The following is a 141095-nucleotide window of genomic DNA, read 5'->3' as shown; positions in this document are numbered from 1 at the left end:
AGTTTGCAGTTATTTTTGTTCAGTATCTTAAAGATTCCCTTTAGTTACATTCTGGCTTCTAGCATTTCTGTTGCAAAGTCTTCTGTCTGTGTAATTGTTATTCTTTTGAAAGTAATGTGTCGTTTCTTTTCTCTGGAAGTTTTAAAGATGTACCTATGTGTGGTTTTCTTTGTCTTTATCCTGCTCAGGTTTTGTAGCATATCTTGAATCTGTGGCTTAATGTCTTTCATCAGTTTTGGAACATTCTCAGCCAATGTCTCTTCAAATCTTGCTCTGCCATATTTTTTCTTCTCCTTCTGTCTAAGAACCACAAGTCCCTATTCATATAACACTAGGACAAATGTTTTTTAAAATACATTCTGTGGCTCCTTATTTGTAATCTCCAGGATTATCTCACTACATTGTTTTTTAAAGTACGCTTTGGAAGATCTATTTAAAATAACATCTAACACGTCCAACACCAAAAAGTGTAATGACGTGGCACTAGGAATTTACTAATCTGTGTTAAATTTCTCCTTTCTCTCTTTCTCTCTCTCTAGTTCCATCAGTTGTCCTCTTGTTCAAAACCAGCAATAGCTGAGATAATTTGTTGTTCAAAATGAAGTAACAGAGACCAAGCTGCTACATGACAGTCTGTAAGGATTTCAGTTTTTAGTAACACTCTATTCTCAGGGAAAATTTTAGGTGAAAAACTCTAATAGTTGGCTGTGTGAGCAAACATGGTATTCTAGTAGGGACTTATTGTCTTTTGAACTGACCTGAACTCACTAGTGAAGCATAAGTGGTGCACGATTGGGTCAACATAGCGCAGAAACAGGAAACTCAAAATCCTCGCTTATTTCCTTGCACACAAGGATAATTTTTCCATGTGTTTAAACAGCTGATTAGATCAATCTGTCATGACACTCTGTCGCATAAGTCTTTTTTTTTTTTTTTTTTTTCTTAATGGCACTTTCACTCCAAAGTGTTTTCCCTGCTCCTGGAAATTTTTCACTTCCCTGTGAAGAGTTAACTTGGATTTTTTTCACAAGAATCTAAATTCACCTCACTTGTGTATTGTCCTCTGAGCCCGTAAAGTCCATTAGATTAGGTTTGATCTTTGTTCAAACAGACCAGAGTTCTGTACTGTGGTAGTGGCCCCAAGGAGGAGTTTGTAGGAGGAGATTGTTATCTTCCTTGACCAGCCCTTCCTAAGAGCATTCATGGTTTCCCTGGATGCCCCCTAGTGGGTCTACTCTTAACGGGGCTGAACCTATTACCTCATCTACGATACCATTCAGCATCACTGGAACCAGTAAGACTCAGTGCCCAAGAAATTGTTAGAGTCTCTACTACTTTTCCCATTGCAAGAATCTGCTGCTCAAAACCCTCGATGTTAATCTGGAGAAGCCAACCATGGGAAGTTGGGGCAAATATTTTTACACATACGATATCCAGCAGACAGCTCATTCCCTTGGTAATCAAGAAGAAACTCGCGGCTGATGGGGAGCTGTGCTTCGCCCTCCAGGCTTTGAGGATTCAGAGCTACATTTCCACCACAATTCTGTACCCCCAGGAGACCGGGCTCTAAGGTTGAGCCTGTAACATTTCATGGTAATTGATAATGATGTTATAAATGGAAGTTATGCCTTCATGTGGAGAAATAAACAGCAGGAACTGATTAACCCCTAAGAAGTTAAGTCCTTTTTTCCACCTTGTCTATTAATAAAGATGGAAGGAAGAGGAAGCACGTGACACAGACCCATAATTCATCTAACTGGCAGCTGAGAATGTCCAGGGGAAATCTGCGGAGAGAGAATTCTCTGACTGCCATCCTTTTGGTGGCCTCCTAAAATGCACACCAGGCTCTCCCGAGCTGTCCTTAGGAGAAAAAAAAAATTAAAGAAAAATAAATGAGGTATAAGTAGCTCTTTTGGAAAAGTTACTGCAGTTATTTTTTCCTCACTAAAATAGATGCTTTCTCTCTCCGATATTTACCTTGACAGATGACGCAGCTGCTCGTTTTAGTTCAATCAGCCAGAAACTAAATTGCACATTTTAAACATTGTCGCTACAAATAATTGATTATCATTTGTAAACAGGGGGCCATTTTCGTACCTATTTTAGGATCGTACGTGGAGAGAGATTATCTGCAGGCTCCCTGGAGCATCTCTGCATGTTTCCATTCCCCGCTAGTGCACTAATCCACTATTAAGGTCTTAATTTCCTTTAATAGTTACTGGTTGTCTCCTGTCATGGAAACAGGAATCAAGATCCACTTATCTTGCTCCTCAACAAGATTCTATAGTGTAGAATACCAGCATTTAGAATTTTAATGAATTTTGCCCTCCAAACATGGTATTGCAGCAATCTTAGAAGAATGGCCCACCCTCTGGAATAAAGAAGCAGTTAGAAAATAGCAATTTCTTGTTTCATACACCTGGGCCACTCGCAAACCCCCGACAATCACAAGTAATTCTCTTTGCTAAGAGCCAGGATCTTGGAACAGCTGGTAATTAGTGCTGTTTAGCATTTAATTCGCCTTTAGTTAGGTAACAAGCATTTATTGATTACCGGATAGGAGTGGAGCGCAGTGCTAAGCACTGTATGGAGAGAGTGGTGAATGAAGCACAGTCTTGACTTATAGTCTACTTGGGGCTGAAAATGCCTACTTTGGAGAGGAAACTTGAAAACAGGGACAAAATGTTTTCTTAACAAAGGTAAACCAATATACGATTATGGCGAATTATTACTTTCAGAATTCAAGATTCTAACTCGTGGCACACTCCATTTTAAGGAGAAAGGTACTTGTTGCCACGTCATGTTGCATGGCGGGAATGGGGACACACCAGGCACTCATTCTCTGGGCTAAGGAAGGTTCCGGCCTTCTCCTCCTCTGGAGAGCTCCAAGTGTGGTAGGGACCCAGGAGAAAGGTAGCCATCAGCCACTGAAAATGAGTCTGTCTGCTGTCATTGGCAGCCCTCGTAATGTCTTCAGTAAAAATGGAAGCCCAGATACCTATGGACCACAGCCTCCGTCAGCTAGGATTAATTCATGACGGCCTCATGGAGATGGAGTTTTAAGGCCAGCTTGAGGCGGGGGTGGGGCCCACGAGTGGCAGCACTTAGAAATAGCAGGGAAGGCTTTCCAAGAGGGCAAAATGGCCCACCAAAGTTGGGGGAGAGGATGTCAGGTGTGTAGGTCAGGGCCTCAGAGTGAGCAGTGTGGCCAGAACAGAGAGGACCTGTGTGGTGAGTCACAAACGGTGTGCTTGCAGAGTCTGGGACTGTTGAGATGATCAGGCAAGCCTGAATTCAGCAGACAGTGGGAATATTCCGATCATCAACACTTCGCTGACCCTTCTCTTATGACCTAACTTCTTGACACCAAGGAAAGTGCAAGAGATATGTCCCTAGCCTCGAGCAGCAGATGGTCGCTGGGTCCAGGGTATGTTCTGAGAGGAGCAGTAGCTGCCCCCACCCCCAGCAGTGGTGGGAGTTGGAGGGAAACGTCAGGAGGTTCTTGGAGCAGACCATAAAATCAAAGCCTAAATCAGTGTGACCCAGGTTAAGTAAGGGAATGGCAACCAGGCTGAGGGAACAGTCTGAGTGGAGCACAGAGGCCCAAACAGCCATTGGTTCTTGAGCAACTGTATTTGAGTTAAAAATATTTTATCTGGAAATTGCATGTATTGTGGATTGTAAAGGAGACAATTGAGAGGAACAATGGGAGAAAAAACACTTTAACCAATTCACTTAAGTTTTATGCAGACGGATAAGATCGGAGATGAGTCTTACTGGTGCTGTTGGGAGGCTCTCCTGCAGAGATGGCCTTGCTTGCCATATTTCAAGACTTCCGTTCCCAGCTGGTGCCCATATTCCCACCACGGGTATATGTAAAGATGACAACTTTAAAGAGGGTAAAATGTATTTTCTGGTTGATTTTTATATTTTAAACACATTTAGCATTCTCTAGTTTTTAAAGAACGCTTTTAATAGAGCACAGATTCCTTCCGTCAATGGTGAGGGGACAGATTTAGGGACGGCAGCTCAGACATCCGGTGCCAACTAGCTTACAGGGATCCAAGTGTGAGAATCAAATTGTCATTTGATGTGTAGACTTGGCAGAGGCTCAGCACGCCTTGGAGATGGAGGTTGTGGGCCCAAGCTGTGTGACAGGTGCTTCTGGAGCTAATTCTCTTTGCCCTTCCTGGCAAAGTCCATCACCGGCTAAACATTCACGGCCTCCCCCACTCATCAGCTCCTCTCCAGTTGAGTCTATAGACAGTCTGACCACTGAAGAGTCACAGAATGTTCGAGCTGGGTGGAATTTCAAGACACCTGGTCTGAGACTTCTTCATTATGAGATGAAAAGGGGTTCCTCTGTGGTCCCACCAAGAGTGGCAGAACTGGGGGCCTGATTCATTTTAGTGAATCCTATTCCTTCCCACCTGGCATGCCCCTCTCTGGCTCCTGCCCTATCTCCATCCCACCTGTTTCCAGACCCAGCTCATGCCCCATTTCTTACATTAAGCAGTCTCCCTGATCTCCTTGCTTTGAATCTCCGCGGTGCCAGCTCTCTGTACCACCCCTTTTGTTTCCGTTTGTCGCAGAGGTGTGCATTCAACTGGGCCCCAGCAGTGTTCCACTGGAGACACCAGGAAAGCTCACTGAGCCCTAAACTGAAGACTTTAGGAGGCAGAAGAAACCTTAGAGACCATCTACCACAAATCATCCATTTGACAGATACATAGACTAAGGCTCAGAGAGGGCAGGTGGTTTGCCTGGTGACACAGCCAATCAAAGACAAAGCCAGGACTTTAGAACCCAGGTCCTCAGATCCCCCACAGGCCTCTGTCCACGTGTACTTGGGTAATAAATGAGAGCAGAGTCCCAAGAGAACAGAATAGCAGGGAGCTCCACTTGAAGGGGAGAATTACCGAAATTGTGTGTGTCTCCTGGGCCCAGCACAGGGCGTTACCGAGCAGATGCTCAATAAACGCAGAGTAAAGAGAGGGAGGAGAGAGGGGTCAATGGGCATGCCCAGTGAAGGATGTGGGTGGTTCTCATGGGCACCGTGTTTCTGGGCTTCGGGACAGAGGGAGACAGCACTGGAAACAGTCTGTCCCACGGCTATGCCTCAATCTGGGAAGCCAATGACCCGTCAGGAAGGGTGTTCCAGAGGAGGGGAAGAGCACACATGACCAGGGCAAGGACTGTTGGCAGCAAGAAACAGAGGTGCAGAAGCAAGGGCAGGGGCACAGGGTGGTGGGTCAGGCTGAGAAGGAGACCCGCCTGGGTCTTGCTGGGAAGACACAGCCTCCAAGGGCAGAGCCGGGAGTGGTGTATGGAAGCTACTGGGTGGGTGGTTTTCAGAAAAGACGAAATCCACTCTAACAATGAAAGATGTCATCCATTCAGCAATTATTAGGCACTGATTACATGCCAAACTCCTACCTAAGAAAAGACAGACATAGCATGACCCTGCCTTCAGGGGGTCACTGTCCACAGGGAGACAACCGCAGAGCAGTGAGGTGGGTGGATGAGAGAGGAAAGCAGGGGACGCCCGAGAGGAGAGGGGGATTTCACTAGGTGAAGGCAGGGCTGGGCGTCCCAGGCAGAGGGCCAGAGATGAGGGCAGCCCCAGGCTGGGGCGGGGCCTGCAGAAGTGGCTGGAGAGCAAGGGGATGGCTGTCCCTGGAGGTGGTGAGCTTGCCAGCATGTCAGACGGCATTCTTCAGCTGGGTAAGGCTGGACCGTCTGGCCAACATGCCACCCCGGTCTGAAAATGCTTGTTCTACAATGAAGAGTGGAAGATGATGTCGCATGAGGCCAAACTCTGTGGGAGAAGGAGCGGAGGCCCGAGGACTCCCTCCACCCATTACCAACAGCAGTAACCCCACTCAGAAAAGTGGTCAAACTGTCCCTCCCTTGGGACCTCCCGGGACAGGGACTTCGAATCTCGCCTGTACCCCCAATGCTGAGGGTGACATCACGGATCAAGGGACCTCTCAACGGTGCCCTGAGGAAGCCGGCTGTCCGCTGTGACTCGCCAATAGGGGGCACCCGCCAGCAGTGCCCGGTACAGACGATATATTTTGTGGATTGTATTTATGCTTTCAAAGCCACTTCACTCTTGTTATGACCATCCTATGAAGTGAGCAGGACGAAGATGATCTCCATTGTGTAAATTATGACACTGGATCAGAGAAATGAAGTGACTTACCTGCTCAGGTGGGAGGGCCACCGAATCTGTGCTGGGAAGGCCTTCCTGGTCCTGGGTGCGTGCAGGGAAACAAATGTCACGCTCAACTGGCACCGACGTCAGAGCCAGGAAGACAGCACGGGGGTGGGCCCGGCCTGGTGAGGAGCTGTAGCTGAACGCTCCTGTTTGCAAGTAAAACCCAAAGCTGGTCCCCAAAATACTTTCTGGAATCTTACTGGTCTGTGAAGTGAAAAGGCCAGGCAGCCGCTGACTCACTGGAGGACCCTGACATTCAGGAATCCTCTGGCAGTTGTCTCACACAATTAGCAATCTGACGGGGCCTCTCTCAACTTCTCCGTCCATGCAGACGTTCCTCGCCCTCCTGGCCCCGCTCAAATCCCACTGCACCCTGATGCTATTCTGTCGGGCATTCCATTTTCCAAACCGGCTTTACCTGTAGGCAGCAGAGCACCTGTCGCCTTGAATTATTTCCCCCTTGTCTTAGCTCCGAGTGCACAGGCAGGAACCGTAGATCACTCAGTCCCCAGCACACATGGCCCATGAACACTTAGAAGCCGACTGTTAGGTCAGAAGGCACCTTGGAGACGTTCTAACACAGCCCCCAGCCCTCATCTTGCGGACTGAGTGCATCACACAGCCAGTAAAGGCTCCCTCACCCTGGCCCTGCATCCAGTCACAGCCAGGGCAGCTTTTAGAAACACAAACCAGGCAGCATTCCTTGATTAAAGCCTCCAGCGGCTTCCTATTTCTTAGTACAAAATCCAAACTCTCCTGACCCTTAAGGCCCTCGTGAGCTGGCTCCTGCTACCCCTCCACACCTGGGTTCCTGTCACACCGGCACACTCCCCAGCTCTCCCCCAGAGGGCTCCAAGCCGGGGTCCATCCCTTCCTCCTGGCCTCCTCTGGTCCTTCCCGAGCACGTTGACTGGAGCCCTTACAGTCCGCTGGAGCCTGAATCCACCTCAGGTTTTGCAATGATGATGTCGTCTCCCCACTCGAGTGTCAACGCCACGGAGGCCAGGCCTTCTCTGCTGCCGGCCATGCCCACGGCAGCACCCGCCGCGTCGCAGGTGCTCAAGTGCTCACCGCGTGAATGGCTCGAGTCCATAAAGAGGGGAGCCATCAGCTCAGCAGGGCCGGGGAGACACGAATCACCAGCACCCTGAAGACACGGCACTGCCCTGCCTCTGGACTCACTGACTTCACGTTTACTTTCTGCTTTAGTTTAGGTGATTTATGAATGATTCGGGAACAGTCCTCTGGGACACGGCAGACTGGATATTCCACTAACTAACCCGGGGTCTAGGGTAATTCCAGACACCAAAATAAATTCTGGGATCTCACCTGAGACCTAAGAGAAGTGGTCCATTTGAAAAGAAACAAGATTTTCAGAAAGCTCAAGTTTTATCAGGGAAAGCAACACCCTCGACTTGCCTCCCACGAGGACTCGGGAGGCGGACCGTGGAATTCTGTGGTGAAGTGCGATCAGCCAGGTCAGTCTCTCCACACCACCGGACACCACGCTGAAGACGAGAATTCCGAGGCACCCGGACCCCAGGGGCACCAAACTCTCCCCCGTGCTTTTCTCCTTTTTCCCCCTCCTTTCTTCCACATCAGCTTAGAAAAGTTATCAAAGGTGAATGGACAGATAGCGAGGGGAATTCAACCCTTGGAATGTCTGAGTCCAAGTGAAACAGCCAAACCCAACGTGGGCCCAGGACCCTGTGCAGTCAGCCCCGGGGACAGGGTGTCAGCGGGCTCACACTCACGCCGCCCTGAGATGCTGAGGGGACCACGTGGGGCCCCTTCACCCGTCAGTACACGCTCGACACAAGGCATGGGACGTGTCTTTATTAAAGATGCAAGCAAGCACAGAATTATCATGTGTCGTGCTCAGTAATATCCATACAGTACTAAAAATAGAAAAATAGAAAAGAAATTTCACAGAAAGCAGCCTCCCTCAGAGATACACAGAAAAGGTGCTGCCAAGCCCACCATGCAGTGCCACGGACCACCCGCCCTGTTCAAGCTGCTCTCCTTCACAAACAGAAACACGAGCGTATGTCTGCACCTCTCCAAAGACGGCAACACACAACAGAGACCCCTCACACAGCAGCGACCCCTCTGACCACCATCGGGCACTTCCCAGCCACGTACACAACCAAGACAACCCCACTCCTACCAGGGCGGCAATACGCACACAAACTGGCTTCCGGCCCTGCAGCTACCAGGCCGCCTCTCCGCCTCTTCTCCAGCCAGATAATGAGGCAGTTAGGGGGGCAATAAGGGTACCACCTCTATTCCCTCAGACACCCCGAGGCACGGGGCGCGTGGAGACAGGCGAGTGAGTGAAGCATGGCGTTAAACTTGCAAAATGGTTCTCCCACGGCTGAGAGCCTCAGGTACAGACGGAACGACTGAATGACAGATAAAGACCCAGGAATCTTAGAAATTTACTACTCAGCATCTGCTTGCCAGCACGAGCAGGTTTCTGCTTTGGGGAACAAAAGTAAGACTGCAGAATGAGACTCCAATTCCGAGCGCGTTTCATGTCTCTGTGGCGGGCTCTCCAGTCACTGTGGCGGACTCCCATCTGCTGGCCTCGCCGGGCAGGTTCCCTCATGGAATGTTCCACAGGCTCCTCTGTATTGGGCCTTTAGAGCCACCTGCTGGAAGTCTCTAGCAGAAGGGCATCCTTTCTGAAAATGCCCCAGTGGACGGTTTCTGCTTTATTTCAGGGAGGGTACAAAGAAATGAATTTCATCGGAAGGAGCAGGTTCCCCCCCACACCTCAACTCATCCTCTGCCCTCACCTTCGTCTCAGAACCAGGTGAGGACCTCATGGCTGTGCCGTACAAAACAAAAATACAAAAATAAAGAGTCAACCCTGAGATCTTTCTACCATCCGGGCGTGGCTCGCTCCTGAGTCCCCTCGGAAATGAACTTTTATTTGGTTTACTGACATTTATTTAGATTTCCAGTGAAAAGCTCTATAAAATACAGTGAATAATGTGGGGGTGTACAAGGCAGACACTCTAGTTGCATATGTTACAGACTCTCTACTATGGTACAGGCCCTCAGGACTGCTATCTTTACCACGTTGGTAACCAGACATGGAGAGACTTCAAATTGCAAAGGTGAGACAGCTGCTCTGGACTGGAAACCATCCCACTTCCTCCAGCTTCTCCGCTGTTTCCCTCCCTCCCTTGGTCTTACACTGACTGCTTCCGGAGTTTGTCCAGCGAGTAACAGGTGTGTGCCTACAGGACGTTAGCTAGGAGAGGGTCGGGTATTGTGAGCATGCAGGTTTGCTGTTGCCGTCATTATAAATAAAAGTCAAACGTGAGGTCGCACTTCCCCATCTTCTGTTTATACACCAAGTCAAACTTCTCGTTCATGGAGACGGTGAAGATGTCCTTCCACAGCCCAACTCTTCCTGAAACACAAACAAGAGCAGAACACGCTGACTTCACTTGCTGTCAGGCCAGTTAGCGAACCAAAGGAAGCCCTGGAAACGGATCTGGGAGGTTCCAGATCTATTCCGGGACCCCTCTGAACTTGGCCTATGGGGGCAGGACAGGCCATCGGAACTACAGATGCTCTGAACCCACTTCCCTGAGTCGGGCTGTCCTCACATCCTTTCCTGCTCGGTGGGCCCAGCACCCTGAAGGCGCAGAGCTGAGGCCGCGAGGAGGGCCTCCACCCCCGTCACTGCTGAACCCCAGCACTAGGCACACAGCGGGTGGGTCCTGTCCGGAGGACGGACAGCGTCTGGGGAATGGATCTACTGCTCTGGGCATCGTGGGGATCTGGGTCCTCCGTCACACCACAGCTCACTCACGGCTCAACAGCGCCACCAAGGCGGCATTTGCTTCTGGAGAATTTGAAAAGGAAAAAAAATCAGCCAAAAAGGCAGAACATTTTATGGCGAGTAGGAAGCCTCCTGACAGGGTCAAGGGGGAAGATTTTGAGAAGCCCGCCCGTGCAACATCGGGGAGAAATTTAAAGGGAACGAAACAGCCGCAGGGTAAAGGAGCTTTCAAGAACAGATGGCCACTGCAGGCCGCATCGAGAACCCCCCGACTCCACACCGGTGTAAGTCACGGCGGCCCCAGCTGCTCTGTCACAGCCACAGCGCAGCGAGGCTCGGCCAAAAGACGAGACCTTTTCCTGGCAGGTGTCAAGGAGCACTGAGCCTGCAGACTGATGTGCAGGCACGGGTCCACCAGTTAATTTATGAAGGCTTAGGCAAAAAGGAGAGAGAGCTCAAAATGACCCCAAAAGCCCTGAACCTACTTTTCTTGTTAACTACAAAATCTTCAGCCAGTCTGGTCAAATACGAATGGTGACCATGAAGATGCCAGGAGTGGGGACTCTGCTCTCCCACCCGGGGAGCCGTGAACACATCACCCAGAGAGCTGCCTATGCTTTTAAGTAACTACCTGGGGGACTGAAATACTCGTTTAGAATTCTTTTCACCATCAGCGTATCTGAGACCAGAGCTCTGACCATCTCCAGCAAATATCCTTCACAGCTCCATTATTAACAGTCGTCCTTGTCCTGGCAGGACCTCAGGTTTAAAATTGCAACCCTGAAAATGCTGAGCTCACATATCCAGCACAAGGATTTCCTCTTTGGTAATGAAAAACTCTATGTCAGTGTTGGAGAGGGAAAAAACAAGGAAAATTGCTCTTGCTACCCTCTAATGATACCTAAGGGACAAAATTAGAAGCTTCTAGACCAAGCACACTATAAATATATTTTTTCATGATTATTTTTCTCAGCTGAGGCAGCTGAGAGCTCATCAAAGGTGTCACCCACCTGGTTTAGGATTTGGAATCAAGACAGTGCAATTTATGCTGGGATATGAATCAAATTTAAGCAGTGCAGCTGGCTACTCGAGCCCCTGCGTGCTCACTCACGCAAGAAGGTCTTCTGAGCAAAGAGGCAATGTGCTAAAAGAAAACAAAATCAAAACTGAAATGAAGCAAAACCAACGTAAACAATGATAAAGCAAACACGTCAGAAGGAGCACACAGGCACACGAGACGTTCTCGACGCTTCTTCACCACACAAAGGAACAAAAGGGGTATTCTGGAGAAGGTCACATCCAAGGATAACAAAAGACAGCGAAAACAAAACTGAAAAGGAGCAAATAAATTTTAAATAACAAATACTGTGAAGACGCAGCCAGGAAATAAATCACGAGGTATTCTGGGTTCAGTTGCTGTCTTCCTGGAGGAGCTGACTGCTCGGCCCTCTCGGGAAGGGACCTTCCTTCCACTTGACCTCCAGCCCTGCTGGCCAGCAGCAGCCGTGACCAGCCCTTCTTAGAGGAAGAACAAAGGCTGCAGAAGCTCAGAGGCCTGACCTAAGGCTCTCCCAGCACGCAGCCAGCACCCCTCTCCCCACCAGGCACCTCTCCTGCATCTGAGAGGTGCTGCAGGATCCAGCAGCATCTCTGGGCCTCCCCTCGGACATTCTCATCACCCGAGGAAGCTCCAAATTCAGGTCTACAGTGCCAACTGTCACAGGCAGTGCATACTTACAAGAGGGTGGCTTATATGGCCACGGCCACCACCCTGGGGGTCAGGGGCTTTGAACGCCTGAGCTCCCCACAAGCAAGCAGCTTCAGATACCATGAGCCTTTGAGGACAGAGAGAGCAACCCAGGTGGATCTGGAGAGAATTCCTGCCTGGAGCATCTTCTCCATCGCAAACTGCTGCAGGCCCCAGGAACCTCTCTCGCTCCCTGGAGCGTACTTCCTCCCTCTGCGGAGCCCGCCTGGCCAACCCCGGGAGAAGCCTGCACTTTGCTCAGGCACTCGCCTTCCCTCAGGCGGGGCCCTTGCTCACCTGTGCCGCCAGCTCCCTTCAGGGGAAGAAAGGAGAACGGCACTTCCTCAGGTGGGAACCCTCCCCCCACCTCCTGTAAGTCTCCCACAGCCAGCTGAAGAGTGAGGAGTCCATCTGCACACCTGGGGCTTCGAAATTTCATAGTCCAACCCATCCCCAGGATCTGCTCTGTGGGCCATCTGGGAAGGCACCTGCTTGAAAACACCTTGCCCACAAAGCCTGAACCATCCCACAGTCACTCCTGGGGACTAAAACGCTGTCTGCACGGTTACAGTGCAAATCCCGGGGAGGGGACACCGCTGCTCCACACGGGCACCGGCTTCAGATGGCCTTCGTGCCCCTTGCAGAGCAGAGGGCTCCGGAGAAATGAGATGCAGGGCAGCGAACACCGAGTGGGGATAACGGACACTGCAGAGAGGGGAACGGGGCGCGGGGTCCCTGGGCAGAGGCGGAGGGAGGCGGCAGGGGCGCGTACCCCGGCCCACGGGCAGGGCCTCAGCGTTGCAGCACTGGTCCACCAGCTGGTGGCAGTGCTCGATCAGGGACTCCAGCTGGGTCTTGTCACAGGACACCCCCAGGAATCTGGCCAGCTGCTCCACCATCGTCACCAGGTCCTGGAAGACAAGAGCAGAGGGCAGGCGAGCCCGTCACAGGCGGGCTGAGTTCACTTCAGGACTGTGCCAGGAGCAAAACTCAGCTCGCTCTCTTCTTCCACACCATCAGCTGGAGTCTGGACTGGCACCTGGGAGAGCAAGGAGGCCTCTGGGGACCCCAACAGGCCCCACAGCTGTGCCCACCTCACCTGGCAGGACCCCAACAGGCCCCACGGCTGTGCCCACCTCACCCGGCAGAAGGAGCTGGCTTGGTCTGAAGCAAGATCCAGTTACAGGTGGCCTGGGGGACACAGAGCCATCTCTGGGCCCCATCACTCCATCCCTGATAGCGGGAGCATTAGTGATGCAGCCCAGCAGTCTCGGGAGAGGGCCACGCAGACCTGCTCACCACACAGCCACTCCCCGCTGCCACCACTCTCCCCCTTGGAAATACCAAGGCACCTCATATTCTCAATCCGTGTCGTGACCCTAAATGTTCTGCCTGGAACCCTGAGCTGTCACCAGGCAGTCCCCAAATGCTGGCAGTGTCTGGGTCAGATGTTAGGAAAATGCTGGAGGCTGTCTCCTCCTTGCAGGTTTACCAAGCAACTGAGCACATGAAAGCCTCTGAGAAGTCCTACAGTAAAGAAACATGTTTAACTTCTTTGGTACATTTCAACCTTAAAAAACAGCTTCCTGTGAAAGCCAGTTTACATGTCAGCCCCTCTCTGGACTCCCACGGCAATCACTCCTGGGCTCTGCATCCTGCCTTCCCAGCTGTGCCCCCATCAGGGGCTCCAGGGGGCAGGCACAGGCGCTCAGCTCCAAGTCCCCGGGCACAGGGCTTGGCTGGGTCGGGTGTGCGACAGACGTTAGAACCAAGAGAGGAATAAAGAGCTCCTCCCACTAGCCTGCCACTGGGCGTTTCTATTTAAAAGAAAAAAAAGAGCGAGAGAGAGTAAAGCCACCTGGCCCTCGGAGGGAACACCACAGGGCAGCCACAGTTAGACTACTGACACAGATAGACTACTGACGCAGACGGCGTCACGGCTGTGAAACCAAGCTCTGCAAGCATGCGGCAGATGGGCTGCAGACGGCTCCAGACCACATGCCGAACCTCGCCGAGTTTTGCTCGCCGTCTGTGAACCTGGGCGGCAGCACCCACCTCCGCGGGCTGTGGCGAGAGGCCTCGTGCCATGGACGAGGCCCAGCACGGCCATGCGCTCCTCCCCTGCAGCTGGGGAGAACAGCACGCAGGGCTGCTGCAGGATCCGCGGGCGACACGCTGGGGCAGCCACAGTGAGGGGTGAGAAGGCAGGCGGGGGAACCCCCGGTGGACACACGAGGCGGTGAGAGCTCGAGTGCTAAGTGCTAATGTCAAACACAGAGGTGAGAACCTGCCAGGCCCGCTCCACACTCCGGGAGACCAGTGACGTTCACTCAGAATGAGGTTTTCAGAGTAAAATGTAAACAATGTGAATTCCTAAAAATGAGACGTGTAGTCACTTAATCTCTACCAAAGACCTTCTCGGCCATTACTGAGGTTTCTGAAAAAAGCATAAACACTTGCCAATTAGAAGCTAAAAACCCCGACTGCAGAAGGAACGCCATTCAGTCACCCGGACGGGCTCTGGCAGAACAGCGAGTCGAGGCTGAGAGGGGCACAGGCAGGGCCGTGGTCTTGACTTTAATGGAAAGCTGCCCGTCTACCCTTTCACTGAGCCCACTCAGGCAGAGGAGAATGGACGCTCACCTTGAAGGACCTGAGACGGAGGCCAGAGCAGCCAGGTGCAAAGTTTGTGTTTTAGCTTTAAAGTTCATTCAAACTTTGCATTCTGCTCCTTCATGGTTTAATACTAAAGTAACGGTTTAAGTTACTCATCGCTGAGTCAACGAAGCTCCAGGAAGAACATGCCGTCCCAGCCCGGCCCCTACAGGTGTGTACGCGGCTGGATGGGTGATGGGCTTCTTCTTCCGCCCCAGGCCTGTGCCGTGGATGTGCACTGCTGTGTTACAGGCGGGCACAATCATAACAGTGGGGCCAGCGTACCAGTGACCCAGCACCCCGGGGATCTGCCCAACGAAAAAGAATGCTCATGCCCACTGAGACATAGGAATGTTCACAGCGTGACTGCACTCACAGGGGGTCACAAACAAGCAGAACTAATGTACAGTGACAGAGGTCAGAACAGTGGTTACCTCTGGAAGCAGGGCTGTTAACTGGAAGAAGCTAGAATGTTCTGGATCTTGAGCTGGGTGGTGGTTACACAGAGGTATACATGTAAAAATTAAGGTCTTTAATCCACCTAGAACAGTGAAGTGGAGGACTGGCATTCACCCAGAGAGACACGGGGCCGGGAGGGACACGATCTGACTGGGTTAGCACCGTCGGTTCCTCTGCTGCGCTGAGAAAACACAGCGGGCAGGCCTGGGAGGGAGCAGGGAGGCTGTGTAGGCATTGGCTGCAACAATCCAGGCCAGAAAGGACACTGACTGGGACAAGGAGATTGGGGCAGAAATGGGGGGAAACGGTCAGATAAGACAGAGATTTTGAAGATAGAGCTAACAGGACTTAAGAATGGACACAGGGTGTGAGAGAAAGAGAGAGGTCCAGGATGATTCAAGGGCTCCGCCTGAGTGACACAGAGGATGGAGCTGCTGCCACGAACTCAGACGGGAGAAAGTGCGGAGGATTTGGGGGAAACCTCCAGAGTTTGGTCTGGACACATTAAGTTTGCGACCTCTCCAGACGGCCCCGTAGAAAGGTGCGGCGGGCTGCTGGAGATGAAGTCGGCAGAGAGTCCACTTCTCGCCTGGGGGCTCTGTGTCTCGAGGACACTGAAAGACGGAAGAATGGATAAGGTCACCAGGGGAGGGGGCGTGGATGGAAAGAGAAGAGAGTGAGGGCTGAAGGCTCAAGCCCAGGCGTGCTGTCAAGAAGGGGGCAGCCAGGGACACAAGACAGCATGGCGTCCTGGAAGCCGGGGGAAGGAGGAGACCACCTGTCACGTGCTGCCAGGAGGGTGGGTGAGATGAGACCCGAGCACTGACCGCTGGACCAAGCAACGCAGAGGTCACAGGTGGCCTGACAGAGCAGCTCCAGGGGGCGCAGGGGGCGTGCCTGTCTCGGGTGGGCTCAGGAGTGGAGACAACTCTGAGGGGTTCTGCAGTAAAGCGCAGCAGAGAACAGGGGAGGAGGCAGAGAGGGCATAGGGCTAGGGAAGGCTTGCGGAATTCCGTTTGTTGTGAGAAAGGAGAAATACCAGCGTGTTCCTCTATAGACGGCAGATCCAGCAGAGAGGGGAACGCTGCTCTTGAGTTAGGTGCTAACACACACACAAAGAACTCGGACAGGACTCGGCACGCAGCAAGGCCTTTACAAGGGTTGACGACAATGGAGGTGATGATGTGACACCTGATATGCGGGCCCCCCTTCCAGACAGCGAGCTCTCGGGGGCACAGGCGAGGTCCTGCTTCCTCCACTCTCCCTCGTCACCGCCCAGCCTGGCACACTCATTCCACAGCCATCTAGTGCCCATTTCCTTCTCCACACGCTCTGCCAGGCACTCAAACATTCGTCACGTGAATCGATTCACAGGTAAAGCCGCAGGGTCTGTCAGCAGTTGGAGAATTGCCACGCTAAGGCAGACAGGCTGAGAGATGAGAAATTTGGACTCGGCCGTCTCTGCCCTTTGCCCCGAGCTGGTCACCTATGCAAGGGTGCTGGGCAGCAGTAGGTGAGTCTGCCTGTTGCTCTGCTTCTACTGTCAGGGCAGGAAAATAATGGATGGGCTTTCTAAAGCACCACATGCTACCCAACCCAGACGCTGCCCCTGGGGTGGGCAGAGGCCGGGGCAGGGCAGGGCCCGGGTGTGCCAGCACAGGCTGGGGGCACAGTAGCAGCCCAGGGCAGGTCTCTGGGCACACCTGGAACTAGAGTCCCACTCTCATCTCTGAGGCCCGGGGTCTTGGAGGGGCAGTGCTGGACACTCCCGTTACTCCTCCTGGGGCATTCCCCCTTGGGGTGAGCAGGCTCCGTGGCCCCCACACGCTCTCCACTGAGCCCCACGGCACCGCCCCCTAAAGCACTCACCCGGTGCATGTCTTCATACTTGAGGAAAAGCACGTTCGAGTCCAGGCGGTGCTCCCAGAATTCCTGCACGTGTTCGAACCAGGAGCCGTAGCCTACTGTGGAGACACGGGGACAGGTGAGTCACACTGCCTCGGGGGAGGAAGTGCGCCTACTGGGGTGGCCTCGCTCCCTGCCTTCCGGAAGGCTCCCCTCCTACTGCCCAGTGGCTGTGATTCGGGAAAGAAAGAACAAGCTCTTGCTCGGCGGGCAGCCCCAGATGAGCCTTCAGAGGTCCCACGTCACCTCGCTTTCTGTGCCAGTCTCTCCTGCCAACAGTCCTCAGCCCCTCCCCCTCCCCTACCTTCTGGACGCCTTAAAGACCTGACTGTTGGGGTGAAGGCCTCTGCTCCCCTGGGGTGTGGATGGTACCTGGCACCCATGAGTTTCTCTAACACGTGGTCACTGGGAAGAGAAGGATGCCCAGAGGAACAGGAATCTAGGGCCAGTCAGATTTGCTGGCAGGGCTGGGATGGGGTGCAGGAGGCTCTAAGATAGATCTGAGCATGGGGCCCTGCCAGGCAGAACCCCAGGTAGACCCAGGAAGTCACAGCGCTGAAGGAGGTGGTGTGCCCTGTCCTGACACAGGAGAGCTCATGCCCTCACCACAGCCCACATTTCCTACACCCCTTAGGGCTTGGGGTTGGGGCTGGGGTCACACGGACAGGTGGGTGACATGCTGATCAGTGTAGCCAGGCTGCTGTGCAATGTTCTTTATAAAAACTATTGATTCTCACGCCTGTTCACACTGAGATGCCGTCACCATGAGGCCTCCCGCATGAGTCTCCCAAGGGTGCATGCACATTAAACAGAGGAAGGCCTCAGCCACAGAACGTGTTAGGACCCCGGAATGAATGGGCAGCACGAAGCACGTCCTGCTAAGAGGGGCCGGCCAGGAGAGGGGGCCACGCTGCCTGCACCCTCCCTCACCAGCGAGCCGTCCATCTCGCAAACACCGGGCCTTGTGGATACAACTTCACGATCTAGGGCTCAAGGAGTTCCCGGCCCGGCAGGAAACCACCCCGGAGACTGGTGATGACGATCCGGTGTGACCAACGCTGGGAAGGGGCGCCGTGGGACAGGAGGGCCCTCCCACACTGTGACAAGCCCTGAAGGATCAGTGAGAGTCGGGCAGGCAACGAAAGGAAGAGGCCCGAGGAGAAGCGGGAGTGCAAAGGAGGGCAGTGCGCGGAGAGAGCAGTGCGGAGGAGAGGGCAGCGCGAAGGGGAGGCTGCAAGTGGACACTAAAGGCCTAGGAGATGGGAGGCCATCGAGGGGCTCAGGAGCACAGTGACCAGACCAGACGGGAGGGAGGGCAGGAGAGTGGACTGGCAAAGGACAGGGCTCTGGACTGAGGCAGCCCGGCCCGTCCAGTCCTCTACTGGCTGTGAGACCCGGGCAGGTCGCTGAGCCTTCCCGAGCCTCCTCCTGCACTGCCGGGCGCCGTGAGCGCGTCGTGCACAGATCTCAGCCGGGAGGGCCTGCCGGGGACGCGCCTGTGCTTGCTCCACTCTGGCGGCACCTGGCGAAGGCTCCATGGGAGTCAGACCAGGGCAGGGCGCCCGTGACGGGTCCTACTCGTACAGCTGAGGCACACTGAGGCCCAGGAACGGCAGGGGACTGCTCCTGCCCCTGCCAGAGTCACACCTCCAACAGAGGATGCAGCCTCACCCCCAAGTTGCCAACCTCTCAGACTTAAATGTGTGAGCGAGGTTGGGAAAACGGGGATCCATCGTCCTGGCACCCCTAGCCAGCCCGGCCAGCCAACGGCAGTCTGCCATCTCGCCAGCAGGTGGCAGCACAGCAGCAGCCTGAGCCCCAGAGCCCCACCAGAGGTGCTGAGGGATCTAGGTGCCAATCAGGGCTCAGGGGTCACTGACAGGTGGGCCATAAGGACCAGATGACAGCAGAAAGGCTGTCTTCAGGTCAACTAGGCCTGGGCAAGCACTTTATAAAGCATGAAGCGGGGGCTCTGGAAGGGAAGTGGGTAAATGGGCAGAAATGAAAGGAACAAAAAGAACTGGGATTCAGCCACGAGGCCTGGCTTGAGACCCACTGCTGGGTAAACCCTGGCCCGCTCGGTCTCCTGGGCCTCGGTCTCCTCACTGTAGAGGCTCTCGCTGCTGGGCCTCAGCACCCTGCCCATAGCCAGTCCAGCACATCCCGCTCTCTCCTGCCCCCCAGGAGGACACACGCAGGGCAGGCCTTACACAGCCACGCCACCTCCCGCTCTAGGGAGGACAAGTGGTCACTGCACTCGGGGGCACGGCTGATGGGGACAAATGCACCCCCGTCTCTCCGAGCTCTGACTGGCAGGTGCAGAGAGGGTTGTGGCCCTTGCTGGTGGGGACGGTGTTTTTCCCATTCCGGAAGCGTCGTCCTGAAAAGAGAGCTCCGCCAGGGCTCCTCCCCGCCCCATCCACCAGGTCCATCTGCTCCTGGGTGTCAACGTGCACATCCCAGCGGGTCATCTGGGAGAGTGACAGCTCACTCTGCCCCTCCCCGGGAGTGATCCTGCTCCTGTCCCTGGGCACGCAGCCAGGCGCCCTGCCCTGGAGGGCACAGGTCACCCCCAGGGGCTTCCATCAGCGGGTCCTCCGACCTCGCTCTATTGGTGAACAGTGGCATCTCACTGCTCCTCCTGCACCTTATTTTTCAAATTCTTCAGAACCTCGGACAGGAGAGAACAAGCCTCCTTCGAGAACCCGAGCTGTGGTGCACGGGCTGGGAACACTGAGAGTGACGGGAACATGGGGAAGCTAAGTATACACGTGCAGACCACGGCAAGTGTGTGTGGCTTTGAACTTCGGTGCTGTGACCTTCAAACGTGGAGAGGCCTGTCCTGGGATAACTTCACTGCTCTGGCCTGAGCAGGAAGCTTTAAGCCCTCCACCACATGGCAGTCTGAACTTGGTGGACACCTGCTGTTTATGGTGGCGTTGCCTGGGGACAACGCCACCATAAACAGCAGGTGTCCACCAAGTTCAGACTGCCTCTACAGAGGCAGGAGCGCATGCGGGGACTTAAAAACACGGCTTTGGGAACCTCGTGAACGGCTTGCTCCAAATGCCTGGCTGACCGTGAGGGGTATGAGCCAGATAGTGGGCAGGGTGGGGGGAAGGGAGGCTGGACAGAGGGCCTTTTGCAGGCTCCAAGGGCCTTAGGGTGCAGGTGCTGTGGTCTCTCACCCCTCACTCCTACCCTAAGGTCCTTACTCCTTAGTGCCCCTCCTCCCCAGGCCTCTCTCACCTAGGGCCTCTCCGACCTGGGCCCTCCTCCCCAGGCACAGCTGAAGCAGAGTCAATGGCAGGGAAGAGAGCAGTTCCAGGCCTCGAGGCCCTGTGGGCGGCCTGTGCTTCAGTGTACTGATGAGGGTCTGGTCTTCACCAGGCTCGGGAAGCAGCTCCCATTCGGCTGCCCTGAGTTCCATTTAAACTTGGGGCAGTGCATTCCCAGATTTCCATTATGCACTTTACCCTAATCTTGTCACATAATTTCACTGCAGAACCTCTGACAGGGTTCGACAAGGGGACAACGAGGCTGTTACTTGAGTTGGGAAATAAAATAAGAAGTGTATTTTCAGACTCGGGTATGGAAGAGTCTCGTGCAGATTTAACTAAAGTACAAATATGACCCATTTCAAAACTCTCCTGGGTGCAAACTCTAAACTGCCCTCTTGTGGTCCCAGAAGGGCACCTTCTCCACCATGGCTGGCAATGGGGGAGCCACCTGGGGCAGGGGAAACAGGACAGCAGCGAGGAGCTGCTGACCCCACTGCCAAGGGGACGGCTTCCCCCCTGGTCCCAGCACAGCGGCTGTGACCCGGCCCACTCCTCCCCGGGGAGGGGAGATGTGGAAGGGCCCTGGCACTCGCCGCCCCCCTCACCCTTCTCCCCTGGGAAGGAGCTTCCTGCACAGAGCACTGCCTTCCCCACCCCACGTGCACCCCGCCCCAGTCACACTGGCCTACCCGACCCTCAAGTCCAGCTAAAGGCCGTGGGGCTCTCACACGAAGCCGCAGCCTCCACCCTGTCACCAACAACAGAGCTGTCGGGGCCCCGTTTTCACTGCTCAGAATCCAGACAGGAAGACACTTTTAACTGGGGATCTCCTCAGAACCCCAACGCCATGGCGAGAGCGAAGGGCTTCTGAGCTGGACGCCCGCTCTGCCGCGCACTAGCTACGACCTGGGACAAGCTTCCTGACGTCCCTGAGCCCCCGCCACTCCACCTGCAAGTGGGAGAGCAGGCCGGACCTGCGCGGTCATCGTGAGCACTGGGCGCAGCGTGAACGAAGCACGAGCCCACGGGCGCCCAACGAGCGATCAGCGTCACCGCTGTAACCTGGAAACACTTACGCTTGTCGTTCATGAACCGCCGGCAGAACTCCTGGAAAGTGCCCCGGTAGCTCATGGTCCGCAGGGAGCGGTGGAACTGGTAATAGGACACCACCAGGTCCTTGGGGTTCCGGGCCATGTATATGACCTGTGGAGGGCGGGAGGGGCGGACAGGGCGGGGTTAGTCTCCATCCTTCTGCGCCGCGGGCCGCGCTGTGCAGGTTCATCTGACCTCCCCCGCTCTCCTGCACCACAAACCGGCCCCGCGTGCGCCGCGGCCAACGCCTCCTCGCGGCTCCTCTGTTCCGGCAGAGACGCGCGCTCGTCCACGCGCTAGCATCAGCTAGGACAATTACTTGAGAGCCTTATTATATTTCTGTCCTCAAGCACTTCTTTAAAATCAGCAGAAGACAGAAAAATAACAGTCCTGATGCTGCTGATGAAAATTATAGGGCTCATAAACCTAACGCTGCTGAGAACACGAGAACAATCCGAGACTGAAGCAGCCGTGAGCCCTCGGCACCAAACAGGTGGAAGCTGGGCTTAGGGGGGCAAACCCGAGTTCAACGTGAGAAACGCCAAAATTAGAAACATGGATAAAATGCTAGCGCCACAGGTTCAAAGTCGGCCTCAGACAGGGCCTCAGCACACTGGGGTTCTCCGGGAACTTACAGCTGTGGCAGACCACTGTTGGGACCCCTGCCGGGGAGGGGAGCAGGGTTACCTTGGAATCGCCGTTGTGGAGGTCGGAGGGCAGGAAGCGGTAGGGGAGGTGGCTTTTGATGAGGCGGGGAGAGGTCAGCTCCTGCAGCAGGGCCAGAGGGAGAGGCGATCAGAGGACGCACAGCTGCCCATTCCAGTCTCCTCTCAGGCCTCTCGAAGGGGACCCAGGTGGACAGGGTCTCAGAGAGCGTCAGGACCAGCACCCCACCTGACAGACTTCTCACCTGAGACCCGACACCCTCCAGGCTGGACCCTGGGGCAGACAGGAGCGGGACACGGTCCCTGTCCTCGGGTGCCCACAGGCTGAGTCAAACTATACGGTCCTGGGGGTCTGCTCCGAGGACTGGGAGCCACTGACCTGGCCTGGAGGGGCCAAGAACGGCCCCAGGGAGGGGCCTTGAGGGGCAGCAGGGGAAGCAGGAGGCACCCAGGCAGAGGGTGCAGCTGCATTCTCACAGTCATCTAGGCCTTCCTGCCGCTCCCGGAATGTGCCAGGCCCCTCCCTCGGCCCACAGCTCGGCCATGCGCTCTCTGATCTTTCCGGACCTTACTCAGACGTCCCCACCAAGAAGCCTGCCCCGCCCTGCCCCACTGTGCTCCCTGTCTGGCGCTGATCACCACTTAACCACTACGACTTATTTTCCCCTCCTCTCCCCCTCCCTAGAATGTAAGCTCTGCAAGGCCGTGACATCACGTGGTCAGTTTAGGTCCCGGCCATACCCCAACACCAACAGCAGCGCCGCCTGGCATGCGGTGGGCACCCAGTGCAACTCTACTGAAGGGCTCGGTGGGTGAGTCCACACAGCGTGAATCTACGTGCCACGCACAGGGGTGTGAGGGGGCCAGGCGCAGCTGAGCGAACACAAGAGCTTGGGGTGCAAAGACTGGCTCACCCAGGACTGTGAACTTTATTTGGGGAGCAATGACATGGGGGGCACTCTCAGAGCTGTATTTCAGATGCTCATCTAGTGGGAGAACTGACGGGGGGTCCACGCAGGAAATGAGGCCTGAACTAAAGAGGTGGCAAAGGAGAGGGGTGGAGAGAAAACCTTCCAGATACATCTGAGGGGTCAGAACGGAGAGGGCTCTGGGGTAACGTTTATTTCAGTCTTGATACCAAATATTGGATACAAACACATCCTACCCAGCTCCCTCACCAGACGGGGTGAGCCACAGTGGGGAGGCGAGAGGGGAGACGTGGCAGAGGCCCCTCACCCCTATACTCCCTCCCGTCCCCCGGCTCCCGGGCATCTGCCTCCTTTCTACCTTGAAGTCACCCACGCCACCCACTGATCCGATTCAGAGTCACCGTCACGGGCTCAGGCCTGTCAGTCTCTCTCTTTGCTGCCTGGGGGTACCGGGACCTCTGCTCTCCCTCCACCCACAGGGGCCCCCCGAACCCTGCAGGAGCAACTGTCACCCAGGGTGTAACTGCGGAAATGCCCCAAAGGTGTCCTGAGGCCAGGGCCCGCCTGCGCAGAGAGAACCTTGATGACGTCCAGGCCCGGCTGCGGGTACTCCAAGACCGGGAGCTGCTCGTCGATGTTCATCAGGCCGATCTCGTCGGGGTCGGCCCCCTGGCTCACCAAGTAGACCACCTCCTGCAGCAAGCTCGTGCCTGGAGGGAGAGAGGCCACAGTGAGGGGTGTTTGGAGGAAGCCCGAGGGCCTGGCCCACACTCGGGTCAGCGCCTGCCGCCCAAGAGGGGCCTGAAGGGCCACAGGTGGGGTCCCAGGAGCACCTCAGGTCTGGTGGGAGAACACCGGCGGAGCTGCAAGACCTGGGCCTGAATGCACCTCTCCGGGGTGACGGGGGCGAGCCGGCCTCTGAGCTCCTGTTTTCTCAGCGCTAAACGAGGGCAGGAGATGTTTCTCAAGGTCGTCATGAGAAGAGAACAGGACTCACCATGCCTGCCACCCCAGGAGCTCAGGACTGTAATACGTGGATGATTCTCTGTCCTGAGGCTTCCAGAAGCTGAGCTGTTCATTTACCCAGGAGTGATGAGGGTCAACTCACCAGCCAATTAATTATTTATGATGAAAGCTATGTCTACCAAGTACCTACTAAAGCTAAACACAGGTATGCCCTGTGACCAAGAAATCTACTCCTGCGTATACACCCAAGACAATACAGCAGTCGTGCCCCAGAACAATCCTGGCAGTTTATTCAGAACAGCCAAACCTTGGAAACAACAGAAATGTCGGTCAACAGCAGGACAAATAAACAAGTAGTGATACTTGGATGGTGGAAACTAGACAGCAACGGAAGCCATGAACCGCTGCTGCGCACGACACAGCCGTATCCCACAGACGCGATGTTGGGCAAAATGAGCCAGACACCAAAGGCTACCATCTGTATGATTTTTCACATTTCCATTTATATTAGGTTCAAGAATGGGCAAAACTAAGCTATGGTGACAAAGGTGAGAACAGATTCTTTTAGGGGAGGTTATGAACTCAGAGGACAAGAAGGAGATTCTGGGGTGCTAGGATTTTCTTCATCTTTGTCTGGTGGTAGTTACATGGAAATATAGATACACGTTATAATTCAATTAAAAGGAAAAACCACCTGTCTGCCCAGTGCTGTGGTCAGCATAACCTGCTCCCCTAAGGAGTCTCCAGCCAGCATGGAGACACTGCCGTGTCAAGCACAGGACATGGGACAGTTTAGCTGACGCCCCAAACCATCGGGCAGAGAGAGGCCCGCCAGAGGACAAGAGCACTCGTGTGTGTCCAGGCCACAGCCTCCCACAGGGCTGCAGACCTGCTGACCGACTCCCCTCCTCGCAGGTCACCCCACGGGCTATCCCAGCAACACAGCTCAGACAGGTCCCCCGCCTGGATTTGGGGACAGCCCCACGAGGCCTTATGAACAGCACATTTCAGATTCAGGATCAGTGGCCCCCAGCCCAGAGCCTTCTGCGGTTTCCCACTGTTCATACATTAGAGTCCAGGTGTCCCACCGTCTGCAAGGCCCTCCGAGTTCTCTGCACCAGCCCCCTGGGCTGCAGGCTCCCCAACTCCTCAGAGTCTCCAACTGGGGTCTTCCCTCTGCTGGGCACCCCTCCACTCCTCAGCCTGTGCACAGCAGCTTCACATCGTCTCCACCCAGAAGGCGGCCTTCCCTGACGCCCTCGGTGTCTCCCGACACTCATTCTCTCGCGGCACCATGCCCTCCTCCAGATGCTTGTCCACCGCACAATCACACCATGAGGGGACCGTCTCTCGCAGCCCGGCATCCCAGGCCCGGCTCTACCATCTCGGCATTCAGCACGGGAAGGAAGACAGGGACCCAAGTCCCACACACGGTGGGCCGACTGCACACCTGGCCACCAGTGCAGAGCCCTTGCAGGCACCCTAGGGCCAGGCAGGACACCCACCGAGAGTCAGCAGGGACAGGGTAACCCCCCGGGGAGAAAGGTGGCTCCGGGTGCTTCCTCCAGCCCACGTGTGCGGATCCTACCCCATTCGGGCTTTTAGCTCCAGGTCACCAGTGAGCCCAGGGCCATCCCCGGTCATCACCCCATCTCAGAAGAAACGGACACAGCTGTCCAGTTCCTCCTCCACGCGCTCTGGTCCCTTCACTTCGGGGTATGGGTCTCTGCTGCCGGTTCCTCATCTCCCCACCCTGAGAACGCTGACTGCCCGCAGCGTGGCCTCAGGCCCTCCTCTCGGCTGCACGCAGGCCGCCCCCCGCCCCCCCGGCCAGCTCCACACTTACCCCGCACGTCTGTCCACCTCCCCTGCCCGCCCCGCCCGCCCCCTCAGCAAACAGCCTCCCCACTCTGGGCAGCTGCTCACGCACACGGTGGATTCCTGCCTCACGCCTCAGCAAACCCCACTGGCTCTACCATGGAGGTGAGCACAGAGCCGACAACCCCACTGGCGACACCGCGAGAGCCCCCCAGCTCTCAGCTTCCACCCAGCTCGCCCCACCTTCCAGTCTGTTTCCAACAAAGCAGCCAGAACGACCGTTCTAACGTGGACATCAGATCGCATCCTCGTCCACTGAAGACCCTCCGATGGCCTCGCGTCTCCTCGGAGTAAAGCACGGTCTTCACCGTGGCCTGCAGGCTGTCAGCCGTGCTCCGCCCCCAACCGGCACCTCTCTGACCACCTCACCCCGTCCTGAGCTCTGTCCACCGGCGTCCTTGCTGGTCAGCATGCTGTTTGCATGGGCTGGTCCCCTGCCTGGAGCCCTTTCCTCCCTCAGGTCCTTCAGGAGTGTGGGCTCTCCTGATCAGCCACCACTCCGGCCCTGCCCGCAGGCCCCCACTGCACCAACAGCCCCGGAACAGCCTGACATTCCTTTACGGGCCCCCACCCCCCCCCCCATAAGGGCATGAGCTGTTCTGTCCCATTCTTTGCTGCACCAGGAGAGTCAGCAGACAGCCGTGCTCAATTCATATTTTCTGAACGCATGAACACACCCGGGGCGTTGAGTAATCACAAGGGCATACGTTGATCAGGGAAGACTTACTTCCTAGAGGAGGCGGCTTTGGAGCAAAGGCCCTGAAGGAAGAAAGTGGTGTGGCGGGCGGCTCTTCAATTCAAACAGAAAGAGCTCTGTCCATTCACCACAGGACCCTCCCACCAACCTGAAGTGGGGACCGTCACCCCATTCACAGATGAGGCTCCTGAGGCCTAACTGTGCCCAAGGTCAGGGAGCCGGTGTGCGCTCCTGCCCAGGTGGCCTACCCGCTCCTGCCGGTGAGGCCCGTGCACCCAGCAGCTAGCGCGGCTGCGCTGGGGGGTCCATGACCTTAGAAACTGGACTGTGGGCAGCGTTCCGAAAATGGGCCTCTCCCAGTGACGTCCTCAGGACCTGTTTTTTGTGCTCCCTACTCCCAGCCCGCAGCCCCACAGGCAACGACCCAGACGGACGTTCTCTGCACATTAACATCGTCTTCCATCAATACGGACACATCGATTCCCCAAGCCCCACCCTCACCGCCATTTAATGTCCATGTGGGAAGACCAGCCTCGTTAGAGCCGAATGGTAGCTCTCCACCCGCCAGGCCTGCTGGCCTGCCCCCAGCCGCCTCTCTCCAGCCCCTCCAAGGCCATTTCCTGGTGGAGCGACTCTCGGCCTTCCCGTCTCCAGCTTTCAGTGGAACCAACAGGAGAGCACATGTGCGCCTGCCCAGCACCAGGGAAGGCGGGAATGGGGGACGCAGGACAAGCGCTGGGAGCTCGGCCTTCCTAGGGCGTAAAGCCGGCCGGCAAGACCTGACAAAGGATCAGAGAAAAAGACCATAGATGATGATGACTACAATGCCCGGTCACTGCCCACTGCCAGACACCCTTCTAAACACCTTAACTGGACCAAACTCAGCTCTGCAGTCACACAGCCCTGCTCGGAGAGGCTCCGCCAGGTGCAACTACGTCCAGTCCTCTCCCTGCTGGTCTCTCCCCTCCACGCCCACTGCCCCCACCCTAAGGTGCCCCAGACGTCAGCACAGGGCCCACTCTGCCCTTCCATCCACTCCTCTGGCTGCCACGGCCCAACATCCCCACACCCGCCATGCCCGCGGCTCTCGTGCCGGCCTCCAGCCTCCTCTCTCCAACTCCTCCGGTGCACCGCGCTGCGGCCAGGTCGTCTACCCCCCGAGCTCAGCACCCCCGTGGCCCAAGGCCTCACCAGGCCCCACTGCCTGGCCCACTCGGACTTGCTCTTTGGCCCCGCAGTCTCGTCAGGCGCCCTCCCTGGCCCGGGTCCCTGCACGTCTTGTCCTACCGCACTCGGCATGCTGTGCACGACCGGGAGCTGCGCAGGGGCAGCTCGTGAGGGCAGGGAGCGTGTCTCAGTTATGTGGCAGTTTTTACAGCTGCTGTAACAAATTACCACCAATTCAGCGGCTTAAAACAACACAGTTATTATTATCCCACAGTGCTGGAGGTCAGAGGGCCAACACCAGCGTCATGGGGCTAAAACCACGGCGTGGCAAGACCATGCTCCCTCCCGGAGGCTCCAGGGGAGAAGCGTTCTCTTGCCTTTTCCAGCTTCTGGTCACACTGCATCACTAGCCGCCTCCTCTTCTGCCTCCCTCTCCCCTGTTAGGGACCCTGAGGTCACACCAGGCTCACCCAGACAGTCCAGGACCATCTCCCGCCTGAAGGACCCCTTAGTTCTCCCTCGCTGCATGAGGGGAAACACTCAGATTCTGGGGACGAGGACACCTCGGGGGCTGTTGTTCTGCCGACCACGCTCACACCACATTTCTAACAGTTTCATACACGCGGCCTGAACGACTCCCTCTTCTCCACGGACACGGGATTGGTCTGGCATGCCGGGGTCTGTGACCACCTGGTTTCTCACCTGCAGCCCTCCCCGCATCCTCTTGACCCAGGTCCACTCTCTCCCGCGTCTGAGACTTTCCCGCCCTAGGCACCCTGCTCAGAGCTCCCTCCCCAGCTGGGACCCCATGAAGGCCAAGCACCTGACTTCCTATCTCCTGCAGGGGCTAGAAAACCCTGAGGCACAGGGTCATGGCCCAGGCACCTGCGCCCACACCCAGCGGCGCCTGAAGCACGGTGGGAACTCAGCAAACACGTCTCCCCAGCGGGCCGCCTCCCTGAGCCAGGACACACCGCAGTCCCCTCTGTTCATCATCCAGTGGCCTCAGCAACGCTTTCTGCCAGAAAGACTGGTAACTAAGGAAGTGGACACGGCCTGCTCTGCGGCCTCGGCCCCAGCACCTAAGGTGGCAGCAGTGCCCACTTCCCACGGCATGGACCCCCTCCAGCATCCCCTGTGAGCTCACAGCCGCTGCATCTCGTCCTGAGGTGGTGTGGGTGGCCGCCTGAGAGGCCACTCCTGAGAGGCCATCGGGTCACTGCTCCCGTGGCAGTGGCCGTGCTTTCAGAATATGTTGCTCCTTCCAAGTCACTCCAGGACCCACCTCCCCAGCTCCCTGGTGGCTGTTCTGATGGGAGCCAGGCCAGGCAGGCACTGCAGCCAGAGCCAGAGGGTAAGGGCGAGGGAGAAGGGCATGCACAACCGCTCTGCGCATCAGGGACCGTGCAAGGGCTTCCCATCCACATCTGGACATCTGTCCCATCCGTCAGCTTCAGCACCAAGGCCACGGTACTCCTCAGAGCCCAGAGCCAAGCTACTAGAGACTTCCACCTCATCTCCTATAAGGTCGGACTATCATCCCATTTCACAGAAAAGGTAAGTGAAGGCCAGGATCTGGACGCAGCTCTGTGTTCCTTCTACAGAGGCCTCCATGTTCCCACCTGGTGAGGTCTGGGATTACTAGGTCACAGTCCTCGCTCAGGATCTGCTGCTCTGGCCACCACAAGGGGTATCCACCACCCACCCCTCTGTTCATTCCACAAGCTTGCACTGAGGGCTGCCCCCAGGAGGCCCTGCCTCCCCTTCTAGAAAACGGAGGTGATGCCCCTCCCTGCTTCACAGGGCTGCTGGGGTTAGGGCCACGAAGTGACCCACTCAGGCCACAGAGGCTCAACACAAGCGAGCATCACTCTGAGCTCCTAACGCCACCATGGCACCACTGACCAGACCGCTCACACACGAGACACCACAGCCTCCTGCCACACCGGGCAGCCATCATCCAAACACGGGACGTGAGCCCTCCCATGGAAGCCACACCCCGGGTAACAGGTGACACCTGGAGCGACGCCTGCAGAGGCAGAGGGAGGGTTTATAAGCTTCCCTGTACCTATAAGGAGAGGGAAGCCCCAAGTTTAGGTTACTAGTCCGAGGGGAGAGCTATGTCTGCAGCGGGAACCCACGTCTGTGAGTCTCCACTTCCCTACACGGCCTCCCCTACACGCCTAGGGGAGCAGGGGGAGTGAAGAGGGGAGAGGCCTTGCATGGAGCTCATCGTGCTACCTGCATGGTAGACTGGAGATGCCTCGAGGCTAGGATGGGAGCCCCTCCAGTCCTGCAGTCTCCCGGATAGGATGTACAAAAGCAGGTGGGGAAGTGGAGCCTCAGACCCCCATCACCCCTCCTGCAGTCTGAACCCTCCAGGGGAGGTGAGCATTGGGGGGAAGGCCGCAGCAGGAAGCCAGCCCGATTCCCAGCAAATCCAAGGAGAGGCAGAGGAGAGGCCAGCTCTCAACCCAGACACTCAGGGGGGCTGGCGGGGCGGGGCCGCCATGCAGGGAGCAACGCAAGCCACAGGCTTCCAAGGCTGCGTCCTCAGGTCAGCTGGGTGCATCACTTACAGACACGCTTCTGCCGGCACCAGCGAGTCACTCCTGAGAGGCCTTCCGGTCACTGCTCCCGCGACGGCGGCCATGCTTTCTGACATGGGACCTCTCGGAAACGCAGGAAACCCCTGGCGTTCTGGGCAGAACTCCCCAGGAATCCAGAGCCCTGCCCGGCCCAACACTGGGGTGGAGCCACCAAAATTCCCACCAAAACTGGGGACAGAAGGAACCAGCACTCGAGGGTCAGAACCGATAGCAACGGGGCCCGAACCACCAGGATCCTGGGGCTGGAACCCTTTGGAATTCTTTCATTTTCATTTTTATTATTTACCAAAGCCACACATGCACCTAGTTTAAAAAGTCAAGGACTCTAAGATGCATAAGAGAGAAAACCCAGTCCTCCTCCCCACCCCAATCCCACCCCAGAGCAAACCCTCGTTGATCCTTCTCCTACCCCCAAATTTCTGATGTGCTTAGACAGTTATCTCACGACCTGTACATTTCCGATGGTCTTGACTTTCCATAAGGAAGATGCGGGCCCTCCAAGTCCCCACCCAGCTTTCCCCTCCCAGAGCAGACAGGGCACGGCCTCCAGGCTAACTGAGGGCACGAGCGTTTCACTCAAGTACACCAGGTAGCGATTACATGCCCTTTCTGATACGGGATTTTGTTTCTCCTAGAGGAAAGCTTGGCTTGCTTAGCTTTCTAGGTTGCTATTAATAATTCTTCCCCTTACTCTGTAACAGACCCTCTCCGTGTGGGCGCTCTCTCAATTCCACTGATTCTCGGGGATGTGCCCCTGCCCCCCACGACTGTCTTCCCAGGATCTCCCTCAGCTGGATGCACCATGCTCCAGGCTCGTTGGTGTCCTCTCCTGCCTTGGTGGGGCCCACCCTCCTGCTGCCCACCCCCGCAGTGTGAGAACCCTCTGAGACCACGCACGACCACAGGCATCTATCTCCCCCTCGCACGTGCCTGGTAGTCGGGCTGGGCACAGAATTCCAGGCTGGAGACTCCCTCCTCAGAACTATGAAAGCGCCGCTCCCTTCTAGCGGCCAACGTTGTGCCGAGAACGCTGAGGTCCTGGTCCCCGTCCTTTGAACGAGGCCCATTTTCATCTCTGGAAGCTCTGAGATCTTCTCTTTATCTCAGTCTTGACATTTCACGGTAACGTGCCTCAGCGTGGTCTTGTACACATACGTTGTGCCAGACACTTGGGGGGGTTCTTCAATTTAACTCATGCTCTTGAGTTCTGGAAATCCTGGCTCCCCTAATTTTCTCTCTTCCATACTCTCCGGTCTCTCTTTCTGGAACTCTGAGAGCTTTCAATTTTCTTTTTTTTTTTTTTTAATAATTTTTATTTATTTATTTTTCCCCCAAAGCCCCAGCAGATAGTTGTATGTCATAGCTGCACATCCTTCTAGTTGCTGTATGTGGGAAGCAGCCTCAGCATGGCCGGAGAAGCAGTGCGTCAGTGCGCACCCGGGATCCAAACCCCAGGCCGCCAGTAGCTGAGCGCGCGCACTTAACCGCTAAGCCATGGGGCCAGCCCCATTAGATCTTTCAATTTTCTTATCTTTTTGCTCCTATTTGCCATAATTTTGCAAAAAAATTTTTATTCTACTTCCTGGGATATTGCCTCTGCTTGGCCATCCAAATCTCGTAAGCAAGTTTTAAAAATTTCAGCTGGCACATTTTTAATCCCCAGAGTTCCTCATGATCCCTCCTTGCTCCTTTCCGGTGCAGACACTTTCCAGAGTGAAGCGCATCTGTCTCAACTCTCCGAGGATGCTACAGGGTTGGGAGTGTGGGCGGTGCTTTGTTTCGTCACGTTTTCTTCTGCTGTACGTTGCCTTTGATTCCTCCAACCTCCTTCTGCTTTTTGTTTTGTTTTGTTTTTGCAGGTCTCTGTCCTTCAAGTTGGAGACTTTAAGATCTGCTAACCTTGAGTCCATCCACAGGTAAGAAGGAGCCACCAGATGCAGCCATCTGTGGGGGGGCAAGGCTTGCTGACTGCAGGGCTCTGGGTGTCTATGAAAGCAGCCCAGCCTGGGTGCCCTCTCAGTTGAGATGGAAGATGCACATATGCAAATATTTATAGGCCTTTTCTTTGGGGTCAATTCCTCCAGAGAAGATGCCTCCACTCTCTGCCCTGGGGGACCACAGGCATCCCGGGAGCCAAGCAGGGGAGGGGGCTGGGAACCTCCCTCTCAAGTGTGCAGTTTTCAAGGGATCCCTGTTTCTGACATGGCACTGCATCCCAGCCTACAGCTGTGCTCCACATCCCCAAATCCACAGCCTCTCTGGATCAACTTCCCCAAGAAACCTGTCTTTGCAACAGCCTCCTGTTTTCAATCTCCCCCATCACAGATGCCACCCTCTGAGGTGCCAGGTGCATCCGATTCCTGGAGCTCTGCAGCTGGAACTGGCTCATGCACCTGCTGCCCTCCCCGTCTGCGGCCATGCAGGTTCTCTACCTGCTAAGTTGGTCAATGCTTAGCCACCACGCCTGATCTTCCAAAACTCAGCTGGCATCTCCAACCCACAGTCACCGTCTCTCCTCCTCTAGGGGTTCAGCTTTCTCCTTGATCGTCATGTAGTGAGGTTGTAAGAGGGAGCAGAGGTGAGCACCTGTGTTCAATCTGCCCCACTCAATCAATGTGCTCACAGGCATTCTAGAGTCACAAGACATCACCGAGTCACAGCCAGGACCTGCCCAGCTCCCTCAGCAACAGCAACAGCTGAGCATTGGAAGCTGTAACCCAACAGAGGTGGCCGACAATCCAGGCCAGGGGTGGGACTCACTCTCCCAACAGACACTGAGAAGGCCTCCAGGACACTCGCCTCGGAAAGGAAAGAGCAAAGATGAGCGACTCTCGTGAAGCACCTGTCCCCCGTCCTAGGAAACGTCACATGTGCTGTCTCAGTTCTCAAGATAGTCCCCACGATATGCAGAGGACATGGAGCTCAGAGGAGAGGTGCAGTCATAGTCACACGGCTGCAGATGGACAGGGAGACAAGACAAGAAGCCCATACCAAGGCGCCCAGTAGCCACCCTGTGACAGCCAAGTACTGCACTTAGTGTCCTAGGCACTGTCACAGGAGCTCACGTGGCCACGTCCTCATTTGATTCTCACAAGCCCCTAGGCGGCTACCACCATCCCCCTCCACACGCAAAGAAGTGGGCTCAGAGAGTAACTGCCCACCCCCTGCCACCCATGCCAGAGGGCCCAGAATCCGGACTCAAAACGTTGTCTGATTCAGGACTGGAGTGCTTGCACACACACACCACACACATGTACAATACACACACACACATACACACAACACACATATACACACACCACACATAAACACACAACACACATGTACCGTACACACACCACACATGTACCATACATACACCACACACACATATATACACAACACACACATGAACCATACACACAACACACACAGGTACCATACACACCACACACATGTACCGTACATACTCCATACGCACACACACTGTACACATAGACACACACACACCACACACATGGGTCACAAAGCAAATGGACAGCAAAACCGAGGCCACAAGCCACGTGTCCTCACTCCCAGGCTAAAGCTCTACCCCTAACCCCCCACCTCCCAGCTGGGGTGGAGCACGGGCGGGAGAGAGACAGCAGCAGCTGGGACCCGCCCCCACCCACAGGCCTGGACCCTGGGAAATGAGCGTGGCCTGCACTGCAGCCACACGCCCCCAGCTCTGGGCCCCTGCTGGACACAGACTTGTCACTGAGGGTCATCACCTCCTACTGAGGGGACCATTTCAAGTGGCTGAGGCACAGCTGGCCCCACAACCAGGCTTGCCACAGGCCCTGCCTGGTGAGGCCCCGAGAACCTGGGGCCCAGATTCCCAGCCCAGCTCTGCCGCGACTCTGGGGGGCCTGAAACAGTCACCACGTCCCCAGCCCTCAGTTCTCTCGGGGTGAAATTCTCCTGGGCCTTGAGCTCCAGGGTTCCTGGGACCACAGACGTGGACACACACTCAGGGCCCTGCGGACAATGCCCTAGCAAGAGGCTGCTGGCCCATCAGGCAGAGTTTGTGGCTCCCCCAGGAGGGAGAGGTCCCACCTTCCATGAGGGCCCAGGAAAGCCAGGGACAGCTCTTCTGATAAACGAGCATTTGACCTAGGACTTCAAAGACAGGAAGATAAGCCAGCGAGCTGTAGGGTGTCTGGGGAGGGGGCTCGGTGTTCAGCATCAGGGACCCCAGCCCTCCACCTGGCCCCATCCACGCTCTTTGCCACATGATTTCAAAGCCCTTCCCGTAAGAAGACAGCGCCTGTCTCTGTGATTCTGGGCACAACGAAGTACCATGCTGTGGCCAGTGCAGGGAGGAAGAGCACAGAGTCTCGCATGTCTCTGCTTGCTCTTTTGTGCTTCTACCATCGCCGAGAGAGGGACACTCCCAGGCTAGCCTGCTGGTCCCAGGACAAGGAAAAGAGACAGCTGAAGCAGAGCTGCCGCAGCCAAGCCCAGCCTAGAGCAGAGCCCCCAGTCGACCCACAGACACACAAGTGGGTTTAGCCGAGATCAGTGACAGCAGACACAGGACTACAGTAACAATTATTGTTATAAGGCGCTGAGTCCGGGTGGTCTCCCACACAGCAAGAGGCACAGAATGCTCCCGATGGAGCTGAAATGAAACAGGGGACAATGAAAATAAGGGCTAACAATGTATGGGGCCCAAGCATGGTGTGACACGCACATGATCACGTTCAGTCCCCCCACAGCCCTGCAAGACAGCAGGTCAGCCCACCTGAAAGAGCAGGACACGGGGACTTAGAACGGGCGAGTGCCCTCCCCAACACCCAGATTCAGGCTTGGTCTCTATAAGTTGCCCCTCCTCAGCAGACGGTCACTACCACCCATATGCCTCTGCCACGCTGGGGTCACCTGCAGCTCAGTGGACAGCCCCTACACAAGGCTCCTCACCTCACACACCTGTGCCTGCTTCTCACCTCACACACCTGTGCCTGCTTCTCACCTGGCCCCAAGCACACTCGACCGCTAAGGGACAGTGGGTGGTGAGTGAGCACTGGCCTCCCGCCCCTCGAGGGAGCCCCCTGAGCTGTGTTCACGCCATCTGTCGAGGGCCCCATGGAGGTGCCCATTCCTGGCTTCCTCCTCCCCTGCCTCCTGAGACCCCTCCCACCTCACTTCTCCACGCTGACCCTCACTTCTGGGTCTCCAGGACCTGAGCACGCCCACTCACAAGCCAGGCCTCGCCCCTCTCCCAGAGGAGAGGCAGAACAACTGACAGCAAGACCACATGGACAGCAGCTATGAGAGGCCACGACTGAAATCCTGGCTCAGCCACCTCCTGACGCCTGGACGCCAAGTGAGACTCAGCCGCTCTCAGTCGGCCTCATCTGTAAGGCGAGGACCGCACACGGATCAAATGCCATGACCCAAAGGATGCTCTGCATGCTGTGTCTGGCCACTGAAGGCATCGGCGGTGGCATGGTGCTGACCGTGGTGCTGACCGTGGTGCTGACCATGGTGGTGGACGCGTGACCTCAGGGCTGGCCCACCCAGCACCGGCCCGGCCCATCGGAAGGAGGCACACCAGGGAGACGCCCCTGCAGTCAGGCCCACATGGGCTCTACTGCCAGCACCTGGGCCAGCTTCTCTGTGGGCCTCAGTTCCTTACCTGAAAAGGGCCTCTCTCGCAGAGGAGCCATAAGGAGGACAGGATACCCCCAGGCACCCGGCACAGAGTCGGGAAACCCTCTTACCTCCTGGTCCATCCTGAGAAGGACAAATGTGGACTCAAGCAGTCTGCGACCACTCAGTCCACTGTCCTCCCATCGTTGGTGGGGGGAGTGCCAGGAGACCCAGCTCATTCCAGGCTGAGCCGAGCCTCATGAGAGCCATCCGTGGGCCAGAGAGCACACACAAAGCCCAAGCCAGGGTCTCCCCGGCTCTCCGGCATCCCTGGAAATGACTTGTTTAGCTTCCAGGAAACTCCAGTAAGTCTGCAAAGCATGCTTTAGGGAGGCTTCCACCTCCCGATGGCCCCTTCACTCATCCTAATGCACTCCAGAAGCCCATGCCGGGTCCCTGCTCCCTGCTAACAGCAGAGCATCACACTGTCCATCACTCCATCACACTGTCCATCACTCCACAAGCTGAAGACATGACCACCGCCTCACCTGACTGTCAAGACACCAGGAGAAGTGCCACTTCCTCCAGTGGTGGAGAGAGCACGGCTCCCACACTAACAGGGAAAGGCTGGATAAACTACAACAGCCTCACTTGCCTCAAGCCCATCAGGGAGCTGAAGCTGCCAGGCAGCCAAGAGGCTGAAATCCAGGCAGATGGGCGCTTCCAGAGGGACAGGGCCCAGGAGGAAGAGAAGCCAGGCACCATGCAGGTGGGAAAGAAGAATTCAGGTAGAATTTTCACAAGTTGCAAAGGCTGACTATGGGCTTGCAGAGCCAGAGGCACAAGGAGAGAGTCAGCACCAAACAGACTCTTCACTGCAGACCTAGACTTGTCCTCACAAGAAAGACCAGTGGGTGGCAGGCTGGAGACACAGCCCAACTCCCACCAGACTGACTCACCATTCTACACTAATGGCCTGGCAGGAAAAGGCAGGCCCATTTCCAAGCAAAAATAATTTTGGAACACTGTGTTCAGCATTCAGTCAAAATGAATGCAACAGTACTCATAAGAAAGGCAATAAAAAAAATTATCCACTGTCAAGAGACAAAACAATCAACAGAATCAGACTCAGAGAATTTAAAATAAGTCTGATTAATATGTTAAAGGATTTCATGGAAAAGATGGACAACATGCCTGAACAGATGGATATTTCAGCAGAGAAATGGAAATGCTAGAGGAAAAATAAAAACACATAACAAATGCAGAATGCTTTCAATGGGCTCATCAGTAGAACTGACATAGTGGAAGACAGAATCAGTTAACCTGAAGATTGGTCAACAAAAATTATCCAAGTTAAAACTCAAAGAGAAAAAAGGGTGAAAAAATAGAACATCCAAGAGCTACAAGATAACATCAAACAATCTAACACATACGTAATCAGAATCCCAAAAGAAGAAGAGAGAGACAATGGGACAGAAGAAATATATGAAGCAATAATGGCTGAGAATTTTTCCAAAACAATGAAAGGCATCAAACCACAGATGTAAGAAGCTCAAAGAACCCCAAGCAGGAAAAGCATCCCCTCAATGAAAAAAAATATATACCTAGACACATCATATCCAAAGTGCTGAAAATTAAAAGAGAAAATCCTGAAGGCAGCCAGAGGACAAAAAGACCCATTCCACAGAGGACCAAAGAATCACAGCTGACGTCATCAGAAACTATGCAAGCCAGAAGACAGTGGAATGACATCTCTAAAGTGCTGAAAGATTTGAGGAGGGACGCCAGAAAGGAGAGTTAGTCCCACAGTGAACAGACGAGAGGAATTCTGAAGATCGGAAGTCCTCATCAGGTAATCGGAGGGGAGGGAAAACAGCAGAAGGGAGAGGAGGGGAAGAGACAGAGGCAGTGAAAGACTGGAGACAAGAAAGAACCAGGAGTGTCCAGACAGTCCCATGTGGCTGGTGAGTAAGGAGGTAGGACAGGTGAAATCCAGATCACAGGAGGACAGGCTGCAGAGTTTAACGTTGCCTGAAGGCAATGGGGAGTCAGCAAAGAGGTTAATGAGGGAGTGACCAGGGTCAGATGTGTGTCTCCAAGAGGTCACTTCAGCTGCAGAGTGAAAGGTGAGCCCAGGGGGGAGGCCATGGGACACTCCACATGAGAGAAGAAGAATCCCAAGACCGCAGCAGGGGCTGAAGGGGGCGACAGAGCTGAAAGCTTACTGGGCAATGAATCCACAGAAGCAAGTGACAAAGTGCACGTGGCAGGGGAGGCGGGAGAAGTCGTCACTGTCTGGGAGGAATGAGAAATGACGAACCCAGAATGAGACCCTGGAGCTCAGAGGGGACTCGGGGTCTCTTCCTATTCCACTGGGGTCAGAAAGACACTCCTCCCAGAGGCCCCTGCTCCCTTCTTTCTCCAGAACCCTGGGGGTTCTACTTGAGGCTTTCTCTCCAAGCCCCATGCAGTGACAAGGAGAAACGCTCCCCTAGCCAACCCAGGAACTTGAGTCTGCCACCCCCTGCCCCAATTCCAAGGCCTCCTGATTACGTGCAAACAGATGGAAGAAGAACAAAGGGAAGGAGGGAGGAGGGAGGAGGAGAGGAAGGAAAGGGGAGGAGGAAAGAGGACCCTGACAGATATACTGAACAAAACCTCCCGTTACAGTTCTCAGGCCTTTGTAAGCTTTCCTGGGAGGCATCACTAACCACTGTGCTAGAAAGCACTTGTCACCCTGGGTGGTGTAGCTGGGAGGGAGGGACAGTCACACTGATCTTGGAACAAATGTGAGCTCAGGGTGGGTGACAAGTCCCTCAAAATCTTGCCGCCTGCTTCCTAACCTGTGTATTGAAGCCATGAACAGTCTCCTCCCCGGGCTGTGGAAAAATGAAACGAGATAACTGTATGGAAAATGTGGGAAGCATCTGGCACAGCACAGACGCTGGGTAAATGCTGGCTCCCATCCCCACCGTCTCTCCTCCAACTCTTCCTAGGGTGTGTTCATCTCCACTGTCCACTGTAAAAACTGAACACTCAAATGCTGATACCACCCTTGCCCCTCACTGGGCCTTTTTCTATCTCCAAAAAACAATCACAAGAAAATGGGCTATTCTCAGGCTCAAGCAAGGCAGAGAGTGGGACAGTAGCTGCAATCAGTAATCCCCTCCAGCCCTCATGTCCAGGTCCTAGCCCCCTCCTCCATGCAGTCCTCCCGTGATCATCCTCCTCTGAATCCTCCCTCCTGGGCCCCAGACCTGACCCTGAGAATGACCACCCTGGCCTATCAGTTAGCTTTCTGCATTAGGAGCCTGGCTTCCTAGTGTCACTGTAAGCTCCTGAGGACAGCTTTTCACAACACGCCTGATGCCCACCTCTCCTCCGCATGGCGACATGCACAAACAAAGAAAACTAAGACATCCGTGGAACCTGGGACCTGTGGGTCTCCCCGCAGCCTCCCCACCCCCAAGCTGTCTTAAAATTTAAGACTTAAATGAATCATCAGGTCCAATCCTCTCATTTTTCATGAGCAAAGTGAAGTCACACGGTGACAGGGCTAGAACTGGGGCCCACATGCGCTCACTCCCCTGGCTGTGATTCCCTTCCTCCCTCCCAGTCACTGAGAAGAGAATGTGATGCACTTCAGGACTGGCCAGAAACAAAAGGAAAATAAAAACAGGAAGTGGGCGCTCTGGACAAGCCAAGCAGGATATCCCAAAGCCGATGCTCCGTGACTTCTGGGACCATCACCCCGTTAGCAAAACCGACGGCAGCAGTGACCATCACAGCAGTGGACAGCTATAGGACGCTTCCCCAGACAACCAGACTCAACACGACAACAATCCCGGGACCAAACAGGCTGTAAGAATGAATGATTGTGAACAAGCAACAAACAGAAGGGTCCTCCTCAGAAGGCACAATGGGCTCCCAGCATCTGGATCCCAGTTTGAACTGGCACCGTCCCACAGACCCTCCAACAATGATGGAAATATTCCACACCCATGCTGTCCAATACGGCAGCCACGAGACGCGGCTACTGAGCACTTGAAGCATGGCGAGTGCTCCTGGGGAACTCAATTCCTAACTTTACTTCATTCCAGTTCATTGCATTTCAATAGCCACATGTGGCCGGAGGCTACTGCACTGGACAGCACAGTCTTGTCCTCTGAGCTCAAATGTCAGAAACACAAAAAAAATCCTAGAGCAGCGGAGTGCTGCAGAAAAAAGCAGGATCTAATTATTACTGCCTTACCACCAGAAATCCCCAATCCTGTAAACCCCAGCTCCCCATCAGAGGGGGCAGGGGTGGACAAGGGACCTTGCAGACCCTTCTGGCTCCGACTACCTGCAAGTTCATTACCATCTCCTAGACTTGGGCCCTGGAAGCCGGGGCCCCGTGGTTTCCCTGCTTGGCAGGAAGGGGGCCTCTGCTAGTCCTGGCTACTCCCCCAAACCCAGAGCTGCCTGTCCCCCAGCAGACTGAGAGCACACTGAGGACAGGCACCAGATGGGGCTTCTCTCTGCACTCCTAGCACCTAGGAAAGCGTCTGGGCACAACAGGTGCTCGGGGAGTGAGAGCTGGCATAATAACACGACCTTTCTTGTGCTTACCATGCATCTGGAACAGGGAGGGGCCCTCGCCCATCACCTTACTCATCTGCGCAGCCGCCCGTCAAGGCAGTGAGGTGGTCTCTCCTACCCCTGCAGAAACCCCTGCTCAGCTCAGAGGGTTATGTCATTTGCCCAGGGCCACCCAGCCAGCAAAGCCACATTCAAACCCAAGACTTCCCGCTCCAAAGCCAGGCTCTTAACGTCTAAGCACTGATGCCTCCTCCAGACTCACTCCTGGTGGGGGAGGGGAAGGACGGGAAGAAAGGGGTCAGAGAATGTGAACTGGGCCACCTGGAGGCCATGTGCAGAGGGCTCACAGCAGTGACAAAAACCTTAAAATCCCAAAGTGGCTTGAGGCTCCGAGTGTGACAAAGCACACAGAAAGAAGGTGGGATTCCCCTCTCCTCCTTGGGGCCTGAGTCTGGCTGCCCTCATGACCTTCCAAAGGAGCAGAGCAACTGAGGGGCAGGGGAGAGGTTGGCCGTGGACGAGGGGACCTGACTAGACCTAGCCCCTATCCCTCAGCAGCTGTGTGACTCTGAGCAAGTTCCTGCCTTCTCTGAGCCTCCAAAAAGAGGCACGAGTCCCTCGAGGATTAACACAGCAGAGCACCTGGCACACACGACTCCATTAGCAGCCTCTTAACCACTCCAGGTCACACCCCAAACTGTGACAGGCCCGTGTTCAAAGTAACAGCCTCTCAAAGGATGCCGGCCGGAGCCGCCTCAGCGACTGTGCAGTTAAGCTGTGGATTTCACAGGAGGGGAAACGGAGGCTCGGATCACGAAGGGCAGCGACTCTGAGCACCCGGATCCTGACCCCAACCCCAGACCTGCTCTTCCTGCCCTGCCAGCTGCCACTGCAGACGATTCCCACGGCCGTTTTTCTCCGGTTGAGAGAACATCTTTAGGGCAGATTTTTGGAACCAATTCTTCAGTCCCCTGGTCATTTCGTGTACTGACCTTTACAGACAGCAGGGTGGGGAGGGTGAAACCCTCAGCAGCACTGGTTAGAGCTAGTGCAGGCCATCTTTCCTGGGAAAACTTCTCACGTGCTCTGTCACCATCCCATGGAATGGATGAGAAGGAGCGACTGAGACAGGTTGAACACCAGGAAGAAAGCAAAAAAGAAACAGAAAATACTGACCCACACAAAACCCACGCCTCTGCTTCTGCTTTACTCCCAGGCTCACCGTCAGCTCAAGTCAGCCTTGTTCCAGCCCCCTGAGCTTGGGCAGGTCACTTAACCTCCCAGAGCCTCCACGTCCCCACCTGTGAAATGGGAGCCCAACTCTGACCTGCCTCATGGAGCTCTGGGGAGACTGTGCTGTGATGACAGACACATGGGGCCCTGGGAGCCACAAAGCACAGAGCATGGTGGTGGCTGTCTGTGCTATCTGCTCCTCGCTCACACGCAGTTCTAACACGGCAGGCCTCAGGCTGCCCAGCCCTCAGGTGGAAAAGGTAAAAGGAGCAGGCAGGGGGCAGACGGAGAAACCGAGAGAGCCTGGACAGGCTGCCACGGCTGTGGGGAATTTTTAGTTTCAAAAAGGTGGCTGTCCAGGGTTCTGGGTGAAGGGACCTCACACATGGTCTCCAGGCCACCACCGGGTTTCCAGTCACCAAGGGAAAGAGCCACATGTCTGCCCTCTTTGTTAAAAAGTCCAGAGTATGATTTTATTTGTCTTGAAGCATGCGAGTTACAAACAAGATGTGAGTTCTGATTATCTAGAAATTTTCCTTCAGCTAACATCTCATTCCCCATCAAGGTGCCCAGAAAGGAGCCCACAGAACCCCACCAGGCCCCAGAGGCAGCCCCCCTAAAGCACTACACACAGCCCTAGCACCCAGCTTTCCAAGTGAGCCTTGGGGCCTGTGCCCCCCACCCCTCCAGCTACTTACCTTCTCACCCTCCATCCCCTCATGCAAACTGGAGGCGGTGACACAGAACCACAATCCCTCACCTGTGACTCCAAAATCCTAATGAGCTTCCCAAATCAAGTTTTTCACAATTTATTTGGAGGCAAACCCTGTCCTAAACCGACATGAGGCTATTTTTAGTTTTTATTGACCCCACTCAACGTGGGGGTCCAAAGTACAGCCCCACACGCCGCTGGGGGTCCTACAGCATGTATGGTATCTATGGCTCTAAAATCTGAAAAATTCTGAATCCCCACACCCACAGGGCCCCACGAGTTGGGAGAGGGGCTGTGGGGCCACAGCAAGTGATACATGCACATCTCCTTCCTCTCTCTCTTCCCAAGGACAGCCCTGCAGTACCTCCAGACTTCTCCCCAAGCTCCCCCCACCAACGTGGCTCCCCACCCCTCCACTAACAGCCCCTTCCCCAACCTGCCCCAGAGGATCAGGCCTACCCCGGGGATGTCTGGGACTCTGCACAGCTATGACAGTCAAGCCTGCAGCTCTTCCAGCAAGCTGCCCCCTGCTGGTCCAACATGACCTCAAGGCCGGCCACCTCCTACACCAGGCTGCAAACGCAGGGCACAGCCTGGATTCAGGCATCTCCCTCCCTCTCCAGTACCGTGGCAGCAAGGGAAACCCCCAGAAATGTTAAAAGAACAGGACAGCTGCCTCTTTTCCCTGCAAACCTCAGACAAGGTGCTACATGAAAATCTCTTACATCAAGTCCTGCATGCAGACTCGCCTGGCTTTAAATCCCAGCTCTGCCACTCATCAGCTGTGTGACCTTGGGCAAGCCACTTCCCCTCTCTGAGCCTCAGTGCCTAGACTGTAAAAGGGGGATGACCATCTCCACCTTACATGGTGGTGAGGAAAACGACGTCAGTTAAGGCTGGGAAATGTGAATGTCCCAGGGCCCTGCCTGACACCTGGGTGATGGAGGCGACCCTGAAACAAGGGAACACACCCAGCACGCACTCTGGGCACGGCTAGTCTCAAACACCTCCCCCCGCCCTCCCCGGGGCCCACGCAGGAAAGGGACGTACACAGCCCTGACGCCCGTTTTATCCCCCATCCCCAGATGATCACCACGACTCTGCACTCATCAAAGGCTGAACCGGGTCCAGAAACAGAGAGATTAAGTGACTGTCCAAGGTCACACAGCCAGCCGGGTAATGGGTGGGGAAGCAGGGAGAGGTGGCGGCCCTGGGCAGCTCCAGCCAAACAGGCTCCATCTCCCAGGGACGCCGTCCAGCGTGGACACCGGGGCCCACCTCCACAGGTCTCTGGCTTTGGTTTCCCCAATGCGGGCCGACGATCCCCGCCCCGCCCTGTCGGGTTCAGGGCACCGAATGGGCGGGGGCGCCGTGGTCGCCCTTGTCCTCGCCGCCGCGCCCCCGCCCTCCCCGCCCCCGACGGGAAACCCCCGCCGCGGGCGCAGCGTCTACGCGGGCGCGCCGTAGAGGCGGGCGGGGTCGGCGCGGGGCTCACCGGACTTGGGGTAGGTGACGATCCACACGTCGCTGGGCCGCACCGGGAAGTTGGCGATCTCCTCCATCTTCCCGCGGCAGAAGGGCGGCAGCCGCACGCCGTGGAACTCGAAGTACTTGCTCTCGAACTCGCCCGGGGTGCTGGGGGTCTCGGCCTCGCTCTCCGCCATGCCGCCGCCGCCGCCGCCGCCGCCGCCCGGCCCCGCGCCCGCGCCCGCACGCGCCCTGCCCGCCGCCCCAGCCGCCGCGCGGCGCTCCGCAGGCGTGACGTCACGGCGCCGCCCGGCGCGGCGGCTGCGCTCCGCGGGCGTGACGTCACGGCGCCGCCCGGGCCGCGCCCCGCCCCGGCCGACGCTGGCGAAGGCCCTCCGCGGACGTGAGGTCGCAGAGCCGCCGCGCCCCAGCCGGCGTGCGGGCTGCGCTCCGCAGGTGTGACGTCACGGCCCCGCCCGACGCGCGCCGCTGCCCTCCGCGGACACGAGGTCGTGGGGCCTCCGGGCCGCCCCGGCCCCACGAGGACCGCTGGAGACCCCTGCCCGCCCCGCTCGTCTCCGTCCTCGGTCCGCATCCCACATCCTCTCCATCACCCGTTCGTTCATCCACCAGGCCATTGATTCCGTTATTCAGCAAGCGCTCAACCCAGACTCGTGAAATGCCCCGGCTAGAAGTGACCTTAAAGGTGCTATTCCTTCATTCAACAAATATTTAGGGAGCATCTGATCGGTACCAGACACTGGTCCAGGTGCCCAAGATACATCAGGAAAAGCTTACATTTGTGAATAACCAAGATAATTTCAGGTAGCAATAGGTGCTATGAATATGCTTCGTAATATCCTGCGGGCAGAAGGGGGGTGTTAATTACAGATTCTAGAACCAATCCCAGACCTCAAGAGACAGACTCTCTCGGATAGTGCCCCCAAATCTGCATTTAATAAGGTATTTCTTGTCCAGACTACAATTTGAGTACAGCCAAATTCTAAAGAGGTTTTAGTACAAATCCTCATCCAATCATTCACTTAACAAACATATATTAAGCACCGACTACGTGCCTGGGACTGGGGAAACAGAGATAAGATAAAAGTAGTAGAGTCCTGGTCTGATTTTCTGAGGCTCCGTGTCCTCGACTGTGCAAAGGGAATCTCTAGCCTAGGTGCTATAGCCGGGAGGATGGGTGGAGAGAACTGCACCAGCAAGAGTCGGGAGCAGAGCAGGTGGACAGGACCTGCTTGCTCTCTCTCCTTCTTGCGCTAGACTGAGACACTCGCAGTCTGGCAAGGGAGACACACACATGGGCGGAGAGGCATGGGCCGTGTCTACACGGTGGACAGAGAGAGGACAGAGAGCAATTGACCCCAACTCCAGAGGCTTGTGGATATCTTTACAAAAAAGAAAGAGGATGTTCCAAGCACCCGAGACGTTATTAAGAACACTGAAGTCATGGCACAAAGACAGCCAAAGCCTGGAGGAATCGAGCAAATGAATGAATGTGCTGATATTCCAGATGAGGGTCCTCACTATGGGAGAATGCAAGGAAGAACCCTGTGGGATTGGACTGGAATCTGAGGTATTGACATGAATTTATTATTTTTAAAAATATCTGTTTCCTATCTTCACTTAAAAGGCCTTTAGGCACTGGTATTCCTGTAATACTAGCACACCCAGTGCCCAGACCTTGGTTTCTAAATACTTCCCCACTGGAAGGAACCAGCATTTCTTGGAGAAAAGGCCGATTCCAGGGCGGGGCAAAGAAAGTACAAGATGAGCCTAGAACATCGTGTTTGGCAAAAAAATAAGAAAATGCTAAAAAAAAAAAAAATGATGGGAATAGGTCAAAAGGACACAGGAGCTAGATTGAAAGGCCAAATCAGGAACAGTTTGCGCATATTAGTCAAAAGCTGGAAACAGCTCAAATGTCCATCAACGGTAGACTGGATAAATTGTGATATATTCATGCAATGGAATACTTACTACACAACCATAAAAAAGAATTACTGATATGTGCAACAACATAGGTGAATTTCACAGTCATATGATGAACAAAAGAAGCCAAACACAAAAGGCACTACATTGTATGCTTCCATTCATATACAGTTCAAAGACAAACAAAACTAATCTATGGTGACAGAGGTCAGAAAAGTGCTTAATTTGGGGCAGACAGAGGGGTTGAGTGGGACTAGACACAACTACCCTCCAGAGTGTTGAAAACATTATATCTTGCTCTCAGAGATTGTTACATGATGACATAGACATAGGATAGATAGATAGAGATGAGAGAGAGAGATAAAGATGGAGGGCCTATTTCATGGGCATGTATCTGGAGAGTCAAGGAGGGCCCTGTTCTCAGAAGGGCCCTGCACTTGGGGATTAATGCTCTGTGGTTACCATCTTGAAATTCTTAATAATTTTGTCTTTGAACTTGTGCTTTATAAGTGAAGTCTGATGGGGCAATGGAGCATGTGCTGAGGGCTTGGAGCTTCAGCTCACAAGTAGTCCCACCTCCTGCCATCTTGCCAGGAGAAGGTCTTGACTGCCCACTCCTCTGTCCTCTAGTGTTGCAGCCCTGCCCAACCTCTCTCCTTGCCCTCACCCAGCGACCATGGGACCTAGGTGCCAGCGAGAAGAGGATCAGGTCTGATGCTCACACCTCATGGCATCTCAGAGTGGGCCATGATCATAGCCATCGCTGTCATCTCTGTCCTGGACTGGCAGCACCTCAGCACATTTGGTGGATGAATCAGCCAAGACGACGCTCCCTCCCACCACCAACTCAGTTGGTGGCCAGCTGACACCTTGTGCCTCCTGAGGTGATGTACCGAGAAGGACACAGAATCACTTATGTGGTTTTCCTACCAAAAATTCATATCCTGAATCAAATAATGAGGAAAGAATACAAAACCCAAGCCAAGGGACAATTTATAAAACAGCAGACCTGTCTGACCTGTCTGTACTCTACAAAAATGTAAATGTCATGGAAAACAAAACAAAACAAAAAGCTGAAAGAACTGTTTTAGATTAAAGGAGACTAAAGATATTTAACAAATAAATGCAATGTACAACTCTGGATTCGATACTGGATCATGAAAAAAAAGCCAGAAAGGGCATTACTGGGACAATTTGCAACATATGAATATGGACTCTATATTACTTGGTAATACTGTGTTAATTTTAAGTTTCATGAATTTTAAAACTGTATTGTGGTTATGTAAAAGAATGTTCTTTTTTTTAGGAGGTACATGCTGGAGTATTTGGGGGTGTAGAACGTGATGGCTGCAACTTACTTTCAAATGGTTCTACAAAGAACCACAATTATAACACTAATGTGAGTGCATGTGTATAGATACATTGAAAGAGGAAGAAAATGTGGCAAAAGCCACAATTGGTGAAGGTAGGTGATGGTATATGTTCATTATTGTATTAGTTTTCTATTTCTGCTGTAACAAATTACCACAAACTCGGTGTCTTAAAACAACACGAATTTATTATCTTACAGTTCTATAGGTCAGAGGTCTAATGTGGGTGTCACTGAGCTAAAATCAAGATGCCGGCAAAGCTGCATTCCTTTCTAGAGGCTCTAGGGGTGAATCCATTTCCCCGCCTTTTCCAGCTTCTAGAGGCTGCCCACTTTCCTCGGCTTGTGGCCCTTCCTCCATCTTCAAAGTCAGCAATAGCCAATCTAGTTTTTCTCACATCATATTGCTCTGACAGTGACTCTTCTTCTGCCTCCTTCTTCCACTTTCAAGGACCCTTGTAATTATATTGGGCTCACCCAGTTATCCAGGATAATCTATTTTACGGTCAGCTGATTAGCAACCTTAATTCCATCTGCAATTTTAATTCCCTTTGACATGTGACATAAGATACCCACAAGTTCTAGGGATTAGGACATGGACGTCTTGGGGGGGGGCATGTTATTCTGCCTACCAAAGTTGTATTACTTCTTGTAACTTTTCCATAGGTTTAAATTTTTTCAGAATAACAACCTAAAGGGAAACCTCTGTTAACATAGAAAATCCTGAGAACTCTACAAAAAAAGCCATAGAATTAATAAGTGAGTTTAGCAAAATCACAGGATACAAGACCCACAAACAAAAATCAATTCTATTTCTACATACTAGCAACAAACAATTGGAAATTGAAATTTTTAAAATACCATTTGCAATAGCATCAAAAATCATTAAATGCCTAGGAATAAATCTAAGAAAATACGTGCAAGCTTTGTGTAACAAAAGCTATAAAACACTGATGAGAGAAATTAAAGAAAATCTAAAGAAGTGGAGACATATACCATGTTTATGGATTGGAAGATTCAACGTTGTTAAGATACCCATTCTCCTCAACATCTATAGAGTCTATGCAACCCCAAGCAAAACCCCAATGGGCTTTTTTGTAGAAATTAATAAGCTGGTTTTAAAATCTATATGGAAAAGCAAAGAACCTAGAACCTTGTCTTTTTCAAAAACAATTTTGAAAAAGAATAGCAAAGTTGGGAGGCTCACGCTACCTGGTTTCAAGACTTGCTGTATCAAGCTATTTAACTTAAAGCTATAAATCAAGATAGTGTGGGCTTGGCATAAGCATAGACATATGGATAAATGCAACAGGATAGAGAGCACAGAAATAGACACACACACATACATGAGCAATTGATTTTTGACAAAGGTGTCCTTAAGGAGCAGAAAACAGAAGCTTCTTATGAGCAAAAACTGTCCAGGCAGGACTGGTCTGCCCTGTGGGTAGTGAACGCCCATATGTGGAGGTGTATTTGTTAGAGGCTGGATGGCTTTCTGTCCTGAACAGACTTCCTGAGTAATCCGAGGGAAATCCTCTGCGTCGCCGGTCGCTGTCCGCGGTGCTGAACACTCACAGCGCACCAGATCCTACTGCCCGCCGGCAGGTCGCTGTCCGCGGTGCTGAATGCGCACATCTCACCAGGTCCTACAGCCCTCTGAATCTGGGACTCTGGCTGACTATAACTCGCGTTGGCCCTGGTTTTGCTTTGTTTTATGTTCTATCTTGATGCGTATTTTCCTATTTGATGCACTATTAAATTTTTAAGTTAAGTACTCGTTTATTATGGAAATGTCAAACATATACAAAATTAGAGAGAGTATAATAAACTTCTACGTGCTCATCACTCAGTGTCAACTGTTATCAACTCGTGTTTCATCAACTCTCACCCACCTCTCCCCACCCGGATTATTTTGAAGCAAATCTCATGTACTACATCATTTCATTCATAAATATTTCAGTATAAATCTCTAAAGAACTATTTGAAAACATATTCCCAATACATTAACACAACCAAAAAGTAATAATTTATTCCTTAACATCACCAAATATCTAGTTAGTGTACATGATCAGATTTATGGATGGTATGCAAAACTCAGAAGGGTGGAGGTATCTGCCTGGGGATGCCTCATGTAGCCAGGGTTTAGTACTGGGGCAGAGGTCGCCCCACTAGCATCACGTGACCCCAGCCCCAGATGGGCACATACCAGCCTGCTTGCCACAGGTGACATTAAGTAAGCCTGAGGCACAGGGTGCTGGCTCAGGCATGTGGTTACACCCACAGAGTGGCCCCTGAGGATACCAATGCCCAGGACCTACAGGCTCCAACCACACTCCTGCCCAGACAGGCCAGACCTAGACAGGTCTAGGTCAAGATCAATTACATCAGAAGCTCTGCAGAAGAGTGCTGAGCATCAGTATTTCTACCCAGCAGGGTTAGGGTTAGGAGCCTAGTGTGCAGACAGGATGGAACCACAGCTTGACTGGGGCTTGAATGCTGACTCCACCACAACTGACTATGGGACCTGGGACAAGGCACTTCACCTCTCTGGCCTCGGATTCCTTGTCAGTTTCACTAGCATGGACCATCCCCCAAAGTGCTTTTGCACCTGCAGTCTCCCCTCCTGGAATGACTTTATGCCAACACAAATTCTAGGCTTCCATAAAGACCCAGTTCATAAACCCATTCCTCTGTGGCTAATCCCCTCCTGGAATCATCTCTTCTCCCTCTGGCCATGGTGGTATTAATTATGGACTAAGAGCTGAGCTGGAGGCCCCTTAGAAACCGGCTAGTCCAACCCCTGACTTTAAAGACCTGGAAATGAGGAATTGATCGAGGAAAGTACTTGCCCAGCACCATACAGCAGGTGCAGAATGAAGCCGTGATGGTCTAGGGATCTTTCTGCTGCCTGGAGCACAATCTTGGGCATTTCCAGCTCTACCACTTGCCAATGAACATAACCTCTCTGTGCCTCAGTTTCCTCATCCATAAAATGGGGAGAATAATGCCTGTCTCCCAGGGCTGCTATGAGAATTAAGTGAGATGATGGGCTTTGTAAACCGTAAAGTGATGTGCGCTTGTGAAGGTTAGACTCCCTATTACCTCCACAGAAATAGCAATAGAGACATGTGAGCTCCTTGGGGCAGGGATCTGCCTCAGGCATCAGGACACACCCAGTTGATGACTGGCACTCAGAAAGCCAGGCTGGGGAGCTTGTGGCCAGCCCAGGAATGTGGCTCAAGAATAGGAGCCATGGTTGCACCAGGGCTCCAGGACCCAAGAGAGGTCCTAGGCTGGGACACTGGGAGAAAGAGGAAGGTGGTGGACCAACGACTTTAGCACACTTGATGGGAGGCCACAGCACAGGGTCCAGAGAGGGCTCTGACATCACACAGGTCCGGGCTCCAATCGTAGCTGGATTTTGTCTGGACTATCTACCACCCAGGGGCAGTGTGAGGCTCAAAGGAGGCCCAGCATTCCTCTAGTCTGGTGCCTAACATAGGGCAGCAGTGTAGTTAATGCCCTTTCACTCCCTGCTCCCCCTTTCTGAGCAGTAATCCCTTCCATTTGATATAGTCTGCAAGGAGCATTTACTTTTCTCAAGTAAATATTCCATGAGGTATGTGTTATCGTCTCCATCTTACACAAAGGGAAACTGAGGCTCTGAGAGGCGAAAGGATGTCCCTGGGCCACATCAACACTGAGTGGCAGAGATGGGACTCAAACCCGGGTCGACCTGAATTCAGAGCCCAGGATCCCTCCTCCACTCTGCAAGACCTCAGACCTCTGTGTCAGGAGGATCTATAGGCAACGATCAGGGAATCTCACCTGGATCAGCTCCTGGGCTCAGCTGAGCCATCTCCAGGCTCAAGGAAGAGCACAACGCTGTTGGTAGACATGGCTCAGTTAAATCCACAGGGATTACTCAGGTCAAGCTCGCTCAATCTGGGGTTACATTAATAGAGGCAGTAACCAGGAGGTGGGAGGTGAAAGGCAATTTAGGTCCAGTGCTGGATCCCATGTTCTAGAAGGATGTGGACAAACTAGGGATAAGGGGCTGGAGCTTACCAAGCAGCATGTCTGGCTTGGGGATGTCCCTAGGGGTGGTTACAAGGCACAGGCTGTTCACTGTGGAGAAAAGAAGCCTCAGAGGGACCAGATCATCACCTTTCTATCCCTGCCAGGCTGTCTCCAGGCAGAGGGAGCAGGCAGGGTTCACGGGTCCAGAGTGCAGAGCTGGGATCAGTGGGGAAAGCCACAGGCTGTTCGACTTGAAAGCCGCATGAGAAAACGCCTAAGAGTTACATAAGAGAGAAGCTGGGAAAGTGCTTATAAACTGTGAAGTGTGGTGAACGATACTTGTGAATAGTCTCTGCAACTATCAAGTTGTGAGCAGATGACCTTGAAGCACGAGCCGCAAATAATAAAGACTGAAGAGAATTTTTCAGAGCAGAGTATTACAAGCAATTGAGACATTCAACCAAGTAAACCAGAAACATTTAACAACACGATGCTTGGTGAAGGAGGAGGATGGAGAGGAAGGGGGAGTGGCCAGTTACCTTTCGCCATCTAAGACACAAAACAAAGCAATGGGGACCAAGATGGCCCCAGGGCAAGCCCCAAAAACTGACGAGAGAGAAGGCAATAAAAGGAGGCTTGAGTGCCCATGGGAATAGAGGCCTGTGTCGGTGATAAGGGACAAAGGAGAGGGGAGCTAGAATATTCTCAGAGGCCTCCTGAGCCTCTAGATCCTTAACCTGGAGACCCAGGTAGCCAGGCCTCCCCTCTCCGCTGCAGAAGGAAATCCCAAACCCAGTAGCCGGGAGTGGGGACAGAACATCCCAGCTCTGCACAGAGAGGCTCACCTGACTCAGGTAGAACAGCCCCCTTCCTGCTGCAGGGGACAGTATCTATGCCTCCCCCACCCAGTGACAGCAAGAGGGGCAGACGCCAGCTCAGCCCCAGTGGACCCTGGAGATGGGTGGGGAGGCGGGGAGCCTCCTGCATGTCCTCAATCTCTGTCCCTCTGCTCCCCCTTTTTCAACACACCACCACTACCACCCGCCGCCGCCATCCCCAGGCCCTCCTGCGCTCCACTCACGCGCTCTTCTCCACCTTTTGGCTTCCCGGCACTCAACCCTCCAACAACCACCCAAATCCAGACTCCTCCTCACACTGACTGCGCCTTGGAGACCCAGCCTCTGCCCACCTCCAACCGCCCCAGGCTCCCAGCGCCCCTCTGTCACGTGGCTGCAGCCACGCCAGCTGCTTCCTGTTTCCTGAATACATCAACTTCATTTTCTTCTCAGGGCCTTTGCACTTGCTGTCCCCTCTGCTTGCAAAACTCTTCCCCCAGCTCTTTGCCTCTCACCTCAGGTCTGACCTCAAATATCACCCCCAGAGGGGCCTCTGGGCCCACATGGTCCAATGCTGCTCCCACCCAGCCCCGCTGCCGTCCTCACCCGCTTTTGCTCTCTTCACAGCACTGCCACTCCTTGGGATGATGTGATTTTTACATTTTCCTGTGTGCTGTTCTGCTCCCGCACCCCCACCATTTTGTTCACAGCTGTGGCCCCAGAGCCTATAACTCATTAAGTATAAACCAAGTGAATGAATGAATGATTCATTATCTCTTTTATTCAAGTCTCTTTTATTCCTTTGCTCCCTTTTTCTCTCACTCACGTGTCCATCTCTCCACCCTCTCACCCCTGCCTGGGCTCGGCGTCTCCAGGGGTGCAGCGTGGGTTCTGCTCTGAGGACAGGAAGAGCAGTGGCTCCCAGGCAAGGTCAGAGGAGGTCTGGTGTCCGAGCATCCTCCGCCTGAGAGAGGGAGGGGACTAGGAAGGGGGGCAGCCACTGCTACACCGTCAACCTTCCCAAGGAAGGAGGGGGGCTGTGGTGGTGGCAGCCAGGGGCCTTTGAACACCCATCAGCAGCACATACAGCTGGGATTCTGAAAAGATCTTAATCCCTCTCTCTCCTCCCACCCTCCTATCTCCTGCCATGGGCTCCCACTGGACGGACCTAATAGGAAGTCAGAGATCAAGGTTTCTGGGGTGAGGCAGGCCATGAGGGTCACCCCCGAGGGCTAGTGCAGGACAGAGAAAGGATCTAGAGGAGGCACACCCCATCATTTCCATTTCTGTCAGCTCCCCTGATCTCTGATATGAGCATATGGCATTCTCTCCATCTTCTGTAAGGTGCTCTGCAAACAGCTCTATTGTAAAGTGCTCTGCAAACAGCTCTACAACAGCGTCCAAACCCCTCTTCTCAGCAGATGCTGTCCCCAAGTGCCCCCCTATAGAAATTCTGAATCAAGATGTGTGTCTCACCTCTTGCCTTCCTTTCTCATCTGATGAGACATGGGCAGGGTGCCCTGAGCACACAGTGACCCAGGGACATGCCGACAGGCTGGGTCTCTCCCAAAAAAGAAGTGTCCGGGCCCCAGGGGGGTGGCTCCAAGGAGCAGGGTCTCCAGAGGGGCTAGTGGGGCCTCCTCTAGCTGGCTCCTGAGGGCCACCCACCCACGTGGCTGGGACAAGCATCTGAGAGAAAGAAAGGGAGGCTGCCTCTCGGTCCTCCAGGGCTGGGATCTGAGCTTCGGAAGACGAGTCAGCACTCAAGGACTGGGGGCAGATGTGGGCACACAGGACGAGGGCCAAGATAGGGCCAGGGGAGGCCAGTCACTAGGCTGGCCCAGCTTGGTGCCTGTCAGGCCCCACAGGCGGGTCTGGGCTTCTTGGCCAGGTCCACAGGAGGAGCTGCCCCAGGGGAGGGGGAGGCGGCTGGTGTGTGGCAGGCTGTGGGGGAAGCAGAAGTCAGAGTGCAAGTTTTCAGAGGCTGGGGTTGGGTGAAGGGCAGGGTGAAGCCATGTGGGGGTAGCCCTGGCACACAGTGAGCCCTGGGTCACGCTTCTCCCTAATCCTGCCCTGAGGAAGGACCTGCAGCCCTTATTCTGGCAGAGCTGGGAGTGGCAGGAAGGCCTCGGGGATGGCCACTCCCTGGGAGCACTACTCTGACTTCCCTGCTAACCAAATGGACGTTGAGTAGGTGGAGGCGGCCTGCCTGGTCTCCAGCTAGTAGGGAAGGCAGGACGGGGGAGAGATGGGCAGCCCTAACCCAGACCCCCCCCAGGGCATATGGGGACGTCTGGAGAGATGGCAGAAGGCCTGGCAGGGACCTGGCAGAGCAGGGAGATCCGCTTGTCCTCTGCGAGCTCAGGATTCTCTGGGAGGGGAGAACAGTGACTGCCCCCAGTGGGGCCAGCATGACTGGTCAGCTCCTACGTCCAGGCCCCGCATGGGTCTGGTCCACAGTGGAGACCAAACACACGTGCTGGGGGCTGCACGGGTGGATGGGCAGAAGAGCATGGATGGTGTGGACTGCCCACCCAGGGTCCAGGAAAACAGCTGTTGCCTGCCCCCACCCAGCACAGCCACTCCTGCCCCACCCCAGGCCAGTCTGCCCACCTCACCTCAGCAGCCCGAGGAGCTGGTACTTCATTCTCGAATAGACTTCGAGAGCCAAGCTCCTGAGCACATCCTACATCCACTGCAAGTCGGCCAGCACATCGGGCAGCCACGCCGCCAGCCTGGAGGAAGGGGCAGCAACAGCTTCATCTGGCTAAGCCCAAGCGTGCGGCCCAGCCGGGCCCACCCTCCCCACGGGCCCAGAGCGGAGCCGGGGGTCCCTGCCCCCCAGGCACCAGGCCTAAAGGAAGTGGAATGAGGGGTAAGAAGCGCCCAGAGGTATTGGCTCCACCGCAGAGCAGGTCGGACCATGGGGCACCTGCAGAGGCACGAGGGGCCAGGGAACAATGGATGATGAACTCTGAAGGTGGTGGAGGCAGCCAAGCCCTTTGGGTTGACTCCCTAGGGCACGAGTAGGAAGCCCAGGGGTGGAATAGGCAGGGCCTTGGGTCAGGCTGGCTCGGGGTGCAGCCCAGCTCCCCTGCTCATCAGCTGTGTGACCCGGGCGAGTCAAGGAACATCTCTGGGCCTCACCTGCCAAATGAGGACAATCAGCTCGCCTGCAGTTCCTAACCTCCTCCCTGTCTTCACCCCTTCCTCTCTCGTCCCCAGACCAGCCCCTGCTCCTGACTCACACCCCTTCATCCACCCTCCTCTCAGCAGCCAGTGACCTTCCCAAAACAAACATCTGACTGTAGCCCGTTATTGCTCAAAACCCTCCTGTGCTCCCCATGTGGGCCCTGCAGGGTCAGCAGAGGGCCAGGTCATCCAACTATGGCAGAGAAAGCACCTGGCTGGGCACCATCTCGGACTCACTGGATGCTGCAGGGCCTCACCTACCACCACAGTGTCCTTAGAGGAGCCTCTAAACTAGGGCCTCAAACTGGGCAGACAATCCACAGAGTGTAGTGTGATGAGCAAAACACAGGCTGGACCGTCACCTCCCTTGTTCTGGACCTTCTGCCTCTATTATTGCAACCTAAATGTTGAGTCTGTGGATTACAGAAAGTACCAAGTATGAATTTCCCTGTGGTCTAGGCAGGCCTCCCCATCAGTGCTCAGACATGGAGTTTTTTTTTTTTTGTAACTGAAAAGGCTAGAATTTGCATTTATCCTTTTTGATTTCAACTTGTGGTTTCAGTCCAACAGCTTAGTGAGAGGAGAAGCTGTGCCAGTAGAAAGTTCTCTCCCTGCTTTGGGTCACCAGCAATTTAAACAGCACGGTGACCCAGATTAACTCAACGTGGAGTAAGACAGAGACCTGTGGCTCAGTGTCATAGACCTTCTTCTGGGTAATACAGAATTTTTTAAAATACAGATCTTCCCGTGACACTTCCCTGCTGAAACCTTTCGCTGCCTTCCCACCACTGTCAGGATAAGACCACACTCCTCTCGTGGCTACAGAGCTCTGCAGGTCTAGCCCTGCAGCCTCCCCAGCCCCACGTCGTACAGCTTTTCTCCACCTTTGGGCTCCAGCCACACTGGCCTCCCTTTCTCCTCCTCAAATGAGCCTTACTCCCTTCTGCCTTCTTCTCCAGGACATTTGCACATGCTGTTCCATCCATCGGGAATGCTTTTCCCCTCCCTCTTTGCCTAGTGGACTCTTATCCTTCCTTCAGATTATAGCTGAAAAGTTACCTCCTCTAGGCAGCCTTCCCTGACCAGATAGCCCCTAGCGTGAGCCGTCCCAGTTCACAGCCAGTGTAGACCTCTCTAGGTATCTCTAGGCAGAGCTGTGATTGCACAGGTGAATGTGTGATGATTTGTGGGCTGTGAGGCTCCACAGGCCAGGGACTGGGTCTGGGTCAGTGCTGCCTCCCTGGCCGCCAGCCAGGGCGTGCCTCCTCATAGGCCCTCAGTAACTACTGGTGGAATGAATGAGCAAACAAGGCAGTGATCCATTAATCAGCAGAGTCAGAACAGTTAGTGAGGGCTTAACCACAGCCAGTCTGCCCCGGCAGGACCTTGTTTTATAGAAAAGGAGTCTGAGGCCCAGAGAGGTCAAGAGACCTGGGCCAGGCCACACAGCAAATCTGAGCCAGACTAGCCCCTAGAGTTGTCCTCAGAAGCAGCACGTGTTCTCCGAGGCTCTGGCAGGTGGGGCAGTGGGCCAAAGGTCCTAGAGACACGGGAGGGGCCAGGGCGCTGCCCCAGAGGCCCCTGCCTGATCGCTGCTGCTACACCACCTCCCCATCAGTCCTGTTTTGCGGAGGAGACCAGCAGACCCCACCAGACCAGGGGCAGCAGCCCCAGGAAGAGTGGGACCTGCCCGGCTCTGCCCGTCCAGTGTGCCAGCCGCCCTCTCTGCCGCGGGCACCGGTCCCCCCACGCCCTGGCGGCAGCCACGCCCCGCCCAGGCGCCCGGCTGGGCCTCACCTTTGGCTGCGGAAGTGGGCTACTCGAAGGGCAGCGTACAGGGCAGCGGCAGGTACGTCAGCGCCCGCCCGGCCCGGAGCAGCAGAAGTGGGCCCAGGGGCTGGGGTCGCGCGGGCGCGCTTGCTTCAGCGTTGCAAGAGAAGCCGCAGCACGGCCCCGCCCACTGGGCAGCTGCCCGGGAGCCCCCGGACTGGCAAGCCCCCCCACCCCTCCAGCCCACCCTCTCAACGTCACCTTTAGGGCCGGCAGCCAAGCCCCTCTCTACCTCACAGTCCACAGACCACACACCCCTACCCCACCCCAACCCCACCACCCACCCCTTGCACTGCCCCCCACCCTCAGGCTGCAGAGGAAGAACCAGCATTGGTCAAGCCCCTACCAGGAGCCAGCAGGGGGCCAGGCCCTCAGCCCATGCTCCCTCACTGTCCCTGAAATGGGTAGAGTGGAGATGAGGAGCCTGAGGTTCAGAGTGGAGCAGTGACTTGCCCAAGGACCATCCCAGGAAGTGGCAGGATGGACCCGAGGCCTGTCAGGCTCCCCAAGCTCTTTCCATCTCTCTGGCCCCTCTGGAAGGTCCGCTGTGTCCCCCCCCACCATGGGACAGGTGCCTGCACCTCGTCTCCCTCGATAACAGTGACACGTGGGTATTATTAACAGCAGCAGCAGCTGTGCCCATAACCACCATTCCCGAGCCCTCTATCCCCTGAAATGACCAGACTGGAAGGGACCGGCGTCCTGGCCAGGGCAGAGCCAGAGCCCAAGTCCCGGCCTCCAGCCCAAGGCTCAGCCACACACACACCACCAACCCCCACTCCGGCCAGCGCCGTCCAGAGACAGCCCAGTCCGAAGACCCGGCTCCCCGTTTACCCGCTGTGTGTCCTGGGACGAGTCCCTTCCCCTCCCGAGCCTGAGTCACCTCGCCTGTCCTGTGGGGACACAGCAGGACCTACCTCCCTGGGCAGGAAGGCGAGGATGAAGCGATGCCCTCCAGGGCCGGCCAGATAACAATGCCCTTCCCGGCCGGGGTGCTGGCTGCGGGGCGGGGACCCCGGGCGTCAGTGCCCCATGGTAGAGGCGGCTCTCTGGTGCCCCCATGTGGCTGCAGGGAGGCTGCCACGGTTCCAGAGCCCCAAGCCTGGACCTCCGGGGCTCAGCGCAGATCCAGGCCCTGTCCTGCACGCCCTGTGTGGTCTCCAGTGCTGAAAGGGGCATCCTCCTCGTCTCCCCAACCCTTGCCCACCCCCATTGTCCCCACTCTGGCCTCGACCATCATCATCTCTCCTCCTAGCCTCCTGCCTCTTCAGCCAGTCCCCTCCCAGCTAGGTGCCATAAACACTGGACCAGAGTTCAGAGTAGCAGTGAATGCTGAAAAAGAGGGGTCGCCCCCCAGCGGCACCATCTCTCCCTCCCACAGTTTTCCAGGCCACCTGCCCAACCCTCCCAGCCTCCCCAAGCTCATCTCTGCTACCCTGCCCTCGACCACTATGTTACAGCCATGGGGGCCTCCAGCTCCACCCCTCAACTCCAGGACATTTGCACATGCTGTACCCTCTGCCTGTACACTCATCTTCCCCCTCTCTTTGCCTGGCCAACCCCTCCTTTCGAGTCTCACTTAGATGCTGCTCTAACTCGCCCCCTCCCCACCATTACATGTGTCTGTGGCACCCTGTGCTTTCCTGTTATTGCAACTGTGACATTTAGGTCACCAAGCAGGAGAGCAGACTAAATGGTTTAGAGCAGAACTCCTAGTTCTGCCATTTGCTAGCTGTGTGACCTTGGGCAAGTCACTTAACCTCTCTGTGCTATGGTTTCCTCATCTGTAGGATGGGGACAATTCAGTACCATCCTCAGATTGTGGTTGGGAGGATGAAATGAGTCCATCTCCCTCTGGAGAATATGGACCCTCTGTGTGTGCCTCTCCTGTGTCCCTCAGGACCTGCTGCCCTTTCCTGGACAGTGGGCAAAGACTTGGCTTTCTCAGGCACAGACGTGGGTTTGAATCCCCCAATCACAGGCTCTGAGACCTTGGTGGGTCCCTTCCCACTCCAAGCTTCAGTTTCCTCATTGGTGAAATGGGGTAAGAAAGACACTCAGGCCCACGGCTGTGGTAAGGAGGGAATGACACAAAGCATACTTAGTAGGTTCTCAAAAAGTGAGTCCTGCCCTCTTCTGGACTGTGAGCACCATCGGGGCAGGGTCCCCGGGCCCAGGCCCCTGCAGGCAGGGCCCCTGCCGGGTGAGCCAGCGCAGGAGGAAGGGGCAGTACCGGCCTCCAGCTCCGGCGAGAGCTGCTCAAAGTCGGGCACGTCCTTCACCAGGACGCTGGGCACCGCCCAGCTGAGAGACAAGCCCGCCATCCGGCCTCTGTCATGGCCAACGTCCCAGGTCCCGTTAGCTGGGGCTGGGGGCTTCTTAGACACCAACGTCCACAGCGCTGGCTCCTTGGTGAGTCCTGGCTCAGAGGAGAGGAGGGATATGACGGGTCAACCCACCTGGGGCCTCCCGGTGACAGTGACTCCCGGCTCCCCACACAGTCCATGGCGTCCACTGGAAGTCGGGGAAACTGAACTACATCAGCAGACCCCGACCTTCTCAGGAATGAGGGTCCCACTTAACACACACACACAAATGCCCCTGGGGTATCATAAGGCAGTTGTTCTCATTTTAGCGTCCATTGATTGAGAAGAAACTGAATGACCAAGAGCTGCTATGACCAGTAACCCTTTGGAAAAGGTGGGAAATTTATTGGTTACAACAAATACTGGAAAAACGTTTGTCCCTGTGTGTGCAAAGCATTCTGTTTGCCTACAACACAGGCTCGCATGTGTGGACTCAGATTCCAAGGTCTCGGCTGGTTGCCTTCTGAATGCCCAGCACCCAGCACGGAGCCTGGTACACAGACAGTGTTTGCGAAATGAACAAGTTGTCCTGATTAAGTCAGGAAACAGGCAGGCCGTGGACCCAGGCGGCAGGCCTGCCTGCAGGTCCAACTTCACGGAAGCTGGACACTGGGATCAGAGAGCAGACCCAGGTCCCACTTTAAGAAGCCAAGGGGAGAGCCAGGGAAAAAAAAATTCGTCCTTAAAATAAAGAAGCCAAGGAGAACGATTTCCCGTGGACTGTTTATAAAAAGACATCAGGCCACCAGCTCAGGGGCTTTGCCCACGAGACAAGTGGAGTCTGAGCTCTTCTGGACAATGGGACTTGAGGGGCTGGCCGGCTGTTCACAGACCCTGCCGCTCGGTGCATCCAGGGCAGAGAGCGAGATGGACAGAGACCCAGACAGAGAGGCCCGTTGAGGAGGTGGTGGGGAGGGGGCTGGCATGGCACCCCCAGGCCTCCTTCAGGATCCTGGGTCCAACCTCCTTATTGTCCCAAGGAGCAGACTGAGGGCAGAAGGTGCCTATCAGGTGCCTTTCCAGGGCCAGGTACTGAGCAAAGGGCTTTCCCACGGAGCCCTCCAATCTTACAGGCAGGGTTATTATCCCCACTTCACAGATGAGGGGACTAGAGCCCAGAGATGCCAAATGGCTTGTCCGAGTCACCCAGCTGGTTAGGGCCACGCTGAGACAGGGTGCTGGGCCTCCAGAGCCTGCTGCCCCCGAAATGCTGACTCAATCCTGCAAGAGAAGAGGGGACCAACTCTTCACAACGTCACCAAGACTCAGCCCCCGAAAAGGGAGAATCCAGCCCTGGGGGTGACCCTGTTAACAGCACGCTGACCACGTCAGCCTTGGTGTAGCAGGTCCCCGCGGCAGATCCGCGTGTGACGGCACGAGATCCGGGAGGACGTCTGAGTGCGGGGACCAGAGCTTCGGCCTGCACGCCCACCCCCGAACCTCGCCCACCGTGGGGCGCCAGGCGCAGCTTCTCTTCCCTTCACAAAGCTGGGGCGCTGACCTGACTTCTGGGCTCCAGCCCCAGGCTTGAGGAGGGGCCAGGAGCCGCCCCACCCAAGACGTAACGAAGGGGAGCCCTGCTCCCGAGAAGCCCTGGGCAGGAGAGCTGGGGGCTCGGGGAGGACAGTACTCCCCATTTTCTAGATCCAAACACCAAGGCCAATCTTCCTTCCTTCCTTTATCTATTACACCCACCTCAATCCAAAAAGGACTTAAGAGGACTTACAAAATACATCCTCGATGTGATTTCTTTTTTAGTAAGGAAAGAAATGAGGACATGGAGAAATACTGGAGGTGAGGCTGAGGCCGACAATGAGACACAGCCGAGGAGGTCTGAGCTTCGTCCTGAGGACAGTGGCAGCGCGGCTCAGGGAGAATCTCGAGGCCACAACCCGGAGACGTGAACACTGAGCTGCTGGTTTAGGGACCTGCCGGTCTCTCGGGGAAGCGCAGGCCGGCTGGGGCAGCACCATGCCCTGCACCACTCCCACCCTCGCTGTGTTCCCCCCTGAAAGGGGCACATGGGCTGCAGGAGTTCCGAGGAGAGGGGCAGGTCAGGGAAGGCTGCCTGGAGGAGGGGTTCGGGCAGGGCCTTGAAGGGAGGGAGGGTTGAGGGAGGCAGAGGTTCCAGGAGGGCGTTCTAGAGCGAAGAAGCAGAAGTGCAAAAGTGCAGGGTGCATCCAGGCCTCAGTGAGGGGACCCATGGGATAGAACAGAGGGTGTGGAGGGGAAGAATTCAAGATGAGGCTGGTGAGGATGTGGGGCTCTGTGGGGCGGACAAGGCCAGGCAGGGGTCCGAGTAGGGAGCATGGGGATCAGCAGCTGGGCCCAGGCCCTGTCAGAACAGGTGAGAGTGGGGCACAGGGCTCCTGACTCCACCCAGCTGGCCCCACCCACAGGTCTGCCCCTCTGGGACCCAGGGCCCAGGGATCCAGGAAGGAGAGCAGGAAGGAGTCCCTGGCAGCCCAGGGTGGGGCTCAGCTTCCTGGGCCCCTCATGCGGCTCCAGCATCCCTCACCCCCAGCTTAGGGTAAGCCAGCTCGGCTCAGCAGGCCTGGGCATTCACTGCCCCTCTGTAAGTTGTTTCTGCCTCTGGGAGAAGGGAATAGTAATGCTGCCTCCATCTGATAGGTACTTTGCAAAATGTGTGTGTTTGTGAGGGATGGTGACTGGGCTGGGGTTACCATCACCACACCCCTTCTCCCTGTGCTGGGGATGCACTGTGGGGAGCCTGGCTTAGGACGTCTTCAGGGTGCAAGAGGAAGAAGGGCCGGACAGAGCACTGGAAACTCACCAGCCATCAAGGCCAATGGCAACCTGTTTGTAAGGAGTAAGCATGGCTGAAGCAGGGCCACCTTTGTGGGCTTGGGCAGGAATGGCAGAGGGGGCGGGGGTGGGCAGCTCAGACCACTGGGAAAGCCCCAGGTGACTGAGATCCCCTGTCTTTGTGTCCTGCAGGTGACTGGTCCTCTGCAGCCAGGTGCCCACCAAGCTCCCACTGAGTAATCTGCGGGAACGCCTCCAGCGCAGGACCCAGGCAGAGTGAGGCCACTACAGAGGGGCGCGTCCTTATCCTGACCCCACGTTCTCAGCCCAGTCCTCTTCCCACCTCTCTCCCTGGAGGAGGCAGCCCTCTCCGACCTCCTGACACATCTGCCCCTGTCTCTCTTGGATGTGTGCCTCCAGCCTTGCCTCTCAGGCTCCCAACCTGGAGCTTTCCATCACCTATAGCAATACCCCCCACCTCCCCACCCCCTCAATCCGCTCCTAGTGCCAGACAACAAATCGAGCATCTCTGGGCCTCCACCTCCGCCTCATGCCCTCACTCACCAAGCCGTCTCCTAGGCCTCCTCGAACAGCTCACCTCTTCCCTCTTTCCCTGGTGCACGGCAGGTCCAACCCCATCACCTCTCACCTTCTCATCTGCAGGCACCTCCAAATGCCTCCCCAGGCCTGTCCCTCCCACACACACTGCCAGGTGGCTCTAGGCCCTGACTCACAAACCTCCCCCCAAACTCCTTGCCACCCTACTCACACAGGTGTAAACCCAACTCTTCCAAGATGCAACGCCCTGGGGCGCCTCCAGATCCCTCCTGGCTGCCTAACCCACCCCCTCTACCCCCACCTTCCGGGGGTGTGTATCCTGCTGCTCGGCTCCAGGCCTTGTAGAAGAGGAGCTGACCGGAGCCTGGGGCACATGGCTGAGCTGGGTCCCCACTCACCCCTCCCAGGCCCAGCCACCACAGGCAAGTCACTTCCCCTCTCTGAGCTGTTTCCTCACCCGATAGGGGATGATAACACCAACCCACTCACTGCCAGCAGACAATGGGCCTTCCAATTCATCAGAAGAAAGGCACACAGCAAAGCAAAGAACAACTCGGATCACAGAGGGGAAGAGTAAAAAAGAAGCCCTACAGACCAAAAGAAAGAACCCTACCCTTAGGACAGATGAACCAATCGCATTGGGGCCGAATCCGGCAGAGACACACCTTCTAAGATTCTCCCTGTTGGAGGAGGGGCAGATCCACGTGACCGACAAGAGCACTCCCAAGAGAGAAGTGCCAATCAAAGCACTGCACCGCGTGAGATCCGACCACTGGGTGATGTTTTTAAAAGGAGAATTATCCGGAATATAAACACATGAGAATATAAGGATAGAATGTCTCTGGAAGATCCACAGGGAGTGTAACACTGGTGCCCCTGGGGAGCAGAGCTGGAGGGACTCATCGAGAAAGAGACATTGGTCCCCTCTTTATTTTATCACGTGCACATATTAATCGTCTTTAATGAATTAGAACATAGGAGAACAGCACTTTTTCCCCAAAACTGTGGATTACACGAGAAACATACAGATTTGTCAAGAGGATGCAGAGGATCAGCGTACCCAAAAGTGCTTTATAAACTGTAAAGCCCTGTGCATTGAGATATGTGATGATTAAGGCTGCCTGGACTCAAATTCCGGCCCCAGAGCTTATTGGCCAGAGACCTTGGGTAACTTATCTGATCTGTGCCTCAGTGTCCTCACCCATCAAATGGGATAATAACACTACCTGCTCTGTAGGGCTGTGGTGAGGATTAAACGAGTTCATGCAGGTGAAGTGTGGGAACAGCTCCTGGCACATGGTAAGCACCCAATCCGTGGTTCCATTATGTCATTGTTTTAATTACGTGGCACCTGTTGCACGCCCTCTGACAGACTGTGAACCCCCTGAGGGTGGGTTCCACCCCTCCACCTGTGCCTGGAGGAAGTGGGGCTCAGTGAATGTTTGTGGACTGAATGCTTGACCTGCTACCTGGATGGGTCCTTTTCACAGGAAGAAGCGGAACAGCCTGCTTCCCTTGGGTACAGGGAGCCAGGAGTGAAGGTCAGCCTGCCCGTGTGGGTGCTGGGAGCAGAGCCAGCACAGCCTCCCTCCCACAGAGGTGGGTGATGCTTGACTTTGCCCATCCCACGCCCGGGACCTGTGGAGCGGAAACCCCCTTCCCTCGTGCTCAGCCTAGAACGACAGAGGAGCCCTGGTGTCTCCGAGTGAGCAGAGCCAGCAAAGACACGTCCTCGCTGGCGCTGCCTCTGTGCCCTGCCCTGGGCCGGGTGCAAGCCCGCGGACATGAGGCTGGCCCATCCCGGTCTCTGGAGGAGCTCTGGTGATAGTGGGGCAGGAGGGCGGCACGGACACCGCTGGGCGTGTTTCCTCCGGGTGGTGTCTGCGCAGAAGCCTGAGCCCAGGGGTGCTGGCAAGGATCAAGACATCGCCCCTGCCAGCCCTGCCTACCCCACCCTGCCCACCTCGCCACTGACAGACAGAAGTGCCAGGAGGGTCCTGGCATTCCGTGTTTTGTTGCATACAGACAGATGGGGGCCCCTAATAAAGGTCACATGATAGGTAAGAAAAGGGGTCCCCTGAGAAAGACCTCCCCAGCAAGTCATCTGAGGGGACCGGGCATCCAGGCCCGGGTGCCGGGGGGCAGGCAGCCCTGGGGAGGGTGGAGGGGGGTGAACTGAAGGAATGCATCGCTCAGGGCCCAGGCAGCTTGGCTGTGGGGCCCCCCGAGCAAGAGGAGCACGCTCGCTCTCGCTTGCTCTTCAGCGGGACTGCTCAGCCATCACAGCTCCTCGAGGACAGAGTGACAACAGTGGGGACACAGACAGTAGAGGCATCCCGAGGGAACCACTGTCCAGGCAGTGTGGACCCCTCACTCGGTCGTCCATGGCAGCCACTACGCTTAACCTAATGAGACCAGCAGGTGTGCAGTCAGGTTCGTCCCTCACAGGGTTGTTGAGGAGACTGGCTTTGAGGGGTATAAACACTCACAGAGAATCTCAGAAATATTTGGGGAAACAGCCCTTCCCCTAAGTCAAGCAGATGAAAGTTTGGGCATCAAGATCCAGATCTGAATGTAAGTGTGATCTCCACTGGACATGGCTTCTGCGTGGAAGAATAAGGATGCAACTGGGGGCTGGGACCCGTGCAGTAGGCAACAGAGATGATGATGATGATGATGGGGCAGGGATTAAGAGGGCCACAGTGGAAGATATTTAGGAGGGAGAAGGGGCAGAACCTTTGTGCGACTGAGGAGACTGAGGGTGAAAGGGAGGGAGCAGCCTGGACGACACCCAGGTTTCTGGTCTGGGTAACTGGGTGGACAGCAGTGCCGTTGGCTGAGATGGGGACCTGGGAGATAGAGCCGATTTGGGGCCAAGTGACAAATTCAGTTTTGGACATGTCTGTGGGGTCTGGAAAGCATCTAGGTCAAGCTCCTCCTTTCCAGCTGAGGCAGATGAGACCCAGAGAGCAAGGTGCCCCACCTCGCACAGCAAGATGCTGGTGGCAGCAGGGGGATTTCCTGCCCCACCTCCTGACCATCGTTGAAGAGATCTAAAGAGCAGGGCGAAGTGGTGTAGTTTCTATCAACAGAATGCTGTTCCCCTAACCTGCTCCCAGAGGCAGCCCCCATCGGGACACGTGCGGGGCTCCCAGATGCAGCTGGATGACGGTGCATAAGGTCCTCGACCCATCTCTCTACTTGGTCTATGTGTGAAAGTTTCATAATAAGTTCCGTCCAGACACGTCCCATGTGCCGGCAAATATCCTATTATTTACCCAGTGAATCTGGCTGGAGTCACTGCCATGGGTTGGACTCTGCGTTTTTTGGCTCTTCATCGTCCCCTGGGTGGGCAGCATCCGCGTGGCTGGAGCCTGTCCCTCGAGGACTGCGGCATCCTGGCCTTCTTCTATCTTCGTTGACCTCTGCCTTTTTGGTTTTTTTCATAAAGTTTTAATTGTCAGTAATTTCAGATTTAAATAAAAGCGGCAAAGATAGCAGAGAGTTTTTACGGACCCTTCACCCAGCGTCCCCACCGATGTTAACCACCGATGTTAACATCTTACAGACCGTGACACATTTGTCAAAACTGCTCTTTGCCTTTTGAAGGGAGAGCTGCTATCGCACAAAATGAGTACGATTGGGCCTCAAAGTTGGCAGGTGGGGGAGGAGAGGTGACCCCCTCCCCCCAGCTTGCTCTGCCTTGGCCAGGCTGTGCTGTGAGGTGATGGGGAGGCAGACACGACGCTCTGAGTCAGGGAGACCATCATCAAGAGGAGGATCCTGACCCCGGCAAGGGCGGGGCCTGCTGGATGGGGTGGGGAGGAGAGGTGGGAACGGGAGGAGTGACAGGATGGTGCCAGGGACCCCCTTCCACTCCTCAGTGGTTCACAGTCATGGCCCCTGGCCAGAAGGGAGGAGTGGCTCTCTTGGAATGTCATGTCTTTGTTTGGGGATGTCCAGGGGAAAGAAATAGGAACCCTCTTTCTGTGGCGGCACAAGAAGTTGCCAGCCTCAGGATGCGAATTCTAGCTCTGCCTCTTGTGACCTGTGAGGTCTTGGGCAAGATCCTTGACCTCCTCGCTTCCTCGTCCGTGAAATGGACATGACACCACACCCCATATGGTTGCTGCAAAACTAAGTGAGATGTTCCAGGTGACAGACCAGGCCTGGCAGGGGAGGGAGCCCTCTGTCCACGGTGGCTGTCACCTTCGTACAGCACCCCTCAGCTGTGCTCGCTGTCTCTTCCCCTCCTGCATTTGTCTCTCCACATCAGGAGGCATCAGGGTTAAAAACACTCAGCTCACAGGGGAGGAATTTAAGGTCAGATAAAAATAGCTTGCGTAGACTGAGTGACTTCCATAGGCAAAACAGTTTCCATGCATTTTCTCATTCGATCCTCCCACCATTTAGCCCCGTGACATGCGTACTATTGTTGCAGACCCCCGTTTTACGGAGAGGTTGAATGACTGACTCAGCTGGTCAGTGGCTCCATGAGAGTATTTTCCCTCAGCCCTTCAGCAGGAGGAGGCAGGATGGAGAGGGCAGCTGTGAGACCAGAGCTAAGAGTTCTAAACTGAAACAGCAACGAAGACTTGGAGCTAAAAAGATAAAAGAAATGTGCAGGGGCCGGCCCAGTGACATAGTGGTTACGGTCACATGCTCCGCTTCGGCAGCCCAGAGTTCGCGGGTGCGGACCTACTCACAGCTCATCAAGCCATGCTATGGCAGTGTCCCACACACAAAACAGAGGAAGACTGGCACAGGCGTTAGCTCAGGGCCAATCTTCCTCCCCCCCCCCCCAAAAAAAAAGAAAGGGAAAAAAATAAAGTGAGGAGAATACATCTTCCCTTACAGGGTTGCTGTGGGACACAACTGAGGGAACATCAGGAAAGCTCTGGAAACCAAGCAGCGTTGGCCAAGCACTCGTTCTGTGTCTCTGCTGGGAGGGCCCACAGGAGATTCAGAAGGAAGACAACAGTCACTGCTAACATTTGTTGAATTTGATCAGGATTTCTCAACCTCAGCACTACTGACGTGCGGGGCCAGATGACTCTTTGTTGTGGGGTCGTCCTGTGCATTGGAGGGTGTTGAGCAGCATCCCTGGCCTCCACCCACTAGATGCAAATGGTAGCACCCCTCCCCCAAGTTGTGACTGCAAAAATGTCACCAGACGTTGCTGAATATCCCCGGGGATGGGGAGCAGAACTGCTCCTGCTGAGAATGGTGGAACTCACTCTCTGAATTCTCAGGACAACCCGCTAGGGCAGATTTTGTTATTGTCCCCATTAGTGAAGATGAGGAAACCCAGGCACAGAGAGGTTAAGCAACTTGCCCAGGGCTGTCACTTACCTCTTGTGATACATTTCAGGACCTGGAGAATCTGTGTCGTCAGGGCTCCCCGGATGCCCTCAGATGCCTGGAGGAGAGGGGAGGTGGCTGGGGTGTCCCTGCCGCGGTGGGACAGGCTGGCCCTCCAGGGAAGCATGGTGGCCCCTTGTTGTCTGGACACCTGCAAACACACCAGGTGGTCCTGTCCCAGCAGGGTCTGATCACAGCGGCGTTGGCTGGAGGAGGACTGGGTAAGTCTGGGCTCAAGACCCTTCCCCTCCGGTCGGGAAGTCTGAGAGCAGGGACCCCCCTCCAGAAACAAAACGCCCCGCTGTCCTTTCCCAGGGTTCGATGACAGTGATGCGTGGGCCCCGGGAGCCTTCACTGCTCTCGATCACCTGCTTAGCCTTAAAACCCGCCCTGCCCTGTGGTCCCATTCATCTCTTTATTCACTAATAAACTCTTCTCATCACTTTTCAAATGATTAACTAATCTTATCCTCATAACAACTCCAAGGGATTAGGTGCTCGGATTATCTGCATTTCACAATGAGGCCCAGAGAGGTGGAGTAACTTGCCTGAGGTCACACAGCATTAGCAATATTGGGGTTGGAGCCCAGGTAGTCTGGCTCCAGTCTGTGCCCCGTGCTGCCATGTGTCCTTTCAGAGGCCCCATCAAGCCCAAAAGCATCGCCCACCCCACCCCCACCAGGCCCACAACAAGCACAGGCTTTGCCAACTAGACAGATGTGTGTCCAATCCCAGCTCTGCCATTTACCAGGTCAGAGCCTTAAGTAAGTCACTCCACCTCTCTGGGCCTCCATTTCCCCATCTGTAAAATGTGGATGACAGGGGCACGTCTCCTCAGGGTGGGCGTGAGAACTCACCAAACGAGGGAGGCGTGTACAGGGCCGGGCACAGCGGTAGGCAGGTGCCCAGGAAACCGCAGCCCCTGCCCGTGCCGGGGCCTCCCCAGTGTCCCAGGGGAGTGGGGACGGTGGCTGTCTGTTCCTCCTCAGGCTGTTCCACCTTTGCCTGCCAGCCATGATGGTAATGTGGGAGATCAAGATTTGGCCACCCTGAAATATATCTCTTTACCTTAATTATTTTCTGATGGACATTTGACCTCCCCTCAACTGCCTAAAGGAATTTAACTCTGGGTGTGGACAGACTGGCAGCATCCTCACTAAGCCCATTCTTAACAAAGTTCTGTTTACCAAATATTTACATTTGTAAAGGTATCTCCCTCAGTGTAGTGAGGGTGGGGGGATGAACTTATCTGTGAAAATTCTTATCAGGGTGGAAGATGAAGACTTAAATGTACAAACTCTTGATTACTATAATTCCTGTCTCTCCAGCCACGTTCTCTATAGGTGGCCCTGCAAAGCACTGTCTGACAAACATTTACATTTCCCTCTTCATGTAAATTGTCTTCTTCCCCTCTGAAATCCCAAAACACCACCCACCCCCAGCATCCTCCTTTGTCTTTAGCTGAAGATGGTATTTAAGACCGGAATCTCTGGATTGTGTTGAGAAACTCAATGTCCCTGGTTTCTCCCATGTATACATGTTATTAAACTTGGTATTATTTTCTCCTGCTAACTTGTCTTGTTAATTATTTGGCCAGCCATAAGAACCTTAAGGGAGGGCTGGCCCTGTGGTGTAGCGGTTAAGTGCGTACACTCCAATGCTGGTGGCCTGGGCTCAGATCCCGGGTACGCACCAACTTACCGCTTGTCAGGCCATGCTGTGGTGGCATCCCATATAAAGTAGAGGAAGATAGGCACAGATGTTAGCCCAGGGCCAGTCTTCCTCAGCAAGAAGAGGAGGATTAGCATGGATGTTAGCTCAGGGCTGATCTTCCTCACAAAAAAAAAAAAGCTATTTGGGCCAGCCCGTGGCTTAGTGGTTAAGTGTGCGCACTCTGCTGCTGGCGGCCCGGGTTCAGATCCCCGGTGCGCACCGATGCACCGCTTCTCTGGCCATGCTGAGGCCGCGTCCCACATACAGCAACTAGAAGGATGTGCAGCTATGACATACAACTATCTACTGGGGCTTTGGGGGAAAAAATAAAAAAAATAAATAAAATTATTAAAAAAAAAAAGAAGAAGCTTAAGGGAAAGGGCAGAGGGGGATTCTCCCTCTTCCCCCACAGTAATCACAGCCACGACTCTGGTGCCTTCTAAGGACTCAGCACCCTGGGGGCACTTAACCCCTGAAAGCCCCCATTTTAACAGTGAGCAAACTGAGACTCAGGACATCTGAGTATATGGCCCAGGCTCCGGCATCGGGAAATGACACAGCAGGGGAACAGAAGGTCGGAAACCTTTCGGTCACACTTGCCCCGCTGGTTTCACATCGAGAGCACTCCCATGGAGCCTGTGCCCCGTCCTCCTTGAGGGAAGAGGAGCAGTGTCCTGACTCGGAAGGCCAAGATGAGGGGGCTAAGCACCCTGCAGACCCACTGCTCAGGGACCAGAGGCAGCCAGGAGTTCTGGAACTCCTGTCCCCCAAGATCTCTCTGGGTACACACTGTGGGTGGGGGCAGGACGAGGGGGCTCCAGCTGACCGACCAAGGGCTCTATTGACAGACCACCCTGGGGACCGGGGACAAGAGGCAGAGCATCCGGAAGGCGGGAGGTGCCAGCCTTCCATGCGCCAGTGCACCACTCAAGCCAGGGCATGGCCTGGTGACCTCCACGAGTGTGCAGAGGAGGTCACAGGATGGAGAGGAGCCAGGGCCATTTCACCGCCAAGCCCACAAGGGCCTGTCACTCTGCCAGGCCGGACACCTGAGAAGGGCCCCTGACACCTTCTGCCCCCGCCCCGCCCAGCTGGTCACCGCGTCCCACCAGTTCTCCCTTCTCAGTCTTGATCCCCTCTGCCCTCTCCCCAGTCCAGCCAGCCTGTCTCTCACCAGTGTCCACTGCTGCTGTAGCCTCTCAGCTGGTCTGACCCCTTTCTCCCAGCTTTCCCTAGTGAATTATCTGGGGAGCGACCTCCCCAAGGACAACCTTCATCTTCTACGTTCTATGCTCTTCCAAGTGCTCGGCAGAGGTCGGGAGCCCTCCACGTTGCCTCCACGTGCTTCCTGTGGTCCCCGGCTTGAACTCACGCTTTTAAGAAATAAACTCACCTGGAGAATTCTCACGGACGGCCACTGGGCCCTGAGGTCACCCGGATGCAGACACCAATCCCAGCGTGGTTCCGACTTCCTCAGGGGCCTGCAGCGAGCAAGCCACACCCCCGGCTCCCCGGCGCCCTGGGCGTTCGTTGAGCGCCGCCCCACGCCTGGTACACACCACCCCGCAGCTCCTGTCCTGCCTGGCTGTCTAGGTAACAGGGCACGCCAGCTCTGTCTCAGGGCTAGTTCGAGAGCCAGATCCAGCCAGAAATTCTACGCCAGAGGTCTCGTGTTACCCGTTGCTCTTTGTGTGGCCGTGTCCGGGTGACTTGGGTGGCCTAGTCCTTCCCATTTGCTCCCGGTCCACTGGGTCAGCCTGGGGGCTTCTGTTTACAGAGCTATCTTTTCTTCCAGAGTGCGGGCCAACCCCTCTGCTCGGCGCGCCTCTTCTGAAATCCCCGCCGTGGCTGCTGGCGGCCTTCCTCCTCCGAGGCGTGGCTGAGCCCGATGTCAGCACAGGCCCTCTGCGTTTTTCAGCGGGGCGTGTGCTCTTACCCCTGGTCTCGCCTCCTCCCCCCTCGGCAGCGCTCTTCGCGGTTTCTTCAAGGGGCACCTGTTCTGTTCATTGCAAATACCTATAGGTCACTTTAACTAGATGTGGGCCTTGTTTTTTAAGTAAAATTATGTGTGTTTAAATACCAACCCACATTTTTGAAACACAAATTCCGGTCTTTTTAGTACACCTTAAACCGTTCCAGTTTTTTTACATTGGATATCAAGGTGGGGGGCAACAAAAGCACTTGGGGTGCTATCTCCAAACCACAGGGTCCCTCCCCATGCTCCCCCACAACACACACAGCTTCTGAAACACCTGCCCCAGCCCCCACCTGGGCCCCGCCCTGTCCGCAGTAAGATGCACCGAGCAGAGACAGGGCGGTAGGGGAGGGCAGGCCTCACAGTGAAGGAGAAAGCGAAGGATGGCAGCGGCCGGCGGGGCCGGGGAGGGGAGATGCAGGAGCTGGACTTGACCGGAGGCAGTGGGGACCTGGGGAGGCTGGGGTGGGAGCTGGACGTGTAGTCCTCTGATGTCAGGAGGCTGGACCCCTCTTGTTCGTTAATATGCATTCCTGGCCCTTTCTGGTCCAGCCCTGAGGGAAGCCGTCAGCAGAGACGGTTCCAGGCGCGGGGGGGGATCACCTCCTCCCAGGGCATGTCCTGTCCCCGGGGCTGTTGTCTGCATGCTGCCGCTGGGGGCCGCCGTCTCCCTGGCCCAGGGGTGAGCCTACCATGCTGAGGGGCTTGCTGCCGGAGTGGGGGGCGTGCTGGGACCTGGTGCTACAGCTGCCGTGCGTCAAGGGCAGCGGGCTGTCCTGGTTAGCAAGACTGGGCTGACCAAGGGGCATGCAGCAGCAGCACCAGAGGTGGTGAGGATGAGGAGGGACCAGAATGAATGCTCCTCAAGCATTCCTTTGTCAGAGCCACTGAGTCCCCTTGGCTTGCCCCAGGGCCTGTGCTGGGTGCTGGGGACAGAGATGTGGACCAGCCCACCTGGGTCCCCTGCCCGCAGGGGGCGAGCAGGATAACTAAGATGTGCGTGGGCAAACCCACAAAAATGTCACCTCCTCCGAGCAGCCCTCCCTGAACCCCTTCCCTCCTCCCTGACTAAGGTGGCTGTTGCCCCAGTGAAGAGGGAATCAGACTGCCTGGGTTCAAGCCCTGGCTCCACCTCTTGCTGGCTGTGGGCCTCAGAGAGTCACCCCACCTCTGAGCCTCAGTTTCCTCATCTGTGACAGAGGGGTAATAACATTACTTACATCATAGACTTATTGTGAGCATTAAACAACACCCAGGTCACCTCCTAGCACAGTGCCCGTTACATGGCATGCTCTCAATAGTGCTGGCTGTCATTATTATTATGGTTATTATTATAATCACACCGGCCTATATTTCTCTCTGTTACAGCACTTCCTATTTTGGATTATACATTTGTGTGTCTCTGCCACCAGCCCGTAAGCTTCCAGAGGTCAGGGACCACCCATCGTTCATCTCTGCGTCCCCAGCAAACTTCCTGGCAAACAACAATGCTAACAGTAATAATGGCAGCAGTAACAAGGGTCCTAATACTATCAGTTGTTGTCTCTTGAGCGGCTACTCCGTGCTACACACTGTTCCAGGCGCCCCGTGTGGACTTTCATTTAATAGTCACAGCGACCCTCCCAGGGAGGAGCCCTCATCCCGTTTCTGGGTGCGGCTCCAGGTCACAGAGCTTGTCTGCAGGGAGTTGAGCTATGTCTGTCAGACCCTGAGGCCAGAACTCATGACCCCCATGCCGTCTGACCCCGCGGCTGCAGAGACCCGAGTGTCTGATGGAGGGGGTCACTTCTGTTACGAGCTGAGTGTGATGGGTCGCAGGAAATGGGGGCAAGTTCATTGTGAACATTGTGCTCCCAGCAGGTGTACAATGATGATCTATACAACACATCCTTTAAACTGTAGGAATTACCAGCAGGGCTCCATGTTCAAGGGCTCCTTAAGCCTTTAATTTTTAAGAAGCAACTGTTTTGAGAATGAATTTGCCTTATTTACAAGTAAGACTGACCCTCAAAACCAGGAGGACAGACCAAATTGAAGCTTGGGCCCCTGAGGCGGCTCAGGGCTTGGAGGGCCTGGACAGGCTTCAGAGGCTCCCAGGCCCCCGACTCCCTTGGTCCTCTGTGCTGGCTCTGGTCTTCTTATTCCCACTTTACAGAGGGGGAGACTGAGGCAGAAAGGGTGTGGCGTGCAGGTCACAGAGCAGGTCTGGGCCAGGGCAGGGCCAGGGTGGAGGCCTATGGTGAGGAGGGCTGGGTCCTAATCAGTCCCCACCCCCACCCCAGTGAGGACTGGACCCTGCCCCAGTGGGTGTCCCCTTGTCCTGGGTGTGGGTTGTTTGCTGGCCCAGAGGGCACGGGGGTGGAGTTGGCGTCTGTCCTGCTGACACCCTCCTTGCTTCTTTCACAGGTTCGTGCTCTGGATCCTCCATCTCCTGGATGACATTCGGGCCCTGCAGGGGGCTGTGGGCTCTCTATGCACCCGTATCAATGAGCAGCAGCTCCCAAGAGGGATGCCCCGGCATGCCTGACAACCTCATGCCCAGCCTCCAAATGTCCCCATGTGGTGGGGCTGAGGCCCTGAGATGGTGGGGGACTGGCCCAGACTTGCAGGGCAAAACCCAGGCTGCCTCTGGGTCCCGCCACAAAGTGGGCATCGGAGACACTTCTGGGAGACTCTGGAGAAGGCTCTGGCATGGGGAGGCCCCAGGCCCGACATGGGCGGCCTCTCTCTGCTCCTGCATGTTGCCCAGCTCCTGCTTCATGTCAGCCTCAAGCCACAGAGCTGGGCAGTGTGTCTTCAACCTCTTGGGGTCACAGACCCCTTTAAGAGTTTGAAGAAAGTCCCAGTCCCTCTGCGGGAAAGGACACTGTGCACAGACTCACAACACTGGGGCCACAGCGTCAGGGACACCCCGACGCCAGTCTCCAAAGTCAGCTCAGAATCCCAAGTCTGCAGCGAGTCATTGGGACCTCACCCCGATAACCACACTCCTGCGAGTGGGAGCAAAAATACCTGTGCCTCCTCCGAATATGTGAGGCCCCTGTTTTTCGGACAATCCTCTCTCCCACACCGGGTTTATGGTGTTCAACGCCCTTTAGAAGAGGGAAATGTCCAGAAGTGTTGAAATGAGGATGTTCCCCTTTCCCACCCCGAATGTCCTGTACTAGTTCCTGAGGGGAACGTAATATACCATGGATGCCAAATAGGGTTCACTTGTCAGGGGGTTGGGGTGCCAGCAATGGGGTAGCGTTGTGCCTTTAACGCAAATCTTAGATACCTAATAAGGTGCAGAATGTTCAGACATCACCATCATTTTCCCACCAAATTCCAGATTAGAGGAGACCCAGGTCTCTGCACTGAGATGAACACTGAGTGCCCAGGTACCTACTGTGTGCTAAGCATACACCCATTTCACAGATATAGAAACTGAGACTCAGCAAGGGTAGGTGACTTGCCCAGGCCACAGTTAGTATGTTGTGGGATCGGTCAGAGAAGGTGGGAGTACCTCATCATCTGAGATGTGCTTTAAAAACCAGAGCCCTGGCCAACACTGCGGCGAGGCCGGTGTGGCATGGGGAGAATGAGGGGCAGGAGAGTAATCCTTTGATGGGTCCCAGGGCTCTGAGCCTCCTGAACTGCAGCTTCATTACTTCTGTTAAAAGAAGGAGAATTTGGTCTCCAGAACTCACCTCCCATCTTGACAAACACTGATACATCTGCCTCAGGCCCCGCGCCCTAGCAGGTGACCTCAGCTCCTTCCTGAGAAACCAAGCTCTGAGTCAGGGACTGCCCCTGCTTTGCTCCCTTTGACATCTAGAAAAACTGCAAACAAACTGTGCTCCTCTGCCCACAGGTCCTTTGCCCTGCTGAGCTCCCTTCCCGCCCTGCCCACCCCCCCCATGGTCGTTAGCACCCCCTCCATCCTCAGCTCTGCCCTTCTGCCCTGATCAGGGCATGCGGTCAAAGAAAAGACGGTTCAGGATGCTTGTTAAAACAGTCAGACAGACTTGATTCAGGACTATCCCAACAGGTGTCGAGACCACTGCACCGGGCGTTTGCAGGAGGGGAAGGGGATTGTGCTCAACTCGGCATACAACTTGGAAAAGTGGGGATTTCTAGCCAAGAAGCAGATTGGGGTGGAGGTGTCTGTGGGTGAAAAATTACTAAGAGGGTCAGGTAATTCTTGCTAAACTGACCTAACAGGATTCTTATGAAGGCAGACGGGGGCAATAAGACACCACTTGGGGTGGGGGTGGGGTGGGGGGATGAGGAATCAAGGGTGGGGCCTTTTCACCAAACCGACTTAGAAGGATTCTTGCTCTTGATGAGGCCCAAGGATGAGGTCAAGGGCTTAGGGGAGCCTGACTAACGTGTGGTCAAGGAGAGAATCTTTGTCAATCCCTGAAGCCTTCTCTTCTTTCCACTACAAAGCTTTCCTGCTCCTCTGCCTGCCTTTGAGTCTCTGTCAAATGCAAGTGATAGTGGCCAACTCTCTTGCTCCAGCCGGCTCTGAATAAACAGCCCATCCTCCTCTCCTCTTTCTTGTTCTCTTGTGGCTCCTTTTTGGTCATTTCCACAGCTGTATCCCCAGCACCTAGAACAGCAGCAGGAACCAAGGAGATGGTCAATAAATATTTATGAACTTCATGATTGAATACAGGAAGCCTTCCAAGATGCCCAGCGAGGTGTGTTCCCCACCCGGTGGGCCCCCGAACCCCTGTGCCTCCCTCAGACACAGCACTGACCCCCCCAACCTGTGGGGCCATCTCCTTCATAAGTGTTTGACCCTTGTCCTCTCCCCTAGGCTGTAAGCTCCTTGAGGGGGGGGCCTGTCTGGTAGAGATGCCTGGCACCCAGTGCTGGGGCCCCACCCATCTCCCGGTGGCCCTCCCTGCCCAAGGGAGCTTCCACTGCAAGCTGCTGCCACCCTCCGCTCAGCCTGCTCCAAGCAGACCACAGGTGCTGGCAGGGACGCCCCAAGAGCAGCCCTCGGTCAACGGCGGATGAGAGTTGAAGGACCTACACTCCACTTCCCTCCCACCTCCTCCCTGTGGCGTGTTGTTTCTCCTTGAGAAACTGAGCCCCATCTGACAGAGTAGAACCTGCCCACGTTCTTCCCTTGGCCCTTCCCCACTCCGCTCCTACTATCTCCGGGCGTCACCACGCATTCAAATCCTGGTCTCTGGGACGGCTTCTGGAGGTACCCATCTAAGACAACACCCAAGCTACTAAAGAACAGCTGAAATGAATTTGTAGACCAAATGTGGGTCTACGAGTTAAGAAAATGTGTAGGTCTGTGAAGGTGGTTAAATTTGGAGGAGCTTCCATGTTTAGCCAGGCATCACTTTAGCATTCGTTCATTCATTCAGTAAACACAGCTGAGGGCCCACTGGGGGGCATGCTGGCTCGGTAGTAGAGAGACCACCATCTCTGGCAGATGGGATGATGCTGGTCACCAGCAACGTGGCCTCTGGCACGAGGCAGGGAGTGTGCGTCTGACTTCTCCAGGGCTCAGCGGACTGGCCCTGAAGCTTACCCAAGTCTTCAGTGCTGACTCCATACTCTCCCAGCACTGCCAGCAAGTACAATTCTGTTCCCCCAAGCCAGGACACCTGGAGGGATTGCACGCATGACAGACGACACCCTGGGTCCTGTTTTGGGGACAGGGCAAACCCAAGAAGGATCTCATCTGTGAGGACGGGCACTGACAGCTGGAGTCCTGAGGCCTGGGGGGAGCAGAAGAAGTGTTTATTCATACATGCAAAGTGAATCACAGGAATGGATGAACGGTGTGGTGTCACCTGAGGGCAAGGAGAAATATCTTCTTCCTTTACTCTTTTAAGTTCTCGACTGGGGCCCTTGTTTAACAAAAGACAGATTAACGAAAAAGACACAGAAATTTATTTAATATAAGTTTTTTTTCTTTTTCTTTTTTTTTTTGTGAGGAAGATCAGCCCCGAGCTAACAGCCATTGCCAATCCTCCTCTTTTTGCTGAGGAAGACTGGCCCTCAGCAGTCTTGATAAGCCTTGCGTAGGTCCGCGCCGGAATCTGAACCTGCGAACCCTGGGCGGCTGAAGCGGAGCGCACAAACTTAACCCCTACACCACTGGGCCAGCTCCTATTTAATATAAGTTTTATGTGACACAGGATCCTTCATAAGCAAATGAAGACCTGAGGAAACAGTTCAACCTGTGTTTTTATGCTGGTTTGAAGAGTGAAAAGTGGTGGAAAGATATGATAACAAAGGGTATGAGACAAGCGCAGTGAACTGCAGGAAACTTAGCAAAGTCTGTTCATTCCGATGTCTCTCTGTGTCCCTGCATCTTTGGAGAGAACGATGCTTCTTTCCTCGGACCATGGGGAGGGCACCTCGCATATGAGGGTCTTATGACCCGCTTCAGGGAGAGGTCAGAAAGTCCTTCCTACACGTGCTGTTTCTCAAATCCTTCAGCGTAAAATATTCAATATGCCCAGGTGCCATATTTGGGGGTAGCATGTCCTGAATTCCACCGATGCACACAACTGAATATTACTCAGCCTTAAAAAAGGAAGGAAATTCTGTCATATGCTACAACATGGATGAATCTTGAGGACATCATGCTAAGTGAAATAAGCCAGTCACAAAAGGACAAACACTGTGCGATTCCACTCAACAAGGTCCCTAGAGTAGTCAAACTCATAGAGACAGAAAGTAGAATGGTGGGTGCCGGGGGCTGGAGGGAGAGAGAATGGAGAATTATTGTTTAATGGGGGCAGAGTTTCTGTTCTACAAGATGAAAAAAGTTCTGGAATGGATGGTGGTGATGGTTGCACAACATTGTGAATGGACTTAAAGCCACGGAACTGTACATTTAAAAATGGTTAAAATGGAAGGTTTTATATTATGTATATTTCACCAGAATAAAAAAAAAAAAAGAGTGAATTATACAGGCAGAACTAGGAAGCTGGGCCCAGGATGGGGGCTGAGAAGGTAGAGTGAGGCTGACACTGGGCTGTTCAGGTTGGCCTACCTGAGGCCATCAGTGGTGGTTAGGAAATGTCGGGCAAGTGTGTGCAGGTGGAAGGGTCAGAATGAGCCTGGGGCATTGTGGGGGTAGGCATTGTCTTTCTGTGAAAGGATCTAGGCATCTGGCAGGTTGATAGAGAAGCCAAGGCCTCCCACACAGGCAGTCTCCAGGTGCCGGGCTTTGGTAATGGGGTGAGGGATGCCCACCCTCACTCTGCCCAGCACTGCAGGGAAGAGGTGAGCAGGTCCTCCTCGACCCAGGGTGCCCGAGCTGACCAAGCACAGTCAGAGCAGGCAACTCTCTGTATTTCCAGTTCTATGGAGGAAACAAACCCTGGATCTCATGGCACCCACCCGCTCCCCTTCCTGAAAGTCTGGTGACATACAGTCAGTTCTCGTTATTCACAGTAGTTATGTTCTATAAAGTCACCACCTACCCTCCATTAGTGAATTCTGAATTGTTGCTCCTAGAGGAAATATGGGGTTAGGTTCCTATGAGCTTCTGGTTACATTTTCATCAACCAATCAACACATAACCTTATGTTATAGTGTTTTCTGTTTAAAGACACCTTATTTGATATATGTTGCTGATCCATTGACACTGAACTCGCAGCCACCAGCATTATAACTCGTGCCTGGACAAAGCTTATCTAACACGTGTTTTCCCCATAGGGCCCATCACAGCCTTCTCTTGCTTAGGAACGCTAGATCAGCACCACACATGGGGGCCGTTTCAAACAGCTAAGTCACCAACAAAAGGCACAAAAATGTGAAAAACATACATAGCCTAGAAGAAGGACACTTGTTTACAGCAGGAGCACTGAAACAAGATAGCAGAGCGTCACTTGCTCAACCCCAACTGGGAATGGGCATGTTGGGCAACTCAGATTTTTTTTGCTGCTCTGGGCGTGTTCACAAACGATCCCAAAAGAGCTGTGAGTATTGACTTTGTAATTACAAATATACTTGAGGGAGCAGGCGAATTCACAAATATAGAACCTGTAAATAATGAGGATCGACTGAGTGTTTCCATTCTGAGCTGTCTCTCGTTCTCCGTGTCTTCTCGTAGGTCTCTGGGCCAGTGGTTCGGCCATTTCCTGTCCAATAAGATGAACAGTCACTAGGACTGCCATACTGAAGCTTATTATGGGCCAGGTAGACCTGCCACCAACATTTGCAGGGCCCAGGGCAACAAACTTGGGGTTGACCAACTGTCCCAGTCTGTCTGGGACTGAAAATTTTCCCAGGATGTAGGACTTTCAGTGTCCCAGGAAAGTCCCAGGCAATCTGGGATGAGTTGGTCACTCTACATAACATGAAAACCATGTAAAAGTTTTAAATCTAGGTTATTTAATACTACTGAAAATTAAAATCTTATTAAATATTTTTACCAAAATAAAACTATTTGCAATTCTACTGTCTCATAACCATCTAGTTGCAAAGTAAAGAGGAGGTGTCAAATTTCATGCATTTTGGCCAACCCTGTGAATACACAAGCTTAATAGCAACATGAGTTGCTTAATATTGCAAAATGCTCCTCAGCCTTTGTGGACAGCTACTGCCAATCTATCCCACATTACATGGCAGGCACCATGAATTAGAACATGAAGGGCCACAAGCAAATGGATGCCTGCTATTTCTGGGAAATGCCAGTTCATTATGCAACGTCCACTGCTTCCCTGCTATCTGACAAAGATCCGACCAGTTAATTCATCTTTTCTCTTTCCTAAGCCCTCCACCTCTCAGTCCTCCCCATTCTTCTGAGCAGGGTATAGGTCTGACGTGAGCAGGGCACAACCACAAATCTTTGCACCATGGGGAAGCCACCACATTTTCTTTTGGGGAAATAGATCAAGAGATGCAGACAAGTGTTTCTCTATGGCCTGAACAGTAAGATCAAGATAGAGGATGTTTGCAGCTCAGTGTTCTGGCAACTGAGGCTGGATCCCAACCGCAGGAAGGGCCACGTGTGGGTGCATGGGTGTGAGCGAGACAGAGACTCAGAGAGAGAGAGAAGGTGACCCCGGGTAGGGACCCCTGCTGCCCAGGGCTCAGGGTGGTTGTCAGGCACTGACTATGTGTGTTCCCCCCAAATTTATATGTTGAAGCCTTAACTCACAATGTGAGGAGGGCTTTGGGGCTTTGGGAGGTAATCAGGTTCAGGTGAGGATGTGAGGATGGGGACCCCTGGTGGGATTACCATTCCTGTGAGAAGAGGAAAAGAGACCAGAGCTCTGGCTCTCTGCCATGTGAAGACAGCAAGAAGGCTTCTGTCTGCAAGCCAGGAAGAGGGCTCTCACCAGGAATGGAATCAGCCAGTACCTTATCTTGGACTTCCCAGCCTCCAGAACTGCGCTGTTGTGTAAGCCCCCAGTCTACGGTATTTTGTTACGGCAGCCCGAGCTAAGACAGTGGTGCTGCCCGGCACTGTGCCAGATGCTTCTGTCCACCACATTTAACTTCTCAATGACCCTCTAGGGTATAATAATAAATATCTCGTTCCTTTTTCCCTGGTTCCTAGCACACAGCTCCCAAAACTCTTGGAATCTCTGGAGGGATGGGCGTCTTTTCTATGCTAATGAGATGACTGGTGGCCCCTAAACAGCTTCAGGATGGGGACCAGTCACCAGAAAGAACAAGTCTTGATTAGAGGGTTGGAACTTTCAGCCCACCCTTGACCTCTGGGGAGGAGAGGAGGGCTGGAGATTGAGTTAATCACCAATGGCCAGCGATTCGATCAATCACGCCTATGGACTGGAACTTCCATAAAAACCCCTAAATGATGGGTTCAGAGAGCTTCCAGGTTGGCAGACACATAAACGTGCCAGAGGGTGGCACTCCTGGAGGGGGCACGGAGGCTCTACGCCTCTTCCCCATGCCCCGCCCTATGAATCTCTTCCATTTGGCTGTTCCTGAGTTATATCCTTTATAATAAACTGGTATTTGTAAGTCAAATGTTTTCCTGATTTCTGTGAGCCGTTCTAGCAAATTAAAGAACCCAAACAGGGGAGTGCTGTGGGAACCCCCTACATTGTAGCCAAGTTGGACAGAAGTGTGGGTAACCTGGGGACCCAATTTGCGACTGCCTTCTGAAGTGGGGGCTGTCTTGTGGGACTGAGCCTTAAAACTATGGGGCCTGTGCTAACTTTGGGTAGTCGGTGTCAGAACTGAACTGAATTGTTGGACACTGGCTGATGTCAGAATTAGTTGACATCTGAGAGTTGCAGAAGTGGTGTTGGAAAAGACACCAAGTAATTGGTGTCAGAAGTGTTGTAAGTAAAAACAGCTTACTCCACAGTTGTTTTCTCTCCTATGGTACAGAGATGGAAACTGCAGCTCTAAGAGGTTAATGATGCCTGCAAGCTCTAGTTAATGCTAGGGAGCAGAGAAGCCAGCGTGGCTGCCAGGTCCCCTGATGTCAAAGCTCATGACTCACCATCCTAGTTACAGGATCCTGGTCTGGCCCACTGGGGCACTGGGCAAGGGGCTGAGAGAGCCAGACCATGGGACCCTGCTCAGTCCTTTCTTCTCTTTGTCTGGGGAAAGGGGGAGAGGCCACTTGCTGCCAACGTGCAGCGATGAGGAGGTGACCCCTCAGCCCCGCTCCTTTTCCATCCACATCTGGGTCACACCAGGGAGGACAGGTGTCCCACGCAGCTGACCACGAATGTGTGTCAGCGGACAGGAGGAGAACATGAATGCCTGTGGCTGGTGGCAGGATGGCTCCTCTGGGGCCTGCACTCATAGCCTCTAATGCCTGCCCTCGGCCTGGCCTTCCTGTCTTCAGCCCTGAGAGTAGTCATGCAATGCAGGAGGGCTGGCAGGTGCAGGAGGAAGGGGTCCCCGGTGAGGACCAGGAGGCTAGAGATTGTGGCTCCAGCTGACCCTGAGGCAGCCTCAGTTCTCTGACCCAGAAGCTTCATTTCTGTCCCCGCTCTGAGTGGGAGGTGGGCGTGGAGGACAGTCAGTCTGGGCAGGCCTGTGAGTGCCCCCCGATCCCCACCCCAGCAAAGCCAACATGGTCAGCGACAAATGAAGGGACCTGCTGCTTCCTCATTCTGGGCCTCTATCTGTGAAGTGTCTGTGTGACGTGGCTGCTAGCCCAGGTGGTCACTAAGGCCCTGCAGCTCCCATGCCCTGGGATTCCGGTCCATAGACGAGGAGAGAGAGAATGACCCACCCTAGAGGTCTGCAGTCTCTGAGGCAGCCCAGCCTGTCTCTGCCCTGCTCCTGGCTCCTTACCCCTCCAGGCATAGGCTCAGCAAAAGCAGGAAGTGTCGCGGACTTGGGAAGCTCTGCTGGGGGGGTGGGGGCTGTCATATACAACCCACATGTCCAGGCACTTCACAGGTGACATTCTGAATCCTGCCAGCCACCCCACCTGCCGTGTTACAGATGAGGACACTGAGGCACAGAGAGGGGGAAGCCGGATTCCAAAGCAGACACTCTGCACTCTCTATGGGCCTTGATGGAGAAAGGAGGAGGCTTCTCTGTCCATGCCAGGAGGGGTAGGACGCCCAGTGGACTCGGATTGCTGGCTGTGTAACTCGGGGCAGATGCCTGACCGCCCTGCATGGGCCGCTGGGGAAATCCTCCACGCAGTGCCGGACACATAGGTCAGTGAGCAGTTTAGCCTTTCCTAGGGCACCACGAATCATGTAGGCCTGAGCCTCCCCAACTCCCACGTTCCTGCACGGGCCCCTCCACCCTGCCGGCAGCTGCTACTCACAATTTTTACTTACAAGTGAAACTTAGAAATGGAAACTTCGTGTTACTATCGCTAGATGAAAAGATCTCTACCACTTGCCGCGAATCACCCAACAAAAAAACTGCAAGAAAACAAGGCAAAGACATTAAATTCTTAGATGCTGGTGTCTGCTTAAGGCTTGCCGTCCCCACGTAGAAAGAGAAAAGGATTATTAAGGACCTAAGTGGGCAACCGCTGGGATGGAAAGGAACCCAGGACATCCGCTGTCACGTGGTTATGGAAAGCCTCTCTCCACCCTCGCCGGGCGCCAGGCCTCCCCCTCTCCCTCCTCCGCCCCCGCCCCCGCCCCCAGGTCGCGGAGGAGGGAGGGGTGGGCGTCCTGCCCCTATTGGCCCGCCCACCGACTCATTTGCATGGCCCGAGGGGGCGGGGCCTCCGGGTGACGTCACGCAGAGACTGCCTGCGCCGCGGGCCGAGGCCCACCTGAGAGCCCGCGGGCGCGCAGGCCGGAGCGGCGGCGGACCGGGACCTCGGCCCCCCGAGCCACCGCCGCTATGTGCGACCCCGAGCGCGGCTGGAGCCTGTCTTTCTCGGGCTGCGGCTTCCTGGCCTCGTACCACATCGGGGTGACCTGCTGCCTGAGCGACCGCGCCCCGCGCCTCCTCCGCGACGCGCGCATGTTCTTCGGCGCCTCGTCGGGAGCGCTGCACTGCGTCGCCTTCCTCGCGGGGATGTCGCCGCGTACGTCCGGGGCTGCTGCCCGGCTCCGCGCGGGAAGGGGGCGCCCCCGGCCGGGGTGCGGGCAACCCCTGGGGGTCGCGGGGCGCCCGCTGGAGCCGATTGGACATGGACACTGCGGAGTACATCCCAGAGGGTCCCTCCCCAGGCAGATGCCTCCTTCACTGCGTCCTCTCGCCCCGCGACGGAGGGCTTTGTCCCCCGGCCTGGGAAGGGGCACACCTGGGGAGCGCCTCCCATGGGCGTGAGAACCCTGAGCGCATCCCCGCCCCAATCCCCCTCTGGCGTCCGGGCCTGAAGGAAGCCCCCACCCCGGGACTGAGAGCCGGGTCTTCGGGGAGCGACGGGGAGGAGGCAGCCCGACCAGGCGTGGACGGAGGGTGGAGCGGGTTCCTGTGTTCCCCGGCATCTGCGGGGAGGCGCTGGCGAGCTGAGCTGCCGAAGGGAAGGGCCAGTTTGCCCTGGGTCCGACCAGAAGGGGGTCGTTGGCCTGTGTCTCAGGGTGTGCGCCTTCTTCCTTCTGGAGACTAGAGGGACTGCAGACACCCTCGCCCAGGGCGCCTCTGGTCCCCGCAGACTCCTCCAGGGGCTAGGTGCCTCTCAGGGAGAGGGCTTCTCTTCGGAGTCCTCTTGGGCAGACGTGCTGGTTTGGAATTGGGGTGGGGTTGGGGGTATGAGTTTATCTCCTCTCCTCCTTTGCCCGTGTTTGAGACGCTGCCTGGGGGCTGGAGGGGATCCCTGGACATCCTCCGTCCCATCCTCTTCTCCTCTCCACACACACCCTGCTCAGTGCCACTGGAAATGAGGTCCTGTGCATTTGAATCTTGTCCTAATTAAACATCTGTCCATGTGGGTGCCCGTGGGGGGAGGTCGTGGGGCTTGTGCCCAGCTGGCCCAAACTACTAGGTTATATCATTCGGGTCTGGGGTTCGGAACCAGGGGGCGGGGCCTGGAGCAAGTGGTCTCCTGGAGCTGTTGGCACCCAAAGGTGCCAGACAGGAAGATAATGCACCTTATCAGCCTCTGTTTATCTGGGCTTACTTAACAATTTACTCTTTGCTCTACCTGGGGACTGCTGTGTTGGGCGCCACCAGCAGGGAGTGACTTTGTTTCTGGTGGCCAGGAATCCCCTACCAGTAGGTGCAGCCTTGTCGTTGGATAGGATGAGTGAGCAGACCCTGGGCTGGCCCAGAGGTGGGGATTTGGAGGGAGGCCACTCTGGCTGCCTTCTCCATTGAGGGAGAGAGGAGCAAAGGGCAGGAAGTGTGACCTCGGGGAGGAGTAGACTGACCACATAGCCAGTCTGCACACCCTGGTTTTTAACAATGATAAAAGCCAGCCCTTGTATCCCCAGGTGACCTGAAGACACCCTCATGGTTGAATGTTTAGTTGGGACCAGTTTCACATGCACTGGCCCCAGCACCTGAAGGACACTGGCTCCACTGTAGAGGGTTCCTAACTGGCAGAGGACAGGTGCAGCCTGGGGCCATGCCCTGCAGGACAGGAGGAGGCCTGGGAACCACCACGTCCTTGGAAAGTAGGTCTGGAGGTTTCGGCAGGAGCTGGTCCCCAGGTTCCTGCTTTAACCTGCTGTCTCACTTGGGGACCGCGGAGGAGCATTTCCCAAGGACCTCGACTTGGGCAGAGCTCCTGAGGGTGCATGTAAGTCAGGGCTGACTTGGCAGGAGAGACTGGCAGAACCTGCCAGCTGTGTGCAAATTCGCCCCTTCTGTCCCGGGCTCTGTGGGGCCATCATGCAGGGAGAACTGAGTAGAGGTCAGAGGTTGGGTCAGGATGGGCTGGCGCTTGTCTGTCCTTCTACATCCCCAAATTTTATGACAGGCCAGGTCTCAGGCTGAGACAGGTGCTCCCACATGCCAAGGTGTTGCAGATCAGCCCCAGGGAGCCAGGCCAGTGAATGAGGTCAGATGGAGCAAGAATGTGCCCCACGCCCACTGGACATTCTGATAATTCTGGTGTTAGAGATTAAAGGTTAAGTCTAGTTATTTTATTTATTTATTTATGTATTTATTTTTGTGTGTGTGGAAGATCAGCCCTGAGCTAACATCTGCCAATCCTCCTCTTTTTGCTGAGGAAGACTGGCCCTGGACTAACATCCCTGCCCATCTTCCTCTACTTTATAGGGGATGCCGCCTCAGCATGGCTTGACAAGAGGTGCGTCAGTGCACGCCCAGGACCCGAACCCCGGGCCGCCACAGCAGGGCGTGTGCACTTAACCGCTATGCCACGGGGCCGGCCCCCATTAAGTCTAGTTATTTTTTTAGGAGCCTTCTCTGGGTTGAGCACCTTACAGATTGTATTGTATCTAATCCTCTCTGTCTCCAAAAGATAGGTAAATATTGTCCCACGTTAAAAACACACAGTCTGGGCCGGCCCCATGGCCTAGTGGTTAAGTTCCGCATGCTCCGTTTTGGTGGCACGGGTTTGGTTCCTGGGCTTGGACCTACACTGCTCATCTGTCAGTGGCCATGCTGTGGTGGCAGCTCACATGCAAAAAAAAAAAAAAAAAAAGAGGAAGATTGGCAGCAGATGGTAGCTCACGGTGAATCTTCCTCAGCAAAAAAAAAAAAAAAAAAAAAGCACAGTCTGAGACTTAGAGAGGCAGTGGGGTGGCTTACTGAGGTCACTCAGCTAGTAAGAGGTGGAAGCAGGATTGAAACTCAGGTCCAAGCCTGCACTCCTCCTCTGCTCACTACAGTGTCAGCCCCATCTGTGCTGCAGCCCTGATGCTGATGAGTCCCTGGCTTCTGGCTTTGAGGGTGATGGAGGTGAAGAGAGAGCTCACCTAGGCCTGTAGAGGCTCGGTCCCGTGACCAGGACCTAGAGCAGCACTGTCCAGTAGAAGTAGAGTGCAGGCCACAGATGTCATTTTTTATTTCCCAATAGCCACATGGAAAACGTAAAAGACACAAGTGAAATTAATTTTATTTATCCCAGTATGGCAAAATATTATCATTTTCCCATCTAATCAATGTAAAACATTATTAATGAGATATTTTTCATCCTTTTTTTGTACTAAGCCTTTGAAATCCAGTGTGTGTTTTACATATCTCAATTTGGACTAGCCGTGTTTCAAGGAATCATGCGGCTCAACATGTGTGTGGCTGCCGTGTTAGACGGCAAAGGCCTAGAGAAAGGTTGGCAGCTTCCTTGCTGTCAGGTTTCTGATCTTGCCACAAAGCATTCGCATCTCCAGGGCGGTAAATTGCTTTGTATATTTGTCTCCCCCTCCCCCGCCCCAGACCTGAGTCTGCAGATCATTATGGACCTTTGCCGGAGTGCCAGGAGCCGGAACATTGGCATCTTCCACCCATCTTTCAGTGCGGGCAGGAGCATCCGAGAAAACCTCCACAGACACCTTCCAGCCAACGTCCACCAGCTCATCTCCGGGAAGATGTTCATCTCGCTCACCAGAGTGTCGGACGGGGAGAACGTGCTGGTGTCTGATTTTCAGTCCAAAGATGAAGTCGTGGATGTAAGCAGTTTGCTTCTCCGGGTGTTGTCGAGTAAGAAAGCCTGTTTCATGTTGGAAGACACAGAGAGGGCTGTCATAGGCCACCTGCCCTGTTTCTTAAGATGCAGAAGAACCTGGTGGCCCGTGATGCTGGTTGGCTTCCTGCACCAGTGACGTGAACTCCGTGTGCATCTGGCGGTCCAGTCCGTAGCGTGTGTAAACCCTAAGTGTTCCAGGACAGTTTCAATTTCAAATAACGCCTCCCCATCCTTCAAGACTCAGCTCATGACCTCTGTCATGAGTGTGTCCCTCCTCCCAATGACACATGTTCCTCAATGAGGCCACCTCGAGTGAAGCCTCACAAGCATGGGAACATGCCTTATTTGCCTCTGTCCTCAGGGTCTCACACAGAGATCATTTGCAATATCTAAAAACCATTTAATTTGGCTGATGCGTTTTATGAGAATTCCTTGACTACATGTCACTTGGCACAGGTCTATACGTGATGGCAGCCTGGCACATATAACCAGCAGCACCTCCGCAGCCAGTGTCATCCTCCATTTAATCTTGTTTCCAGAAGCTCTCTGTAGACAGCGCTTGTCCAGTCCCGCATGAGTCCGTTCTCTGAGTGAATCAGTGTTGTGTCATGCTTAGTGCTTTCTAGCACAGTGCTACTCAAAGTGTGGTCCTTGTACCAGCAGCTTCAGCAGCCCCTGGGAGCTTGCTAGAATTGCAGGTTCTCAGGCCTCACCTCTGACCTATGATATCTGAGTCCCAGGAGTAGGATGCAGAGGCTGTGGTTCAACAAGCCTTCCAGGTGGTTCTAATGAATGTCAGCATTTGCGAAGCCCTGATCTAGTTCCTTCCCAGTCAGCGAGTTGACAACACTTGGTCCTATCTGCGACGGCCCAGGGCCACTCTCGTGGGGAGCAGGGGCAGGAAGTTGATGTCCACAGACAGTGTGGTTAAGGAGCTTATCCTTAGGCCTGAAATACAAGTGTGTAGGTTGGTTCATCGTTCATTCAACTCATTTATTAAAGCGCCTACTCTGTGCACAGAGCATTTTCAGGCTTGTTGCTCTGCTCACTTGGAGGAGGCTCGTCAAGGCCCAGGGGAATAAAGGGCACCTGTTGTGGCCTGTGGGTTCACTCCCTTTTGTCTTCACAGGCCTTGCTGTGTTCCTCCTTCATCCCTTTCTACGTTGGCTTAATCCCTCCTTCCTTCAGAGGCGTGGTGAGTCCGCTTTTAGACTGTGTTTGCACGGCTCCTGCCTGCAGGGCACTAGGCTCAGGCACCCTGGACCTGTCCCCAAATGCAGAACCTTTTGCCTTGCAGCCTTTCAGACAGAGATTCCATGGCTGAGCCCCCTTCCAGGCAGGCTGGGCAGCCAAACCAGCTTCATGTAGAATCAGTTATCTGGCTCTCTGTAAGGGAAGCTGGTCCTCTTAATCTTCACCTGCACACTAAAGATAGGTTCCCAATGGTCTAGGTAAAGTATAAGACGCTTAAGAATCGGTTACTTGCTTCAGGTAGAGCTTATTCTCAGGGGTTGAGAGTTTCAGTCCCCACTGGGTCTGGCTCTGTCCTTTTCAGCCCGTGGCTTTGGGCAGAAGCCACCGACAGTGCTGTGATTTGGTTCCATTCAGCAAATTTGTGTTTTGGCTGATGCCTGGGCCCTGCCTGGAGTGGAGCAACTGAAGTTGAGGTGTCTGTTCTGAAGGCTCTGGGCCAGACACTGGGCTATGCTGGACCACTGGGCGGCCGCCCTGTAGGGCAGCGGTTATCAACCGAAGATGATTCTGTCCCTCCACTTGGCTACCTGTCAATGTCTGAGACAGTTTAGGTTGTCACAGTGGGGGATGCTACTGGGATCTAGTGTAGAGGCCAGGGATGCTACTCAGCATCCTACAGTGCACAGGACAGCCCTCTCAACAAAGAGTCATCTGACCCCAAATGTCCGTAGTGCCAAGCTGAGAATCTCCGTGTAGGGAGAGAAGATACGACATCCTAACGTCTCAGAGCAGAAAGGCACTGTAGAAGCCCTCTCGGTTGATGCTTTAAGAGCCGTGCCATCCTCACATTGCAGAGCGAGTTGCAGAGGCAGGTTACACTTAGCCTCACTTGTGCTCCAGAGCAACCCCGTGACAGACACACTGTTGTCCCTATTTACAGACGAGAAAACTGAGGCCAGGAGCAATGTAGTGGTCACCCCAAATTCTCAGCCTCTGCCTGGCAGACAAACCTAGAGTTGAATCTCTGCTCTGGCAAGTGTTAGCTGGGCCTCTTAGGACACATTTCTTAACCTTTCTGAGATTGATCTGCAAAATGAGGATTAAGAATAGTGCAGTATCATAAAGTTGTTGTGGGAATTACGTGAGATACTGCAGTCAGGTGCTGAGCACAGAGCCTGGTACCTGTAAGTCATCGGTAAATGAGGGTTATTTCATCCTTATTGTTGTTGTTATCTTTCCACTTCCCTGTAGTGGGTACACAGTCACCCATTCAGTAGACTCAGCGGAAACCTGCTGAAAATTAGAACAGATCATTCTTGAGATTCCACCAAGCAAACTCAGAACGTTACCATAGAAACATTCAGAGTGGAAGGAAAAATTCTATATGACGGGGAATAATTGGATTTAGACTACCCCTTGAGTGAAAAATAGTCAACCAAAAATAGTCCTCCCTCCTCAGTCTTAACTAAAGATTCCTGACGTGGTCCCTTTCTGCCAGTGAGGTTCTGATGCATTCCTACATCTTCCATAGAAATTGTGTGGCTACAATTTTGAAAATACTCTCTGTCTGCATCTGCTCATTTTTGGACTCAAGGCAAGAATCTCTCGATGGCTAAGGCATGGCTGAACATGCCTGATTCTTTTCGGACTTGTCTGAGGCCAAGCTGTGCCCTGAGATTTCTCCCTTCGGAAGGATTGGCTGGGAACCATCCTCCCGCTATCATATTTGAAGGCCTTTTTCTGTGGGTGCCGACGGCTGGGCCGTGATGGTCGTGGGTTTGGGAATCGTTCTGACACTGGTTTGATAGATGCAGACTCTGTCCAAATTGTTCCAAAACCTGCCTGCCCCAGCCCGAGGTTGTTTAAGGATACGGATGCAGGAAAACTGATGCTCACAGTAACTCATCCCAAATGCCACTTAGTTGTGGGATAAGAGGACATTTTCTGGGGCCTGTCCAGCTCCCAGGTTCACTGTTTCCTTTAAGTCTCCAAACCCCTCAAGGTGTTGGGTCTCATTTTCAAGGTGTGGACAGATTCAGGCTTACAGGTTAAGTGTCTTGTCCAGGATTTCCCAAGCAGCAAGGGGGGTCTGGAATGGAACCCATGACCATCTGTCTCCTTTAGGGCAGAGTCTGCATCACACTCTGTCCCCAGTACACACAGACCCCTGGTCCATATGGCCCCTTTATTCAAATTACATGGGCATGCCTATGGGTGCCCGCCGGGGCTTAGAACTTGGCCAGCACAACATGGGCTGGACTGCAGCCTCCATCTGCCTCTTTGCCAGGCACTTTTTGTGCAGTGCACAAACTACACAACAGTATATAGCAACCCTGAGTACCAGCGTAGATCCTGGCCTGGCACAGAAGTGCTTAGTCAGGATTTGTTGAAAGAGTATTCCAAAGTGCTCTCTTTCCACTGTACCAGCCTACGGCTCTGAGAAGCCTCTGCCCGTAATCTGAAAAACACAGAAAACACCAGCCCAGAGCTGCTGACAGTATGTCCTTTTTTTCCTCCCTTAAAAGCGATACGTGGATGGAGGAGTGAGTAATAATATGCCCTTCTTTGATGCAAAAACGACCATCACTGTGTCCCCCTTCTATGGGGAGTGTGACATCTGTCCTAAAGCCTTGTCCACGAACTTTCTCTACATGGACTTCACCAAGCTCAGTGTGCGTCTCTGTTCAGAGAATGTCTACCTTATGTTACGAGCGCTGTTCCCTCCGGATCTCAAGGTGAGCGGGGGGCTGTGTGTTCTGGGGGTCCAGCTCTTCTTTGCTTCCCTCTTTGCCAGGAGATCTCCCAGTCGTTCTCTACGCAAACAAACAGACCCATCATTGAAGAGGAGCTCAGGGAGGGGTTGCTTGTTCCAGAAGCTCCGTGCTGCCCCACGTGGATCATGGGAATTGCCAGGGAACATTTAAACAGCTGCTGCTCAGATCCCCCTTCCAGGAGCTGTGGTTTAAGTAGTTAGGGGTGCAGCCTGGGCACTAGGATTTTTTTTTAAGTTACCTGGATGATTCTTTTTTGTTTTTCTTTTTTTTTGCTGGGAAAGATTCACCATGAGCTAACATCTGTTGCCAATCTTCCTCCCCGCCCCCACAAGCCCCAGTACATAGTTGTATATTCTAGTTGTAAGTCCTTCTAGTTCTTCTGTGTGAGCCGCCACCACAGCATGGCTACCAACAGACGAGAGGTGTAGTTCGTGCCTGGGAACCGAACCCAGGCCACCAAAGTGGCGGGTGCCGAGCTTTAACCGCTAGGCCATCAGGGCTGGCTCTGTTGATTCTTATTTGCAGCCATGGTCCAGAACCACACTGCATGTGGTGGTTTAATCTTTTTTGATTGTTGTTGTTTTAGTAGGCCCTACCGCCCTAATATAGTAAGAAAACATGTAGACTGTGGACGCTCACAGTTCTCTGGGGAGAAAGAAGGCTATACCATGCAATGTACGCCAACAGCGTGTGCTCCGGAGAGAGGGAAGGCTGTCCGACAGAACTGGTTTGCCTGTGTGGTTCGTATGCAGACAAGGAGGCAGCTGTTATTGTCCCGGTGACAACTAGAAAAGGCCCCAATACTTGTTAGGGTGGAGGCCCATCAAGAGACCAAGGGAAACCTGCACCTGTCGTGCCAGGGCGCCAGCGAAGGCTCCACGGAGGGGATGTCGTTCCAGCCGAGTCTCGCAGGAGAGTGGGGCTGCCACCTCCCAGGAGCACAGAGCTGTCTGTCCAGCCCTGCGTGGCTGTGCCCGGCACACAGAAGGGGCTCAGAGCTTGGAGGCTTCCTCAGCCTGTCTCTGCAGTCCTCCGGGAATATGTAGATGAATGGTGCTGAGTGAACCAGCCCCTGCAGTTAACTTCCTTGATTTGCTTACAGGTGCTTGGAGCGCTATGCCTTCAAGGGTATTTAGACGCGGTCAGGTTCTTGGAGGAGAAGGGTATGTATGGGCGAGGGGAACAGACGTGGGGTCTTGTTAGCAGTCTTGGTAAACCGGAGGTTGCTGTTATTTATGTCACTCCGTGCTCAGCACCGTCACCTACCATCTTGCTCAGCCCACTCACTCATTAACCCCGTGTGATAGGAAATCTTTGCCCCATTTTACAGATCTGTTTTTCTATTCTGCTTGAACTACCGTGAACCTTTAGTTTAACAAGGGCTGACTTTACACGGTTTCTGATGAGCCAGGGCCCCAAAGGAAGCACTCCGAATAGCTGTCACCAGCCAGGTGTGGGTCCCACCCACTGGACCTATTGTCCTTTCTGGGGTAGTTCTTGCCTTGGAGTCACCCTGACTTGTCCAGGCTGCAGGAGTTGGGCTTTCGAAATATTAGGGTGGAACAACTATTAGATGTGCTTGGGCTAGTTTTCATCAATACTAGAAGTTGGTTCATGTATTGATCCTCTGAATTAGTCTTTGGCCAAGACCAAGGAGACAGCGTGGCTTAAAGGGCATGTGTGTATTTATCTACTCAGAAAATGTTTGCTGTGCACCTTTTGGTGCCGAGCAGTTGGCTCTGCGGCAGGGATCCTGCAGTGGACAGAGAGGTGTGGCCCCTGCCCTCCCAGAGCTTACAGTCCTGTGGTAAGGCAGGCAGATGAGTAAGTAGAAGGATGATGGTGTGCAGTGCCCTGCGGGAAGGTAGAGGACGCTATAGGATCACACAGCAGGGGTCTGCAAGGCATGAGGAAAGTAGGGCTTCCAGAAGATATATATTCATGTTGAGACTTTGGGGGTGGCTAGGAGCATTCTAGCATGTGGGACGGGGGGTGAGACCTACAGGCAACAGACTTCAGCCGGTTGGACAGAAAGAAGGCCTGTGTAACTGGAGTAGTGGGCGTGGGGGATGCTGAGAGATGGACAGAGAGGAGAGGGGCAGGGATGGTGATAAATGAAAAGTGGAGGGGCAAGCCTGGGCCTTGTGGACATGGTGAGGAGTTTGTGTCCTGCAGCCATAGGGAGCCATTGAGGGTGCTGAAGCAGGAGTGAGGGAGGTCCGAGGAGAGCTTTGGATGGCCCCCGTGGCTGCAGTATGGAGAGGGCGAGACCAGCACCCAGGAGGCTGACGAGGCAGCCAGGGTTGGGGCAGCAAGGATGGTGGAAGGGGCCCAAGAGTTCAGGACTTGGAGGTGACTAACCAGAGATTTGGGCAGAGGAAGACTCAAGGATGAAGTCCTGGCTTCTGGCTTAAGTAGCTGGGGCTGGAGAGAGGGGGCTCGGCTCACAGGTTCAGGGCACCTGGGAGGGAGTGGGTTCTGCTGGAAAGCCCAGTGTCAGAGTCCAGAGTTCTGGGGAGCAGTCTGGACTGGGGATGAAATTTGGGGGCAGTCTAGGAATAAATGACCACAGTGAACTCCGTGGGGCCGGACTCTGGTTGCTCAGTGACTTTCCTAACTCGCTGACTTGGGACAAGCCACCTGCCCTCCCTGGGCCTCCGTTTCCACATCTGTAGCCAGGGGTGTTCAGATTGCGTGATGTCCAGGTCATTCTTAGTAATTCTAAAGACTGGTGTGGGGCTGAGCACTTGCAGCATCTGTGCTGGGTTTGGGTTTAAAGATCTCAGCCAGGTCCTCGGGCCAGGCTAGCTTCCCCGGGGTCCTGCAGGGGACACGTGGGGGTGGGGTAGGTGTCCTCGGGGAACAGAGTCTGTGAAACATACCCAAGGGACCGTCAAGTTCCGGAGGGTGAGCAGCATGTCTAACAGAGGCCAGAGGATCCAGGGGGTTACAAATGGGAGGTGTAACATGGGGAGCAAGGTGCGGGCATCCAGGAGCAGCCCCTGGTCTTTTTAACCTGAGGTTGGAAGCAAGAGGTGAGCCAGGGGCAGCTGTGGGCATCTGAAACTACCTGTCCCCCGTCCCCACCCAGCGTGCCAATTCCATGAGAGCAGGAACCACTTGCTGTGCCAGCTACCGAGCCCCAGTGCGTGCACAAACTCCCTTACCTGATGCTTCTCTCAAGGCGTGTGATGGAAGCCTGATGTCAGAGCTAGGTTCAAATCCCGCTCTGTCACTTATTGGCTGTGTGGCTTTGGATGAATCTCTTAACCTCTCTGTGCTTCTGACTCCTCAATTGAAAAGTAGAGATGATGATAATGGTAGCAGTTGAATGGTTGCTGCAAGGCCTGACCATGAAGTTCCTAACTCGGGCTGGAATGCAGGCCAAACCAGTGGTTCAGTTATTACAAATTAGTTATGATCCTTGTATTTCAGTCTCATGAATCCACATGTGGCTCTGGAGCCCACACAGCTAGACAGGGATTGAGCCAGAAGCCAAACCCACATCTGTCTGGCTTCATAGCCCCACACTTCTTTCGCCCTGTGACAAAGCCCTACCCTCGCCCTGTCCCCGCCTTGTATTTAGCTCAGAACAGGCTGCAGCTTCCCTGTTAGTTGCTTGCCTCCCCTATCCACCTGCGGGTGCGTGGGCGATAATGACCCCCTGCTGCCCAGATGCGCCTGATGGTTTGTTTTCTGTGCCCACCGTAGGCATCTGTAACAGGCCCCATCTGTACCGGATTTTATCTTCCCAAGAGCCGGAGGTCCTCGCGTCCCTGCGGGAACACATGAGCCTGGAGTCTGCCCCAGGCATCGCCACTGGGGAGATGAGTCCTGAGGGAGATGAGCTGCTGGACCACCTGCGTCTCAGCATCCAGCACTGGGACGAGAGCATCTTGGAGACCCTGTCGCCCAAGCTCACTATAGGTGCCGGCTCCTCAGGGGGCTGGACGGCAGAGGGTGTTGTTTTCTGTGACTCTTTGAGAGACTGAAAGGGCTTCTCTGCTGTGTTATGAAGGAAGAGATGAGGCAGAGTGACAGGGCAGGCCCTTTGGGGCCCCCACCTCCTAGCACAGGCCTCCCGTTCACCCAGGCATCTTGCTCAGTTTCCCTTCCCATGGGAAGGGGTCAAGGCCAGAGGGCAACTCCAGCTGAGTCTGTTTTGAGTTAACCAGACACACTCTCAGCTCCTAGGGTCCGGGCACACTGGATTTTGGGGGCCCCAGGGGCGGGCCCATTCTTTCAGAACACATTCTCTGCCTGTCTTTCCCTCTCAAAGCTTTCTTTCTCAAGGGGCCTCTCCTGATTTCCTCCTCCCCCCAAACCCACAATTTTGAACCTTCACTGAACGGTAGTATATTGTATCATGTCATCAACTATTAGATGGACAGATGAGAGCACAAACCAGCTTCCGATCAGGCATTCGGAAAAATTCAAAGATGATCGGGACACCATTCCTTGCCCCTGAGGCACTGACGCCCTAGGAGCTGCACAAACCAGCAGCTGCCGAGGTTCACGTGATTTGAGGCGTCATGAGGTCTTTACAAAGGGGAAATAGAAGGCCAGGGGGTTCCAGGCAGGAGATGGAATCCACTGAAGGTACAAGGAAAAGCAAAGAAAGCAGGTGGACTGTTTGAGAAGTTTATGTAACTCCTCCAAAAATAGTTGTCAATTTAAAAGAGAGTCGTTAATTGGGAACCCTGTATCCTGTGGCTGTTCTGGGCACATTCCCCATTTGATCTGATTTGCGAATGCTTCTGATTTTTGGGCTGCCAGGGTTTGTGTATTTCATAGAAATTCCCAGCACCACCATGGTATGGTGGTTGGGTTTTCCCACTGGTGAGAGGTAGACCTCCAAATTGTCTTTTTCAGCGCTGAGTGAAGCAGTGAAACACCGAGATGGATACATGAGCAAGATTTGCAACTTCCTACCGATTAAGGTGATGTCCTATGTCATGCTGCCCTGCACGCTCCCCGTGGAGTACACGATCGCCGTGATCCAGAGGTGAGTGTTTCCCGTGGCCTGTGTCTTCCTCATGGGGCTGGGTGAGGACTAAGTGAGAGGCCCTCTCCCTGGGGCTGGGCTCCTTGTGCAGCGGGAAGGAGCTCCCGGTTCTGTAAGGGACACCCCTGAGAGGAGCCTCAGTGGCGAGCCCCTGCCCATCCCACCTCCTTTCTCATTGCCGGTATAGGTTTGTCACTTCTTGTAGGTCTGTACTTTTATTGGGGGTGTTATTCCTGGTTTGTTGGGAAGGATGTGAGGCAAACGCCTGTGCGTGCCAGAATCCTGGGCATCTGTCTTACCTCAGCATTTTGCAGACTTACTTCGGTGTTGACTTTCTTTTTAGCGAGTTGGTCCAGCTTGCCCTTCAGTCCATCTTTTAAAGCCCACCCCATCCTTCCAAATCCAGCTCAGCTCTCCGGCCCTTGGTGGACCTTCCCAGAGCCCTTCCCCGCCCCACCGAATTAGCCACCTGCTCCCCGCACCGCCTTGCCCTGGGTGGAGGTCTGTTCAGGCATTTATCAAAGCCCACAATGTGGGAGTCGGTGGAGGGCAGCGGTCAGGCCTCCTTGGCGCTTCCTCCACTGGGCCCGCTTGTGGCCAAGCACAGCAGGGCTGGGTGGGGGGATGGTATCTCGACTACAAGATTCTCTGCGTCAGGGGCATCGTGCCACAGACACGTAGGATCCTGGAAAACCAAGACCTTTTATTTCCGTGTAAATCCTTGAGTTTCCCTGAATCAGAAGTGGCCTAACTTTGCTTTAGGGCTTTTAAGTAGGCTTTTAAGTAGGCATAACATCCCAAATCCACCCTCTAGGAATTTATCAGATTGGGATTAGAAGTGACCCTGACATTTTACCAGGCAGAGGGTGTTATTGTACGAGATCTGCCTTTTGTTTGGTTTTTGTTCTGTTTGTGTTGGCTTGTCTTCACACTGATGCGATGTCTGTGTGCCTTGGTTTTATTCCTACAGAATAGTGACGTGGCTTCCGGATATTCCTGACGACATCCAGTGGCTGCAGCAGATGACCTCCCAGATTTGTTCTCGAGTGATGACGCGTCTGCTCCCCACGTCCAGGTAAACGATTTGGCTGTGGGTGTGTGGGTCTGACAGGCACCCCTTTCATCCGATCAGGCCTCATGTGCCATTCTAGAGATACCACTGGGTGCCGGACGGGTGGGAAGGAGTTTATCCTTTAGTGCAGGGGGCCCTGTCTTGTGGGAGGCAGCTGAGTAAAGCAGAGGTCCCCCATGCGTCTGCTGAAAGCTCACGCAGACCTGCCTGCTCAGGGGGCTATGGAGTGGGAAGGCGCAGGGCAGTGTGGCCGTTGGAGCCCGGTTTTGATGGCAGAGCTGAGAGCTGGATGATAAGGCAGGGGAGGGGCAGAGGGGACGGGTGCAGGTCAGGGAACGTCACACAGCATTGGTTTGCCTGAGGGAAGGACCTCTCGATCACTGCAGCCCAGGGAGGGGGTGAGGGCATGGAGCCAGAGGCAGGACCAGGCCAGCTTCCTGTGTGCACGGGGGACGGGGTGCTTGTTAGTGCAGATTCCCCACCGACCTCAGACTTGCTGCCTCCCGGTCTTGGTGTGGAGTCCTGCCATCTGCCTTGTTAACATGGCCCAGGTGGGCTGCTTCTCTCTGAACTCTGAAAACTGATTCAGAGCAAGGCGGCCTTCATTCCAGTTACGAGGGTGGGATCTTATCCTGAAAATCGTGGACCTCAGCTTCTCACCTGTTCAATGGGGCTGACCCTCATCTCCTCATTGGGTTTCTCTGAGGCTTTTGGGAGCCCCTGGCACAGTACTGGACACATGGTGGGCACTCAGGAGACGGGGCCTCAGTTGTTACTGCTATTGGCAGACATGGAAAGGTTTAAGTAGGGAGCGGAAGGGTCTGGTCTGCACTGGGAAATGAGCGGAGTGGCCATGGGGAGGAGGCTGCATCATGGGGCCCGACTGGCAGCAGGCTCCACGGCAAGAGGGCAGCTGCACTGGCCTAGGCGAGGACGAGGGGGCCTGTTCTCACAGGCCTGAGAGGTGGGGACCGAGAGGTGTCCATAGGCTCCAGGGCCAGAAGGAGGTGCCAGCTGCAAGCCCTGGGGCCTACTCTCATCCCAAGGGAATGGGACAGCCAGTGAGGAGGAGGAGGCCTGGGGGATGGAGGTACAGGCTGTGGAAGGGCACCCTGGCGGGCGAGCTGGTTTGTGTGGGGGAAACTGATGGGCTCCATCATGCCTGTGGATATCCAGTGGGAGGTGGCCAGGTGGCTGGAAGGGCCACAGGCTTGGAGGCCCCAGATGGTGACATCAGCCCAGCACTGAGGGGCGGGGGAAGCTGTGGCTTTGGGCTGGGCCGCCCAGCAGTGCCCAGAGTGTGCAGGGTGGTACAGTCAGCGTTGGCCAGCAGTATTCGTCTGTCCTCACTGAGATGGAAGACCTCAGAGTGGCAGGGCAGCAGCTGAGTTAGTGTTCTTCACTTATTTCAGATCCCAACCGCTGGCAAGCAGCCAACAGCCCCCGCCCCAACAGAAACCAGAACACAATGGGCACTACTGGCCTCCCCACCCCGCGGTGGACCCGGATGCCGCCCTGTGGACAGTCCAGTAGAGGCCAAAGCCGAGGCTGCCCGGCAATCCATCTTCTAGTCCAGCCTGACCTCCTGTAGCAGAGTGTCTGCGGGGTGGGGAGGGCCTGCTCCTTCCCCACGTTTCCAGTGGAGAAGAGTTTCTGAGTCATTTGAGGAGGCAAGTCTAGGACGTTCTTTCAGAGGTGCTAGACCTTTGCGATCTTTGTGCGGCTACCTCTGCACGGCCTTTTAGTGCCCCGTGGCTGTGACCTACAGAGTCCGGCCTCTGTGCTGAATTTAGGGTTTCTTGAAACCAAAGGCAATCAATTTTGTTATTATGAAAAGATGCTAAGCTACTTTGGGTGTACATGGTGGTTCAGAGCTTAAGGAAACCTATTATTTAAGCATCTGAGTCAGTGAGCTCAGTTGGTTGAGAAACGGCTCCAGGAAGCCCCACGTGGAGGGTCCATGGCCGACTCTGTCTTGCAGCCCTCTCCACCGTCCTGGCGGCGCGAGGTTCCTAGGATGGCCAGTGTTTGGATGGAGGGGAACCTATGGCTGGGGGCTGGGCTGCCCTTTCTGCAGTCTCGGGGTTTGGAAGGACGAGAGAAGGGTGACCCCATCTCCCCGTACAGGAATCTGTCAGTGCTGTGGGAGGGGGTGCCATCCTTCTCCAAGGAGGGCACTGCCAGTCAGAAGGCATTAAAATAACGTATTTGCATTTTGGAACACCTTCTTGACCTAGCCTAAATATTTGATAAAGAGTTTTATATAAAATATAAGGACATCTTATTATCTGTTGAATTATGTAATATGTGAATCAGTGAGATTAACAGAATAAGCCTTAAAAGAAAATCTGGTGCATCAACAGTCACCTCGGCCCCCCAGGCGGGAGCCCAACACAACAGCAGAGCTTCTGTCCGTGCTTGTTTTCCTCACCCCCTTCTCCCTGTCCTCTCTACTCCCACAGCCTTAATGGAGACAAGCAAGAGACAGCGACCTGCCTTCTCCCCGGGTGTGGTAATTTGTTGGCAGGCACAGTGGAATGGGACTCAAGGTGAAATGTGTGTGTCTATTTTTCTTACTTATGCATTCAAGTATTACAAAAAGAAAAGAAACAATGATAAGCTCAAAATCCTAAATGCTGGCACAGAAAGCTGCTACTTCCACCTACTTTGTGTAAGTATCCTGGAGTCGAAGAACCAGCAAGTTCAGACCAACTAATCTATTGCAAAGATGGTGCTCTTAAAAAAAGAATGTGGGGGGCCAGCCTGGTGGTGTAGTGGTTAAGTTCGTGTGCTCCACTTCGGCGGCCCAGGGTTCGCAGGTTCAAATCCCAGGCGGGGACCAACATACCACTCATCAAGCAAAAAGAAAAAGATAGGCAACGGATGTTGGCTCAGGGCCAATCTTCCTCACCCCAAAAAAGAAAAAAAAAAAAGAATGTGGTTCTAGGGGCAAACTCTATATGAGCCTGTTCTCTTGAGCTGTGATGAGATCGTGAACTCCTAGAAGGCAGGGACTGCTTGTGAAAATACGGGGTCATCGCTTAGCGCGTGGAAGCCTCCCTTTGGGGCTCCTTGCATCTCCAGGGGCCTTCTATTCTGGTGGCACTCACCGCCTAACTGAGGTAAGGGCTGGTGAGTGGTGGGCTCCTCCAGCCACCTGGGCCTCAGACCTGTCCCCTTGCTGAGCTGGCCTGAGGGTGGGGGAGGCCATGCCTGACCTCCACCTGGACTCCTGAGAACATACCCTCACACCTTCCCCTGAGCTCCCCACTCTCAGGTCTCCCAGTTATCTGTCATCTGTTGGAACCACAGCATAGGTCACTAGCACATATGACCACACATGAGCTGTATTTTACAGTAACCAACATGTTTCTGTACAGACATATACACTAGTTCGGTAATTGTTATTAGGAAAGAAATATGTGAAATGGCTGATAGGATTACATGGGACTTACTTTCCTACTACTTTTTGAAATTGTTCAACCTTCTTACAATAAGCGTATATTCTATAATTTTTTAAAAATGTCTCCTAAGACAAGGAGGTATAACACTCTTAGAAATGGCCAAGGCTTCCCTCCTGGCCTGTGCCTTAAATGGCACCCCATGCCCACCCCCCCCTGTGCCTGCACCTCCCCAGCACTGCTGGGGTTTCTCCTCAGCATAGAAGAACATTCTTAAGTTCCCCCTACCTTACCTAATAAAACGCTCCCTCTATTTATGGTCCATTTACGCTTTGGAATACTCCACTATCAGGAATGATCAGTGTGTGGTCTATTTAATGCCAGGGAGCAACAGTCTATTTGGTAAACAGCAAAACTTGGTGCGGAGCACGATCCCAGTTAAAACAATAAATGTGTGGGTGTGTATATGTGTATATACAGAAAAAAGACTGAAAGGATACATACCAAAGTACTGATAGTGGTTATCATTATGCCAATAATTATATTTGATTTGTTGTGCTCATTTATGTTTTCCAAATTTCTATGGTGAACATGGATTACTTTCATCAGAAAATAACTCATAATAAATGTGATTTTTAAAATGCTTTCCTGCGTCTCTGCATCTTTTCCAAGGGCTGTGGCGTTGCTTCTCTTCCCTCGCCGCCAAACTCCCTGAAAACACCCCCTTCCTCAAGGTTTATGGCCCCACCAGGCCTGGGGGCCTCCACATGCTCTGTCTGGACACTGTGGACCAGACTTGCCCTGAATCCCTCTCCTTCCTCTGGGACCCTAGACTCTTCTCCATCCTGAGAGCTGGGCTTTTCCCCAAGGCCCAGACGTGCCTGCTCTCCTGAGAGTTCACAGCTGCTCCTGGGAGGCCTCACTGGCTCCCAGGACCCCCCAGTCTCTGGCTCAGGTGACGGTCAGGCCCACCAGCCCACCAACCCCCCGCCAGCTCCACCTGGCCATCCCTCAGCAGCACCCCAACGTAACCCCTCCAGTGCAGAGCTCCTCAGCTCTCATCAGCTGCCCTGTGTCTGTCAGCTCCCAGTCACCCGAGCCAGGAACCAGGGACTCATGGAACCCATCCTTCCTCCCTCCTCCAGCTGGCCCCAGTCCTGCCACATCCACCTCCACTTAAAGGTCCCTGGAATGCAGCCTCTTGTCCCCTGCCCGCTGACCCTGGCTGCTGCAGCAACGTCCCACCGGGTGGGGCGCCTCCTGTAACCTGCCTGGGGCAGTCCGTAGGCCCAGACCTCGTCCAGTCCCTCCCACGGCCTCAGCCCCCAGAAGCTGCTTCCCTCCTGCCTCCCCAGGCCTCACCCTCGACACACACACACATCCAGTGTGCAGTCCCAGCAGAGGCTCAGGGCTTCATCCTCCAGTCGCCCCACTGCACACCCTGGGCCCCCACCTTGTAGAGTGCCCTCCCCGTGCTCCCTCCTCTCACCGGCTCACCTTCACTCCTCAGGTGCTGGGGGAGGTAGCGCTGGGAGACAGGTGAGGAGGAAAGGGACAAAGAAACAAGGGTGGCGGTCCCTGGGAGCCCATGCCATAGGGTGTCCCAAACTAAGAGGTGGGTGACCTCTGTGGGCATCTGTGGGAAGACCCAGCATCCCTTCCTCATGACCTCTGAGATCGGGGTTTGATTTTATTAGGGGAACCAGGGGAGTCACTAAACGGCCTTTCAGCTTGTGATGGGACCAGATCAACACTTCATAAACCAAGTTTTCTAGAATGCTGGCATCTTGCAAATGTCACCAGCTGATCTGATCAGTTAGGACTGGCCGGGTTATGCTGCATTTAACAAAGACTTCCAAAAGGTTTATTTCTCACTCATGCTACATGCCCATCAGACTTGGCTGGCCCAGGCCAAACTGTCCCACCATCTGGAGGGTCACTGATCGCTGTTCTTTTTTTTGGTCGGGGGGAGGGAAGAAATGCTGCGCTTAAAGGTTTTCATCCAGAAGTGACACCTATCCCTTCTGCTCACAACATGTCGACCAAAGCAAGTCACAAGGATGGGGGCTGGGAAATGCAATTCTACCTTTTGTCCAAAAAAGGAGCACCAGAAATACTGGGGAACAGCACCCCTGAAGGCCACAGAAAGCCTCAAAAACCCATAACAAAGTCTCCATGACCAATAAATTCAGGAAATACTGGGTTAAAGACAGTCAAACAGGTCTATGTACTGCAGGACTTCTCAGAGCCTTTAATATGCTAATGTACATTGTGACTGTCAGAGATGGTGTTTGAGGGTAAAGCTGTGACTTTGTGTTCCTGATGTATCCTCTGTCATCCTGGCCCAGTGCCTTCGACACAACAGGCTCTCAAATATTTGGCTCAGGACTCTTGTTGCAATCTGCAGGTCAACCTCATGGTTTATCTTTAAGAAGAGGCTTCCTCAGGAAGATAATCCAGTTTATTAAATGTTGACAATGTGCCAGGCCCCATGCTTTATCTCATTAAAACCTCAGTACACCATTATGCCTCAGGAACTGCTATCAACCTCATTTTACAGATGAGAAAACTGAGGCTCAGGGAACTGGCAGAATGAATTTCGAATAAGTGTCCTGCTTGTGTGATTTGTGCTTAAAATTTGCTCAGTCTCCTAGATTATCTTTGGAAATCTCTGTCACAGTTTTCACACCTAAAATAGCCTTTTAAGTCTGAGCTAGGGGTCAGCGAAACCCCAAAAGCCTCACTTCGGTGGCCAGGAGCAGGTTTCTGGGGCCCCAGGAGCTGGGAAGACAGGTGGATAGGTCAACCTGCAAGGGGTGCGGTGAGGGAAGGATAGGGCCCTGGCAAGTGCTGACTTCTGCCTCTTTCTGGGCAAGAAAGGAAATGTGGGCTTTGAATTTTACCCCAGCGATGCTGGAGGCTTAGGGTGCTGCTATTTAAATGCAAAGACTGTCAGGATCTCTGGGAGGAGGGGGGAGAAGAGGGGAGAAGAAAAGCAAGTGAAATGATACTCTGTTATCAGCAGCGGGTGGAAACAGTGGAAACATGAGTCCACATGATACTGACAATCCTTCTCCTCTCATTTGTTTCCCTCATTGCATTTATCACAATGTAACTATTACTTATTACATATTATTATATGCCGTTTTTTCCACAGAGGGAGCTGTTGCCGCCACCAAAATAGAGCCCCAAGGCTGTCGTTCTCCTCTGTGAATGGCCCCCATCTGGACCCCAGGATGATTCTTATTAATATTAATTGTTGCAGTGGAATGGATACTGGTCGTTTACCCACTGCTCACTGAGTGCCCTGCCCTGCGGCGGGCGTTTTTACATTCCATCTCCCATGCACGAGCCCCTTTTAATCCAACCCTGCGAAGGAAATATGACCATCACCTTCATTTTGCCAACGAGGAGACTGAGCTCCAGGGGGTTTCAGTGACTGGAAGGGTCCGTGCGGCCAGCAGGAGGGGAGCAGGCGCCCACCCGGGTTTGGGCATTTCCAGATGCTGCCCGCTGGGTGTGGCGAACCTGGGCGCTTTACCCGAGCGTGGGTACAAGCGCAGCACCCACCGGCCGGGGTGCCAGGAAGGGTAAGGTGGAGACGGGGGTGAAGCCCTGGAGCACCCACCAGCTGGTCTGGTGTCACCCAGGGGCAACTCCCGGCGCTCGCTCCCAGCGGACCCTCACACACACCCACGCTCCACGTGCCAGCGGCATCGCGAGCGTCATTGGACGCTCTGCGCTTGCGCCGTCTCCAGACCGCCAGGGCTTCCCGGCGTCCGTGTGAACATCCGGGTCGCAGGTTCTTAAGGACCAATGAGCGGAGGCACCATAGCCAGGGGGCGGGGCGAAGGCGGGGCATCATGGCCGCCCCCAGTGCACAGCGTCCGGGGGCTTCACTGTGGGTGTTTCACTGACCGGCAGCTCCGCCACCGCGGACCCGCCCTCTGCCGTCCCCAACTGAGCCTTTGTCGGGTCCGGGCTGCTCTGCGAGGCGGCGGCCAGAGAGGGAACCATGGGGACAGTGCACGCCCGGGTAAGAGGCCCAGCGACCTGCGGGCTACGTGACCTCCGGCCGGGCGTCGCGGGGAGACGCTCTCGCGGCTGCGCCCGGGGTTTCCCTGTTGAGGGACCCCGAGGGCTGCGGGGCGCCGAGCCAGGCCGGGAGCAGGAGGCCGCAGAGAGGCCGCCGGCGGGTCCCGCAGCCCCCGAGCAGGAAACCGATACGAGAGGAGGGATGTGACTTGGCCAAGGTCACTCAGCGAGGCGGGGGCCCAGAAAGGACTGGCGAACTGAGTGATGGCCTGGAGCAGAGTGATAAGTTTGTGTCTCCATGGCTTGACATCTCTACCCTCAGCTTTCGGGCGTCTTCTCTTCTTACTAGTCTCCTCCAATCCCTCCCGCCCAGCCGCTGCTGGAGTGATGGCGGACTCCCAGGGCACGAAGTATCCTTTCAAGTCTTCCAACCCAGACCCGCCTGGGAGTCTCCCTTGCTCCTGTGTACCGTGCAAAGACGAATCCTCTCTGTGCTTTAGCTCCTCCTTTTAAAGTAGAGGCGGTAATAGTACCTACTCACCAGGCCGTTGCGAGAGTTAAAAGACACGATACATATAAAGTACTCGGGCGCCTGACGCGTACGGACTGCTTGCCAACTGTTTTCCTTTATCATAATCTTAACTGAGGGCCAGAGAATGAGTATTTGTCCAAGGTCACACTGTTGTAACCTCAAAATGTTCCCAAAACTCAGACCTCCAGAGTCCTAGCCCTCAACACGACTTTTGTACTACAACATGGATTGTTTCTCTTGCCCTGCTCAGAAGTTTTCAGTAGTTTCCCATTAGCTTCTGAAAGAGTTTAGCACAGACTGCGCAGCCTGGCGTGCAGAATTGGACTTATCTCCCCTTCGTAGATCTTTCATTCAAATGAAACAAAGTTGCTGTTCTGACACACTTTCTGAACTGCACTATGGCATGCAGCTCCTCCTTCCATCACCCACCCCCGTCATTAGGTATCAAAATAGGCCAGTCTTGTAGAACTCAGTTTAGGTCACTTCCTGCATAAACCCCCTCCTGTCTCCTCCTCTCATTTGGATGTGCTGCCAACTTCCTTGACATTTTTTCTCTGATGCCCTGTTAGCTCTGTTTGCATTTTTGTCTTATCCTTTTAGATTCTGAGTTCCTAGATGTTACAGTAGGAACTGCATCCCGTTTGGCTTGCATCCCTTGTAGCATCTTGAGCACAGTGAGCATTCATTCATTTATTCAAGTAATATTTACCAGTGGGCTACTATGTGCCTGGCACTGTAGTAGGTGGTAGGGATGCAGAAAACAAAAGTCTCTGCTTTTATTGAGTTCCTTTGATACTAAAATTGCTACTCCTTTGAGTAAAGAATTGACAAAAAGTGTTTTCAGTTCTTTAATTTGACCTTTACATTCCACTAGCCAGTGTTATTTGAACTTTTTGGTCAGGGCTCGCAGTAAGAAAACATTTTATATTTACTATCTAGGACCCTCATGCGTATGTGAAACAAAAGTTTTGTGAAACAGTACTTACCATTATTATCTGTTATGTTTTCGTATATTTTCTATTTAATTCCAGTCTATATCACTTTAAAGTTGCTGTTCATAACTCATTAAATTTATTTCATGTTCTGTCCCTTCAGTTAGCGCTGCCTTGAACAGTACCTGGCGCGTGGTGTTCAATAAAATTTGTTGACTGACTGGTAGACTGATCTGCTTAAAGATTAGAGCCTAGATCCAAATATTTATTTTAATTTATTTCAATAAACCCTTATCCCATGCCCACTCTTCCAGCCACTGGAATGTAAATTGTATGAGGGTAAGGATCTTATAAGTGCTTGTCACATGGTTGGTTCTTAATATTGGGTGAATGAATGCATCTCTATTAGTAAAACAGTTAATTTAGGACATCAAGCTTTGATATAACTGAAATCGTAAAAACATATTCTCTTAAACTTCAAGTCTGAATTTCAGATTAAAGAATACAAATAGGTCTGGCAGGTCTTCGGGGAACTTTGTTTTATGCTTTGAAATTTTAGGAACCATCATGGAATTTTTTTACCGTAATGGAATATAAACTTTGTTCCTGGACAAAGAGTATTTGCTAGGCATTCACATTAAATAGAATGAATATGTGTGTGTATTCCTAACCATAGTATATATTCTGCATACAGAATTTGCACAAATTTAATATACTTTTTGCGCTATGTAAACTCAAATACAGAAAGCATATTCATTAAATGGCACAGGTAAAAAGTTCCTGTTTTAATGTGTTAATATTTTTGAGAAATATAGTAACGATTCAGTTTTTTAAATATTGCACAACACAAATGAAAGGATAATGATATGAAATAAATGATATATTCTTTGCCCAGCATTTTCTTCCCTTTTTTTTTTTTTGTGAGGAAGATCAGCCCTGAGCTAACATCCATGCCAATCCTCCTCTTTTTGCTGAGGAAGACCGGCCCTGAGCTAACATCTATTGCCAGTCCTCCTTTTTTTCCCTTTTTCTCCCCAAAGCCCCAGTAGATAGTTGTATGTTGTAGTTGCACATCCTTCTAGTTGCTGTATGTGGGACGCGGCCTCAGCATGGCCGGAGAAGCAGTGCGTCGGTGCGCGCCCGGGATCCGAACCCGGGCCTCCAGTAGCGGAGCGCGTGCACTTAACTGCTAAGCCACTGGGCCGGCCCCCCTCTTCCCTTTTTTACTTATGTAAATATTCCACTTCAACCTCTATGAGGCAAGGACTTGGTCTGTCTTGTTCACTGCTGCATTCCCAGCTCTTAGCCCAGCGCTCAGCATATGGTAGGCACTCAGTAAATACTCATTAAGTGAAAGAACAAAAGAAAACAATCATTCACCCATTCCACAAATAATTTGAGTACTTCTGATGTGCTGTGGAGGATAAAAATAAGAAAAAGAAAGAGTACCCATAAAGGTCATAAACTTCTCGTGTCAGGAGGTGTCCCTATAAAGCAGGAACTGATTCTGACTGGAGAAGACAGGGGTGGCTCACAGAGGAGAAGACATTTAGGCGGGTCTTTATTTATTTATTTTTATTTTTTGTGAGGAAGATTAGCCCTGAGCTAACATCTGACGCCAATCCTCCTCTTTTTGCTGAGGAAGACTGGCCCTGGGCTAATATCTGTGCCCATCTTCCTCCACTTTAAATGGGACGCCGCCACAGCATGGCTTGATGAGTGGTGTGTCGGTGCGCGCCCGGGATCCGAACCTGCAAACCCCGGACTGCCAAAGCAGAGCGCGCGCACTTAACCGCTGCGCCACCGGGCTGGCCCCTAGGCGGGTCTTGAAGCTATTTAGCAGGAAAGTGATTCCAGGCAGAGAGAGAAGCTGTGCGCAAACATGAATGTGAGGGCGGGGGAGTGGTGGGGCCTGGGACTGGAGTAGCAGCTGTGGGCCTTACATGGAGTTCCTCGTGTGCCTTGCTAAGGAATCTAGTTGGATTCTATCCCTTTAGGCACTTTTGGGGGACCATCAGAGTCTTTTAGGGCAGGGATGGGGAAGAGCACATGCCACTATCAGGTCATTACCTTTCCAGAGAACCAGTGACGTTATGGAGGATGTCCTGCCAAAAGGCTGTTGAGTATTCCAGGGAAAAGCTGGTGGTGGCCCGGAGTCCCCATTGCCCCACACACTGCAGATGTCAAACACAAAGTCTGTGCACTTTGAAAGTGCTTATTTGTAGAGAATTGGTGGAGTAAGGAGCAGCCAGATACTGGTTAGCACAGTTGTCCCCAAACTTGCCTATTTGTATGGTCACCTGGTGTCACACTAGACTTCTGAATCCATTTCCAGGAGTGTCAGGGAATCCCTGTGGGTAAGCAAGCATATATGTAATATAGGTGTATTATCATACATACTATTATATTATTACATCTCCCTGAGGTACTAAACCAGGTACAGCATGCAGAACCCTTATTCAGAAGATGTTTTAATGCTTGTGAGATAATGTCAGTTCAGATCGAAGAACACGACCGCTTTCTGGCCCATTTTAGGAGCATATGCAGTTCCTCTTAGTGTGTGAATGAGACTTTTTGAACTGAAACAAATCTATCAGTGTCCAGAAAAATGTTTTTGTAATTTGGCTTGTCAATGTACTTATCCTAGAATGTATCCAATTTTGATTCAAAAAATTAGGACACTTTCTGTAACAACAGGAAAGCAAATTTTTTTTCTTTTCTCTGGTAAATGTCTTTGTGGCATCTTATTTTTTCATTATTTTTGTCTTCAAATGGGCCTCAGGTGTACAGAACTAGATTAGCGATAGTCCTCGGTTCATGACGCAGTCGTAGGTTCTTGCCTGGCCCTTTTGGTTAATTTACATCTTTCTTTTATTTATCCATAGTGCACTGGACACCGAGGCGCTCACTACCAGTGCAAGACTTGTACCTCGACGGTAGCTCATGTCTACCTTGTGCTCCCTGCCCTGCCCCTGCCTCCTCTCACCAGAGGGAACCACAGTACTGAGTTTTGTGGAGCGCCTTCTAAAGACTAAACTGAAAGATTTTGGTTTTTTGTGTAAATTCATTTATATGTGTTTCCTCCTTCCCTTTCAGAGTTTGGAGCCTCTTCCAGCCAATGGACCTGATTTCGGAGCATTAGGGGAAGAAGCTGAATTCGTTGAAGTTGAACCTGAAGCTAAACAAGAAATTCTTGAAAACAAAGATGTATGTATTCTGTTGAAGGGTTTGATGTGGTTGCTACTGGAAACATTCACTTCCATGAACCACTAGGGAAATGTAAATGTAAAAATGTACAATGAGCTGTCAACAGAGAAGAGTTTGTAGCAACTACATTTTAGAAAGACTGGTGACTTTCAGAAAAATAGTGTCTGGTTTTAGAGAAATAGCTTTTCCTTGGTGATGATTTATGTAGGAAGTTTAAACAAACACATTTTTATATTTATGTTATAAAAAAAGCAAAAGTATTTCAGGGACAGACTCAAATGATGCTGAAGTTTATACTCTGTTCCCAGAAAAAAGACCTTGGGTCTCAGGTGAAACTTTTCCTAAACTTTGTTGCCTTTGAAATTAAATACAGTTGAAGAAATGTAACACATTTTCATTAATTCTATAATCAAGATTCTTCTCAGGGCAGTATTCCGATCACCTGTAAGTTACACATTTCCCCAATGCGCCCTGTGAGCCCTGTTTTATTTTTCTGTGTTCCTCATTACCATCTGCTCTGCTACACACATCACCTGTTTCGCCCCCCTTTAGAATATAAGCTCCATCGAGGCAGAAGCTTTACATTTTGTGCATTGCTGTATCTTCAGTGTTTAAAACAGTACCTGGCTCATAGGTAATCAGTGCATTTTGTTTGCTTGTTTTGGTTTATTTTTTTTTTTTGAGGAAGATTGGCCCTGCACTAACATCTGTTGCCAATCTTCATCTTTTTCTTTTTTCTCCCCAAAGCCCCAGTACATAGTTTTGTGTCATAGACGTAGAGTTGTAGCTCTTCTGTGTGGGATGCCGCCTCAGCATGGCCTGATGAGTGGTGAGTAGGTCCGCGCCCAGGATCCGAACCGGCGAACCCTGGGCCTCCGAAGCGGAACGCCCAAACTTAACCGGGATGCCGCCGGGCCGGCCCCAATCAGTGCATTTTGATTGAATGATTTAAATAAATAAGCGTCTACAGAGAGGGGAGAGGCTCTGAGTCAGCATTTGTCACGCTGTGTTGAAATCTATGTAAGATCTCTAGCAAGATGCACGCGGTTATTAGATCGGAGGTCACAGTCAGCATCATCCAGGGGCCAGTGCTCGGGGGAGCATGCTGGGGAGGATATACAGGAGACCTCTGAGGCCTGTCTGAGTCTAGGACTGACATGGTCATGGGTCATCTGGCTACAGAGACCTTGTAGGTCTTGTTTGCAGAAGGTACCGACCCAGGGAAGGGTAAGTTCAAGTAACCAGTTTTTTGAAAAGGTGTGAAAAATAAATAGAATAAAGTCTGGAATTAAGAAGTGTGGCTCATTAAACTTGAAAAGAAAATCCTTGAAGTTAACTTCAGACATATGTCTTTAGCCTTGATGCCTAATCTCTTTCCCTGTGTTTTACTTAATGATCAGTGTCCCCTTGTCACTTTTAGGTGGTGGTTCAGCACGTTCATTTTGATGGACTTGGAAGAACTAAAGATGATATCATCATGTATGAAATTGGAGACGTCTTTAAGGCTAAAAACCTTATTGAGGCAAGTATTCTCTGCTTGGCAGTCTTTTCCATTCCCTTCTGAAGATCCAGTGAGTCTCCCATCTCCTCAAACCGCCGAGCTGCCCACCCCAGCCTCTCCGCCGATGACCTGGCCTCCTGCCCTGAGGGGAGCATTGGCGCCCCAAGCTGAACCCCTTCATTCCCGGGTGCCTCCCGCAAATGTCCACGTGTCTGCATTCGCCCTTGTGCCGGACAAGGAGGCGTCTGCCCTCTTTCCCGAGGCTGGTCCGTCCCTGTGTTTTTCGCAGCCTCCCAGCATTGTCGTAGGAGCTGAGGGTGTTGGTGCTGGCTCCTTCCCTGGCACCCTGCTTACTGCTCCAGTGTGCTCTCTCCGTCGGGGCGCCCCCCTCTCGTGGGCTGCGTCCTCGATGGTTCCCCACTCCTGCTATCTCCTCGGGGCCCTTGCTCCATTTATCAACCAGTCTCTTTCCTGGACTGCATCATCTCCCTCCTCTCCTCGGTGGCTTCCTTCTGTCCTTCTGCCCTTGGAACCACATTTACATTTTTGGGCAGAGTCACCAGTGGCTTCCTTATGGCCAGGTCTAGCTGGCTCCTTTCAGTCCCCATTTTACCTGACTTTTCAGCAGTGTTTGGCCATTCCCACTTTTAAAATATTGGCTTTCTTTTTTTTTTTTTCTTCTTTGCTGAGGAAGATTTGCCCTGAGCTAACATCTGTTGCCAATCTTCCTCTTTTTGCTTGAGGAAGATTTGCCCTGAGCTAACACCTGTGCCAGTCTTCCTCTATTTTGTATGTGGGTTGCTGCCACAGCAAGGCCACTGACCAGTGGTGTAGGTCCATGCCTGGGATCCGAACCCAGGCTGCCGAAGCAGAGCACACCCAGCTTAACCACTAGGCAACAGGGCCGGCCCCCATAAAGTATTGGCATTTTTTTTAAAAAACGTGAATGTATAGGCACAGTTTTAAAAACAAGTATAAAACAATCAAATGGTACAGAGGATATTGGAATGAAGTGCAGGCGTTTCCCTCCCCTGCCAAGCCCAGTCCCGCTCTTTAGAGGTCACCCTGCCAAGGGGTTTGTGTGTGTCCTTCCAGGTATGTTGTACACGTGGTAAACACATAGAGCCTTTAAACAGTAGCCCATTCTCCACATTTTTTTTTGCATCTTTCATTTTTGATATTAGCATGGAGATCTCTGCACGTCAGCGCATCTGCATGGTCTCTCATTGTGTGGACTTCTGTCATTTATTGTAAATAGTTCCCTGTTGATGGACATCTAAATCAACAGAGTGTGTTGTTCGTATGAACAGTGCTGCAGTAATCATCTTTGTATGTGTATGACAGTATGTCTGTAGGATAAATTCCTGCAAGTGGGATTACTGGGTCAAAGGGCACGTGCTCTATCACTTTAACAGGTGTTGCCATGTTGCTCTCCAAAGAGATCCCACCAGTTCATACTCCTACCAGCCTGTATGAGAGGGTCTGTTTCTCAGCGTTGGGTGTCATCACACGTTTAAAATTCTTGCCAGTCTGTTGGGTGGAAAATACTATCTCATTGTTCTCATTTGCACATTTTCATCATAAATGAGATTGAGCACCTTTTCCATATTTATTGGCCATTGGTATTTCTCTTTTGTGAGTTACCTCTTGGTGTCCCCTATTTTCCATTGGATTGTTAGGCTTTTGTTAATTTACAAGAGCTCCATGCACCTTAAAAAAACAACCAGTTTGTCACTTATGTCGAAAATATTTTTCTTGCTTTGTTGTCTTTTCGGTTTGTTTATATCCTCTCTCTTTCTTGACATTTTCCCTTCCTTTGGTTTCTGTGAATCCCACACTCTCCTGGGCTGCTTCCCACCTCTCATCACATTCATTTTAGGCCCCATTGTTGGCTTCTTTCCCTGTGACCATCCTTAAATGAGGATCAGTCTCCTGCGTGTCCTCACGCATACCCCTGGTTTCAACTACCACTTGTATGTTCGAGCTTCCTAACCTCTATTTCTAGCCAATTCCTCTCTCTCAAGCTTCAGCCCTGAGTGTGCGGCTGCTCACTAAGCATTTCCTCATGGAATTGCCACAAACGTCTCCAACTCTACATGGCTGAAAACTGAACTCAGTGTCTTTCCATCCCTTCCCCAGCCTGTCCTCCCGTCTCTGTCCCTGACTTCTCTAATGGCACCAAGGAGTGCTCAGCCCAGAGCTGAAAGTTTTCGCAACCTCGTCTCTTCTCATGTCCTCCACCCAATCAGTGACTGTCCTTGGGCTCCGGCCTGTGAAGCGTCTGCAGTCTGTCCTCCCCTCTAACACTGTGGCCTGTGCTGGCCCAGCCTCCCTCATGGCTCCAGGTCTGCTGTGAGACTCTCCTCCTGCTTCCCTCTGTCTCTGGTTTCCTCCTTTCCCCGTGTTCACCCATTTGATCAGCCCTGTCCCATAAGGACCTTCCATCCTGTCTCTCCCCTGCTGAAAACTCTTAAGGGCCTCCCCTTACACCTGTAGGACAAAAGCTCAACTTTGCTTCTTATGCACAGTCCTTTCCTGCTCTGCTCCCTGAGCGCCTTGGCTGCCTTACCCCTCCGCTTCTGCTGTCCCTGCAGCAGGAAAGGACTCCCAGCCTCAGAAAGGACTGCTGTCAGCACTGAAGAGAAAAAAATTGCAGAACCACGGTTAGAAAATGGTTAGAAAATTCAAACACAACTCAAAAGGCACACACACAGAAGTCTCCCTTTCACCAAATACAACTGCTATTAGCAATTGATTATCGTCCGTTCCAGGAAAACCTGCCAGGCTGTGTGCATTGTAATTAGTTTTTGTGTTCATACAAGAGAGATTATGTTATGCACTCTGCTGTCTGCCCTCAGCTTAGTTTTGCGCTTGTGAATAGGATTTTTTGGCTGTTCACTAAAGTGCTTTGTCCATTCCTTCACGTGTGGTCTTAGTGGTGCTCTCTACTCAGAGGCTTAGCACCAAATGGTAAACTGCCAGCCTGGTCACATAGCCACCATTTATGTTTCCGTATCTTAAAGGAATACATTTTCTATTTTTTTCTCTCTTATAGGTAATGCGGAAATCTCATGAAGCCCGTGAAAAATTGCTTCGTCTAGGAATATTTAGACAAGTGGATGTTTTGATTGATACATGTCAAGGTACATACTGTGGTGTAGCATCTCTCTATGTCCTTTTCCATCCATCCGTGAGGATCACAAAAGCTGTTTGTGTGGCCAGACATAGACGGCACTTGGGGGTTTATCAAATGGATAGGTCTTGGTAGTTAGCAGTCTCAGGGAAGATTTTATATCAGGCTGAGGGAAGACAGGTGAACTTTGAAGATATTGTTGTCTGAACCCCTGGATGGTACCTGCGTTCTGAGAAGGATCCCAAAGGAGGGAGCCAGGCTTCATTCAGGATAGCCCAGCCCAGCTGGTGTCCCAATGGGCTCTTGGCAGACTCCATCTAAATATGCGCTTTAAAAGAGGAGGGCCCTAGGCATCAGATTTTAGTTTTAGTTCATTTGTTTGTTTGCTGTGTGATATCGGGTAAGTCTCTCAACTTAGTCAACGTTTATTTTTTTATTAATGAGTACCTGCTGCTGCGTCAGGTCAGCCCCTGTGCTGGGTGCTAGGGAGAGAGACAGCAGCAAACAAGGCATGGTCTCCTTCTGAAGGAGCTGGTCGAGTGGAGCAGGGTCAGGGGACAGACAAATAAGTGATGACGGTTCAGCTGATATGTCCTGCAATAAGGGGTTCCAGGAGGAGACAGCCTCTTTTGGGGGGCGGAGGGAAAGGGGAATCAGAGAAAGTTTCCTGAAAGGGTGATATATAAGCTGAGACCTAAAAGGCAGGTATGAGTTAGTTTGGGGAGCAGGGCTGGTGGTGAGGGGAGGAGTGGAGACTCTTCCAGGGAGAAGGAGAGCATTTAACAGCCCAGTGGCCAGAGACAGAAAGGGCCCTGGGGTGGACCACACGTGTTCCGTAGAGCCAGGACGAAGGTTTATGGGAATGAGAGTGATGAAAGGTAAGGCAGAAAAACAATCAGGAGACCAGATCACGGGGACTTAATAGGTGATGGTGTACGGAATTCTGAATTCAGTCAACATCCATTGAAAAATAAATATTTGGAATAAATCAGTGAACAAGTGAACTCTTCAAGATTGAATGGAGGATAATTTTGAGAAAATATAAATGAAACTGAAAATGCTTGCAAAAATATAAAATGCTACATAAATGAAAAGTATTTTTATTATTTGAAACATAGATTGATCCGTGGCTAACAGAGACTCAAAATAACAGTGGCTTAGGCAAGAGAGAAGTCTCTTGTTCTCTCCACAGCAGTTGGGAGACTGACAGGCTGATGTCGTGGCTCTGCTCCTTGAGGTCACTGGGGCTGCTGTGGTTTTCCCATGGTATCTTGTCACTTCATCCTCCCTCAGTCTCTGGTCCCTGTGATGGCTGAGTGCCATTCCATCAGGAAGGAGGAAGGAGGGGGAAGGGCATGTCCCTCCCTTTAAGCACCTGCCCTGGGTGCTGTCCACAGCACTCCCCTCTCATCCTGATGGCCCAGACTTACTCACGTGGCCACACCCAGGCATGGGGGAGGCTGAGAAACAAAGTCCAGTGGCCACGTACCCAGCTAAGAATTGAGGATTCAGTTGTGATTCAAATTGTGCTTCTCACCAGTGGCTCTCACCTGGGAACTTGCTAGAAATGCACGTGTAACTGAAGCAGAAACTTGGGGGTGGGGCAGCCATCTGGGGCATAACGAGCCCTCCAGGTGGTCGTGATGCAGCTAGTGTTAGAGACCCACTGGACTGGTGAGAGGGAGGAGGGGCACTGGGAGACACCAGCTGTTTCTGCATCCTTGGAGTGATAGTAACAAACACAGTCGTCCCTGTGCTGAGCTCTGTGGTGAGGGTTTATGTGTGTGATCCAATTGAATCCTCACGAAAACCTGGTGGAGTGACTACTGTTATTTTATTTTATTTATTTATTTATTTATTTTTCTTTTTTGTGAGGAAGATCAGCCCTGAGCTGACATCCATGCTAATCCTCCTCTTTTTGCTGAGAAAGACCAGCTCTGAGCTAACATCTATTGCCAATCCTCCTCCTTTTTTTTTTCCCCCAAAGCCCTAGTAGTTAGTTGTATGTCATAGTTGCACATCCTTCTAGTTGCTGTATGTGGGACGCGGCCTCACCGTGGCCGGAGAAGCGGTGCGTCGGTGCGCGCCCGGGATCCGAACCTGGGTCGCCGGTAGCGGAGCGTGCGCACTTAACCACTAAGCCATGGGGCCAGCCCTACTGTTATTTTAGAAAAAATGTTTTTCAGCTAAGGAAACTTGTCCCAGGTCAACGAGTGACAGAAGTGGCCCTGCCACTACTCCGGGGTGCTTTTCTTGGTGGCAAGTCTTGGTGGCATTTGATTTTAGCACTTTCCTGTCTGTTATAAATGTGATGTGGATGTGGTCAGCTGGTCCACCTCTGTCAGCAGTTATCCGCCGAGGCTGCATGTTAGAATGACCTGGGAGCTTTTGAAAAAGAGTGGTTTAGGACAGTGAAACTGTCTCTCTGATTCTATAGTGGTGGGTACTCGACGTTATCCATTTGTCAGACCGCCTAGAAAGTACAACACCAAGAGTGAACCCTAATGCAATCCGCACTTGACTTAATAGTCATGTAATAATAAGACCAGCTGATTCTGAGTATTTGGGAGCCAGGGCCTGGGCATCTGCAAGTCTGACAGCTCCCAGATGCGGCTGGTGTCCAGCTAGGGTTGCAGGGTCAGCCCCTGCCTCCCTGGCAGAGGCCCACAGGCCCCTGCGGAGCTCGGCCCTGCTGCCCTGCACCCCACAGCCCTCGGTGGGTAAGGAGGCAGCTGCATGAATTCAGACACCCATCATCCCGCAGGCACCACAGCCCCAGCTGGAGGAAGGACAGGAGTACTCACCTCTCACATTTGTATCGTGTTTGTTGCTTCTCTTTCGGGGTTCCTAGATCCATCTTGTCACATGAATTCTACATTTTAATGTCAGTTGAATTGAGTCCCCAGATATCTTCAAGGACCTCCCTAGTAGGAGAACAAATGCCTTGAGCACAATAGTGTGTGCTTAAACGAGTAACGCTGCTTCTAGGTCTCTCGTTGTCGGAGAATCTGATTGTTTTTTGGTGTCTTCTCCCACAGGAACTAGACATGGGTGTTTTGGTGTAGAGGTTCTTGTGATTTTTGTGTGGGAGTGTTCTTAAACTTTCAGAAAGTTGGCATGTTTTCCAAAGGAGATAGTAAAATAAAATGAGCCTTCAGACTGCCTTTGTGTTTTTCAGCAGTGGGACCTACAATGAAACTGCATCTTCTACTCGTCTTACTGTTCAATATTTTTCATTTACTCAGGTGATGACGCACTTCCAAACGGGTTAGACGTGACCTTCGAAGTAACTGAATTAAGGAGGTTGACGGGCAGTTACAACACCATGGTTGGGAACAACGAAGGCAGCATGGTATGGTACAGGCTTTTTCCTTCCTGATGTGACTATATTCTAAAAACAGATGACAGTTTCAAAATTCTTTCCGGCCCCTTAGTCCTTATTTGTAAGCTAACCCGTGGTTTCTCATTAATCTTCCTAGAGTTGATTATAATATGCTTTGGCTAGTTTAACTAGGAATGGTTTGGAGAATGTTTGTATTAAGTTTCTTGTTCAAATTCCCCATCACGTTGACATGCCTACCCAGACTAGGGAAACTAAAGAAAAAATAAACAAGTGGGACTTTATCAGATTAAAGAGCTTTTATAAGACAAATGAAACCAGAATCAAGACGAACAAACAACCAACCAGCTGGGAGAGAATATTTGCAAAACATACATCTGACAAGGGGTTGATCTCCATAATATATAAAGAACTCACACAATTGAACAACAAAAAAACAAACAACCCGATCAAAAAATGGGCAGAGGAAATGAACAGACACTTCTCCAAGGAAGATATACAGATGGCCAATAGGCACATGAAAAGATGCTCAACATCACTAATCATCAGGGAAACGCAAATCAAAACAACACTAAGATACCACCTCACGCCCGTTAGAATGGCTATAATCACCAAGACAAAAAACAACAAATGTTGGAGAGGATGTGGAGAAACAGGAACCCTCATACACAGCTGGTGGGAATGCAAATTGGTGCAGCCTCTATGGAAAACGGTATGGAGATTCCTCAAAGAATTAAAAATAGAGATGCCCTATGATCCAGCCATCCCACTACTGGGAATCTATCCAACGCACCTGAAATCAACAATCCAAAGAGGCTTATGCACCCCTATGTTCATTGCAGCATTATTCACCATAGCCAAGAAGTGGAAGCAACCTAAGTGTCCCTCGACTGACGATTGGATTAAGAAAATGTGGTATATATATACAATGGAATACTACTCAGCCATAAAAAAAGACAAAATCGTCCCATTTGCAACAACATGGATGGGCCTGGAGCATATTATGTTAAGTGAAATAAGCCAGAAAGAGAAAGACAAACACTGTATGATCTCACTCATATGTGGAATATAAACCAACACATGGACAGAGAAAACTGGACTGTGGTTACCCGGGCAGTGGGGGTGGGGGGTGGGCACAAGGGGTGAAGGGAGTCATATATGGGGTGATGGACAAACAAAAATGTACAACCCAAAATTTCACAATGTTAGAAACCATTAAAACATCAATTTAAAAAAAAAAAATCAACAGATAAAAAAAAAAAAAAAAATTCCCCATCACGTTGATTTTCCTGAGCTTCACAGTTAGCAAATTTAGCCTCTCCCTTGAATTAAGTGTGTGCGTAGGGCGTGTGTGCTCAGCAAAGGCATGTTTTAAAGGATGAAAGCAGGTTCAGATGAAAGGCCAGGTCTGTACTTTTGTTCTATTTTTACACGAGTCCCTCAGCTAGCATAGTCTTTCTTAAAAGTGATCCTTCCTTCAATTTATTTTTTAATTCTTTCTTATTTTATTTATTTATTTTTCCCCCAAAGCCCCAGTAGATAGTTGTATGTCATAGTTGCACATCCTTCTGGTTGCTGTATGTGGGACGCGGCCTCAGCATGGCTGGAGAGGTGGTGCGTCGGTGCGCGCCCGGGATCCGAACCCGGGCTGCCAGTAGCGGAGCGCGCGCACCCAACCGCTAAGCCACGGGGCCGGCCCCCTTCCTTCAATTTAAACCTCCACTCTGTTTCTTTTCCTCCTAGGTACTTGGCCTCAAACTCCCTAATCTTCTAGGCCGTGCAGAAAAGGTGACTTTTCAGTTTTCCTATGGAACAAAAGAAACCTCGTATGGCCTGTCCTTCTTCAAACCACAGCCCGGAAACTTCGACAGAAAGTAGGCAGCCAAACAGATGGTTGAGTACAGTGGCCTGATTTAAAAGTTAAAATAGATGGCTTGTTTGTGAAAAGAAACTTTACAGAATCAGCTGACACTTCTGCGGTGTTACAGCGTGCTCTAGGTTTCCTCGTGGAGATGAACCCAGAAGTGTGGTTTGAAATCTGTTGATTGAATGTGTGCAGGTCGTGATCACTGTTTCAGCTCTTAAAGCTCTGCCCCGTTGCCTCCTAGTTTCTCCGTGAACCTGTACAAAGTCACTGGGCAGTTTCCCTGGAGCTCGCTGCGGGAGACAGACAGAGGAGTATCGGCCGAGTGCAGTGTGAGTGGCATCTCAGTCTTCCCCGTGTGCCCTTGAGGGAAAACTGAGTGCCTGTTTCATTCCCCGAGACAGCAAGAAGGGGCTGGGCCAGGAGGGCACAGCCAGGTCCTGGTCTGGTGCTTGGAGAGACGCCCCTTGTTGCTGGCCTCACCCTCTGTTTTAGCCCTACTGTCGGCCGCTGCCCACCGGGCACCTCTCCACTGGCCGAGGGCAGACTGCCAGGGCCAGACAGTGGCTCACCTCCACGGTGGCAGCTCCTCTGACCTGGTCAAATTTCTTCTGTGCTCCTGGCTTCCTATGATGCCATCTGTTTGTCCTTCCTCGTATGTGCTAGGAGTAATAGCTTCTGCTAGCCAGCAGAGTCACTGAAAGCTTTCATCATCGGTTTATGCTTAAGTTTACTTCCAGCAGGATCTGACTAAATGCAGCAAATGGAATTACTATCATCTGCCCAGTTTTTGGCTTTACCATGAAGCCTGCTCTTTTTTCCTTCCTTTCTACACTTGTCCTAATTCCTCCACTCCTGTTTGGTTAAGGAGGAAAGACCCTGAGACACATGCCATATAAAAGTAGTTCGCCATGGGTGGTCTTCGGACCAGCAGCACTGGCCTCACCCGTGAGCTGGTTAGAAATGCAAATTCATGGGTCCCACCCATCTGCTGAATCAGCATTGCCAGGAATGGGGAATGGGGTCCAGGAAACTTGCAGCAGCTCGCCCCCTCCCCGGTGATTCTGGTCTGGGAACCAACCCCTGGGCTTGATTCCCGCTGTGCCACCCAGCACCTTGTAGGCACTTAAGACACATTAGCCACTCATCCTTCTCATTCCTGCAGCCCCAGGTCACCAAAACTCTGAGCACTCTGAGGTAGACTGGACAGACACAGCTCAGGATGTAGACGTGAGCCCCCCTGAGCATTTGTGCTTCCATTTTCACTCCGTGTGGCCCCTTGCCTTGTCTGAAGGGAGTGGCCCTCGGACACCTGTCTGCCCAGTGCTGGGGATGCAGAAGGGGACACCCCAGCAGACACTCTTCTCTCCGCCTCCGTCTGCGGGTCTCCAGTGGTCCCATACAGCAGTGGGGGGTTTCTCCCCGTCTGTCTCCCCTGTGTCCCCCTTTTATCTCTTTTTTCTAAGCCTTTTTTAAAGAGCAGATTCTTAAGAGAGTAGAAGCACCTTGTTTGTCCACAGGGAATAGCAGAGATGAAAGACATCGGAGTGTTAGAATAGGCTGGGGGCAGGTACATGGTGGGGAGGAGAAAGGGAGGGACAGAGGATGTGCAGCCTGCAGCCCTGAAGTTGAGAGATGCGCTCCTGGAGGAAAGGACTGGATCCTACTCACTGTGTGTCCTTGGCGCCCACACAAAGCAGGGGCTCACGACACAAATAAAATGGTGCTGTCTGGCCCCTGCCTCATCCTCCTGACAGTGACTCTAGAGACATAAGATGTGTCTCCTGTGAGTACTAGTGTTTCTCCTGTTAAGAGCTGCCCTATGAGGAAGGGGTGATTTAGGTCAGCTCTGCACCTCGTGCAGGCGTTTGGGAAAGTGGCTGAATCTCACTCAGGTGGCCCGCAGTGCAGGAACGGCAGATGAGCAAGGCTGCCCCATGGTTACTTCTGCTTCCCAGACACCTGGCACGCTGCCTTGTGGGGCTTGATAAGTAATCGTGTTGAGGTGGGTGCCCCCAAGGTCTCACCTGAAATCTGGATGGGGTGTCTGGGCCTTAAGTTGTCTTGCGGGCCTGAGGGCTGCGGAGAGTGCCCTGCGGGGGACTCACTCTGGGGAGTTGAAGTGACCTGGCTTCCTTATAAGGTTACATCATCGTCGTCCTTCCCGAGGTCACCAGACAACATCGTTCACTGTTCAGAAACGGCCTGGGCGTTTCTCTAAGATAGTAATCTAAGACGGGCTGTCCTGGCTTCGGGGAAGGAGGGTCAGGCCAAGAGGCAGGTCCCACTTGCCTGGACCCCGGAGTTCACTTGGCTCAGGCCTCAGGCTGCAGGCAGGATGCTCTTCACTCACATGTAACTGTCTCCTCTCTCTTCTCTGGGGACCAATATGGGTCATTTGGGTCACCTGCCTGGCTTCAGACCGTAGGTTGGGAGGACTGAGTGTGGGGTGTGTCCAGCTGTCTTAGGGACAGAAAAGAAACCTGTCGGTTTGCAAACAGAGTTGCATGCAGCTTCCAGACAAGTGACCCTGTCTCCTTATCCTCCCGGAGGATAGTCCTGCCGCTTTGGGCAGTGTGGCCTGTGATTGCGACTCAGCGTTCTGCCCTTCTCCCTCCTGCCTTCCTCTCTCCATTCCTTCCTCTTCTCTTTCTCCCTCCTGCCCATCATTTAAAAAATATGTGTCTTAGGTATTTAGTTAATAATTTAGTGATGCCTCATTGTGAGTCCTGACTGGGGACAATGTCCCTGTCCGTACGGCCCAGAAGGGTTCTCACGTCTCCGTGTGCGTTGCAGTTTCCCATATGGAAGACCAGCCACACCGTCAAGTGGGAAGGCGTGTGGCGGGAATTGGGCTGCCTCTCGAGGACTGCGTCTTTTGCTGTCCGAAAAGAAAGTGGGCACTCGCTGAAATCGTCTCTTTCGGTAAGGACTTCCCTTATTCGAGTAAAGATTGAGATGTTTGGATGCAGCCCTGCTATACGTTGTGAATAGTCTTCACCAACCTCGGGACACATTGAGGAGCATCACAGATTGGGTGGCGAAAGCAGTGGCTCCTGGTCACGTTGTGAATTTATGTTCACATCCTCGTGTTATTTTTGTAAATAACATTGGTGGTAATGGGAAAGGTGTGCTTACGAGCTGGCTGTGGGATTTTAGCTTTCAGAAGTCACAGAAAGCTGGCCGAGCTGACTTAGGTTAGGGTGTCTGGCTCCTTGAGAACGACCCCCGTGACGGGATTGTGATGTCCCACCCAGAGAGTGGAGGCTGTTTCTCCCACTGTCCCTGTTCCCTCAGATTGAACATAGGGATAACGTCCTACCTTCTCACGGGGTTTTTGTAAAGAGTAAATGATGTAAGAGTCGCAAAGGGCTTAACACAGTGCCTGGCATACAGTTAGTGCTCCATAAGTGTTTGTTGTTGTTCTATAAACCTGGTTGAAGTGAAAATAGCCCCAATACAAATCTCTTTCAGCACGCAATGGTCATCGACTCCCGGAACTCTTCTATCTTACCGAGAAGGGGTGCTCTGCTGAAGGTTAACCAGGTACTGTTCCTTCACTGTGACCTCTCCAGGCTCGGTGACCCTAGGGGGACAGGGAGTCACATTTTTGATGTTGAACATTCTTTGTTAATTGTAAAAAGCATTCTAGAATGGCTTGCAGGGGTGTCAGTCCACTCTCAGGGCTCCCAGCCCTGGAACTGCTGCCTGTGGTTCAGTCTTGTGCCTTCACGGGGCCCGGAGTGGGGATAAGGTTCTGGCCTCTGGTGATGTCACGCAGTAGGCCAGGAGGAAAGTTGCTATTTGGCGGGAGGATTTCCTTGATTGTTAAAGAACACGCCAAGGTGGTAGGGAGTGTCACTCCTATGCCCACAGGCGCCAGGTGGGTGATGTCCGGGAGAGAAGCCGGGGTGGGTGGGGCACAGGTCCTCAGTTTCAGAGGAGCAGCTGGAAATCAGATTTTCATATGCAGTGTGCCAAATTGTAAAACGTTGGCTAATTTTTTTTCCAAACCCTGATTAGGCCAAACAAGCCATATCATCCATGGCAAGCTCTATAATAAAGTGTCCACGTTGCCAGTGCTTTTCTCTCACACATAGGAATAGCGTACTCTGCGGTCATTCAGTATGTCTGATGATTCTGTGTCTCTGTCAGGCCCCTGGCACCATCTAGAACAACTAGAATATAGCGGCTAGGGAATGGAAGTGGCCTGTTGCCTTTCTAAAAATACAAAACCGCAAGACTAAATAGTGATTGCAGTAACACTGTTTAGTAACCTCTGTGGTAAGTCCGCTTGCTCCGTTCTGACCTGAGGGTTCTTCCCCCCTAGGAACTGGCAGGCTACACCGGCGGGGACGTGAACTTCATAAAAGAAGATTTTGAGCTTCAGTTGAACAAACAACTCATATTCGATTCAGTGAGTATCTAGTCAAAATGTTGTCGCCTGCATTTCTATCCCTCTTTTTGGAATCTCATTAGAAAATCACGGTTCCTGATATCTAAAGCAGTGACGTGGAAGACCAGAACATTAATGCTTGAAACTGAAATGCCGATCTTTTCACTTGAGCTGGGACCGAAGATACTCTGGGCAGAAGTGATAATCCTTCTCTTTAAAAGGAATCTCCGTTAGTCATTTTCTGTAGGACCATGTGAGCCCCTTCCCTGGTTATCACCTCTGGGCCGCCGAGGGGATGTGTCTGGAGGACAGAGGGATGCCCTCCTCTCCCTCGTGGGGTCACTTCCAGAGAAATTCTGAGTCTTCACCTTATTTTGCTGGGCCCAGGAATTTCTTTTTTTTTTTTTAATCTTTAATCCAGTTTGGTTTATTTTCTCCTGATTACCTCGGAACCTGAGGAGTAGGTGACCAGATTCTGACCGAGGCAGAGGAGCCCCAGGCTGGGAGACACCTGGCTTATTCTCCAGGGTCCCCAGTGCCTGGGGACTGGAGCCCGCTCTCCGCCCCCATGCTCCCTGCCGCTGCTGCTGTGCCCTTAGCTGCCTGAAAGCGTGGGGCAAGGAGTGAGTTCTGATGAATTGGGACATGCGTCTGTTTCTGAAGTCGTTGGTCCACGCTCCCGTCCATCCTAGGCGCACTGCACCTGGGTTTGGTTCCTGCCCCTCCCTGCCACTGCTCCTCAGGAGGCCTCTCTCTTGTCCAGTTCAGCGAGCTCTTGGCAGTCCCCTCGGCGCCCTTTCCACGGCGCCTGACGCTGTTGTCGTTTGTCCCTGTCATTCCTGCCTTCTTCCACACCTCAAGTCTCCTTCTCAGGGTCCTTTCACACTTGCCAGTCGTCCGCCTCGGGACTGTCCCCTCGGATGCCCACAGAGGTCTCCTGCTCTGCCCGCTCTCCCCGGAGGATTGCGCCCACCCGGGGCTGCAGCTGCCGTCTGTGCTGCGGCTCCCAGAGCGCACCCAGCTCTCCTTCCAGGCCCCAGATTCATGTGCTGCTGGACGTTTCGACTCTGTCCTTACGGACACTTTAAATTCAGTGTGTCTGAAAGTGTTCAACGTGTCTAACGCTCCGCAGAACAGGCCAGAGGGCAATGGGTGGAAAAGACTGTTCACGTGGGTGTGAAGATTGGATCCCAGATCTGTGATCAGGTCGCCGCCCCTGAGCTGTTAGAGAGAGGGCCAGTCTCTGAGGGTGGGATTGGAAGCTGCGTGTCTTTGCATCTCTCAATTGTGGGAGCACTGTCACCTCTGCCTTCTTTCACCTGCGACACTGTGTGCCCTCAGTGCCCCTACGTTTTGAGGCCAAGGCAGGGAGGCCTGAGCAGATGTAGAGTCACTTGTCTGGGCCCTGCTCTCCTGGCCCCGTCAGGCCAAGGCTTGTCCCGCTAGGTGTGACCTCTCCTTGCAGGAGAGGGAGCTGCCCAGTGTCAGGACGGAAGCCATGCCCTGCTCGGGGGTTGGGCTTGTTTTTTGCTTGTGTTTAGTACCTTTTTATTTGCAATTTGGAGTTGCAAGTTTTAAAAGTATCCACAAATACTTTGAGCTGTAGTTCTTCAACCGCACGAGCTGGGTGTTCTTCTGTGGCCCTTGTGCCCCTGCCCAGAGCTCTGCATGCTCGACAGTGGCCAGTGACCAGAGATCATTGCATTTGCTGTCTGCTCATGCTCATTGGAAGGAAAGAAACACGGGAAAACGGTTGTTTGTATCTCAATAGGTTTTCTCAGCTTCTCTCTGGGGTGGAATGTTGGTCCCGATTGGTGATAAACCGTCGAGTATTGCTGATAGGTAAGTACTAATAAAAGAGGGGGTAATGTGCAAATGTTTTCCTTTGGCTCTTTGTGGTTGGTTTCTTACTCGGTATTTTAGAGAAGTTTATTTAGGAGAGCAAATATTGCAAATTTTACTTTAGTGTTTATACTTAAACTAATTTCAAAATACCCAGTATACGTCATACTTAATATTTTTTGCTTTTTGGAGGGGGAAGGAGTTAACTTTATTATGTTAAAAAATTGGTATTCTCTTTTGAGTGTGAAAGAACACAGTTCATACACATTGCATATAAAAATAGAGAAACATTTCAGGAAGTAAAAAAAACAATCCTGCACAATGATAAGCAGAGTTAACGTCTGGGACGCTTTCCTTTTAGTCTATTGTGTGTGTGTGTGTGTGTGTGTGTGTGTACATGTAAGTCTGTATACATCTGTATTAAATTGTTGATGTACTGTATTTTGCATACAGTTTTATGTCCTTCCTGCTTCTTAAACAGTTTTAAAGAAATTATAGAGGAAACCGTTCAGCAGGTCATGAGAAGAACTTCATACGCAGCACTTTAGTGTCTCAGTATTGGCATATAAGTAACACTGTGAAGACTATAACTTTGTAAATAATTTTTGTTCATTTTATTTTCTGAGGAGAGATTCCTAAATGTGGAATTACCATCTCAAAAGAACATGAACATTCTTAAGGCTCATAATGACTGTTGCTGGAGCCTGCTTTTTAGGAAGCTTATAGCAGTTTACGTTATACAGCAGGATGTGAAGCTGTACTTGCTGCTTTGGAATACTAAGAATTGTTCTTGAGGACAAGAAACTCTTTCTTTAACCTTGCATTAGTTGTGTTAGCTTAAACTAGGTCAGCCTTTTAGGATGGCAGTTCAGAAGCATAAAAATTTTGCATTTCTAAACTCTGAGATATAACAGTTTCACCTCCATGAATCTAATTTACAGAAATGCATTTTTAATTGTACAAAGATTTATGTACAAAGATGTCCATCATAGCATTGTTGATCATAGCAAAAATTCTAAAACTGCCAGTAGATAAATGATTAAATTTAAACACAACTGGGCTAAAGAGACTGTGGTTATTAAGAAGAATGAGATGGATGTCCATGGTTAAAATTCACATATAAGCCTGGTTAGCTGATTGCTCTCTGCTGAGGGACAGAAGCTCCAGGTGCGTGTGTGTGTTTGCAGGTGTAGCACCGGGTCTGGAGAGTCAGCACTCAGCTCTGCAGACGGGGATGCGGTGGGTAGACGAGGAACGGGAAGAACCTTTTCACTTTCTGTGCTTCCTGGATCGTTATTTAATTCTTTTTTGTCAAAAGAGTATGTGTGATTTAAAAAAAAAATGGAACTTGCTGTTTGTTTCTGTAATTCATGTTAATGAGGTATTCAGAAAGGCTTTGCTTAGATATCCCAAATAGTAAAAACACATTTATAGACTTTTAAACTCAAGTTCAAATGAATAAATTCATAAAGGCTTTTATCTGGCAGGAAAGTAAGAAAAATAATGCCCTGTTGCCTGCTCCCTCTGTGCTCTCACAGGCCCGTGGAATGCTCTCAGCACTCAGAGGTGGCCCCGCAGGCCGGCAGGAGGCTGTGGGGCATCAGCCGGTTGTGGCTTCCGTGGCGGCCGTGTTGGAAAGATTATACACAGCTTCTCTTGTCATTTTAATTCATTATTTAGTAATTGCTGTGGTCTAAAATCGGGTTCTGATAAGCTGTTAGATTTTATAGACAGTGGAGGGATTTCTAAGTAATTTTTTATTGATGCTTTTCATTTTATTCAGATATAGTTTAAAAGAATACGGTAACCCAGTGCATTAAGGAACACAAGAGAAATTCGTTTTTTTTTAATTGTAATACTTTTTTTTCCTAATTGAAAATTGTTGTAGAAAATACAAAAAACATTTAAAGTAACAATAATTCTATTCTGGTCTAGTATTATTTTTCTCTTTTTGTAAAATTGGGATCATACTATGACAATTTGTATCCTGCTTTTTTTAACTTAATATTGCATTGTGAGCATGTAAAAGTCCATTTTGAAAAGGAGCTGCATAATAAATTCTTACAGACAGCAGATCATTGCTTTATAACGGACAGTCCACCCCGTCCCTCTTTTCTAAAGAAGTGTCTTTATTTCTGCCTTGTATCTCACCTACATCCCCAGAAGTTTGAAGTGTTTCTTTAGATGTTTAGATTTTAGTTTAGATTAGAAATTTGGATTTTTATGAAATTCACCTTACTTCTGTGCATCTTCCCAATCCTTAAATGTTTTGCCACGTGAAAATGTCATCAAACATCCAGTACCACACGTGAGCCTGACTTGTCTGCTTCCTGTGCTTTCCTTGTACAGTGTAGACCTTCACCGCTGGCTTTCCTCTGACGTCTGCCCTTCTGTTCCAGGTTTTACCTCGGGGGACCGACAAGCGTGCGCGGGTTCAGCATGCACAGCGTTGGGCCACAGAGTGAAGGTCTGTCGTTCCCCACAACACCACCAAATCGAAACCAGGGTCACATCTCATTTTTGAAAGCATGTATTTGTTTAAATTACTACAATAATAGATGTTTATATTTCAGTGCAATGGGGTTAGCACCTAACATGGCATCTATCACACGGCAGACATGGAAAGATATCTCTGGGGGGAATTGTAGAAAAATGAGGAAATATATCCAAGCAAAAAATACACGACGGTGACCTGCGATCCATTGTGCAGAGATGACGCGTGTGAGCGTTCTCTTGTTTAAGCACACGTGTCTTTATGCTCTGGTGTTGTTTGGTTTACATAGTGCTTTTTAACCTGTTTCTCCCACCATCCCTCAACAATATATGAAAAAAATTTTTATAAGAATAAGTACTTTATCATTTTTAATGGCTGCTTATTTCATCTTATTGACATACTATAATTTTTTTAAATTGATAGACTTTATTTTTGAGAGCAGTTTTAAGCTTACAGAAAAATGAGCAGAATCTACTGAGTTGCTGTGTACACTCCATAGTGTCCTCTATTATTAACACCTTGCATTACTTGTTAGAATCGATGAGCCAAAATTGATGCGTTATTACTAAATTCCATAGTTCATATTAGGATGCACTCTGTGTTGTCTAGTTCCGTGGGTTTTGGCAAATGCATAATGGCATGTATCCACCATTACGGTATCATACAGAAGTTTCACCACCCTAAAATCCATCACGCTCCACTGACTCATCCCCCTAATCCCTGACAGCCACTGGTCTTCCACTGTCTTCATAGTGTTGCCTTTTCCAGAATATCATATGGGTGGAATCATACAACGTGTGCCCTTTTCAGACTGGCCTCTTTGACTAAGCAGTATGCATTTAGGGTTCCTCCTTGTCTTTTTATAGCTTGATAGCTCGTATCTTTTTATTGCCGAGTAATATTGCAATGTGTGACCATACCGCAGTTTGTGTATCCAGTTACCTATTGAAGGACTTCTCGGTTGCAGGACATCCAATTTTGGCCGTTATGAGTGCAACTGATAAACATTAACGTGCAGGCTTTTGTTTGGACAGAAGGTTTCAGCTCATTTGGGTCAATACCAAGTAGTGCAGTTGCTGGATCAGATGATAAGACTACGTTTAGCTCTGTAAGAAACTGCCAGACTGTCTTCCAAGATGGCCGTATAGTTTTGCATTCCCACCAGTAATGAATCAGAGAGAGAAAACCTTTGTCATGCTTAATTGCTGCATATTTCATCTTATTGTCATACTATAATCTTTTTAAACCAAATCTCAAGTTTTGGACATTTGATCTGTTTTATTTTTTATAAAATCAACGTAACAGTGAATAATCTAACTGGATCTTTGTGCTCATGTATAAGTTTTACTTTATGATAAAAAGTTCTAGATGTGGAATTGCCAGATCAAAAGATTTTGAATATTTTTGAGGCTTTCTGCTGCTCTCTAGAAAGCTTGTCCTACCCTCTCCAGCAGTGTGTGAGAATTCCTGTTTTCTGGAACCCTCTCCAACCCTTGATGTTATATCAGAGGTATCTCCACGTGCTGTTAAAAACTTCAAAAACATCATTTAAATAGATGCATATTATTCATTATCAAATATTCTACCCTGATTCTCTTAACTATTTTTTAACGTCTTCGTTGTTTCCATTTTATATTATTATAAATAATGACTGCCCTGTGCATAAATTTTTGCACAAAATGTGGATTATTTCTTTTCATTTGTTTTAGAGTGCTTTTTTAGTGTCATTTTTTAAGAAAAGTAACAATTTATAGATAGTTTTATTTTTTCATTATAAACAAGTATTATATAGTGACATATGAAAGTTTAGGAGTCTTCCACTTGCCTGAAAATTAAAACACAATGATTATCCATCTAATTACCTATCAGATAGGCTATTGATAAGATTTAAGGGCAAGAATGTAAACTGCTGTAACTTTTTGTCAAAACAATTTGACGATACGTATCAAGAGCCTGAAATATATACTTACAAGGACTATTAATAATAGCCCCAGACTGGAAACTGGAAACCCAAATGCCCGTCCACAATAGAATGGGTACACACATAGTGTTATCTTCACACTGTGGAATATTATACAGTAATGAAGATGAACAAGTTACAGCCACTGGCTGAACGATGGCATGAACAGCATCAGAAACATGCAAAAAAAAAAAAAAAAAAAAATGCCAGGCCCAGAGGATGTGTACTGTATGATTCCGTCTGTGTGAAGTGTGGAGACAGGCTAAGTGAGCTATGCTGTCGGACGACAGGGTGGTGCTTGCACTTGGTGTGGGTGGTGGGTAGTGATTACAAGGGAGAACAGGGCCTTCCAGGGGCTGCACATGTCTGTTCTTGATCTGTGTGCTCATTATGTGGGTGTGCCCCATGGGCGGAAATGCACTGAGCTGTACACTTAGGATGTGTGTACTTTTCTGTATGTATATTATACTTCAAGACAGGGTTTAAAAATTTGTGTGTGCAAGGAAACTCATCACGGGTTAATGTTCACTATCAAAAAGTTAGACACCCATATGACAATAGATGAGGAATAGATCATTATATTATGGTATGTGTATGTGATTATTCAGGCGTCAAAATCACATTTTCAAAGAATTAAAGTATTAGAGGAAAGTGCTTACAATACATTAAACTAAAAAAAAAGCGGGACTGAAAGATGTAAATATAAAATGACTCCCATTTTATTTTCTTATTTGTTCATTATAATTCACTCGATGAAAGAACACCAGGATGTTAGCTGGTTATCTCTGAATGATAGAAATTAAAGGAGATTTTCCTTTTTTCTGCTTCCCTATACTTTTCAGATTTTCTACAATGAGCATATTACTTTTATGATCAGAATGAAATAGGTTATTTAAGAAAAGAGACAAGCAGTTGCTGGGAAACAAAAAACAGACACAGTTGCCCTCCTGTTATGTGTCTGTTCTGTTTCCCCTTGAGCTTCAGTATTAAAAGGGAGGGAGGGGGTGCTGGAGGCTTTACATGAATAAGCAGTTCGTTCCTTGAGGCTAATCTTGGAGACAGCTCATTTTTCTTTTTCCTGGCCTGTCATTTTGTATTAAAGGGAACTAAGACACTTTACAAGTAGTATTTTGCAACTAAGTATAGACGTTTCAGGGTTTGGAGGTTTTTTGCTGGCTTTGATGTTGTGGCTCTTGGTAGTTAAAGTGGAATGGATAGGAGCATTTTTAGAAATAATGCACATGTGTAAGCTCAGTGGATAGCCTTGAATTTTGGCAAAATAACCTTTGTCCAAAGGGGGGGAAAAAAAACCCAAGTGGTCATAAACCTTTAAAAACTAGCCTCTTCTTTGCAGATGTTGAGCTGTTTCCTTGTATAGTGAGTAGCAGACTCTGTGCCTTCTGATTAATAGCATGTACGGCCATTTCCAGAAACTGCAGACATTTTCTCCATTTTTTCTCTGTATACTGTGGTCTTGAAATTTTTGCAAAATAATGCATTTCATTTGCCAGGTGGCAGTGATCTGGTAATCTGCAGGTGTCGATAAAGTGAATTCCATGAGTTCACTTTATTTTATTCCAAGCATTTTGCAGGTATGATAAATTACTGATTTCATTCTTTCCTAAATTACACTAGCATTTTTCTTTTTCAGTTCAAGCAAATTATAAAACAAACGAGGAGAAAAGGAAAGATTATTTAACATGAGGGCAACAGCATCGGGAGTCAGAAGAGGGACTAGTCACAGAGTTGAGCACTGGGTGTTATGTACACAGCATGCATCTTGCTTATATACATTGTGGGGTGTCTGTGTGATTTTAAATCTGTGAGACCTTGTTTTTCTTCTGTGCCCTTCCTTGATTAGGAGACTACCTGGGTGGAGAAGCGTACTGGGCCGGCGGCCTACACCTTTACACCCCGTTACCTTTCCGGCCAGGCCAGGGTGGCTTTGGAGAACTCTTCAGAACACACTTTTTTCTCAATGCAGGAAACCTCTGCAACCTCAACTATGGTAAAACTTGGATTATATAGAAACCGTTGTGGCACAGTTGACTTTATGTTTAAGAGCATGGCACACAAGTGGATGTCTGTCTTTTTAGATTACGTAGTCTTTAAATTTTGGGACCAGACCTTACTTTAAAAAAATTCCTGCCACACCTGATCAGTGCCCAGAATAAAGTTGTTGGTTCAGTGAAGGAAACATGCATGAAAAATCACCACCTAATGCTGTGTTGCACAGAAGGATCCGGTCATTTATTCCGCAGACGTTTCTAGAGCACCTGCTCTATGCCGGTCCTCGCAGCCACAGTGCCGAGTGTGAGTTGGTCCCTTCCTCGAGGAGCTCAGGGCCACAGGAGACTCCACAGGATGGACCCAGCTTGGGGGGCTGAAGACAAGGCCCTCAAACCGAGCCCAGGGTAGGGCTTCTCAGCGGCCAGGGGCTGGGGAGATGCCATTGCAGGCAGAGGGAGCAGAACGTGCCAGGCCCAAAGGCTTGCGGAGGCCTGGCTTCTTCTGGGGCCGTGAGTGAGCGTGGTCCCAAGCCCTCTCTTGATTTCAGTCCTAATCTCACTTAGTGCATTCTCCTTGAACACCTAGGTCTGGCTTTAAAGATTACTGAGGCCACATAGCAAGGAAGAGTGCCAGGGCTTGTCTGAGGACAGCTTTGGAAGGACAGGGGCCACACACTGTTGGTCACGTCCCCTTTTCTCTTTTCAGGGGATGGCCCCAAAGCTCACATTCGTAAGCTGGCTGAGTGCATCCGCTGGTCTTACGGTGCCGGGATCGTCCTCAGGCTTGGCAACATCGCCCGGCTGGAGCTGAATTACTGCGTCCCCATGGGCGTGCAGACAGGTGACAGGTAGGTGCTGGGAGTTCTCCACAGCTACGTTGCACTCTCTAGTAATGTTATTTTATTTTGGACGTGGTTAATCATTTCATCAGTGGCCTTTAAGATTCAAGATTTTAGGAGAAATTGAATAGTTAGCAAAAGAATGAAAATATGTGTATGTTTCTCCATCGAGTTTGGAGGAAAAAAATGTGCTGTTTTCCCATCCCACCACCTCACACTGTTGCACTTACTGTTGCCGAGTAGGGGGAGCTCCCTGGAGTCTGGCCGGAGGAGTTGGCCAGATGTTGCTGATCCTGCTTGCTGCAAACAGAATGAGGTGTCTCCAGGGGTGACTTCACAGGCTAGGAACTGAGGCTGGAGTGGGCGAAGCTGTGCTCCCGGCTGCAGAGGACTCGCTCTCCAGAGCCTTCTCTCAGCTGCAGAGGAGCCCACCGTCTTGGCCTTTCTCCACCCATCATCTCACTGAGCAAGCTTTGCTAGATATTACATGGATGAGTGTGGTGTCAGGCCATTTAGAGTTATAGAAATTCATTCCATTTCTTATATTATTTGGTCTGCGTTGTATACATTTAAGAAAATCCAGAAGTGTTGTCATTGTAGTACGTGTTAATCATCTCGGGCTGCTCTAACAAAATACCGCAGACTGAGCGGCTGAAACAACAGGCATTTATTTCTCACAGTTCTGGAGGCTGGGAGTCCAGGGTGCTGGCGGGTTTGGTTCCTGGGAGGGCCCACTGCCTGGTTTGCAAGCTCTCTGGTGTCTCTTCTTACAAGGACACTGATCCCACCCTGGGGACCCCACCTTCATAACCTCATCTAATTACCTAATGAGATGTGGTCGCCTAATTACCTCATCTAACCTAATCACCTCCCAGAGACTCCCACCTCCAAGTACCATCATGTGGGAGGTTAGGGCTTCAGCGTATGAATCTGGGGGACACAGACATTCCGCCCGTAACGTGGTGTCTATATCATCTCTTCCTATTTTCATGCTTAGGCAGTCAGTACTCTAGGCTACATTTTTTCTCTTCAGTTTTCTGTCTTCACTTACATGGCCACCAAATGGTGGCACCGTGGGAGTCACAGCCCGGGTGTCAAGCGTGAAGTTGTAGTTTGTCTTGCTTTAGGGGAACACTCTACCCGTTTACTCCTGCCGTCTTCTACTTCAGTGCAGGGGGTGGTGGTGGCCACATTAGCGAGCTTTTAACAAAGCCTCAGTGCTCGGGTGCAGGCAGTGTCTGCCCTCCAGGTCCGTCACGGTCCTCGGTTTTGTCAAGTCTGCACTTTACCCTCTCGCTGGAGGCTGAGTCAGGCTGCAGGGCTGCCCTGGCCCCTGGGATGTTCGAGCCCTTCTTTCCAGTGCCCTCACAGACAGCAGCTGCTCTGACGACAGTCAGCTCACCTCCACACCCTCCCTGTTCTCTGCGTGGAGCAGAAGCTAACGGGTCGAGTCGCACGGGCTGTGTGTGCGCTGGAGCCCAGCTGCCAGGCTCGGATCCCGCTTGGCCACTCTGGCTGTGTGGCCCGGAGTGAGTTACTTAACCTCTCCGGGTCTCCGTTTTCATGTCCAGACAGTGGGCGCTAATGATAGCGACTACTTTGCAGGTTTGAGAACTAAGTGACTTAATGCACACAGAGCACTTCGAGCCCCCAGCGTGTTGTCAGTAGATGTCGGTGATCTTGCACGTTGTTGCTACTGGTCTACTTGCCAGGCCAGCTTTTCACATAGGAAACAAACAGTGTCCCTTGAGGAGGCGTTTCCCCTCTCTCTGCGCATGGGCACTGTATGGCTGCCCCCTGGCTGATGTGTCTGAGACACGCCATAGATGGGATGTTGTGTCCTGATTTCAGAGACAGTGAAATGTGAATAAATGGGCACTTTTTTCCTAGAGCAAGTTTTGTGCATTGGATAACTTTTTAGCAAAGATTCCCCAAACCTTTATGATCTTGGGTAAATGAGGCTAGTTTTGCAAGTTGCTTTCTGCAAAGCCTGATTCCCACCACAGGTGTGAATGCGGGTCTCCCTGGCCTAACAGCCAGGTGCTAATGGAATCCCTGTGGGAGCACCAGAGGTGCGGAGCATGAGCCTGCTCCAGCACGGACACCGGGATGCCGTCGGGTGTGTGGTCCCAGGCCTGCGGTCCTCACCCTGCATTGTGCTCCCACTCCCCTAGGGTCTTGGTAAGGCAGACACTCCTTCCGTCTTGGGTGGGCCTCAGACGCTGCGTTTCTAACACGCTCCCGGTGAGGCTGGTGCTTGTGGAGCAACCACGCTTTGAGTGTAGGGAGGGTCTGACTGACCCCGTGTCTCTTCTGAGAGCAGTTACAGCGTTCTGGGGAGGGCAGGTGGTGGCTGGGATTTAATGAGTGCTTACCTCGTGTGACACGGCAAGCCGAGCGCTTGGTTTCACTGTGCCGCCTCACCCCAGCTCTGTGCAGTGAAGGGCACTCCCCCTTTCCACAGATGAGGAGACAGCTCGGCCGCGTCAGCAGTCAGGCCAGTGGCGGAGGCGGGGTGTAGTGCCAGCCTGGCTGAGGCCACAGCCTGTGCTTTTTCTCCTGCACCAGAACAAGCAAACAAGACCCGCCACACACACCCACTCTTCTGAGAGACCGTGTGTGGTGATGCGAGGCTCCTTTCGTCCCCACACTGGGTTTTTGGCACCTTGGGTATTCACTGTAGAAAGATAAGAATCAGCTCTCTTCCTTGCTTATCTCCTTGGTCGATTTTTTGGTTCACATTTCAATTCTATGCTAACTTGCCTGTCTCAGAGAATACACAGGGTGTTTCCATGACGATCAGTCGGTGTATATTAACTGTGTTTAATATTAGTCCAAATTATACAAGTAAATACATTATAAATTGTTTTTATTGCGAGGAAAACTAGAAGTGCATGTGGGTTTTTAGCCGTAGCTGTACTGTCAGTTTCACTGTAATGACCGTCGAGAACTGACTGCTGCCCTCTCGGCTGGCGGCTGGCGTTGAGACAGCAGCGACTGTGGGTGGGGCTGCATGGCCGGCCCCTGCCCTGTCACTCCCTGGCCGTATGACTTGGGGCAAATCCAGTCCTTGCGACTGAGAGGTGGGGTGCCCCCCCCCCCCCCCCCCCCGTGTGCTGCCGTCCCTGTGGCTGCAGTGTCGTTAGAGGCCACCGGGTGTCAGTGTGCTCTGAGAATCAGGAGCGCTCTCAGGCCCTGCCTCGCTTACCCTTTCTCACGAAAGCTTTACACAGAACTGTTAGGCTCACCTTTCAGCTTTGCCTCTCCCTCCGGGTTAAATTTGAAGTGTTTCAGAGATTAATTTCAAATGTGATTTGTTCTGGAAGGAAGCAGCATGCTGTGCACTGGTATTTAAAGACCAGAACAGGAGGAAGCTCCTCTGCCCCAGGCTCTATGGGAGCTCCGGGCTTCCATCGTGGCACTTGCGGCAAATGTTACTGTGTACAGTGTCCCCTGTGTAGGGTCAGCCTGGTACCCTTGAGTGTGGCGCTCGCCTTCACTCCATCTGTGGCTGTGAAGTTTTATCATCAAAATTGGAATTTCAGGAAGTTTGAGTGATGTTGCCAGAATTTAATCTTTGTTTCTAAAGTTAGGCACCTAGCAGGATGGGGAATTATATGTGTGCAGATGATCCATAGATTCCCCCCCATAGTTAGTGCAGGCACTCTGTAATTAGGATTCAGACCTTTACAAAAATAGAAACAGTTTTGAAATGTTTGCTAAATTTTAGACCAGAGGTGATTTATGGCACTGTTGTCTCTGAGATCTAACAGCATTCTGTCACTCTGTGTCGTACTGAGTGCCGTCCCTGGAGACCTGGTGAGGAATCAGGCGGGCTCACTGGGAGAGCAGCTCACAGTTAGTAATGGAGAAAGACAGGAAGGGGGATCATCTTGGCTGGGAGGGCATGGAGGGCCTCCTAGAGGAGGTGATAGCCGAGCTGAAGCTTCGTGAAGGACAGCTGAAGACTTGTAGGGGAGAGCACGCCAGGCTACAGAAGAGTTGGAGCCAGGGTGTGGGAGCATGAAACGCCAGTGGTTGCCAGGATATGTCATTCTGCAGGAGCAAAAGTGAGGGAGGGAGAGGCCCTTGAGTGCTGGCTGGAGGGCCGGAGTTCCGTTCACTCCCTTCTCCCACCATCTCTGCCTTCCAGTCTCTCTGGCCTTTTCCCTTCAGGCACATGCCAAGGACTTGGAGTTCTGGCCCTCGTCTGCCTGTTCACTGCCGAGTTGCCTGTGCTGAGACCTGCGCCTGGCGTTCCTGAGTGATTGCTGGGGGAAGGGGCGGGAGCCTGTTGAAGACGTGTCACTCCTGACGCTGGGGGACTGTGCATAGGCACTGAGGGGTGAGCAGCAGGAGGGTGCCCGGCCCCTGGCGTGACCTTCATAAGACCCCCGTGGCGGACCTGGCAGTGCCGGGTTGGAGGCAGGCAGAGAGCCAGCAGGGAGGCCTCCAGGGTGGCACTGGGGTGCAGGCAGCCAGGCCTGCCCCGAGACTGTGACGAGGGCAGGGGGAGACGGGGAGACACGTAGGACTCTTTTTGAGGTGCCTCCTGAGTCAAGTAACAAGAATACAGACACAGTGGACACACGACAGAAAGATGGAGGTTTTGGTGAGGCCGTCTCGGTGCACCTGGAGTTATGTAACTCTGCGACGCTGCTCTGAGTGTTTGCAGTGGGTGTTGCTTCTGTGACGTGTTCGTCTGGTCTCTGAACATAAACCTGTGCTTGTCAAGTTGTTGAATCTGTTTCTGCTTGGAGTAAATGAGCCTCTGTGGGAATGCCTGCCAGTTCTGAAGTATGTCAGCCAATGCCTTGCCTTATTTGTTACCTTGTAGCTAATTTTCAGACATTTCTAAATAGTGGATGCCGGCATAGGCCACTTTTATGGACCCGATAGTGTGAAATATAAAAACAGATCGTTTAGATCTAAGCAGAGCTAAGCTGTACAAACGCAGTCACAGTTTTGATTGTAGATCTTCACCTTTCAAGGACATTGGTGTGGTTGACTCTGGGTCACAAAGGGACTGCAACTGTCCCTTCTGGTCACATAAGTTCTGCTGGTGCCGTTGGCTAATGACCCTGCAGAAGGTCGGCAGCAACAGTAATGATTGTTGAGCTTGGCTTCCTGAATAGATCAGAGATTTTGTTCCCTCGCTCGCAGTCAGGTTGAAAAAGAAAAACTTCATAGCTCACAATTCCTCAGATCGGGCGAGGGCACAGGTGTTATGACCGTAGAAATATCAACTTTCCTCTGGATGAAGGAGCTGTTATTATTGTCCAGTTTTTCTAGAAATTGTCCAGAACTTGCAAAGACGCTGTGTTCCACAAACGTCAGCTGCTGTTTGAGGCTCAGAGTGTCATTTTCCTGGAAGCTTGTGCTCCCCGGTGTGTAGGTCCTGGGTTAGGCTCTCTGTGCCATCTACAGCACTGCTCTGGCCCCCGAGCACAGCGTCCAGTGGGCCAGCGTGGGGGTCCGTCCCCTGCACCGCGTGGTTCGCAGCCCAGCTGCACAGCAGCATCACTGTGGGGTCTCAGAAATACAGGTGCTGGGCCAAGGCCCAGTGACTCTTATTCTGAGCGTTCCAGAGTATGATGCAGGCCGTCGTGGAAACAGGGAGCCCCACAACTGTGCGTCCTGCGCGGTAGCCGGGGCAGCGAGGCCTGTGGGTGCTCTTGTCAGGGTCCAGGGCCCTGCTCTGCTCCTCCTGCTGTGTCCGTAGTCATCTCCTCACCGCTCACCCTTGTCGCTCACCAGAACACAGGCTCAGTGGGCTGTTAGCAGGTTATCAACAACATTCGGAATAAAGCTGCAGAACGTCGGCCTGTAGCAGATGTTGCAACCAACGTGAGCTCGTTGCGTCCTTCCTTTCCTGGGTCTGGAGCAGGTTTATGAGGCAGTCAGGGTAGGCTCCTGCGGGGCTGAGGATCCTGCTGTCGTCATAAGCCCCTGGGACCCTTCTAGGGTCTGTCCCGGCCCCAAGTTCTGCCATCCTTCCTGGTCTTCCCTCATCCTCTCTGTCCTCCCTGTGCCCTCTGCATCCTCCCTGCTCCGTGTTCCATGTCCTCTCTGCCCTCCCCATCCTCTCCGTCCTCCCCACTGCCTCCTCCCTCCCGTCCTCCGCCTCCCCGTGTGCTGTGCTTTGCCAGGTGCCCTTCCAGAGCCACTTCTGTTGCTTTCAGCCAGGACACCTCTCTTATCACCACTCAGCTCTGCACAGAAGGTGCCTCACAACTTTCCTCTTGCCTGGTAGCCTCAGAAATAAACGCAAAGCTGTTTCTTACCGCAGAGGTTTTACTGTTCATAAGCACCTCTCTCCCAGGTCCTTCTTTTCTCTTTGTGCCACTTGGGTCGGGACTGGAGGAACGGGAAGGAGGTGAGGAGGGAGCACCCAAGGGGGATTTGTGTCTGCATTTCGTTCCCTTTTTCCGTTCTCCCAAGGCTGCTTAGACCAGGACAGGAGGAGCCCGGGGCCCTCCGGGAGCACCGGGCTGTGACTGGCCGGCCCCTCAGGAGAGGGCGAGTCCAGGACGGGGTCTGCTGGAGGCAGGGCTGCCTGTTTATGGAATTGTGCAAGTGGCGGGGCAAGCAGAGAGACCACAGGGTTGATTTCCTGCCCTTTTTCTTTCCTTCTTTTAGGATATGTGATGGCGTCCAGTTTGGAGCTGGGATAAGGTTCCTGTAGCCGGCACACAGCATCCTGCAGACCCTCCAGGGGAATCTCTGACCCTTGGGCCGCAGTGGTCACTCGGTGCCACACACTTTCTCTGCAGTGAGCACGTTCAGGTGACTCATTGACTGCAGTCCTTGTGCAGCCGTGCTAATAAATGTTCAAGACAAACACTCAGATGCAGCCTGGATATGATTTGCTTTCCCCAGCTGAGTGCCCCACGCTGGCTTTTCCTGAGGACCACACAGGGGATGAGGCAGGTGAAGTCGCCCTGCGTTCTGTCACGTGTCCCTGCCCAGATGGAAGGTCCTGTCAGACCGTCTCCAGACTCCTGTTCATCCCAGACTCTTGAGTCTCAGTGTTTGGTTCCCATGTACCGGAACATTCAGCAGAGCCCCAGAGGACGCCCTGGCCCGCTGATGGAGGGCGTGTGCACTCTGGCTGGATGCGCTGAGGGAGACCATGCGGGCCGGTGCTGCAGCCACGGCACCAGGTGTTCGTCACTTAAATGCGTGTGTCGTTAGGGACACTGAGGCAAAGAGGGGCAGTGTGTTCTCTAGAGGGTAATAGCAGTGTTAACAAGACCGGTGGCTAGTTTCTGGTCGCTGCTCCAGCAAATTACGGCAAACCTAGTGGCTTAAAACAGCACAGAACAACCGTCTTGCAGGCTGGAGGGCAGAAGTCCAAAATGGGTCTCCCTGGGCTGAAATCAGGGTGTCAGCAGGGCTGGCTCCTTCTGGAGGCTCTCGGGGAGAATCTGTTTCCTTGCCTTTCAGCGTCCAGAGGCGCCCACGTTCCTTGGCTGATGGCTCCGCCCTGTGTTTTCAAAGCCAGCAGCGCAGCTCTTCCCTTCTCCCTCGACTCTGTCTCTCTGCTGTCTTTTATGGGCCCTGGTGATTACACTGGGCCCCCTGGACAATCCTGGCTAATCTCCTCATTTTAAGATCAGCTGATCGGCAACCTCAATTCTATCTGCAACCTTAATTCCCCTTGCCGTGTTACATAACATTTTCACAGCTTCCAGGAATTAGAACATCTCTGGGGGGCCGTTATTCTGCCTGACACACCTAGTATCTCTCAAAGTAATATTTTCAGGATATATACTTAATTAGTCACATGTGGCAAAATTTTTTAAAAAGTTAAACTTCCTTTGAATTCTTCATAAAATGGTGCCATATAAAAACGTGCAGGGTTGCAGATGACGCCCCATAGGCCTTAGCTAGAGTGCGTTACCACTGGATTTTTTCCCTCTCCCAGCTGGGGCTGGGTCCCCATCACTCTCAGTCCGCCCCCAACCTGTTGTCTGTGCCTTTACCAAGTGAGCTTG

The 141095-nt window shown here is 52.6% G+C and overlaps 3 protein-coding genes across 12 annotated transcripts; 2 read left to right on the top strand and 1 right to left on the bottom strand.

Annotated features, from left to right (window-relative positions):
- Positions 1-8638: 8638 nt before the first annotated feature.
- SULT4A1 (sulfotransferase family 4A member 1) lies at positions 8639-43878 on the bottom strand. 8 transcript variants are annotated; one of them, XM_058568185.1, is made up of 7 exons: positions 43698-43878; positions 23329-23459; positions 21843-21923; positions 21140-21266; positions 16747-16841; positions 12536-12674; positions 8639-9641 (listed from the first exon to the last, which is right to left on the bottom strand). In XM_058568185.1, the coding sequence occupies exons 1-7, from the start codon at positions 43864-43866 to the stop codon at positions 9529-9531; spliced, it is 855 nt and encodes a 284-aa protein (XP_058424168.1). In that variant the 5' UTR covers positions 43867-43878; the 3' UTR covers positions 8639-9528. The 8 variants fall into 8 exon arrangements, 3 of the variants coding, with proteins under 3 accessions (XP_058424168.1, XP_058424169.1, XP_058424167.1); XR_009223883.1 differs by having other exon boundaries at positions 9549-10079; positions 11027-12674; XM_058568186.1 differs by having other exon boundaries at positions 9549-11160.
- A 39952-nt stretch (positions 43879-83830) lies between these two features.
- On the top strand, positions 83831-100484 carry LOC131421506 (1-acylglycerol-3-phosphate O-acyltransferase PNPLA3-like). 3 transcript variants are annotated; one of them, XM_058568181.1, is made up of 9 exons: positions 83831-84058; positions 87319-87551; positions 88698-88763; positions 91288-91497; positions 92639-92699; positions 95248-95463; positions 96409-96541; positions 97512-97616; positions 100076-100484. In XM_058568181.1, exons 1-9 carry the CDS (start codon positions 83872-83874, stop codon positions 100164-100166), a joined length of 1302 nt encoding a protein of 433 aa, XP_058424164.1. In that variant the 5' UTR covers positions 83831-83871; the 3' UTR covers positions 100167-100484. The 3 variants fall into 3 exon arrangements, with proteins under 3 accessions (XP_058424164.1, XP_058424165.1, XP_058424166.1); XM_058568182.1 differs by lacking the exon at positions 88698-88763; XM_058568183.1 differs by lacking the exon at positions 95248-95463.
- A 4398-nt stretch (positions 100485-104882) lies between these two features.
- SAMM50 (SAMM50 sorting and assembly machinery component) lies at positions 104883-139941 on the top strand. Its single transcript, XM_058568172.1, has 15 exons — positions 104883-105050; positions 109610-109720; positions 111141-111242; positions 114277-114364; positions 117600-117706; positions 119438-119568; positions 119803-119890; positions 122355-122483; positions 123033-123104; positions 123889-123975; positions 125726-125796; positions 128196-128263; positions 132112-132258; positions 132966-133107; positions 139738-139941. The coding sequence occupies exons 1-15, from the start codon at positions 105030-105032 to the stop codon at positions 139781-139783; spliced, it is 1410 nt and encodes a 469-aa protein (XP_058424155.1). The 5' UTR covers positions 104883-105029; the 3' UTR covers positions 139784-139941.
- Positions 139942-141095: the final 1154 nt, after the last annotated feature.

This window comes from Diceros bicornis, chromosome 25 (assembly GCF_020826845.1).
Source record: "Diceros bicornis minor isolate mBicDic1 chromosome 25, mDicBic1.mat.cur, whole genome shotgun sequence".
Taxonomy (NCBI): domain Eukaryota; kingdom Metazoa; phylum Chordata; class Mammalia; order Perissodactyla; family Rhinocerotidae; genus Diceros; species Diceros bicornis.
The sequence above is the reverse complement of the archived record's forward strand: the minus strand, read 5'-3'. Positions and strand labels throughout refer to the sequence as shown.

Coding starts and splice junctions, on each gene's coding strand:
- SULT4A1 (XM_058568184.1), bottom strand. CDS start 43,866: ATGGCGGAGAGCGAGGCCGAGACCCCCAGCACCCCGGGCGAGTTCGAG. Junction 23,460..43,697: donor CGTCACCTACCCCAAGTCCG/GTGAGCCCCGCG, acceptor CTCTCCCTCCAG/GCACGAGCTTGCTGCAGGAG. Junction 21,267..21,842: donor TCCACAACGGCGATTCCAAG/GTAACCCTGCTC, acceptor CGCCCTCCACAG/GTCATATACATGGCCCGGAA.
- LOC131421506 (XM_058568181.1), top strand. CDS start 83,872: ATGTGCGACCCCGAGCGCGGCTGGAGCCTGTCTTTCTCGGGCTGCGGC. Junction 91,498..92,638: donor TGTTCCCTCCGGATCTCAAG/GTGAGCGGGGGG, acceptor ATTTGCTTACAG/GTGCTTGGAGCGCTATGCCT. Junction 92,700..95,247: donor CAGGTTCTTGGAGGAGAAGG/GTATGTATGGGC, acceptor TGCCCACCGTAG/GCATCTGTAACAGGCCCCAT.
- SAMM50 (XM_058568172.1), top strand. CDS start 105,030: ATGGGGACAGTGCACGCCCGG. Junction 105,051..109,609: donor TGGGGACAGTGCACGCCCGG/GTAAGAGGCCCA, acceptor CTTCCCTTTCAG/AGTTTGGAGCCTCTTCCAGC. Junction 109,721..111,140: donor AAATTCTTGAAAACAAAGAT/GTATGTATTCTG, acceptor TGTCACTTTTAG/GTGGTGGTTCAGCACGTTCA.